The sequence below is a fragment of the Lutra lutra genome, chromosome 11, assembly GCF_902655055.1.
Source record: "Lutra lutra chromosome 11, mLutLut1.2, whole genome shotgun sequence".
In the NCBI taxonomy this organism is placed as follows: domain Eukaryota; kingdom Metazoa; phylum Chordata; class Mammalia; order Carnivora; family Mustelidae; genus Lutra; species Lutra lutra.
The window spans coordinates 92,353,311-92,482,905 of NC_062288.1; the positions used below are offsets into that span (position 1 = coordinate 92,353,311).

At 42.4% G+C, this 129,595-nt stretch overlaps 1 protein-coding gene across 2 annotated transcripts; it reads right to left on the bottom strand.

Moving 5' to 3' along the window:
* Nucleotides 1-12,331: 12,331 nt before the first annotated feature.
* On the bottom strand, nucleotides 12,332-114,648 carry PTN (pleiotrophin). Of its 2 annotated transcripts, none has more exons than XM_047695940.1 (5): nucleotides 114,381-114,648; nucleotides 36,757-36,872; nucleotides 35,671-35,844; nucleotides 33,531-33,692; nucleotides 12,332-12,969 (listed from the first exon to the last, which is right to left on the bottom strand). In XM_047695940.1, exons 2-5 carry the CDS (start codon nucleotides 36,869-36,871, stop codon nucleotides 12,917-12,919), a joined length of 504 nt encoding a protein of 167 aa, XP_047551896.1. In that variant the 5' UTR covers nucleotide 36,872; nucleotides 114,381-114,648; the 3' UTR covers nucleotides 12,332-12,916. The 2 variants fall into 2 exon arrangements, with proteins under 2 accessions (XP_047551896.1, XP_047551895.1); XM_047695939.1 differs by having other exon boundaries at nucleotides 12,332-12,972; nucleotides 114,381-114,643.
* Nucleotides 114,649-129,595: the final 14,947 nt, after the last annotated feature.

Genomic DNA, 129,595 nt, shown 5'->3' on the forward strand with positions numbered 1-129,595 from the left:
GCATGAAGAAAAATGTGTTATTAAATCAGATCTCCTTGGATCACAAAGAAAATAACAAGGCAACAGTGATAGAAGAGAAAAAAAATTAAGAGAAAATGACTGGGTGGCCAGAGGCAAAATGTATGACAGATCCAAATGACCTTCATTATTTCTCAGTTGGAAAATTCCAATAACTTCCTAAATTGTCTCTCCATCTTAAGTGCTTTGCTATTCAAATTTATCTTATAAACCACTTCCAGGTGACAGACTAAAATCTTTCAAGTGTAAGCATTGTTACTTACGCCCGTCTCCTACTAAAAATACGAGTAACTCTTTGTTGTCCAACAGGATCCTTTTCTTTGCATTCAAATTTCTGTATAACTTGGTTCCAGCCCACTTCAGTGCTTACTTCCTGGCAGTCCTTGTTTTTAATAGTTTAATATTAAGCATTATGAAAATAATTGATTAAAACAATTCTTTTAATGCTTCATTTTTAGTATTTTCTTTTTCTTTTTGGCAAACATGCCCATCTTAGAAGAGTTGCTCCATTTCATTTTTGTGTGATTCCAATAGGCTGCCCATCTGGAAACTCCAACACAATGGGAGTCCCATGTGGCCCAGGTTGGGCCAAGTGGAGTCCTGTCCCAGGAGGAATGTCCCGTGAATGAGGGGACATAGAGGGACCAAAAATCACTGGAACTGAATCATGTGAGGAACTCTTGGGCTGCTCACATGTTCAGAATATTTGTCTTTTTTTTTTTTTTAATGTTCTTCTGATCCTCTACCCTTCCCTAGCCTCTTCTACTCAATTCTATGAGCCACCGAATATCCTTTCAAAAAATGTCTTTGCACACACAAACTGCATTCAGTTTAAGAATAGCAGTTTCTATTAGTTGCAACAAAGGAATGCTGAATGATGCAGAAATCAAGAACAAGAGCATAGGGGAGGCTGTTAGGTATAGAATAGGGCATAGACCTTGCGAGATGCAAGTGTGTAGAATTAATTATGAAGCTGAAACTCATTTAAAAAGCAATGGGCTTGACATCAGCATCCAAAGCTGGGAAATGAGAGGTCCATGATATAGAGTGAAGAGCTGGTACATGAACTTATTGCTGAGATGCTGGGATGCTGTAGTGGAGGCTTTTAGTAACAGGTGGCTTTTGCCGTCGACCCCGCTAAATTAAACCAAGGAAACGAGGAGCTCAAATGTTAACATTTTCATTTTGAAGCATGGACTGAAATCCAGAGTCCTGCCACCAAGCACCTCTTACTAGTTATTATGGGACTGGGATTGATGAAAACCAAACCAAAAGATGGGTTATTCAGCTCACTAAATTAAATCAGGTCAAGGGAGAATGTCACCACAGATGGTATGAACCTTGAGGACAATAATGGTATAGGAGTTGTTCAGCAGTTGAGTTAGTAAGGATTTGAGGAATCTGAAGAAACCTGAACCTCCCAAGCCCCTGCCAGCCTTCTTACTTTGCCTTCTTGGTTGAGGAAGAGGTTCTCTCAGAGGAGAAATAAAACTTCCTCTGGTCCCCACACCTCACTGGAGCTGCCCTCATTCCTGTTACTCTTGTGAGCTCTTCCTCCTTTACCCATGGTTTCCTGCATCCACAGGCTCCCTGTTATTCATGGAATATGTTGAAAACTTCCATCTGGAGCTTTGCACCTCCTGCCTTACAGAGTTCTCTCTGCCTAGAATGTTTTCCTGCAGGCAACCCCATGACCTGCTCTCTCACCTGTCTCTGGTTTTTTTTTGCTGGCTTGAATGTCCCCTTCTCTTTTCACTCACTGTATTTCGAATGCCAGTGTTTATCCAACACTGTGTATTGCCCTTCATCGTTTCATTTTCTTCTATGGAACATAACACCATCTAATGTATGTTTTATATTTGTGTATATTTTGTGCCCAACCAGAACCCCCAGTGGACCCTGTTTCCTGGGATTCACTCCCTGTGTAGATCCTGCCCCTAGAATCTGAGCTGGCCCTGACTCATTTTCATCATTAGAATGTGGTAGAAATGATGCCTGGCCAGTTCCAGTCCTAAGCTTTAAGAAGGCTGGTGGTTTCCAACTTTGTGCTTTGGAGAGTTCTTTGCTGCCAGAATACCACTGTATTCATGGTCCGGATCCTCAGTGGGAGTGTAAGTGCCTTGAGAATAGCGTTTTGTGCTTTCCTGCATCCCTAGCACCTGTATCAGAGCTGAGCACTTAAACATGCTTAATGAAGGAATTCATACATTAGTTAATGAATTTAAACTGGTTCTAGTCTATGGGGTAAAATGTATAATCAGAATTTGGAAGGGGCAATATACCCAAAGAGGTTTTCAGGAAATTAATCTATATTGATCTATAGATCAATTAATCTATATTGATCTATATTGATCTGTTCGGGTATAGTGATTGTATCCATATACTCGACTTGCCCTTAGTGGAGATAGAAAGGTTACATAAAATAATAATCTCAGAGAATATTCTGTTTTTTTGACTGTCAGATCCATCATACACAGGCCAAAGTAACACTGAATAGTATTTCTTCAAACACATTTTAGAGATGCACTTCATAGGAGAATGGAATCTTATTTTGGATATTGTTATGTGTCTTGAGAAAGATGCATTCACCAGAAAGTCTGAATTCAATTTCCCAGCCCTGGTTAAGTTTCCTAGCTTAAATAACCCACGTGTAAACCAAATGCTCCCCAAAGAAAACTACCTTAGATGCCCAGGTATCCTTTAACTTAATATAGAGGTAAGGAACTCAGAGAGCAATTATGCATATCTTGCCCACTCTCCTCTGGGCCACTTCTCAGAACAGGCCCCTCCTCTCTCGCCTTTCATCCTTGGTACCAGACCAGACTGTAGTTTGTCAGATCTCTTAATAAATTGGTAAGAATTTTAATTGTTAGCATGACTACCTTAAAAGCATACAACTTTTGGATTAGGGGTCTAAAAATTCATACCACTCATCACAGGCATCTCAATCTATTGGTCATGTAATTCTATTCATGTAATTCTCAAAGAGTCTCCTAAACTGAGACACTCGAAGATGATGGATCTGACAGTCAAAAAACAGAATATTCTCTGAGATTATTATTTTATGTAACCTTTGTGTCTCCACTAAGGGCAAGTCAAGTATATGGATACAATCACTATACCTACATGATCTCTAACGTGATCCCTCTATTCACAAGAATTTAGGGATATGATGTCAGCATGTTTTCATTCTTTAATGTAAAATGTATGGCTTCCATGCACATTTTCCCCAAAAATCCAAAATACATGGTGATAATTGAGACCTATAATCTCCTTCACCAACCCCATGGGTAACTTAATATAACAGTTACAATGGTTACATACGTAGGAAGTCATTGGACAATGTACTTCCTGTTGAGGTTTTGTCCCCTAAAAAAAATAAAAACCTTTACAGAAATCAGATTTTGAGAGCTAATTGGATTTTACTGTTCTTTTCAAATTACAAAAATAAACACGTGTAGGTCTGGATTTCTTTGCGCTGAGACATCCTTGAATTACATTATTTTACTTGTGACCCTAACAGAATTGAGCAGTTTACCTTATTTTTGGTGCCTCGCTTGAAGACTGAACGATCAAGAGGAACAGAGACTGTGGGACAGGGGGTGGACTTCTCAGATTGTGATACATTTTTCTCTGATTAAGATGTCCCATATCTTATTTCTGGGGGAATTACAGTCTACGTTAGTTTGAGGTAGGCATGAGTTGCTGGATGCTCAGAACAACATTATGCCCCTTTTTCTTGATGTAAATGTATTCCAAGACTCTATATCTTCTTTGAAAAGTAGATTGGAAATGCGTTTATTTGACAGACCTGGAGCAATTACTGTTTGTTACTAAAGTTTGTCCTCTTTCATTCTGTCTGCCCGATTTTGCAGCCAAGATTTAATGGGGAAACACAGGAGAAAAACATGGTAATATAGGGAAAGACATGGAGAGAATTTTCCACATCCAAAGATACTTGTTTATTTATTTTTTTAAAGAAGATAAATGGGGGAAAAAGCCCTTTGCTTTTCTCCATTAGAAAATCTCATGACTGAAGGTTGATAAAGTTCTAAATGTTATGTTTGGGAACTATTTTTAAATAATTGAATTTGTGAAAGGTAGTATATTCAGTGCTTCCGAAAGCATATTTACCTCTGGTTTTCATTTAAAGAAGTTATAAAACAATTAATTTAAGACTTTCAGGAACATAGAGTTAAGTTGCTTATTATGAAAAAAAGTACGTGTCTCTTATTCTTCAAGAAGTATCTCTTCTCCATGGCAGTGTAGCTTTTCTTTCCTCAAATAAGAAACCACAAATGAAATTAATTTTTTTTTAATACCCATGCATCCCCACCAATACAAGTTAGTAGAACCTAAGAGCTATTTAGAACATAATTGGATTTGGCTTTCTCCTCCTACGAGTTGACAGGAAGTTAGGATGTCATTCCAGGCATATATAAAGTCAAAATATCTTTATCCCAGATTTCTTTGTCTGTATGTAATGTGACAGCATTCACATATTCAGGATAAATCAGAAAGTCTACCAGGGTACATGTGCAAAGGATGTAATCACCCAGCTGAATAAGGACCTTTTCTGGTGACTAAAGGAATGTTTTTGCTAGGATTTTGGATAGGCTCCTTTGTGCCGTCCTAATCACTAGAAGGAAAGCTTGTCTTCACTATAAGGCTATTTAAGGACTTACAACTGTTGTTGAGTGTTTTTTTTGTTTGGTTGGTTGGCTTTTAAGTTTCATTTTATTTTAAAGTATAGTTAACATACAGTGTTATGTTAGTTTCAGGTGTACAATGTAGTGATTCAACACTTCGATACATTACCCGGTGCTCATCACAAGAGCATTCCTTAGTCCCCCGCACCTTTTTCAGCAAACCCCCCCCCCCCCCCCCCGTAACCATCAGACTGTTCTCTACAGCCAAGAGTCTGTTTCTTGGTTTGTCACTTTTCTTTTTCTTTTGCTTGTTTGTTTTGTGTCTTAAATTCCACATGTAAGTAAAATCATATAGTATTTGTCTTTTTCTGACTTATTTTGCTTCGCATTATTCTCTCTAGTTCCATCATTGTAAATGGCAAGATTCATTCTTCTTTATGGCTGAATAATGTTCCGTGTATGTGTACGTGTGTGTGTGTGTGTGTGTGTGTGTGTGTGTGTGTAAGTGTGTGTATACGACTTTTTCTTTATTTTTTAAAGATTTTATTCATTAGAGAGCACAAGCAGGGGGAGAGGGAGAGGGAGAAACAGATGCCCCACTTAGCAGGAAGCCTGACATGGGGTTGATCCCAGGACTCTGAGATCATGACCTCAGCCAAAAGCAGATGCTTAGCCACCCAGGCTTGTTCTTTTTTTTTTTAAGATTTATTTTTTAAATTTTTTTGTGACCGAGAGATCACAAGTAGCAGAGGGGCAAGCAGAGAGAGAGGGGAAAGCAGGCTCCTCCTGGAGCAAAGAGCCCGATGCAGGGCTCAATCCCAGGACCCTGAAATCATGACCTGAGCCGAAGGAAGAGGCTTAACCCACTGAGCCACCCAGGAGCCCCTTGTTCCTGACCTTAGGAGAAAAGCTCTCAGGTTTTTTCCCATTGAGGATGATGTTAGCTACGGGTTTTTTGTCTATGGCCTTTTTTATGTTGAGATATTTTCCCTAAACCTACTTTGTTGAGGGCTTTTATCATGAACGAATTTTGTACTTTGTCAGCTGCTTTATCTGAATCTATTGAAATGATCATATGGTTCTTATCCTTTCTCTTACTGATGTGATGCATCAGATTGGTTGATTTGCAAATATTGAACCACTCTTGCATCCTGGGACTAAATCCCACTTGATTATGGCAAACAATTTTTTAATGTATTGTCGGATTTGGTTTGCTAGTATTTTATTGAGGATTTTTATATCTATGTTCATCAGAGATAATGCCCAGCAATTCTTTTTTGTGGTGTCTTTATCTGGTTTTGTATCAGGGTGATAGTCACCTCATAGGATGAATTTGGAAGTTTTCCTTCTTCTCTTATTTGGAACAGTTTGAATAGAATAGGTATTATTTCTTTTTAAAGTTTTAGGTAGAATTTGCCTATGAAGCCATCAGGTCCTGGAATTTTGTTTTTTGGGGGGGAATTTTTTGAATATTGATTCAATCATCTTGCTAGTAATAAGTCTGTCCAAATTTTCTATTTCCTCCTAATTCAATTTTGGTAGGTTATATGTTTCTAGGAATGTATCCATTTCTTCTGGGTTGTCTAATTTGTTGGTGTAGAGTTTTTTACAATATTCTTCTATAGTTGCTTGTATTTCTGTGGTGTTAGTTGTTATTCATCCTCTTTTATATATGATTTTTATTTGAGCCCTTTCTCACTCCCCCCTTCTTTTATGATGAGTATGTCCAGAGGCTTATCAATTTTGTTGTTCATTTCAGAAACCAGCTTCTGGTTTCATTGATCTGTTCTATTGTTTGTTTATTTAGTTTCTATATCACTTATTTCTGCTCTAATCTTTATTATTTCCTTCCTTCTGCTGCCTCTAGGCTTCATTTATTCTTTCTCTAGCTCCTTGATGGATAAGGTTAGATTGAGATTTTTCTTGCTTCTTGAGGTAGGCCTGTATTGCTATAAACTTCCATCTTAGAATGAATTCTTCTGCATCCCAGAGGTTTTGAGTCATTGTGTTTTCATTTTTGCTTGCTTCGTGTACTTTTTTATTTTTCTGGTTGACCCATTCATTATTTAGTAGCCTGTTATTTAACCTTTATGTGTTTGTGCTCTTTCCAGATTTTTTCTTGTAGTTGACTTCTAGTTTCACAGTATTGTGGTCAGAAAAGATGCATGATAAGAGATGCAGAAAAGTCTTCCAAAATTTGTAGAGACTTGTTTTATGACCTGATATGTAATCTATTCTGGAGAATGAATGTTCCATGTGCACTTGAAAAAATGTATTCTGCTGTTTCAGGATGGAATGTTCTGAATATATTTGTTAAATCCTTCTGGTCCCATGTATTGTTCAGAGTCATTGCTTCCTTATTGATGTTTTGTTTGGATGATCTGTCCATCAGTGTAATCAGGGTGTTAAACGTTCCCTACTGTTATTGTGTTACTATTGATTAGCTCCTGTATGTTTGTTATTGGCTGCTTTATGTGTTTAGGTACATAAATATTTACAGTTGTTATGTATTCTTGTTGGATTGTCCCTTTTACTATTATATAGTGTCCTTTTTTGTCTTTTTTTCTGGGCTTTGTTTTAAAAAGTCTATTTTGTCTCATACAACTATTGCTACTCTGGGTTTTGACATCCCTTTTCATGATAAATGTTTCTCCATCCCCTCACTTTCAATCTGCAGATGTCTTTAGCTCTGAAATAAGTCTCTTGTAGGCAGTGTATAGATGAGTCTTGCTTTTTTTTATCCATCCCATCACCCCATGTCTTTTGACTGGAGCATTTAGTCAGTTTATATTCAAAATAATTATTGATATATATTTATTGCCATTTTGTTACTTCTTGTTCTCATGGTTTTTCTCTGATCTTTCTCTTTCTCTCTTTCACGGTTTGCTGGGATATACTTGGATTCCTCAGTCTTTATTTTTTGCATATCCCTGTTTTTCGATTTGTGGTTACCATTTGGCTTATATATAATATCTTCTGCATGTAGTAGTCTCTATTAAGCTGATGGTCACTTAATTTTGAACTTATTCTTTATTCCTCACCCTTCCCCGTTTCAGATATTTTGTATAATAGTTTATATCCTTTTATTTTGTGCTTCTCTTGACTGATTTTTACAGATATACTTAAAAAAATTTTTTTTTGCTTTCATGCTTCTATTTTTCTTACTTTCACTCAGTTGTTGTTGTTTTTTTTTCTTACTCAGAGTACCCCTTAACATTTCTTAGAGGAGTGGTTTAATGGTCATGAAGTTTAACTTTTGTCTGCAAATGCTTTCTCTCTCTTTTTATTCTAAATAATAGCCTTGCTGAAGAAAGTATTCTTGGCTGCATATTTTTCCTTTTCAGCATTGAATGCATCATGTCACTTTCCTCTGGCTTGTGAAGTTTCGGCTGAAAAATCAACAAATAGCCTTATGGGATTTCCTTTGTATCTGCCTTCTTTTCTCTTGGAAACGTTAAAATTCATTCTCTATCATTTTTTTTTTTTTTTTTTTTTGCCATTTTAATTACTACATGTCTAGGTGTGGATTGCCTTGGGTTGAATCTGTTGGGGGAATCTCTTTGCCTCCTGAATCAGGATCTCTGTTTTCAATCCCAGATTTGGAAAGTTTTCAGCTATTATTTCTTCAAATACATTTTCTCTCCCCCTTTCTCACGCTTCCGGCATCCCTCTAACTTGAATGTTATCTGCTGAGGTCTCTAAGTCTAGTCCCATTATGCAGGATTTGTTTGTCACCTGTTTAGCTTGATAGCTTTCCATTCCTCTATCCTCAGGTCACTGATCTCTTCCTTTGCTTCTTGTAGTCTACTACTTATTCCATCTATAGCATTTTAATTTCATGTATTAAGTTCCTTATCTCTGATGTGTTATTTTTTAATCTCTTTGTCAGGGGTCTCATTGATGTCCTCCATGGTTTCCCAAGCACAGTGAATATCTTGATTATTACTTCAAATTCTGTCTCAGGCATATTGTTTCCGTTTCACATAGATCTTTTGCTCTGATTTTGTCCTATTCTTTCATTTGGGACATACCTCTCTTGTCTCTTCATTTTGTCTACCTCTCTGTGTCTGCTTTTCCTGTCTGTTAAGGTCAGTCAACTAGGTCTTCTGCTCTTGCGAGTAGTGGCTTTAGGAAGAAGAGGTCCTGTAGGGCCCTGCAGTGCACTGTCTCCTGTTCACCAGAACCCAGCACTTCAGGGGAGTCTCCTATGTGTGTTGCTAGTGTCCTGCTCTTGTGTCTGAGTCCCTTTACCTTTCAGCCCAGCTGTCTGCATGGATTTTCTGCCTATTGTGGCCAGTTCTTACTCTCTGTGATGTTAGTGAGAACCAAGCATGCAGGGTCTCAGGAGGCATGACCACAGGAGGACTCAGGGGCAGGGCAGCATTGAGCTGCTGGTCCTACTTTGTATCCCATGCAGCCCGGTGGCTGCTGGGAGCATGATGCATGGTCATGGTGTTGGTGGCCGGGACAGGCGGTGTCTGTGTGCATTGCAGTTGGGTGGGGCCTGCACAGCATTAACCAAATTGGTACTGAGCCCAGGGCCCAGGCCAGCATGTCTGGAGTGGGTGAGTCCTCAGGAGAACTCATGGGCAGAGCATATTGCTAGCAGGGTAAGTGGCAAGTGTCTGTGCAGTGCCACCTCCCTCAGGTGGCTCTGTGTATGCCTCCGGCTCCTTTGTTCCCAGAGAAGTTCCCCCAACTCTCTCTGAAATCACCATAAACAGATCTCCCTGCTGTTGTGCAAACTGTGGCTTCTATGTTGACTTTCCCTGGGCTATTGTCTCTTTAGGGGTAGAGACCCAGCTACCACTGGCTATCCTGGCTCGCTCACTGCTCAGTCAGCTGACTTTTAAAGCTCCAGGCCCCAAGTCCCACTGGTTATACAGACTCACAGAATTCAGCCCTTCTTGGATTCAAGGCCAGATATTACAGGGATTCATTTTCCCTGTGCGGGCATCTTTGGGTTTTCCCCTCTCTGTGTCCATGGAGCCCTACAGCTTCTTCTCTCCTCTGGTCAACTTCCAACTACCATTTCAGCCCTTACTAACCTCTCCGATTTCTAACCTCTCCAATGCGGCAGCTTCTCTACATTTAGTTGTGGGGTTTGTTCTGCCAGTCCTTGGTTCGCTCTCCAATTCCTGTTCTTGGATATGAGTGATAACTAGTTGTAAATGTAGAATGAGATGCACTCAGGGTCCTCCTACTCTGCCAACTTTCCAAGCCTCTTTTTTGATCATAGCTGATTTCTTTATATTTCCCTTTCCTACCTCAAGGCTAAATAAACTTTAAGGTAAAGTCCATAAAATTCAGAACATTTGGGAAGAAGAGTTTGCTAGTGTACTCTCTGAAATGACTAATGATGGTCTGTTTTCTCCTATTTGTGAGAATCTTTTTTTTTTTTTTTTTTTTTGGAGCTTGTCCTTTTGTATTTATGTTTTCAGTACTTCAGCAAGATATTTTAAGCTGGAGCTGGGGTAGAATAATTCTCAAGACTTAGGGAAAGTTTAATTTCATAGCCTATGCAACAGCAATGAACATTCCAACCCTTGCCCTTGCTTTAACAGAGAATCAGAGGGTTATTTTTTTTTTTTTAAAGATTTTATTTATTCATTTGATAGAGATCACAAGTAGGCAGAGAGGCAGGCAGAGAGAGAGAGAGAGAGAGAGAGAGAGCGGAGGAAGCAGGCTCCCTGTGGAGCAGAGAGCCCAATGCGGGGCTCGATCCCAGGACCCTGAGATCATGACCTGAGCTGAAGGCAGAGGCTTTAACCCACTGAGCCACCCAGGTGCCCCTCAGAGGGTTATCTTATGGTTTGTTAGGAATCATCCTCCATGCCCTGTGAGTGGAGGGGATGCCACGATCATTTACGGAGCTGCTTTTCTTTGGGGAGATTTTGTTCTAGTTTACCTTAGCTCATTACTGATTCATGAGTTGCTATTTTGGCTAAAGAATGATGGAGGAGCAGTATTAGCTGAGAGGCTAACAAAATTCGCTGCAGACTCTTCCACCATCTCTATCCTTATGGGACTTGCTATAAAGATCCCTACTCAAAACTTTCTTCTCCTCCATCCATCCCCATGAGTGCTTTTTTCCTATTAAGGTCTTCTGGTAAAAAGGACTGCATTCACGGTTCATGTCTCTGTCATTTGCTCTTTACAAGGTGCTCTGCTGTTATCAAGCACCAGTCCATAAAATGTTTTAGGTTTTTCTACTCCTCACTGGCAGTTGGTTTTGACTCAGTGGGGAGCAAGGACCCCCTTCAACATTTCTAGCTCAAGTGGAGTCTTTGACTCAACTGCAGAGCAGTTTAGCTTTGAAGGCTCTTTGGCTGTATCATTAGACCAGTTTGTAATGATTTTATGGCTCGCCCAAGATATGCTGAAACCATTATTTCTGAAAGTGGACTTGGAGTTCTCTTGGTAGATAGGTGTTTTGTTTATTGAGTCTTACCACTTTAAAATTAGCAGTGGCTTTTTCAAGCGTAATACTAGCTAATCTCAGCCGATTTCTGAGGTGTTATTTCTCTAATGGAAGCATTGACTTGTTTATTTAGAGACTGTACTTGGAACCCAGCAGATAAGGGAGTTGTACAGTCCTCGGTAGATATCTTGGTACATGTGATAGATAATAGAGTCGGAATTGTTAGCCTACAGAAGCCAAGTACAAACTACTATTTTGCATGTGTTACTCTGTTCTTATATTGGATAAATCTGAGCTTGCATAATCCAAATCAGGAAGAGTGTTTTCCTGGTCCATTAAACTCTGGGTTATTTTGGGACTTTTGTTCGATTCTATAACACTAAATATTTATAGTTAAAAATACAGAGATGTGGGGCACCTGGGTGGCTCAGTGGGTTAAAGCCTCTGCCTTCGGCTCAGGTCATGGTCCCAGTGTCCTGGGATCGAGCTCCACATCGGGCTCTCTGCTCTGCAGGGAGCCTGCTTCCACCTCTCTATCTGTCTGCCTCTCTGCCTACTTGTGATCTCTGTCAAATAAATAAAATCTTTGAAAAAAAAAAAAGAGATGTATGGGGCACCTGGGTGGCTCAGTGGGCTAAGCCTCTGCCTCCGGCTCAGGTCATGATCTCAGGGTCCTGGGATCGAGCCCCGCATTGGGCTCTCTGCTCCACAGGGAGCCTGCCTCTCTGCCTAGTTGTGATTTCTGTCAAATAAATAAAATATTAAAAAAAATATATATAGGGGCGCCTGGGTGGCTCAGTGGGTTAAGCCTCTGCCTTCAGCTCAGGTCATGATCTCAGGGTCCTGGGATCAAGCCCCACATCGGGCTCTCTGCTCAGCAGGGAGCCTGCTTCCCCCTCTCTGCCTGCCTCTCTGCTTACTTGTGATCTCTCTCTGTCAAATAAATAAAATCTTTGAAAAAAAAATTAAAAAAAAATAGAGATGCACATTTACATCTATGCTGTGTATACCTAAACCTTCTATAACATTTGTGCCCAAGAGTTAGTTTGTCTGATAGCAGGTTAAGGGGGGAGTGTAGGAGACCATGGAAGAGGGTTGCAATAGCAAATCACTGCACACAAAAGCACCTTTTTTCAGCATCACCTTGATTTATTTTCCTAGTCTTTTTTTTCCTCAGAAGGAAAAATAATTTCATCAAGAAAACAAATGTTCCTGCCAAAGTGAATTTCTTTTAATGCTTTTCTTAAAAAAAAAAAAAAAAAAGAAAAAAAGCAACATTGAATTAGGGCTTCCTGTGCCCCCTCCCCGCATTTTGCTAACCAAAGTTTTTTTTTTTTTTAATCCGTTGGCAGAAAACAAGATATTTTCCTCAGATAGGATGATTATAGTTTATTGCTGTTTTGTTTAGTATGTATGTTTTTCTCAATTGGGAAAAAAAAGTCTAGGTGAAAAAATTAACAAGAAAAGTAGTTTACATGGTCATAACACTTAATTGCTGGCAAAAGAAAAAAAGTAAAAAAAAAAATTTAAATGTAAAATACCACATAACTCCAAAAAAACTTACCTCAGTTTTCTACCATGTATCATGTACTATAAGTCAACTTTCTAAATAGGATTATAGTCCTTTATTATAAGCCCCTAGTGGTCCTATGGTATACATTTAAAAAAAAAAACACTACTACAAAATTTTTCTGTTTTTTGTTTTTGCCTATCGTGTACTTAAGCTATAGATAACTGTTGAATAAAAAGCCTACATAGGTATAAATGCAATAGTTAACTGATCCTGTTTGCTGACGTCCTTTTCGTATTCCACAGAAGGCAGCACCCATTAGTCCAGCATCTTCTCCTGTTTCTTGCCTTCCTTTTTCTTCTTCTTAGATTCTGCTGTGATGAAAAAGAGGAAAAAAAATCATCACGTTAGTAAACAATGGGGGTACTTTTCTTTGACAGTCAACCCTAGAACAATGCTTGGGATTTTCAATGCTCCATGCGGTTGAAAATCTGCATGTAACTTCTTATCCCCTCAAACTTAACTATTAATAGCTTACTATTGCTTGGAACCCTTACTAATAACATACATAGTTCATTAATACATTTTGTGTATACATTATATACCGTATTCTTACAATAAAGGGAGCTAGAGAAAAAAATGCTATTGATATAATACTGTATTTATTAAAAAAAAAAAATTCACATCTAAGTGGACCCAAGCAGTTCCACCCCTCATTTTTCATGGGCCAACTGTCATCATCCGGGAATGAAATGATTAGATGGAGGGACAAGGCGCATGTGTGTGTGAACTTGCTTTTGCCAGGAGAGTGCACCAGGAGTGCCTAGTGCAGGCAGGAGGGATACAGCCTTCCTTCATGCGGACACCTGTAGATGCCTGTCATCTTATTGGTTGCTCCCATTTGGTATTTAAAATACTGTCTGAGGGTCCTACTTAGAAAAGAAAAACAGGGCAGACCTCTGAGAGAACACACCAGGACACTCACTGCTCAGTGGAGAGGTATAAAAGCTCTGCTTAGCCCCCTCACTCCCCATATGCCCTTCCCATGGGGCTGTTAATAAGCACTTTTCCTGCCAATTTCAAAGTGCCTTTTCTCCTGGTTTGCTCTTTGCTTATATATTCGCCAGCAATCCGTATCTGAAGGACCAGCTCTGAACCACATGGAGCTTTGACTCTATAGTTTTCTCGCCTTGGATGAAGCAAATGGAATGTCCCAACTTGAGCTAAACTGGGTAAGTAGAACCATGAGCATTTTTTTTTTTAAGATTTTATTTATTTGACACACAGAGAGATCTCAAGTAGGCAGAGAAGCAGACAGAGAGAGAGGGCAAAGCAGGCTCCCCGCTGAGCAGAGAGCCCGATGCGGGGCTCGATCCCAGGACCCTGAGATCATGACCTGAGCTGAAGGCAGAGGCTTTAACCCACTGAGCCACCCATGTACCCCAACCATGAGGATTTAAATGAAAACATCCTGTCCTTTTCCATTCAATCATCATGCTGTCTCCCTTTTCCTAGGCCAAAGAGAATGCAGTGTGAACAAGGCTTGTCAGCGTGGGCTCCAAAGATGAGAACAGTCAGAATCGCTAGGCTAGCAAGTGAAAGGCTATTGCTAAATGTTTTTAAGATCCTTCCCCCTGTCTGTTTTTAAGATCCTTCCCCTGTCTGGCCCACAGTAGTGGTAGAAACAGAGGGGTCAGGTACAGGCTCTGGAGTTGGACTGCTGGCATGTGATTCCTGGCTCCACCACTAAGCCAAGCTGAGGCTTCCCGAAAGCCAGTCGTGTTATTTGTCTCAGATCTCTCACCTGTGAATGGGCATACGAATCGTACCACTTTATAGGGTCAATATCCTCATTAAATGAGTTGTAGAAAATTCCCTGAGAACAGAACATGGTTTAACAGCCTGTTCTCAATAAAGGTTAGTCTATTATCACCCTAATGAAACCTGCTAAGAACAAGAGGCCATTTCTTACTAATTTTTCTTACTAAGAGGCCACATTATTACTATTCTTCATCATCCCCAAGACACACTGACTGAGCAGGTACCTGAATGTGCTGAGTGATAGAAGAGTACTGGGACAATAATCATGGCAAGCAGGCCCTGTTCACCGGATCACAGGGCCTGTGTCCAAGAGGGACCTAGGGAACGTAATGCCAAACACATACATTGTAAAACCCAAACTTATACCTAGGCACAGCCTGAACCCTTTTTTCCCCCTAATCCTCCTCATTTCTTCTGATAAGATTGAAAGCCCATTATTTACTAGGTGAAGTAATATTTCCATACAAAGTAATTGTCCTACGCTCCTTACTCAAGCTTCAAGAGGGCATCACACACAATTACTCCAGGAGTTGCTAACGTCCTGCTAAATTGCTGTTCGCAAGCTTTCATTTTGTTCATGCCCGTCCTTCCCGTTCCACCTAAACTGAAGAGACTTAAACTTTCACTCTGTTTTTGCTTGTCTTTATAAACGTCCCCTCCTTTGGACCCATGAAAGGCAAGATGACCAGAACTTCCAAGTTCAAAGATACCTATAAAGTCAAATTCTGTTTTCCGTTTTATTTTTGAATAGTCAGTGTCTTAACATTTAATAATTCCCAGTCTTTGGTTGACATTTTAAACCACAGCTGTTTATTAGAAAGGTATCCTCAGAGAATAATCTGGGATGTCAGCTGGAGTATAATTCTAGTCTCTCTGATCTCAAATTCTCCAGATCCCCTACTGGGGAATGCCCATAGTTTAAATTCACTAATTAACAACTTGCTAAATACCAAGAAATCAACCAATTGCCCATTTAATCTGTACAATGCCAATCAGAAAGTTTTCCTTTTGACACTGCTGGCCAGTCATCTGGGCATTCCTTTGACACACTGGAGACCTTAAGACCACTCTGGGTTCAAGTCTAAGTAGAAAGTAGTGGGAAGGATTAAATTCTATTTGCATGAGGTCAGTTTGGTTTCTCACATAAAAAAGTATTCAAATTCTGAGAGTAAGGAAGAAACTTAGGTTGGTAATATTGCTTCCAAACAAAAGCATTTTTTTTTTTTTTTTTGGTGACTTACGTACATTTTACAGGCAGACTATACGAATGTTGTCACTACTTGTCTCCGTGGCCTCAAAAACTCAGGAACAGCCTCTCAGGCTTTACCCACTCTACATGAGGGTGTTTTTTTAATATTTTATTTACGTATTTATTTGAGAGAGGGAGAGAGCACAAGCAGGGGAGAAGCAGAGGTAGAGGGAGAAGCAGGCTCCTGGCTGAGCAGGGAGCCCAATGCGGGACTCAGTCCCAGGACCCTGGGATCACGACCTGAGCTGAAGGCAGAGGCTTAATGACTGAGGCACCCAGGTGCCCCTCTACATGAGGGTTTTTAAATAGTATCATCAAATCTACAATCTGCAAAGAACCTAGTCCATCTGCCCTATTAGGTGCTGAAGAAATGGAGTCCAAAAGAGTGTTAGTCATTCTTCAAGGTCCACCTCGATCTGGCTGTAGAATCAAATGAGCAGCCATTCTCTGACCTCCTCCCATAGCTTCTGTTGCTCATCCATCTCTAGTAAATGCAGTTGGTCTTGTTCTGCACTCGTCTCTTAGCCGTCACTCAGATCCCCTCCCTTGGCTTGAGTCTCTACCCTTCTGCCTATTTCAGTTCCTGGAGCACATCATTCTTTTTCTCCCCTAGTCTTTGGCCTTCAAAGCTCCTTTTCATTCCGTCAGGTCTGCACTCCCCCCAGTCCCCCCACCACCTCCGTCTGGTTAATGCCCATCCCATCCCAATCTCCCATCCTTGAGGTACCAGTGTTGACACCAACTTCTAGTTGGTTCTCTGCTTGGTCTGCGTTAGAAGCCTTCTCTCTGTATCTCTTCTCTCAGAGCACTGACTGTTCATACTGTAGTTGCCCCTAAGCGTAAGCTATGTGAGGGCAGAATCCCGCCCCACTGTTCCTTCCCGAGCCGCCAGCACAGGGCCTAGTGCGTGACAGCTGACTGGCAGCTCCTCGATGAGGTACATAAATCTCTCCCATGACAAGAACTCCTGCCTCACTGGCTCACCATGGCTTCCTCTTCCTGACGGTGCTTCCTTGAGGTTTCTTTGCTTATTTTCACCTCAGCCAAATGACTGAATTGTGTCAAAAATTGTCTCAGGGTGTCAAAGGAATGCCCAGATAAAGAATGCCCATAAAGAATGCCCATTATGCACGGCATTCTCTTCTCCCGCTCTTCCTCCTACCCCCTCAGCCTCGCTTAGCCAACATCGGCTCATCCTTGAGACCTTCGTTTCGACTTCAGTTCCTTAAGGAAACCTGCCCAGAACCCCCAAACTAAGCAGGTTCCACCCACAGTCAGACACTTCCATGTGCCTCTTACTGCTCTTAGAAAATTCATTGTTCAATTCTAATTTCATACCTAATTAATCTACGTTTCCCTCTTCCTGTGAGGGCAGAAGACCGTATCTATCATTTACATCGGTGTCTTAGTGCCTGGCACATGATAGGTGCTCATGAAGTATTTGTTGCCTAAAAGTGAAGAAATGAACACTGCAAGATTTTGACTGCACTCCTTACTTTCCTCGAGAAATACGAATGACAGTCAATTCATTCGTATTTCTCGAGGAAAGTAAGGAGTGCAGTCAAAATCTTGCAGTATTTCAGTATCTCCTTAAAGCTATTTGATGATGAAGAAGAACATTACAAACGTACATCCATGAACGCTATCCAGGTTTCTCAACCCTTTAAAGCTCTTGTCTTTAAAACAGAAGACTGAATTAACTCTGTGAGAGAGTTCTGTCCCATCTTAGCAGCCCATCAAGGTTACAGGGAGAGAAATCTGCTGTGAGCATGAGGGTCACGAATAGGCTTGGAGCAGGGCTATACCAGTGTAAGCAAGTGTTTTGTGACAGAGTCACACAGCGGCTACTCTGAAAGGTTTTAAGAGCCGCTGTGATCGGTATCCTGATGTCAAACAGCCGGACACCGTAGTTCCCAGTGAAAAGAGCCAAGACAACGGAAGGAAGGACACACATGCCGCACATGAAATAACACCCCAGGATCCATGTCACTCTTCCCCACAGGGGCTGAGGCTGTGAAACTCAAAGGGATGCCAATAGGAAGTGAGCCACTGTGGACATGTGCGCTCAAAGGGCACCTGCCTGAAAAGTGGCTTGTTCTGTTCCCTTGGATGATCCCTCCTGGGACCTCACTGCATGAACACTCACAGGGGTGCCCTTGGTGTGTTTTCCTTTCCTAGGTTTATAAAGACTTTCATTCTTTTTTGGCCACTTTTTTGAGGTGATGGAGGATAGCAGTCCTTCTTTTCTCCTGATATGTGTGTATTTCATGTTGCTCAGAAAGAAACAGGTTGCTTTGTTCAAGATATATTTGAAAGTGTTCAGAAAGTCCTAAGACTTTCCTTAAGGAGGAACACTCCAGAAAGGATTCGGGTTGCTCACATGGCTATGAGTCACCTGGAGCGCCACCCTGAAAGTATTCTATTTAGAAAAATCAAAATTTGGCCAAGGAAAATTCTCATGATGCATAGCTCTTGCTATGCATCATGAGAATTTTTAATTTAAAATTTAACATAGTAATTTAATATAGGGATTAATGAGAGTCATGCTACAGTAAATTCGGAACCTATACATTTAAAAAATTCTGATTAGAAAACAAAATCTTTAAGAAGTAAGTGGCACCAGGGCCTTTGTTTAGTAGGGCAATGAGGAAACCATGAAATTCTGCTCGAATCATACTAAGAACCAAATCCTCAAAGAATTATTCTAATCCGGATCCTTCCTTTTACCAGCTCTGTGATGTTGGGCAAATTGATTATTTTACATCTGTTTCCTATAAACTGAGAATAAGAACACCTAGTCTGTCCTCTGGAGAGGGACATCATGAATGAGGGACATCATGAGCTTACAACCTCTAATATCCTATTTGACCACCACTGTTCAAGAAACATTCATTTCTTCATTTAGCAAATATTACCCTATATCCACTGTGTACCCGGCACCGTTCTAGATGCTGGGAGATGATGGCAAACAAGACAAAATTCTGCTTTTGTAGAGTTTATAAGATTTCAAGAGTGCTTGCTGTGAGAGTCTTCAAAAATCGTAAAGTACTCTAAAAGTATGTGTTTTTAATTGGAATCATGGGTATGCAGCAGCTGTTTTGATGACCTCAATGTCTATTTCTCTTCTTCCTAGTTTCTCATGGCATCATTGATGCCTATGCTGTAAAAGATACAGTATCCTCGGGAAGAATTAGTTACTAGGGAGAAAAAGAATGTCTACAGGAAATTCAGCCTCAAGGTAAGAAGGAGTTTCTCCTCGCTCTGTTATTTTATTCTTCTTAAAAATATTACTTTGCTGGTTTTAAAAGTAATACGAGCTTAGAAATAGAAAGTAAAGAAACAGATATATGTTAACAGAAATCACCCATATTTTCAAAATACAGACAGAACACTTTCCACCGTGGGTTCTGTTTGTATTTTTTTTTTTTAAGATTTTTATTTATTTATTTGACAGACAGAGATCACAAGTAGGCAGAGAGGCAAGAAGAGAGAGATAGGAGGAAGCAGACTCCCCGCTGAGCAGAGAGCCCGACGCGGGGCTTGATCCCAGGACCCTGAGATCATGACCTGAGCTGAAGGCAGAGGCTTAACCCACTGAGCCACCCAGGCGCCCCTCTATTTGTATTCTTTCAATGACTATATGTAACATATACTTTTAGTAGGAATATATTGACAGTTGATAAAGTATTTTATACTAAAACTTATTTCCATATCACTGCATCTACTTTGAGGCATGCCCACAGAGGATTCCTTTATGGCATCCCATTCCATATGTTTTGTAACCTTCCCTCTTTTGTTGGTCAGTTAGCTTGTTCTCACTTTTTATTACCACAAATAGGGATGCAATGCACATTCTGTACAAATCACAATATTGTAAAGTGTTGTAGATTACTGGAAGAGGATCTGCTGGACCAAAGGGTAGGGCCTTAGGAAAGCTCTAGATATGCACTGACAAATTTCTTTCTGGAAAGTCAGTAATCATTGACATTCCAGGCAGTGACTTCTGTCGGACCCCATCACAGCAAACTTGTTCTCAAAAGGCCAGTAATCAATAGCGTGCATCATCTCTTTTTCATCCATCACAGGTCCTTTTAGGAACAGGACTGCCATGCAGTTGGTACAAGTAAACACCCGTTCCCATTTTCAGAATTCAGGAAATTGGAGAGAAAGTTGGGGGAGTGGATCTTGGAAGAAAGATAACAATGTAAAGGTTTTCAGAGAACTCCAGGGAGATATTATGTCAAGAGTAGAAGAATTGAGAATTCTGGAATAAGCTTATCTCATTTTCTTAGCAAAACGTCTTGGTTTCATTTGCTTTTTTTCAGAGGGCCTGCCTGTGCCCCCAGAAAGCATGAAAAGGAACTGAGGGATGAAATGGTTGAGTGGAGCCTGGATTTTAACTACCATGAGTTCAACTCTGTTTGCTATTGACTTCAATGAAGTAGCTTTGGGTCACTAAACCAGTGGCAGGAACTACTTATTGGAATAGAAAAAAGAGATTTGCACCTTCTTACAGGTAGAATTCATATAGGAGGAGGCTATGGACAGTCAGAAATGGACATGCTAGATTCAGAGAGCAGGAAGGCAAGGCCAGCGGGAGCCATGCCAGAGCCATGGGAACTAGCCTTTGGAGACTCATTCAATAAATCATGAGAACGGGGCACCTGGGCAGCTCAGTCAGTTAAGCGTCTGCCTTTGGCCCAGGGTCCTGGGATCAAGCCCTGCATCAGAGCCTACTTCTCCCTCTCCTGCCCATTCCTGCTCTCTGTCTCTCTCAAATAAATAAAACCTTTATTTATTATTATTTTTTAAAAAATTTTATTTATTTGACAGAGAGAGAAAGATCACAAGTAGGCAGAGAGGCAGGCAGAGAGAGAGGGAAGCAGGCTCCCTGCTGAGCAGATAGCCCGATGCGGGGCTCGATCCCAGGACCCTGAGATCATGACCTGAGCTGAAGGCAGAGGCTTTAACCCACTGAGCCACCCAGGCACCCCAATAAAAAAACATTAGAACTGAGTGAAGGGAAAGGATCATATCACTGTCAGCATATAGTTACAATGTAGATATGTCCAAAAGGCTGGAAACCACCACCATTCTTTTACTGTTTCATGGACCTATTTAAAGGAACTTGCTTGTGCTTCAGAATTAGCCACCTGCTTACCTGAAAATACCTAATCCCTCATGTCACCTAGCTCTTCCTTAGAACTGGTAATAAGGCTTTTAAATCCCGAGTTACGCAACTCAGTGATCTGCCTAGAATCCGACCAGGTACTAGACAGCTCAGCCTCCTTCATTAAATTTCCCAACATTTCAGTTTAAAGTGGGGTAGCATATATTAAGTTGCACAGCACAGAAAGAATTTCCTATTTAAAAATCCAACATATAATCTTTACATTTTTTTTTTCTTAAATCATTCTCTGATCTGATTAGTCCACTATCTGTGCAATTATTCTGTTATTTCTTCTTCGATTTCTTATTTTGGAATACCACTTGCTTTGTTTCCTCTTGCTGACTCCATGCATTTACTTCCAGGATTACGTATGGACTGCATACATCCAAACCGCTCCTCGGTGCTGCCCACACGCAGATATGTGTTCTCTCCCTCACCATCCACCTTCCTTTGCACTCATCAGTTGTGTTGCACAATACCTACCTCTCCCTCTCAACCATCCGTCCTCCTGACCTGTCCTTTCTGTTATTAAGTAGACAGGACGGTGAGTGCTAGATAAAACATAGTACACGTCTGTCTAGACCCAAGCCAACCATGTCTGGGCTCTATGGCGAACCTCTGTCTTGCCCCCACTACTCTGAGAGGTGACTCAGCGTTTAACTGCATCTCCTCAAAACAGAAAGTTCAACTGTGAAAATGCTGGTGAGTAATACAGATTTAACTGTACTTATTGTGGATTATTTCATTGATCACACAGAGGAAGCTTAATAAGACACTAAACATGTCAATTCCGTGCCAAAGCAAGTCACCCAGCAGTGGTAAAGTAACCCCCCTCCCTTCACCCAAGACCCGGCTCTCTAGCCTTTCAGCCACTTTTCCCTCCCATCTCTCCATTCTCCTTTCTTCAAAGGAAGTAGAGACACCTTTTGGCTTCCCCAGCCAATCGTGAAAGGGATTGTTAGGACGCACTTTCTTTATTCAGCAGTCATGAGTGCGTTGGGGTGATGCCCTGATCTGACCTATGTGTATGGGAGACCGGGAAGACGATCAGCAGCAGGCCTACGGGAACCTCCTGTATTAGCGCCACCGATTCATTGGTGTGGAACAGCTGAACATTTGTGTGGCTTTTCCCTCTGAGTCACAGGAGAAGAGCAGAGTGGAAGGGGATCAGAAGGGCATCATCTCTAAGGCCTTTAATCCCTGGTGTTCTCACTTGTATACAAGTTACAGAAGGAAAACAACAGCTGTGTGTTGCAGGGGGTGAATTTGATGTTCACGTGCTGAATTTTGTTTTTAAATACTAGCTAAACTGAAGAGAGGCAAACATAACTAATGCAAGGGAAACTGCCTGTGGAAGGCATGCACTTCTGATGCTTATGCTAGGGTGTGTGCGTGCACGTGCGGTGGGTGTCCCAGTCACTACACGTTGTCACAGCTGCTGGTAGTGACGGCTAGTAGTAGTAGGTAGAATGAAGCTCTGACTTCATTCTCGTGTCTTCCAAAGTTAGTGTAAAGAACTCGAGTTAGGCACAGTGGTCTACGTGCGCATGTGCTCACACAGACATAGAAAAACATGGGGCAGGGAACTAACAAGGGGTTTCCTATGTTCAGCAAAAGCATCTGCCCCTCCCTCACTCTGTGCACCACTCTGAAGACCTCACCCTTCTTCACTTCCACCCCCACACAGGAAAGAGATGGTATTTCTGACATGACATGTAAATGTTCAAAAGCTGGTTTCTGCAAGAAGGAAGGCCCAGGGAGAAAAGCTGTCATACAATCAGATCTTATATGTCGGTAGCCTAAACCAGAAATGCAGAGTATTATTAGAATCAATAATAGTAGTTCCCACTTAGCATATCATCACTTTCTCTTATTGTACGTGATGTTGAACATTACATGACTGGTGCTACTAGAAAGTCAAATTTTGATTTATGTCAAGGGGAAAAGTTTGAAGTCTAGAATATTTAAAGTTCAGTAGGTACAGCTCCATAAATCATTTCTTATTTCCTTCCCCAATGGGTTTTTGTTGTTGTGGTGGTCCCAACTGATTCTATGCATCTTGCTACAGGCTGAATTAGGTTTTCCTCAAAAATTCATATCGAGTTCCTGAACCTCATACCTCAGAATCTGAATTTCCTGGAGAGGGTCTTTTTAGAGGTAAGTAAGTTAAAATGAGGTCATCAGGGTGGGCCCTCACCCAAAGACTGGTGTCCTTAGAAGAGGGAATTTGAACATAGACATGCACAGAGTGAAAACTATGTGAAGACACAGGGACGAGGCGGCTATCTATGAGCCCCCAAAAAAAGAGGTCTGAACAGATCCTTCCCTCACAGCCTTCAGACTCAGCCCTGCAGAAACCCTGATCTTGGCCTTCCAGCCCGCACGCCTGTGAGAAGATGGATTTCTGCTGTTGAAGCCACCCAGGCTGAGGTACTGTGTCACCCAAGAGCTAGTGAACCCGTACCCCAGTGAATTACATTTCACACTTTCTTCTTGGTACAAAAATTAATTACAGAAGTGCAAAATATGTCAGCTGTGACTTACATGTGTCCCCCAGATTTTAAAATATATATCATTTGGGTATGTGACTTTGGCACACAATATAGGATTTGATGTCCCTTAATAGTTTCATGGGTGCCCCCCTCAGTCACCCGTTCACACACCTGCACGCATGTCCTCCGGATTTCCCCACCACCCCGTTCCTCCCGCTCCCCCACCCCACCAGTGCTCTGTCTCCAGCAGAAGCCCAGGTTAGACCTGAAGAGGTGCCCCCAGACTTCTCTCTCTTCAGAGAGAAGCCCTCACAGCGGCTTAATATAGTGCTTTTCTGCATCTGGGTAAAGATCTGAAAATACACTTTTCTGTGAATGAAAATAAGATTCGAAAACCTCTCAAAAGCAAATGAATAGGTGTACCCACTGGAAACAGTGCCAGGTCTCGTCCCCTGCATGCCTGAGCAGCAGGACACCATGAACATTTTACCTGCTTTCCGCTCTTTGCATCTCCGATGACCTCTTCTACAAATACTGTTTACCCCTCTAGAAAAAGTCTTTCAGCTCCCCCCCGCCGCCTTTTGTGCTTTGATTTCCCTGAGGGTTCCCAGAGGCTTTGCATCAGGGCAAAGCTGGCTGGAGTCATGGAGAGCGAGCGAAGCGTCACCCCTGGTTACCAGGACAGCAGAGCCTCAGGTCTTCGTGAAGCCTCACAGCACCAAGGTGGCAATCTGAGTCCAGCTCAGCATCCGGCCTGGGAGGCCAATGGTAGTAGGCTACGTTGCACCGTGCTGTCATATTCTACAGGAGTGTCCCCCTCTTTAAAAGACCCCAGCCTGAGAAATGCAGCACTAAAGGTTATTATTTGCTTTAGAGCACTTAGCACACACAGGCTTGAGCCAAAAATGATCTCCCACAGCTCAATGACCCCAAACACGCATCTGGTAATGATTTAGGATTATCGTAGAAATATAATCCAAAATTCCTAATTTCTTTCAGAATATCCCAAAAGACACCATATGGAGCACTCGGTTTGGGAAGCATGGATATGATGAAAAGAACTCTGGAAAAAGGACTATTCTGAGTTCAGGTTCAAACCTGACCCTCTCTTGAGCTGGGTAACCTGCAAACTGCAACCTTCATGTCCTATTTGTAAAATGGGCACAAAACTCCTTGGGGCTCCTGGGAGGAGTAAGCGGGACGATGCACATTCACAATGTAGTGAGAGTGAGTGGCTTCAAAAATACTCAACAGGAACCACCTGTATGTGGCTCAGAAATGACGACGCTGCCCCAGCAGGGATTCTCCGTCCGTCTGGAGCCGACGTGATGTGCCCTAGTGCCCTAGTGAGCCAGACAGGACGACGGGGAAAGGTCTTCCCGGATTCACCGATGGACGGCTGGGTTCATTCATTCCAGTCGGTGCTGTTCATTGAAATCCTCTCGTGGACTAGGGACTACAAAGGGGAACGAGGTTCAGGCTTGCGAGAGGCAAAGACACACTCACTACGGAGGAGGAACGAATGAACGTCTTAATCAGAGCAGCCGTCCTGCAGAAAGGCAGGACCTACCGCCTGGGAAGGGAAGCCAAGCGAGTTGTAACACTGATCTCTTCTCTAGTCTCGGAACAAAACAAAGCCTGTTGGGCCTCAGGGACTTTGAACTGGGCCTTGTTTGACTGAGCAACCAGCAGGGCTAGCTCCTGCTCTGTGTTCAAGACCAAGTTCCGGACTTACTCTCAGAAAAGCTTGCCCTGGTTTCTCTCTCTCCCCTCGCCGCCCTCCTCTCCCCCAACCGCCGTTTCCAAGAGCGCTTCTTCCAATATGTGGTTGTCCTTTTAGTTCTTGTTTTTGTCACTGTTATCTACCCCACACCCCCCCAACAATGCCCCCGACTAGAACAGAGCAGTAAGAGGGAAGGAAACTTGCTTCGTATCCCCAGCACCTGCCAAACTGCCCGTTCCACTGCAGGCTCTTCACAGATTTTCTAAATAAATGAATAAATCGGAGACCGTGCCAGAGGACCGCATGGCTCTCTAACAGCATCTGCCCTTCCGCTGTACAGGGGAGTGCCCTCTGCGGCTCCCTCCGCTCTGTGGGTCCACGCAGGGTGGTAGCTGATCTGGTGCCAACTCTAGCACAAGGCCCACGAGGCCCACGTGGTTTCGCTTGCCAAACGAACAAACTGGATTTCACAGAACAAAATGTATGATGTCTAGAAGGAGAACAGGCGCCAGGATTCTAGGCCCACGGGTGCAGAGAAGCGGGTGTGTAAGCACGCATGGCCATGCCGCCGGCCCTCCCCGGGCTGTGGCGGGACTGGGGCAGAGCACATGGGCAATGCCGGGAGCAAGGGTCAGGCGAGACGTCAGTCAGGGGACGCCGGAGCCACCTGTCCTGCTGAGGGGTCTGGGACTGACTCCACTGCTGATGGAAAGCCGCAACAGAAGAGGGAGTGTAGGGCTGGGTCTGAAGTTCATTCTTTCTTGGGTAAGAAACTGGGGTACCTGTATTATCAGCTGTACAACCTCACGCTAAGCGTCTGACTTCTCTGACTCAGTGTCCTCGGATGTAAAGTTAGGAATGATGATAGCAACCATTTCACAGCGCTTTTGTGGTTCTTCAAGGACACAGTGTAGACTCAGTATGCTAAAATGTCCTCCAAACACACAAGTCTCTCAATAAATATTAATTGTGATGACTCCTGTTGTAATCGCCATAGTTCTTTAGCCCAAAAAGGTGCTGAGGGAAACATCCACCTCAAGATTTTCATTTGGAAGGAAGGAAATAGTTTTAAGAATACTGCATGTTTACCAAGCATTTTTACAGTCACTCCATCCTGACAACGATGAGGTAGTCACTGTAGACTTTAGCTTACAGAAGACAAAACTGTTATGCTAATAAGAGATCTTGCTAATATGCTAATAAGAACTAGATCTCCTCACTTCACTACAGTGTCATGAATGGGAACTAAAATACAGATGTTGAAAGACAATTTCCACAGCAGAATAAAAACCAAATCAGACCTTAAGACCAAACAGAGCAAGGGCTTCCCTGTGATCAAGAAGGACAAAATTCCTGCCTGATTCCTCAGGCTTCTCTTTCTGGTCAGATACAAGGACAGCAACCACCAACCTGTCGGGGTCTCGGGGAGAAGGGGAGCCCGTCCCAGGTTGCCCGCCGCCCCTCTCCACACAGCGGAGAGTCTCTCAGCCTAGAAAAACACATCTGCACGCTCACTGCTAAGGGATGGCAGAGCCCAGAGTCTAGCAAGAAATGTTGGCAACTTCTTTTATCTTTAAAAGAAGCAACAAAAAAATATCTGTTGAGCAGGACAGAACTGAGAATGCTGGGGACATCACTTTACCGACCCCCTTTCTCATTTATAATCACCTGCCCAGTGCCATGTCCTGCACACAAGCTGAGTCTTGCACTGAAACAGTGGCCGTCCTTTTGATCTTTAAGGATGGATTGTCAAACCTAAGAGAGGGCTAGGCAACTGCCCACAAAAAGGGCAGCAAGACGGTAAAACATTGAGAAATAGCTGGGAAGAAGTAAAAGGAATTGGGGTTTTCGGGAGCAGGGGAAAATGTAACAAGGATCTGGTGACAGCAGAGTACGAACGGGTGGACAGGATGGTGCGGGGGGTTGGTGGGGGAGATTAACCTGGTTCCCTGGCCCACCTGTAGCACAGACACGCATTCCTGTGCTCCCTCCTCTTCTTGTCCCAGGCAAATTTGGAGGCTCATACAAATGTTATGTATCTTGTTTAAACAGTAACAACTAATAATTTCCATTTCGACCATAACTTAAGATTCTAGAATGTTCTAAGATGATCATTAGGCCACATCTTCTGTAGTCCCTAGGAAACTCTCAGCTCGTACAAAGGCCTTCTGCGTGAGCCCCAATCCAGCCTCATATCAGACTCTGCACTCCAGTGGTAACCGCCAGAAGCCTGCTTCACTGCGCTGCCCCTGCTCACGCCGTCCAGACTGCCTGCAGGGCCATGGCTCTCCCACAGGGGGGCCATCTTGCCAGCTCCACTTAGCTTGCCTACCTTCTGTTCTGCAGTGAGACCATCCTCCAAGGGGACCACTGAGAGACACTGTGGCTTAGAGACCTGTTCCTCGCCCTCTGAAGGGTTCTGTGCTCTGGTCATTTATGTAGCACTGTTGGCAGAGAGTGGCCCTGGTTTCCACTTTCTTCACTTGTCCACAGCTCAATTATCCTCACTTCTTCTCCCCCTCAAAACTGAAAAGACCGAAATGACTCAACAAAAAAAAAAACTACCGGTGGTTCCAATAATGAGATCCCTAACTCACTCTGCAGTGGGGGAACTGTCTGATAGGACATTACTCTTGGCAACTTCTCTGAGAAATGTCATCAATGCCTCATCTAGGCAAAAGGAGGGAGGGTTAGGTCCGATGAGGACTTCCATACATTCCAGCACTCCCGCACACTCCCCTGCCGGCTGCTCACTAAATACCAATTCAAGACACACTCACCTGACTCCTCGGATTTACAGGGAGAGTTTTGAAAGTTAAAGACACATTTTCCCAGAGTCCCTTGCAGTGGAATTTCATAGGTGACCTCGTTTCCAGCAAGCAGGTACACTTTGAGGTAGAAGTCAGCAACCAGAAAAAAAGGGCCAAATTGGGGGAAATTGGGTATTTTGGCAAGAAGGGAGGCAAAGGTATCTGGTTTCGGGGGGAAAGGTATGGCGTTCAATTCTTAGCATATGTGCTGAACTGTGGGTAATTTTAGCAGCAGGGTTTCTGCATCAGTCACTTTTGGCATGATTAGACATTTCTCTTGGGATCTGTTGCTTTCTGCTACAGTCCTCCCGGATCCAACTCAAGTCCCCTGGCCCTTCTGGAGAGTCTGTGAGCTATCGAATTCCCCCCGAATAGCCCCTTTCTGCTTAACTAGCTAGAGTAGATGTTGCTGCAACTAAAAACCTGGACAGATACAGGATTTTATTTCCTTAATTAATAACTGTAATTAATACTCTCCATCTCTTTCCCTGAGAAATTATAATCTACAGTGTCCAACGCAATTGCTCGCCAGTATATCCCTGGTAGATTTTAGCAGCAACGAAGCAAATTCCAGTTACAATCCTTCAGTCACTGACCTCTCCAGAGCAACCCTGTCCCCATCTCCAGGAAAGCTATATTCTAGTTATGCACCTTTCAGTTCTCATGTCTGCGTTAAGTATATCAATATTTTCTCTTCTTCTGAGTATATAATATGGAAGAAGAGGACAAAAACCTCTTCTCGGGTTAAGTGGCGTTTCAACAGAGGAGAACCTTTACTAAGAGTTTCCAACTTGATAACTAGTGTTGATAAAATCGTACCAAGGCTAGAGGGTGGAGCTTCTGCAATATTGACGTAACCACAGGATGAACCATTTCTACCCAACGGACTGGAGTGTGGTGAGTTTTAAGGTGATTTTTAACTAAAACAAAGGGATAGTTAGTCATCTCCCAGAGTTTCGGTGCCAAGTCAGGATAAAAAGTGCCCTCTTTCCCCCAAGCAAGTCTTTTAAATTTTTGGCCTTATTAGGAATCAAGTCACAGTAATATTCTCCAGCTTTTTCTCAATTTAATGCCGGGTAGTCACAGCCTAATCAACATCTTTATGTTCCACTCTAAAATTTAAAGAGCGCGTTCTCCACACTGAATGTCCCATCATTTGCCTATCAAGCCACTGCCATTTTCCAAAACAAAAGAGGACAGAAATCAAACTGAAAAGGTGTATAAAACAAACATTTAAAAAAAAAAAAAAAAAGGCAGACAAAAGACCAGAACCTGATGATGTGTTTGATGAGAAGGTAACGATGGAGGGGTAAAAGGTACTTTCTGGGTATGAGCTCAGGGACTGGGATAAAAGGGCAGAAAATGGCACTGAAAGAGAAGAAAGCCCGGAACCGATTCTGCTCCTAAGCAACAGGATGGATGTAGATGAATCACTGATGGTCTCTGTCCTCATCTGTTCCCCCAGGGTTACATCAGATGACAGGAAAGGTCCCCAGAAGCTCTACTATTGAATGATTCTAGACATTGAGATTTATCTAACATGGCCAAAGTTTCATGGGTCTATAATATCAAGAGGCAGCACGGTCTTCGGTGTTTGTCTGACCTCGAATCTGAATCACCACTTATAAGCTGTGAAGCATTAAATAAGACCCTTTCTGGCCTATGCTTTCTCAAATATAAAGTAAGATAAATACAATTTCATGCACAGAGTTGCATTGAAGCTGAAATGAGGAGTGCCTATCACATCATAGTGCCCAACTCAAAATTAGTGGGTACCCTACCTCCCTCTTTCCTGAGTTAAAGTAGCAGGAAGCCCTGATGAATTATTCTTTCCTGAAGAAAGGGAAAAAATAATTTGTAATTGCATAACTGTATGAAAATATTACTTAAATGACTTCTTTACCACAGCTTCCACCAGTCTATGATAAATTTCATGTGTGAAACCTTTCTTCTTTTAGCTTATTCAGCACCTACTATGGGCTACTCCTTGTTCTAAGCAAAAGGGATACAGTGGAGAACAGCACAAGTCAGGTCCCTGCCCTCCTGAAACTTATACTCTGGTAGATATCTTCTAGAACAGTTTTTAGAAATAATGTTCTAGAGAGTACAGGCAGTAATTTCTCTTGACATCAGTCATAACATTTTTCTAGATGTGTCTCCTGAGGCAATGAAAACAAAAGTGAAAATAAATTACTGGGACTTCACCAAGATAAAAAGTTTCTGCACAGTAAGGGAATCAATGAAACTAAAACAACTTACTGAATGGCGGAAGAAATTTTTAAATGACATATCCCATGAAGGGTTAGTATCCAAATATATAAAGAACTTATACAACTGAGTGCCCAAAACCCAAATTATCCATAAAAAATGAGAAGACATGAACAGACAGTTCTCCAAAGAAGATATCCAGGTGGCCAACAGACACATGAAAAGATGGGCAACATCACTCACCATCAGGAAATGCAAATCAAAACCACAATGAGGTATCACCTCACACCTGACAGAATGGTTAAAATCGAAACCACAAGAAACAAGTAGTGTTGGTGACGATGTGGAAAAAAAGGGGCCCTCACACACTGTTGGTGGGAATGCAAACTGGGACAGCCACTTGGGAAAACAGTATGGAGTTTCCTCAAAAAGTTAAAAGCAGAACTACCCTAAGATTCAGTAATTGCAATACCAGGTAATTACCCCCCAAAATACAAAACCACTAATTCAAGAGCACAGGTACACCCCTATGTTGACTGCAGCCTGATTTACAATAGCCAAATTATGGAAGCAGCCCAAGTGCCCATCAATTGATGAGTGGAGGAAGAAGATGTGGTATAGATACCCAACAGAATATTATTCAGCTATAAAAAAGAACGAAATCTTGCCATTTGCAAGGATGCACATGGATATAGAGTACAATGCTAAGCAAATAAGTCAGAGAAAGACAAATACCATAGGGTTTCACCCATATGTGCAATTTAAGAAACAAAACAACAGGGGAAGAAAAAGAGGCAAACCAAGAAACAGACTCTTGACTAGAGAAAACAAACTGGTTACCAGAGGGGAGGGGAGGGAGGAACGGGGGAAGGGGATTAAGAGTACACTTGTTGTGATGAGTACCGAAGCATATACAGAATTGCTAAATCACTAGATTATTTTCCAGAAACTAATATAACTCTGTACGTTAACTACACTGGAATTAAAATTTAAAAAAAGAAGAGTCATGCTCTAGAAAGTGTCTTCCATTTGGGAGCCACCTTTGCACACCGTGGTGGGCTTTACCTAGTGCTGTGAAATAGAGAACTCACTCAGGCTAATCCCATGTTTAATTCATTATATATCTTCATTTTTGAAATAGAAACAAAGGACAGAATGTTTACCTACTTGAAATGTTTTTAACCGCCATTTTTCAAGGTGAAAGCCTGAGCCGAACTTACAACCTTCATTACGTATCACCAGATGAGAAAAATGTAAAAAGGTCAATAATCCACTGGTCCAAGTCCAAAGAAGAAGGGGTCTTTCTGAATCATGTCCCCACTTCGTTCTATTTATTCCAAACTCTGCAATGATTTCTGTATCCACCCAGCCCTACCACCACCCACTGCCTAGTCCCTCTCTCATTCTTTCCTCCTCATCATTAGGCTGCAGTTTCTCTCACCCACTGGAGAGAACCAGAATGGACTGTGGACTTATGTGTACATGCATGCGTATATGCACGTGTGAGTGTGTCTAGTCTCTGTGAGTTTCCTACTAGCATAGTAATTCTTGACTCTGGCTGATACTGAAAACTTTTAAGGAACATCTTAATTTTCAAAGCTACTGAGGCTGAGATAGTTGGTCTGGGTTATGGCCTGGAAACTGGGATTTTTACAAGTTCTCATAGGAAGTTCTAATGTGCAACCCAGGTTGAGAACCACAATGGTCAAGCATGGGGACTTCTTTAATTCCTTTTCTTTTCCCTGCTCAATTTATGCTGAATATTTTGGTTCTCTGACTGCCTTAAAAATCAATTAATTTAAAAACTGTGTATCTCTGAGTTCTTCCAGTTTTGGAAATGTGTCACTGGATAGACATGGCTGCTAATTTTCATTAGATCTGAGCAGTTGTTTCCAGACAAGTAATACTTATAAAGTGGGCACACACACTCATATACTGACCCCAGTCCCACTTCTTACCTTCCAAACACACACTGGAACCGGCACATTTCCATGATTTGGAAAGGGCAGCCTGAATCCTAGATGTGCCATCGGCAGGTGTGGCCTGCATCTGGCCACCCTACCACTGGGGGCAACCGTGTCCAATCCACCAGAGATGGAAGTGCTAGGTCTGTGAAGTTAGACCTTTCTGATGATCAGTAACAAGCCAGCCAACCCTCCTAATTCCTGGAGGATTTTTTTTTTTCCTATTTTCATTTCCCGTGGGCTTCATGTTCAGTTCTTCTGAGTTTCTCCTTATATTTAATCTAGCCAGTATGAGTTTTAGAGCGCAAATATAAGCACAAACCAGGGAGATATTTTAGAGTTCCTGAGAGCTGCCATATTATTTGCAAGAGCTGCCTTACCCTGTACCACAGAGTGGATGGCTTCAACAAGAGAAATGTATTTTCTCAGAGTTCTAGAGGCTAGAAGTTTAAGATCAATTGTCAACAACTGATTTATTCTGAGGTGTGTCCCCTTGGCTTGTAGATGGCCATCTTTTCGCTATGTCTTCACATGGTCTTCCCTCCACATGTATCTGTGTCCTAAGCTCCTTTCTTCACATGCCAGTCAGATTGGACTGAGGCCCACTCATCTGACTTCATTCCACTTTAATGACCTCTTTAAAAGTCTTATCTCCAAACACAGTCACATTCTAAGGTACTGAGGGTTAGACCTCGAACATGTGAATGGGGGAGGGGGGAAGGGTACATCATTCAGCCCATAACACCCATGAAATAAGAGTGTAATACCTCCTTGTCTTCCCTCAGCTGGGATCCTATTTCTATGAAACCATAGCCATGATATTTGTTTTTGGTTCCCTTTCTCTGGCATGAGAGCAGAGTGTAACTTTCTGGGAATAAATAGAAAGACAGCTCTACATAATTTGAAAATTTCTCGGTGAATGTATTTAGTAAAAAGCTAACTTAAAAAAAAAATATATATATATATATATAGAGAGAGAGAGAGGCAGGCTGAAAGATGTGAAGGAAATATAGGACCTATCAATTTTTGCAGTGGACATAGGAAAAATGTAAAAAACAAGGTAGCTGACTTCATGAAAACTATGTTCGTTGGATAATCTAGGAGAGACCTGATTTTAGATTTTCTGCCTCACGGTCTTCATGAGTTTGTTCATACTTGTCAGGATGCAGTCCCAGTTTAGGGCTTGGAATATACAGTCACCACACAGCAACTGTCTTAATTGGCTTATTCTGCTAAGTTGTTTATTTGTGCGAGGAGGCTGTTCCAATCCCCGCCCCCACGCCCCATCTGTGCAGAGGACTCTAATCTGGACTCGTCAATTGCCTGCTGAAAAACACTGGTGTGATGTTCAACATACAGGGTTTGTTCAGTCTTTTTCTTGAGGTGATTCACCTAAGGTTTCCTTCCAGAAAACTCGAGTTTCCCTACCTGAAAATCCCATGTGAGTCCATCAACACATGCACGTGAAAACTGCAGTGCAATGACAGGAACCTACCTTGAGGTTTGGGCTTAGTCAGCTTGCCACAGGGCTTGGAGATGGTGACTGTCTTCTGGCAGTCCGCGTTGTGGAGGGCTCGCTTCAGACTTCCGGTTCTGGTCTTCAAGGCGGTATTCAGGTCGCATTCTCCCCAGGCCTGGAACTGGTATTTGCACTCCGCTAAAGGCAGGGTAGGACCAAACAGAAATCTTTGAGTTCCTCTAGTAGTGCTGTAAAGGTAGACGCACTTCTATTTTTACCTTTTTGTAGTGAGATCATTGTAGAGTCCCATGCGGTTGAAAGAAATAATTTGGAGAGACCCCTATAGCCTTCGCCCTGTCTCCCCTCGATTGTGATTATGTTGCATAACCAGAATTCCTGAGCACAACCAGGAAATGAACAGGGATACATCCCGCAGAAGTCATTCAAGTTCTTCCAATTTCACACGCATTCATTTGTGTGTACGCGTGCGCATTTAGTTCTGTGTGATGCGGTCAGGTCTGTAGATACGAGTGAACATCTACTCGTTAACAGGCAGAAGAGTTCCAACACAACAGTCCTTTGGGTTAATCCTGTCATAGCCTTTGCCTAGGCACCTTCCTCCCTTGCCATCTCCTTAAGCCATGGCAATCACTCATCTCTTCTCCATCTCTGTAATTTTTGTGATTTTAAGCTATCTACTATTTGTGTACAAATTTTTAGAGGAATGTAAGTTTTCATTTCTCTAGGATAAATGGCCAAGAGTGAAACCACTGTGTTGTATGGTAAACAGATGTTTATTCTTATTAAAAACAAAACCAAACCTGCCATTCTCCTTTCTAATGTGGTTGTACCATTTTACATTTCCATCAGCAAGGTATGAAGGACCTAGTTTCTCTACCTCCTCTCTAGCATTTGGTCTTATTTGTCATTTTAGCTCTTCTGGTACGTGGTATACGGTGACATCTCACCGGTTTTCATTCCCGTTTCCCTAGCGCGGAAGAGATAGATGTTCAACATCTTTCAAGTGTTTGTCACCTGTATCTCGTCTCTGGTAAAATATTTGTCCATATCTTTTACTCACTGTATAACTGGATTCTTATTTTTGTGAGTTCTTTATATATTCTAGGCATTCATTCTTTAAGACACTTTTAAAAACTTTTTGTAGGTGAGTCTTTAGGGAACCCATATACAATTTAAGACCAAATGTATCTGAATTTCACCATGTGCTATAGAACTTACCAGCATTCACAAAAAGTACCCCAGAGGTTATAGAGAATGAGAAAGGTACAGTATATATACTTGTTGTCCTTCTTTACTGTCTTATAGGTCAGAATACATTTCTGCAAAGAGTGAGAACATTTGGGGCACTGCGTACCACCAAGGCCAAGAAAGACAAAAAGTCTGGAATGTGGAAAAGACAGGTAATCTGGGTGTTCAGTAGTGGGTTTCAAAGTAGGAAGTGTTGAAGGGCTCCTTCCCAAACAGGCAGAGGAGGCCAGCAGGAAAATGACAATAATTAGCGAGAGTAAAGTCTATGGAAACTGACTGTAAGCAGCCTGGCTAGATTTGATAAGCAAATCTATTAACCAGGGTGGATGGTAGGGAAAGATCAAAAGAGGGGCCTGAAAGCCCCAGAAAGATGTCTGGAGAAGGAAGAGGAGAGTAAATAAGAGAAGGGGGAAGGAAGAAAAAAGGAATGAGAACTAGAAGAAGGAGAGAGAGGAGAAAAGACAGGTCAAGGCACACTCAGGAGGGATCAAGGGTATGTTTTATGTCCCGATCAGTAGGACAGTGGTTCTCAATCTAGGACTATTTTGACTCCAAGGATCATCTGGCAATATCTGGAGACATTTTTATGTGTCACAGTTGATGGGGGCAGAGAGTGCTACTGGAAACCAGTGGAGAGAAGCCAGAGACCCTGCTTGATATCCTACAATGCCCGGAACAATATCCTACAGTGCCCTCCCCAACAGACGCATCATGGCCCCAAATGGTAGTAGCACCAAAGTTGAGAAACCTGGGGGGTAAGGCAAGGTATCTGGTTATTTGCGATCTGATAAAATCAACTTATTTAAAATAAACGGTAGTCAAGCTCAAAAAGAGGACTGGTAGAAGAATGCAAGCATTATCCCGGAGTGGAAGACTAAATCGACAGGACAGTAGTGGTGGGGCTTACCTCCAAACTGCTTTTTCCAGTTGCAGGGGATCTTACATCTCTGGGTCTTCATGGTTTGCTTACACTCGGCTCCAGTCCGGGTGCCCTCCCGGGTGCCCAGGCCACAGTCCCCGCTGGTGGGCACGCACACACTCCACTGCCACTCCCCACAGTCGGACTTCTTCACTTTTTTTTCTGGAAAGAAGATAGGAACACGAGTCCACCTCTGGGAAACTCTGATTCCTACAACAAAGTTCATTCCAGGATGCCGTAATTGCGGGGTCTGTGCTTTTGACCTCTGTCTTCACTGCCCAGTGAACCGGAGCACCTTGACCCACGTTAGCCAAGTGATCGAATCGGTGAATGATCACGAGAAGGAAGAAGGTGAACGGAAGGAGATAGAACTCATATTAGTGTAACTCCAGGGGCTAGAGACTGTACAAAGGATCTAATGACATCTCCTTTTAGAAGCAAACACTTCTGGTAAAGATGTTCAAAACCAGTGAAACGTGAAAGATAAGGCGACATTCTTTTAGAAGTAAGGGTTGTCAGATTAGCATTTCATTGCAAGTCAATGTTCCCTTCTCTGTCTTAGAGCTGGAAGACCATAAGCTGAATGTTGTGCCTCACAGACATAAACAGACTGCCAGCTCCACAGCCTGCCGCGTATGACGCTGGGAGTGACAGAGAGAAGATGCTGTATCACTCTGAGCTTCAGTTTCCCCCTTTGTTCATATGAGATAAAACAAAAAATGCCCTGCAGGACTCCTTTTGGAGGAAGAGACTCAACGTAAGACACCTGCTTGCTCATCAGCAGTCCGTACATAAGGGCTACAATACGGTCACTATGTTAATAACCATCAGCTATATTTTAGGACCTATGGCAGGGTGGGGACGGGGGATGTCACTTAGGTTCCTCTAAAGAAAGAACAAAGGGAGGGGGAGGGAAGGAAGAAAGAAGGAAAGAAGGAAGGAGGGGAGGAGGACAAAAATCAGGCAGTTGGATTAGATGGACATTAATCCATGAACAGTCTTGCCTTATGTATGTCACATGTAGGATTATGTATGTCACATGTAGGGTTATGTAGTCATAACTCTACAGCTTACCTGGCTTCTCTTTCTTCCCTGCTTCAGCAGTGTCCACAGTTGCCAAGATGAAAATGAATGCCAGGAAGGCAGCTGCAAATTTTCGACGCTGTTGCACATACTGCTGGGACTGCATTCTAGGAATAAACAGAGAAACAGAAGGTGGTGTCAGCCTAAGAGAGGAAGGCTGGTGGAACTCCTTAATAAAGGGCGCCATGTTCCACTTCTGGAATAGATTTTTCAGAAGATTTCTATCAGTGCTCTTGAGCAGAATTCTTTCTTTTCTCTCCCACGGCCACTGAAGTAAGTGTTCTTCTGCAATTAGGTATTCACTGACAAAAATACAATGGTTCTGCACTTAAGAACTTCACCCATAATTACTTGCTTAAGTATGACTCGAGAATTATGGAAGCAAAAGAATTTTCATGGCATAATTCTGAGCAGATTCCTGCGGTTAATCTTGCTGGTGGGGATACATGGTAAGGTCCGTAACTATGGTCATCTTTGTAACTCCTGACAATTCCTAGAAACAACTGCGGTTTTGTAGTCCACATGGATAATTTGAATGGACACAGTTAATGGATTATCTGTGCCAGTATATGGTTTACCTTTATCTTTACATGTGTCATAATAACCAACATCTCTGACTTTGTTTTTCATGATTAAGATTATTTTATCATCACTGTTCCATTATTCACTGGTCCACCAAGAGGGAAGTGCAAGACAGAAGTTGGGCTAGCTCGCTTTGATTTATGTCAAATACATGTATAAGCTCACATAAAATCTAAAAATCTTCTCAATTTTAGGATAATGAAGAGATTACACTCACTCATAATTTGAAATTCTCCACATTTGCTATGAGTCAAAAATCCTAGAATAACATTAGAAAGACTCTCCTGGAACTTGAAGTCACTTGTGACAACTAATTATCAGCATGGTTACCCATGGTCATTAGCTCTGAGGATTTTTTTTTTTTCCAGAAGTGATTTTAGATTCCCTTGAGTGTGAACAATAAAACCTCACGCACACACATGTGCACACACACACACACACACAGAATTGAGATTATTCTGTTCTACAATTTATTGTAGAACAAAGTGTACTACAATGTGTACATTGTCCTCTGAGGATTCAGAAGTTCCCACTGAGAAAGCACAGCTCATGAGTAAACTTTCCAATTTCCCACACATTGGGCTGATCTTTGTAGAGCCTTGTAATGCCCTTGGAGCCGCGTGAAGAACCACGGTCACTCAGGCAAACGGGTATTAGTGGAAAGCTGTTGTCACTACTTCTAACCTCAACATTTCTAGTTTTACACTGTTAAGTTCCTACTTTTATATTTATTTTCAAAAAGGTTTCAAGTTAAATTCACTGAATTCTGAGGAGAAAAACCCCACCCAGACCAGAATTTCCTAAGGATACCCTTGTTTTGAGTCAAGGGGTTATTTTGCTATAGTGTGAGCTAACAGGAAGGAAGAAGAGAGGGGAAATGGATGACAGCTGGAGAGTTGGAATGGAAACGCACCCTCTCTGCTTCTGATATGAATTCGCAATAATTCAGAGCCTGAAGAAGTGGGTTAATGGTAGACGTTAGTTTAAGATGCACTAAGGAAAAATGCACCCAAGTCCCTGTGCACAGGAATTCGCCCGTGTAAAAGGAGCTACCAGCAATGGGGTTGAGTTGGAGACCATCTTTCTTTTCATCTCCTTTTCCCCTTCCTCCTACTTTGCTTACTATTCTGCATGGGCCTATATTTGGGTAGCTTCCATTTTTCTGGCTGGAGAAAATGAATAAAGATTATTTAAGAGAGTAAGGGGTTTTAGAAAAGGGAGGACTAGAATCATCCCCAAATTCAAGTGTTCCCAAACAATGCCCAATGTGCACGTTGACGCCTGCTGCTGTAGGAAATACTTGAGTAATTAGCACACGTGTAGCTCACGGGTGCCCTGCTTGTGGTATTTGCATAGCTGATTGTTTATTTGTCCTTAGCATCAAGTAAAGGCAAAAGTTCTCTCTGCAAACAGTTTAACTCTGTCCGCTCTCCAGGGGTGTGTGAGATGAACGGACGCAAGGACCTGGATCATGGCGACTTGTTGGCACTGAGGGAAATAAAACAATGGAAGAAGGCTTGCTAAATCGGCTATTCTTTTGAATCATTTCCTTATTTTCACCTCCTCTTACCGCCATTTTTTGTTGCACTTGCCCTGATAGATTTAGTTTCATGGGGTTGAACCATCAACTGGAAAACTGCCATAGATGGTGGTGTGTGGAAACTCAACTCCTGTTGAGTTCATCTCCATCACTAATAAGTCTAAAGCTCAGAGATCAAAGGAAATTAAAGTTTAAGAAACCAACTCAAAGGAGAAGAGTTAGTTTACAAAATCCTCATCCCTTCCCTAGAGAAAAAGCTGCTGAGAAGGAAAAAGAGAGCTCTCCTTCCTTTAGCATTTTAACAGATCTAGAATTTTAAGAGGCGATCAAACTCTGGTGTAAACGCAAGACAAGAATCCTGGAATCGAACTGGCCCCTTAGCGATCTGTTTGGAAGGACGACCATGGGACCCAGAGGCAGAAATGTTGGATCAAACTTCAGCCTGACCACCTAATTTGGGGGATGTCCTCAGGCAAATCACAACCACTGGAACTTCTCTTTTGACATCTGCAAAGTGGGAGTGATTATAGCACCGGCTTGAGAGGCTTGCTGTGAAAATGAAGATGTAGACAGAGAGCCAACCCAGAAACTTAAGAAATGTATTATTAATTGCTGAATAAAGTTAATTCACCCTTACACTCTTATTACTTAGTACAAGGAAATACTTCTCTTCAATTTTTAAAATTGAGGTATATTGACACATAGCATTATATAGTTTCGGGTGTACAACATACTGATTCAATATTTGTATTGCAAAATGATAATATTGCCTCTATTGAGAAATAACAAGCATCACGCTTTGAACTAGCTAATATTATTTAAAAGCAAAACACAAAAGAATGAAACAAAAAAGAGAGAGAGAGAGAGGATTTGATTGTCCACTGAAGACTTGTTCAGCATCATCGGGGCACAAATTCATTCTGACCTTGGACTTCCTAGGTTAAAATAAACTCAAGGACCTTTATCCCCAGTATTTTTTTTTGAAGTTCAGGGAAGTTGAGAGGTTCCACGTTGAGACTCAGGGAACATGCCAATGCAATTTAACTTGTATGAAATGGGGGAAAACAAAAATCTCCTGTTGCAACTGTATTTTATGTCCTCTGTGTGCAGAAACTGTGCCAGTCCCATCTTTTTGTTTTAAATACCTAGGTCCGGGCCCCAGCCCAGAGTAGCTGCTCGGTCAACTTTTTGCTAGTGAAAAATATCTCCAAAACACAGCATCAAGCACAGGAATTAGTATGCATGCTCAACTGATTTTTCCATCCTTTGTCTATGCCAGGGGACATGAAATTTACTGAAGAAGCCGGGCTGGAGACAACAGCCAGAATCTAAAGCAGACAGACACAGTCAGTGTCCACAAGCGTACATACTGCGACATCAGTGAATGATCTGCACCATGTATTACACATCACTAGAACTTTCTAGACTTTTTGTGCTCTCTTTGCCCAAACTCCTGGGAAATAGTTTTTTTTTTGCTTTTACTGTAAAATAAAACACGACGTATAGAAAACCACACAAAGCAAACACACAACTTAGTGAATTATAAGATGAATTAATTTTCCACTCATATCCAAAGGCTTTACCATGTTCCCCATCGCCATTAGAGCCCTGGAGCTCCAACACTAATAGGCCGCAATTCCTTCTTTGCAATTCCTGAGGCTTTTATTCGAGTGTGCTTCTTTAGACATGTCTAATTTTAAAAAAGGATATCTTTTACATTTCTTTTATTATGTAGGATTATCCTCCAGCTCCCCTTTTTTCTTTCTTTTCCTGCTTTTCACTTTTTACAAGAACCAGGCCATTTAATCAGCAGTGGGCCACATTCTGGATTTTGATGATTGCAAATTCACGATGAATTTCAACATTCCTTTGTTCCGCTGCAAACTGGCAGCTGGGAGCAGAGGCTTAATCAGACTCAGGTGTTATCCCTTTGGCGACTGTAAGTGGCACCGTCTATTTCACCAGGAGCTGCACAGTCTTTTTTTGGCTCTTCTGTGATGGGAACAGCAATGGGTACTACTCAGTGATTACTGGTGGGCTGGTATGGACTGAATATTTGTATCCCCCCACCCAAACTCATATGTTGAAGCCACACCCCTCCTCACTCGCATGGTACTAGCAGGTGGGACCTTTGGGAGGGAATTAGGATCCAACGAGGTCATATGGGTAGGGCCCTCCTGAATGGGTTCCGTGCCCTTATGAGAATCCTAGGAGAGTTTTCTTTCTGTCTCTGCTCTCTGCCATTTGAGGATACAATGGCAAGCTAGCAGCCTATGACCCAGAACCCAACGATCCTGATACCCTGATCTCGGACTTTGAGCCTCCAGAACTGTAAGAAATGATAATAAAAATAATAAAAATCTACCCTGAGGGTTGCTTTAAACCTTGTCCCTTGGTTGTAGTTTTGTTATCAATCTACCCTCCCCATCTGTATTTATGTGAGGATTCAGGAAGATTCCAAAAATATCCTAATGCTTCCTTTCTCCCCACATGAGCACATTCTTTCATTAAACATTTTTGGGACACCTACCATATGCCAGCCATGGAGCTATACTCTCAGGATACAACAATGACCAGTGAGAAGTTTTTGTTTGTTCTCACGAAGCTTACACCCCAATAAAGTTTACACTGTCAAATAGCCAATAACAGTTCACTCTATTCTGATAAGAACTACAGAATGTCATGATGTATGAGGGAAGGACTACTATTTTGCATTTCTCTTTCTTGAGGGCAAACCAAAGACAGGGATTCAGTTAAGGCCAAAGATTTAATTTCCTTTAAGTTTCCTACAAAGCAAACGAAGCCACTGATGGTCAGAAATTCTGTTATGGAGCATGAACTATGACTCATGTTCTAGATGACTGCAGTCATAGACATTTCTAAATGTCTGTGTTCTCTTTTTTCTCAGAAGTGACTTTAATTTAGTTTGAGGGAGATCGGTCAGCTTGTATTATTAGGAAGGTACTCACTTGGTTAACAAGCATTTATTGTACTATATGCGAGGACCTGTTTTAAGTACTTTATAAATACTGACATATGTTAATATTAATACTTGAAACATCACAAATGGTGTATCCATTTACTCAATTATTTAAAAACTCTGTGTATGTAGGAGTTGCAGCCTTCGTAGCCTGACGTGGTCTAGGCCGTGGTGACAAGGGTTTGAACAACATGGAACAGAGTCCTGACGCCGTGGTGCTTACACTTGGTGGGCAAAGTCAAAAGTAAACAAATAGGCAAGTAAAGAAACTAAAAAATAAGATAACTTCTGATCGTGGTAAATTTTATAAACAAAATAAAAAGGTGATGTGATAAACAGTGAGTAGTCGAAGAGGACTAATTAGGTAGGGTGGTTACAGATGGCTTTGTCCATGTGACTGAGAAAGAGCCAGAAGACTATGGTATCTCTTACTGATAATTATTTTGCATCAAGCCTAATTATCACCCTCATTTCTCATTCTTGTCTTCAGAGATGGAATAGACCTAATAGCTTTTATAATTCTTCTGAAATTCAATAATTAGCCATCTACTCCTCCTGACTGACCTTGTTCTCTCCACTCCGCTACAATCTCTGGATCCACTTAAGGTTCGACCAACAACCAACGATTTCTCACTCCTACTGACTTACTAGTAAGCAGCCCAGTCAAAGCTGAAGTCTTACCAGCCTATAATCTGTATGAATATCTAATCTCATGTTTCAAAAAAGAAAACCAACCAAATCATCATTTTAAGAAATGTTTACCTTTCTCAAGAAAAATAATGACCACCATTTATTTAATTTAAACATGATATCCCAGTGTATTCTTTTCTCCTGTTTTCTGACTTGGTAATATAGCAGGAAACCCATTTTGACTAAAACCATGTAGCCACCTCACCTCGGACCCTTATTAATCTTTACAGGAATGTGTAGGTTTCTTGAAAATGGCTTTCTATTTCCAACTCAACTCTAAAAACACAAAAACATCCAGGAATTAGAAAGGGGGAAAAATCAATCAACTGAAGCAAGAATTCAATGAAAATCAATTTGGTTACCCTTCATACTATAACAGTGATGGGAAGGTATGTTTATTCAACTAGTTTTTGGAGCCACATGAGTTCAAAAGGGACTTGGGTCAGTTGTATTATTCCCTCGCTGCTTTCATTTGCTATAATCAAAAGTAACTGGAGATGAGCTTTTAGAATTTTAGAATGTTCTAGTTTCCTCTTAATCCTTTTTCTATCTGTTCACTGCAACCTGATACAGAGGAATAAGTAAGGGTTTTGTAGTAGGCGCACCCTGAGTTAGAATCCCAGCTCTGGCTATGTAATGAAGCCCTGTATTTAATTTCTCTGGAACTTAGCTTCTTAAGCTCTCGACATTGCTGTAAAGACTGTCCCGCCATGTTTTGAGAGGAGAGAGGACGCATGAAAAGTTAGCAGCATAGTACCTGGCACATGGCAGACCCACAGTGCCTTTGGTCGGTAGGCTTTCTTTCTTTCTTTTTTAAAAATATTTTATTTATTTATTTGACAGAGAGCTAGAGAAAGAGCATAAGTAAGCAGAGCAGCGGGTAGAGAGAGAGAGAGAAGCAGGCTCTCTGCTGAGCAGGGAGCCCGATGTGGGGCTTGATTGTAGGACCCGAAGGCAGCCACTTAACCAAATGAGCCACCCAGGAGGCCTTCTTACCTTCTATTGCAGCCCCCTAAACCCTTCATCCTTAATGGTATTAGGACAACAAATTGGCATTTTGGGTGGGATCTTCCCAGAATAGAAGGTAAAAAGCTGAATTTCCCCTGGGCAAAAATGGTAATCCAATTCTCCTCCTCACAGATGACATACTATCTTGTAATTTACCTTCTAGCATGAAGTGGCCTTTCTTGCTTCCTTCTGATCTATACTCTTGTAAAGCCTAGGTATAGACAGAATTTCTAGAACATGTGCTAATCTTTCTTTCTCACACGAATTCCTTTCACCTGTGCTCTCCCTTCTGCACACTCCATGTGTCTCTAGCTGGAAAGAAAGACTTCTAATTCTCTAAACTCAAAAACAGTGTTTCAGTCAACTGATCCTTGGCTCCTGCTACCCTGTACAAGAACAAGTTCTTTCCCACACCTTTCTCTACCTAGCAAACTCTTATCACCTCCCAAGGTTTGCCGTGAGGGATTTCACCTTTAATGAAGCCTCTGTCGAGGCCACATTGTCCTCTTTATCTTGGGAGCTCACTGAGTCATGTCCAATCCATAGACTTTGTCCATTCAAACCCTGAACATACAATTGGCATATTATTGCCTCTATGAACTGAAGCATAAAAAACTGAAAAATACCATGAGCCCACTACCCCGTTATATTGAGTAACCATCACTTCGTAAAACCCCTTTGACTTGTCTTCTTTTGTTGCCATGACTAGCAATTGACTCTCTCTTAAAATTATTCCTTTCTTAAAAAATATGAAAAGATACATTCTAATTGTCACGCACAAAGCACATAGAGAATAAAAGACTGTAGTCACAGAGTAGTCAATGGAGGTTCCTCAGGTTCCTTGCTAGCTAGCTGACTCGCCCCTACACACCGGCCAGGAAGTAAGTGCCCATCTTTGGAAAACTGCCAATATTACAAGCCATGAACCTTTTGAGGTCCTATTAGAATGACTGACATTTAGAGTATCCTCTAAACTGAAGTTCTATCAAAAGCGTTAACATCAGAGGTGCCAGGTGGCTCAGTCATTTTAAGCGTCCGAGTCTTGATCTCAGCTCGGGTCTTGATCTCAGGGTGGTGAGTTCAAGCCCAGCATTGGGCTACACGCTGGGCATAGGCCTACTTTAAAAAATAATAATAATAAAAAAATGAAAAAAATAAAAAGCCTTAACATCTAGTATAACTTTTGCTGTGTGCATGTGTGATTGTGATTATATTTGTGTATCTATGTATATAGTTGTGTACATACACAAACTGTATGCATTTCCCTGCAGTAATCCATAAGACTTTTAAGGGACAGGACACTATCTTTTCCTTACATTCATTTTGTAAAGTTCAGAACAGTGTCTGACACAGGAATGTCACTGATCTATTTGCTAAATGGATGAATAGAATAACATAAATAAGAGAAAAAATAGCCCGGTGTCCGATAGGGTAACTCACTCCACTATCTAAAATGTCACCAATTTCATACACGTATGTTCCCTCACCAGGCTTTACGTTTTCCTTGGCACAAGCCCATGTGGGATGTATTAGGTCTTTATTTTTGTTTGCTAATTATCTTCTCTCCCAAGACAGCAGAGCTCTGGAGAAGAGAACAGTAGGTGCTGGCCGCTGAGATCATACTAAGACCAGAGTGCAGAAAACACACAGAAGTGGAAAGACATCCCAGGGGGATGCATTGAGCACTGGGTGTTACGTAGGTGCGACTGTAATGAAAATACATTTGAATTCATGTGTTCCCTGAACAGCTCAAGACCCTTGATTTTGGAGTAGTTTATTATTTATTTAAGCCCACTTTCTCCATCTTGCTTGTGAAACACACAATATTCACAGAGGTAGGTGTTCTAAGGTTACAAAGGACAAAGGGTTGATTAGACAAATACACCACTGTAATTTTATCTTTCCATATAATTCCTGTACTTAATAATGGTGATTTCTTCTGCCTTCTACCTTTGAGAGAGATTTGTTTCTATGGGGAATTTAGTGGTTTATTTTATTTTGTTTTTTAATTTTACTTATTCATTTGAGAGAGAGCGTGAGTGTGCGCACGCAGGCATAGGAACAGTGAGCGGGGTTGGGGGGGTAGGGGGGGAAGAAGGTGCTCCCTTTCTGCTGAACAGGGAGCCCAACATGGGTCCAATCCCAGGACCTTGGGATCATGACCTGAGCCAAAAGCAGAAGCTTAAGCGACCGAGTCATCCGGGCACCCTGGGAATTCACTGTTTTAATTTTATTTTCCCTTGCTTATAGGTTCCCTTTGTTTTCAGTAACTCTTCTTCAAGCCTAAAATCATCATATTGATTTATTCTTGAATGGTTTGATCACTGTCTCAGGCTCCTGGTCTCACGTAAATAGGCATTGTGTTTATAATGAAATCTGTTACTAAATCAGCCCTTCATTTTGGCCTTGTTAAGCTGTCTTATTTAAATACTAAGCCTTGAAAAGAATGTGTCCCAAGCACGTGCGTGCATAACCTCAGGTACGCTCTGTTCACAGCACAGAAGTAAATTTAGCAGCATTCCACCTTTGATTTTAACTAAGTGCATTTCAATTAGATTGATAAAGTAGGGCATTTGTTTGATTTTGTATAATGCAATGCCTCAAACACAGAGAACTTTCAGGCCAAACTATTTTTATGGCATGGTGGCACCTGCTGGAGAAGTGTGATATTTTAGGACATTTTTGTTAGACATCTACCTGCCAACTTTTAGAGCACCTGCTGGTCTATGCTGGGAATGGGAATATGAGAAATGAACGTGATACAGCCCTTCCTCAAAAGACTTCCAACTGGGAGGAAAGAGAGAGAGACAAGTACGATGATTCACTGTGGTAAATATTATGGAAAAATTATACACGCAGTGCTTTCTGAGGGTACAGGCCCAAGTAATAATTTTGCTTAGCAAGTCTGAGTGAGGTAGAGGATTGGAGCATTTTTTTTTTTTTTTTTTTTTTTTGGAAAAAAAAAATAGTTGAAGTCATCTAAGAAAGGAGGCAAAGAAGACAACTTCAGGCAGAAGGAATCACAGCAGCAAATGTGTGAAGATGTTTGTGATTATATTTAGGGACCAAAAGTGATTAGAACATGGAGTACAGGGTATCAAATAGCAATGGATGGACCTCAAAAGGAGAAGAGGAAATGAGGACATCCTGAGAGGAAGACAGACAGCGTCACGCATTAGTCTGGAGAAGAGAAGGGAAGATGACCGAGAGAAGGAAAGAAAAAGAAAGGCTGCTTGTTGTGCGAGTGTGGCTGAAACTGCAGGTCTCCGCCAAGATGTCAGCCACCACGCTCAACGGTCCTTCCGGGTGCTCTCTACGTGACTACTCTTCGGGCTGCGGGTTTTTGGTTGGTGTTTGTCAATTTATAGATGTTTTAGGGACTTCATCTTGAGGTGTTTATTACAAAGGTACTATAATTGGGAGTCAAGAACAAGATCTAAGACTACACACACACACACACACACACACACACACACACACACACACACACACACACCCTTCTGATTTTCATAGGAAAACAAAGTTGGGCTAAAGCAGTGATTTTTTTTTAGAGCACTGGTGTTTTCCCAGAGAGGCATCAAAGGCTGGTGCAAGGCATTGAGTGCGTCCTGCGTGGGTCTGCTGAAAGCCGCCCCCAGCCCTCACCATCATCTCCGCTTCAGCTAGAGCAGACCTTCTTTCACTCCTTTCCTCATTGGTTCCCATCTAACTTTCATCAGTCAAAAACGAAAAATAAATTTAATTGTCACCTGTCTAGCCGATCTCAAGTCTACACTGGAGGGGATATGCCAATAATACAAAACTATCTGTTTAAAACACGGAACTGAACAGATGTTGCAAGGTATGGTGATGGAAATGTGAAATATATTTTGAGTATCCAAAATACCTTGCTTGTGGTATTAAGAGGAATTTCCATAATTCCTGTATGTAAAAATAGAAATTTTACAAGTGTGTTATTTTGACTATTCCAGACTTTACAAGAATTTGACAGAATTTTATCTTCTTATCAAAGATCAAACACATAGTTTAACAAGTATGATCATAATTACAAGGATAATATAACAGAAAGTCATACGGCAATAAAACCTTTGTTTTAATTCAATGGAAAGAGAAGAGGCTTTAGAGTCAGCAGGATTTCCTCCACATTGACTCCATCGTTTATTGTATCAGTGATCTGGACAAAGTAGGTAATCTTTTATGCTCAATATCCTCCTTTATGGAAACTTATTATGTAGGCTTACTATCTGTTTGAAGACGATAACGAGATAACAAATATAATATGACAGGCACCTTAGGAGCTCCATCAGTGGTAGCTCCTGTGGTTCTTAGGGAAGAGAGTGGGATGGAAGAGAGTGTATCTTTATGAAAGGATACCAGGGACAGCTTAATACATGGGGTGGCAATATGATATACTTTTTTTTTAAAGAGAGAGAATCTTTTTTTTTTTAAATATTTTATTTATTTATTTGACAGCCAGAGATCACAAGTAGGCAGAGAGGCAGGCAGAGAGAGAGAGAGGAGGAAGCAGGCTCCCTGCGGAGCAGAGAGCCCAATGCGGAACTCGATCCCAGGACCCTGAGATCATGACCTGAGCTGAAGGCAGAGGCTTAACCCACTGAGCCACCCATGCGCCCAGCAATATGATATTTTAAGATGGTTTGGATTTTGGTAAGTAAATCTGGAATGAGAAGCATTCCATTGAGAGAAGCAGAATTAGCTAAAGTTTTAGGTGAGAGATCAAGAGACCGTTTTAAGTACATAGTTCAATTTACAAGGTATCGTTTACTGTAGTTTTGTAGTAAAAAGAAGAAAGTGTAGTTTAGATAAGCTGGAGTCAGAATAGGCACAGCTTTGAAATCCTAATTATTACCAGTAAATATCTAGTGACCACCTAGCATATGCAAGATAATAGGCTATGTTATAAGGGAGACACAGATGTGAATTATATCTGATCTCATGAACCCTACAAAATTACTAACTCATCATAGAGACCAAGGCAATTAAAGCATGTACCATATTTTGCGTGAGATATAAAAGCTGTAACTAAAAGCAAACGTGTTTATGATAAAAGTGTCTAATGTTTTTCCAAAATCTCTTCTGAATAGTTGAAAGGACACTTCTCAATTTGGGGCAGTAAAAAATCAAAAGAAAGTCATCTGTATTGACGAACTGAGCTAATTTCTCAATAGTATTAACAAGTTATAAGTAAATGCACCCTGTTGCCTGAAAAGACAAATCCATACTCATTCAGCCTAGCTCAGCAAAGCAACCACATGTTCTTGACCTTGATCTGAGCAGTGGGTTTCATGGGCACACACATATGCAGAGATTTATTGCAACTTGCATGTTACTTAAAAAAAAAAAAAAAGTATGAAGTCTCTTCAGGTTAAATAGAAAAGCAATATCCACAAAGCAATCAAAGACCAGTTCATTCCAATCTGACACAACTCTCCCAGAGGATAAGAAAAATAAAGACTATTCATTAACTCATATTATGTGGTCATATAATCTTCATGTCAAGACCAGACCATGGAAAACAGGAAGAAAAAGAGCAAGCCCCTCTTATGAACAGAAATGAAAAAATTCCTAAACAAAATGCTACCAAAATCAACCAGGAATTACCATTCTGGGTTTGTTCCCCAAAATGCAAAGTGGGTTTAATAGTCAAAAGTCAAGCATCAACCACAAAATTAGATTTAGGAGAAAAAGAAAAAAAGTATAACTCTCAGCTTCAAATAAAAAAAAAAGTATTTCCATCAAGATCACTACCATATCTTCATAGTCTTCTAAATGAGTAAGTACAACTTTATTAACTACGAAGCTCAGATGGTATCTCTAAGAGCTGGTGGCTTTATCTGTTCACATGAAGTGACTCAATTAAAAACAGATGGAGATTTTCACGTTCACTAATATACCGCTAAGTGAATAAATATTATCCAACAATATTGTATATCCTGTATGGCTGCATGAGAAAGAGAATTCTCAGGGAAGCATTTAGCACCAACTCAGAGCGGAAGCTCTTCTACATCTGCCAAAAGTCAAAGACCCAATGAAAGTGCCCCACCTGGGAAGTGAGACTTTTGAAGAGGGACCTAAATTTGTTGATTGGTCTGTCATAGACTATTAAATCTGTACCAGAAAAGGAACTGATTATTATTTTTGATTTCAAAGAAATTATGGAAGATCTTTACCTAGTAAGTCTGAATTGTATCTCAAAGGCTGTACTGAGTTTCTCAACTCAAGAGCCTAGAATTACCCAAGAGTTTGTAAGGAGCAGGACTCTATTCACAATTCACTGGAATTACCCCAAAAAGCAACAGGACTGATAAGTGAGTTCAGTAATGTTGTAGGATATCAGATCAATATCCAAGTATCAATTATATAACTATACATTTGCAATATATGTATCTATCAAAGGATGTTTATCTAGAATATATAAAGAACATTTCTAACTCAATAGCAATATGAAAATCCAATAAAGTGTGGGCAAAAGAATTGAACACTTTTCAAAGAAGGAGATACAAATGGAAAAATAAGCACATGAAAGATGTTCAACATTACTGGGAAACCCTCAATGTGATACTCCTACACACTCAAGTGACTTAAAGACTGACCATAGCAAGGGCTGGAAAATGTTGAGTAATTTAACTCTCATAATCTTCTGATTACAAGTATTTTGGAAATCATTTTGGCAGTTTCTTAAGAATCCAAACATATACCTACCGTACAAACCAACAACTCTACTAATTGGGCATTTTCCCAAGAGACATGAAAACTTAGGACTACACAAAGACTTACACACAAATATTCATAGGAGCATACTCTATTTATAACAGCCAAACTGGAAACAACCCAAATGTCCATCAACAAGAAAACTGGTAAACAAACTGTGGCATTCTCATATTCCTACTAAGCATAAATAAACAAAAAATAATTGATACATGCAACATGTATGAATTTCAAAATTGTGCTGGGTAAAGGAACTTATTAATAAATAATATGAACTGTACAAATATATTTTCATAAAATTCTAGAAAACGCAAATTTATATAGTGACAAAAACAGATCATTACTTAGAATCTGGGGGCATTAGGAGGACCACGAGAGAAAGATTACAAAAAGGTATTAGGGAATTTTTGGAAGTGATGGAGATATTAATTAACTTGATTGTTGTAATAATTTTGGAAGTATACACATAAATCAGAAGTCATCAAATGAATAGATTAAATGTGCAGTTTGTGGTATATCACTTAAATTCAATAAAGCTTTAAAACTGCACATGCCAAAGAATTGCAAAGCAATGCATAATCAAGAGAAACTGTAGTCAACAGAAATAGATTCCAAGGGGCACCTGGGTGGCTCAGTTGCTTAAGTGTCCATCTCCTGATTTCAGTTCAGGTCATTCTCTCAGGGTTGTGAGATCGGCCCTATGAGATCAGCCCCAGGCTCCATGCTTAGTGGGGAGTTCACCTGGGATTCTTTCCCTCTCCCTCTCTGTCTGCCCCTCCCTCTGCTCACTCTTTCTCCCCCACTCTCTCTCAAATAAATAAGCAAATCTTAAAAAGAAAGAAATAAAGAAATTGATTCAAAGATGACATAAATGTTGGAATTAACTGAAAGAGTACTGTAGATATGATGAATACTGTCACTGGTTCCATGAGAAGGTGGAAACATCACAACAACCAATGAGGAATCTAAGCAGAAAAATGGAAACTAAAAAAGGATCAAATGGACATGAGAGAACTGAAAAATACATATGCAATATTTGTTGGATGGGTTAACAAAAGATTAGATGCAATAGAAGAGAGATTCACTGAACTTGAAAATAGATCAATAGAAATGATCAGAATTCAAAACTTGAGGTATTAAAACAAAAACAAAAACAAATAGTGCTTCAGTGTCCTGTCCTGGGAGGCAGTGTTGAGCAGTCTACCATGCTCCAGTGAGGGAGCCCCAGAAGTAAAGAAGAGGAAGAATGTGGCACCACAAGTACTTGAAGAAATAATCACTGAAAACTTCTATAGTTTGATTAAAACATCAACCCACAGAACCAAGAAGCTCAGCAAACCCCAAGCATGATAAAAATAAATATTCCTCACAAAGACACTTCATATTCAATCTGTTGAAAACAAAATTTAAAGAAACAAATAAAACACTTTTCAAGCAACTATGGAGGGAGGTGCATGATGTAGACTGAACAAGGGTGACTTTTTCTGATTTAAACAAAGGAAGTGAAAGACGGGAAGAAAATCTGACAGAAGAAAAAAATCACAAACTGTAATTCATATATTTCAAAACTGAGGGCAAATAAATACATTCTCAGGAAAAAAGGTGACAGAATCAGATGCAGGCAAGTTTTCTTTATACTGAATTCTAAATGCAGTTGTTCAGATTGAAGGGAATGGTCTATGGCTATGTATGTATCATAGAAGCTAAAATATATGTAATATGTAATTATAGCCATATGTGTGTGTGTGTGTGTGTGTGTGTGTGATGATAAATATATATTGTAAATAAATTGTAGGGTTTATAGCATATGTAGAAGAAAAATGTATGACAACAATCAAATGAAAATGAAGAAAATGCAATTATACTCTTTTAAGGACTTCTGCATTTTACATAAAGTGATATAATGTTCTTTTTTTTTTTTTTTTTTTTTTTTTTTTTTTTTTTACAGAGAGAGAGATAGCGAGAGAGGGAACACAAACAGTGGGAGTGGGAGAGGGAGAAGCAGACTTCCCGCTGAGGAGGGAGCCTAATGTGGGACTCAATCCCAGGACAATGGGATCATGACCTGAGCCGAAGGCAGACGCTTAATGACTAAGCCACCCAGGCACCTCAATAATGTTCATTTTAAATAGAAAGTTATGTGTCAAAGATACATATTTGAGTAACCCAAAACAATCAGGAAAAGAGAAACAAAGGAACAAAGAACACATGAGATAAAAAGAAATAGCAAGATAGTATATTTAAATCTACACAAATAACTGCATTAAATACAAATAGTGTAAAAATATTAACCAAAGAGATTGTCAAACTAGATAAACGAGCAATACTAAACTGTACGCTATTTACAAGAGACACATTTTAAGGATTATTTTTTAAAAGGCTAAAAGTAAAAAGATAGGAAAAGATATTCCACCAAATCAGCAGTCATAAAAGGGCTAGTGTCTATAGTCATATTATTCAATACAGACTTGAAGAAAGGGACAATTAACAAAATTGGACATTTTATAATTAGAAAATATTAATCTATAAGATGTAATACCAAATTTCAAACATGAATTACTCAATTATTCAGAACTAAAGAAGGAAATAAACCAATCCAGAATCATAATCTGGGGTTTTAAAAATCTGATTAACTGAAATAATTAGGAAGAAAATTCAGTATAGATGAATTTTACTTGATACCAAAACCTGACAAGGACATTAAGGAAATTGTAGACCAATATTCCTAAGGAACGTAAAGATAAAAATATATTTTTTAATATTAGTAAATCAAATCCATATATCAAATACTTAAAAAGCTAATAAATCATCACCAGTGGTATTTATTCCACGATGCAAAGTTGTTTTAACAACCAAATGCTCATGCATTTCACTGCATTAATAGGAGACCAAAATTATGGAGGAAAATCCTAGGATCATTTCAACAGAAAGACATAAAAGAACTGAATCAAATCCAACACTATTTCTATGTGTAAAACTCTGATACACTAAAGTTTAAAAACTGCTGTAATCATTTTTTTTTAAATGGGCATAAAACAGTTACCTAAGTATGTTTAGAGATTTTAAGAAACTTCCAGAGGAGAGTAATTTTGAGTTTAGTCCCAATCAGATAAGGTGAGGGGAGGAAGAACACTCAGGCACAGGCTGAGTAAGTGTGCAGATCTGAGTTAAGTGTGCAGACCTGAGTAAGTGTGATACATTCCAGGAGTCAACTCTTAGTTAAAGACTGCTGGAGCGTCAGAGAGAAAAGTTAGGAAATAGAAAAGGAATGGAGAGAAGCTACGTCTGGGTGTTTCTTCCTTATGTGTAAGGGTCCCATGAGAACGGCAGTGATGTTTTAACTTAGGACACATGGGCTCTCAGGAGCCCGGAGCCCAACGGGAGCACGATCGTCGGCGTGTTTCTGAGAGGGGACCCTGAGAGGAGTCCCATAGGACTGGAGTCAGGGAGGCTGAGAGAAGGCCATCTGATATAGTCCAGTTGGGGCATGACAAAGACAACTGTGGCATTGGAAAATGAGTGAAGGGAAAAAGAGAAGGTACCAAAGAGCTAAAATTGATTGGATTTGTCAAATTAATTGAATCTCCTAAGGATGGAGAAATCTCAGCCATCTTCCCAGTTCTGATAGTCAATCCAGGGACAAGGGCCAACACAGAGAATAGAGGCCCATAGACCACTTCATCAGGAACACATCCCATGACCTATTCTAAGGACAGTAGTCTAAGCCTCTGACATGGATTAAATGTGATTGAATTCTCAGCAAACATGACTTTTAGTTTCTTTTACTATCTCGACTTTTCAGATCAGTCACTAAGGCATAAAGACGAGCGACTAAGGTTAAGAAGAGCTAGGAAAGACCTGTTTGGACATGTTGAGTTTGAAGCGCCAGGAGGACGTCTGAATTGAAATTGATAGGAGTAATTGATCTGGAAGAAAGCACTGGCTGGTCCGCTGATCAAAATTACAGTGGAGGGGCGCCTGGGTGGCTCAGTGGGTTAAAGCCTTTGCCTTCAGCTCAGGTCATGGTCTCAGGGTCCTGGGATCGAGCCCCACACCGGGCTCTCTGCTCAGTGGGGAGCCTGCTTCCTCCTCTCCCTCTGCCTGCCTCTCTGCCTACTTATGATCTCTGTCTGTCAAATAAAGAAATAAAATCTTTTTAAAAAAATTACAGTAGAGTCAACACAGGCTCCTTGAATGAGTGGGAAGCCTTGGAGCTGCCCAAAGACACCAGAGGATAAGACACAAAGTAAGAACTGAAGAGGTGCGCAAAACGAGAAAACAATTCTAGTTTTTCTGTAAGTAGGGCTAGCAGCAGAAAGGTAAGAGTAACAGGAGTTAGGAAAGGGAGTTGAATCATGGGAACCAAGCAAAGAGAAGTTCAAGAAGTGAAAAATGATGAGGAATGTCAAAGTCTACAGATAGGTGGAATTAGCAATAGAGGTCACTAACAATCTCACAGAGATACATTTCAGTATAATTGTGGAGTTAAAAAAAAAAGCAAACAGCTATCTGAGAAAATGATAACATTAGTTTGGAGACCGTTTCTGGGCTGGTGAATATCCTGTGTGACTTTGCCAAGTTATTATGTTAGAAGAGCCTAATAAATATTCAGTGTGACATAATGAAAGGCTTTGAGAACCCACACAATATAATGGAAAAGACTGTCCTACAGTCACGGGACCAAAAGGAGCTGCTCAAGGAGCCGGTGTAACTCAGAAGGAGGGCGAAGACAATGGCTCTTGCTAGAAATAGAATCCAAGCAGACCCTGTCAGGTAAATTTGATGAGAGAGAGGACGCTTTTACTCGTAAAAGAATAAGAGAAATAAGAGACCATCTCACTGCTTTCGGTTGTGATGCAAGGAGTCCTAGCACTGGACACTGCGTGTTTTTATAGTTCTGAAGATGACATCCATACCTCTCTTCTGAAACCCTTAATGCAGATTCCCAGGCCCCACCCCAGAACTTCGGAACCAGAATCACCTTTTAACAAGGTCACGATCCCCAGGTGAACTCCTACGTACATGGAAGTTTAATAGACAGTTCCTCAGAACCATCATTTCTTCTAAAATAAAAAACTGAATATTGGGGCACCTGGGTGGCTCCATCGGTTAAGCAACTGCCTTTGGCTCAGGTCATGATCTTGTGATCCTGGGGTCGAGGTCCATGTCCAGCTCCCTACTCAACGGGGAACCTGCTTCTCTCTCTCCTCCCTGCTTGTGCTCTCTCTTGCTATCTCTGTCTCTCTCTCAAATAAAAAAATAAAATATTTTTAAAAATTGAATATATGCTCACTCTTTCTTTCCTTCATTCCTTCCTTCCTTCCTTCTCTCTCTCTCTCTTTCATTATAGTCCAGCTTCTTCCAGGAAGTTTAAGGTAGGTTTTAAGGATGTGTTAAAAAATAAAAATAAAGAGGGACGCCTGGGTGGCTCAGTTGGTTAGACAACTGCCTTCGGCTCAGGTCATGATCCCAGAGTCCTGGGATCGAGTCCCGCATCGGGCTCCCAGCTCCATGGGGAGTATGCTTCTCCCTCTGACCTTCTCCTTGTTCATGCTCTCTCTAACTGTCTCTCTCTCAAATAAATAAATAAAATCTTTAAAAAAAAAATAAAATAAAAAAATAAAAATAAAAATAAAGAAAAAGGCTGAGGGAAATAAATGTAGGGAAAGATAATAGTCACCATGGATTAAAGGCTTTGCCCTGTGCTAAGAGCTTTACCTAACCTTTATCCTCACAACTTTAGAAGGCAGTCGATATTATTCCAGTTATGGAGGTGAGAAAAATATAAGTGGGAAAGTTGAGATAACTTGCCTAGATCACAAAGTCTGAGAAATGGGGTCAGAACCTAGACCAGTTAGACTTTCCCCTGTCTGTAGATTAGGCCCTGTGCTAGGCTAGGACAGAACCGGAAGTATCAAGAACATGAAGACAACACTTCTTCCGCCTAACCCCATGAGTCAAGTGAAATCCCTTCGTCCACAGTTCCCACACTACCAGAAGTGTCCACACTACCAGGAAGACACCGCAAGGTAAAGACGTGGTGTGTATTTTCTTGGGTTAGCCTACAAGAGCTGGGTTATTAATGTCTGGTTCCATACCAAGAACAAAGCCCTAGGATAATCAAAGAATTGCCCAGGAAGCCATTTGGATTGAAGTTAGCCTCTCCTTCAAGAACGGAAGAGCTGAAACTTGCCAGCTTTGATTTGCACGCCTTTCAGCTACTAGTTCCAGCCAATTCAGTTCATACAACTCCAGCTTTCATTTGGGGCTGAGTTCATTGACTAAAAAAATAAAGAAGAACGGAAAAAAAAAAAAACCCACAAGAAAAGAAATCAAGGAAAGGCTTAATTGATTATGCAGAGTGTTGCTTTGGGAAAGGGAAAATCTTGTTAGAAGGCTGGCAAACTCACTTCATTAGGGACCTAGTGACATCTTCTAAAACCAGAACATTACATCAGGTTCGTTTAAAACATCAAATGACCTTGTAGTTCGGTTGGGATACCCCGTCCCTATTCATTCTGTCTGGTTCAGTCTTTGCGTTGTTCCCCATATATTTTTATCGATAGTGAAAAGGCAGCTACCAAATAAGTTGAAAGAAATGGGACTTATTGGAAATTAGAAACACTAAAATCGGGGATTGTGATTCTGCTCGCGCACTTTGTCCTCTAAAAGCCCACTTTCTTTTTTTACTTCCATGATCATTTGACCCTCTTTCCACCATCCCTCTCTCTCATACACAGTCCTACTCATTCTCCTCGCACCTGATGATTCTCTGTACGTAATGTTGAAATGAATCCAGACACGAGCATCAGATCTCATAAGGGTGTGTGAGGATCCACTGCTTCCGACCCCTTCGGAGGTTCCCCCCAAAGTATGCCTGCACAGTTTCCCCACCAACAAAAGCGTGTTAATTTTTTCCTTCCTTTCTTTGGAAGCATCAAATGCCCCACTCATTGAAACCCCCATGATTCCTATAAATAATTAGCCTAGGGGATAAAACGACCATTGCAATTTATAAAAGAGGAACTGAGACATCAAAATGGTTCAGTCCTACCAAATAAGTCTTATTCAGTTATGTGAGAAAGTGGCTAATAACAGTGATCTCACGGCCAGTTTCCTTTCCACATTAGAAAATTATTTACCTGCAAGTAATTCTTATCTTGGTTTCAGGCAATATTTGACACATATTCTGAGAACACACCTCTGAGTAAGACCAGGAAATTTGAATTAGACAGTAATGTTATGAGGTGGGTACACTTAAAATTTAGGTAACTACCACTCTGGAAAAGTCAACTGGAGAGACACCTACAAGAAATCCATAGAAGATCCTCTCTTTAAACTTGTTCTGTAAACCATGTACGAATAAGTGAAATAGAAACATCAAAAGGATCCTGGTTAAAAGTGCAGGCTACTTCAAATCTGAGCAAATACGAAATGGTTTTGTGACAAAAATCGAAATTATATATTCAATGGACTACAGTATCAACTTGAAATTCAACAACTGGAGCAATCAAAGTGGTTCATAGGATACCAGGAAGGCTTTACTGGACCACAAAATTTATACAAATGGTAAATATATGGGAAAATCAGTACATTCCATTTTTGAGAGACTCCAATTATTTTTTTAAGATTTTTTTTTTATGATTTTATTTATTTATTTGAGAGAGAGATAGAGAGCACTAGAGGAGAGAGGTCAGCGGGAGAAGCAGACTCCCTGCTGAGCAGGGAGCCCGATGCGGGACTCGATCCCAGGACTCCAGGACCATGACCGGAGCCGAAGGTAGTCAGTCGCCCAACGAACTGAGTCACCCAGGCGCCCTGAGAGGCTCCAATTATTAACAAGTTCTTCCTTATATGGAGCTGGAATCTTTTCATTGTCAATTTCATTTAATTGTTCTCAGAGAGGAATGAGGTTGAATTCTTGGTAACTCAGACATAAAACACCAGGATATAAAATTAACTCTGATTATAATATGTCTAATTGTGACTATAACAGCAAGGAATAATGCTCAAATGGATTAGAGATTACTACCTTGCAGCTGCAAAATTTTACCTAGATTTTGAGTACTTGCTAAACTAGATCATATTTATTTCCTTAAAAACCATACAATGACGTCTAATTTTTTTTTGGCATCTAGATCCAGGAACTTCGTGTTTCTAAAACACTTTGTCCTATATGTCTTTCTACTCGCATGCTTACTAAAGTACCTAAGTACTTGGCAAATATTTACTGAATGAATGAATAAAATTTGAAAGATTGACCAGCCAAACCTAATGAAACAATATTAAGGTTGGCTTCCCTTAGGGGATTAATGACTATCTTTTGAATTTTACACATTAATTCTGCAGGCTTGGCTAACTGGTTTTCAGGCCTATGGTAAATTAGAAAGAAAGAAAAAAAGGCCATCATCAAGTATCCTGGTATCAGCATAAAAATAAAGGAAAATATGGAAAATTTATTTTTAAAAATTAATATGCACATATGGGTCATTTAGAGTAGAGTCAAATAACCCCCAAGAACACTCAGTTTTCCTTAATTAGAGTGCCCACAGACATCACAGTACTGATATCTGTAAGACAGCAGAGATCATCAAGGTACACTTAACGTTTGTAAGGCATTGTGTGATTAGCAACATAGGAAAGTATGCACAAAGTAGCTTTACAAGATTATACCTACAAGGTTAATTAGTTGAAAAATTTAGCACACAAGGCATAAACTCTCAGCTCTCTAAAACTACTCCAGACTCCACTATTTGTGGTGACTTGCCTCACCTGAGCTCCTGAGAGTGTCAGTTTCATGACACTTCCAGAAAAGCTCCTTAGCAACTTCCGTTCTTATCTTCCGGCAATTTCTGTTTTCCCCTCAATTATTCTAACAGCTCAGAGTGGTAGAATGAGGACGTCACATCCAGTTTATGGATACGCAAGCCAAATTAACACAAAAGAAAGTGAATCAGGAGAAAGGGAGGCTGGTCTACTCCTCAAAGGTCAAGATTTTGTTTTTCACGTAATCATTCACGGAGACTGACTGCATTCATGATGTGGATGTCTGCTAAATTCCATATCCCAGGCTGGGCGATGCATGAGTAGGGCTAAAGCAACTCTCTCGGGAAAACAAACATAAATAATTGGAGGAATAGTTCAGAATGAGTTAAAAATCAGAAGGTCTGATAGGTTTAAAATACCCCATACGGTACTAGATATTTTTCTTTAAAGCACTTTTCCATTTAAAGCTCTAATTAGACTAAATAACCATTAACTACTTTTCAACCCCAAAACAATGTGATTCTATCTTGTTCAATTTCACAAAATCACTGTGAAATAAACAATGTCAAGCATTTGTTAATCTGCAATTAATAGACTATGAAATTGAAGATTTTTATAGATTGCGTAACTTACCCCAAACCACACAGCTAGTATTCTATTATATGATAAGTGTCATTCATGTTTTATGATGGGAAATCATTAGCTGCCCCATTTCATAGACTGAACTCTCACTCTGGGGTTATATTTATGATAAAGCACATGGACTAAATGAATCTTGTTCCCCAAATGGCAGATGATTTGCTGTTTTGCTGATAAAGTTTTTCTTTCTCTTCTCTTGGCATTCCTTGTGGACAATCTGTGTACGAATCCACTGTTAGCTCTGCTCCTAGTGCTTCTTTTAAGTAACTACTGCTTCCAGAGTGCTGGTAAAAAGTAGCTGAGGAATTGCCAAGCTTCATTACTGTGTGTATGTAAAGCTTGTCAACTATTTCCGGGATGACGTGGAGTTCTTTTCTACTTAGGGTCCTTCAGGATTCAATCTAAGTACAAATGAAATGTGCATGTTTTTTCAGGGAATTTTAGAAAGAAGAGTTGCCTTAAATCCTTCAGGGGTGCCTGGGTGGCTCAGTCAGTTAAGCATCTGCCTTGGGCTCAGTTCATGGTCTCAGGGTCCTGGGATCGAGTCCCTCATAGGGCTCCCTGCTCTGTGAGGACCCTGCTTCTCCCTCTCTGCCTGCTGCTACCCCTGCTAGTGCCATCTTTCTCTCTGGCAAATAAATAAATAAAATCTTTTTAAAAATTAATCCTTCAGAGGTGCCTGGGTGGCTCAGTGGGTTAAGCCACTGCCTTCGGCTCGGGTCATGATCTCAGGGTCCTGGGATCGAGCCCCGCATCGGGCTCTCTGCTCAGCAGGGAGCCTGCTTCCTCCTCTCTCTCTGCCTGCCTCTCTGCCTGCTTGTGATCTCTCTCTGTCAAATAAATAAATAAAATCTTAAAAAAAAATTAATCCTTCAGCTACTTATTCATCAATGAGAATTTATTTAGTGTTCATATAGACAAGACCCGGTGGACATAAAAATAAATACGTCACCTTCATCCTTCAAGAACCTGCACTAAAATTTGAAGATTTTCATGAAAATTAAAGTGCAGCTCCTTTGCTCGACATGACAAGGTCTGCCCCAGAATTATAACCTTATGCTATATGTGCTTCTCAAAATGTTTATAGCACAGTCCACTGGGAAGCCAGGGAGATCTATTAGATGACTTCTTTTCATTAATGAACATTTTCTGAATTAGAAATGGTGGATATGGTAATTAACATCAACTGTGGACTCCCCCGGAAGTCCAACCAAAAAACACTATTGACTAAGCAAAGCTAACTTCACTAAATCCACAAGAGTAAGGAAGAATGTAACCTTGACTGTGTCTCCGTGTTTCAGGGAGAGTGGGTTCTGGAGGCTATCTGTGGGGCTTTGGGGTCTGATCTCAAGTGCTTGAAGTTCAATCTTTCAAGGCAAGGAATTGACCAGGAATGAGAGAGTCTCGGTAAGTGAACTACTGTTTAAGAAGCAAATTGTTTACCCAGGTAAGCCATCTATCATTCTAATAGGAGAACAATTTGCTCAGATGAGTAAACCATGTGTTCGGATGTATTAGCTTTCAGGAATTTGGTGAAGCAACAAAGTTATGACTTGGTTTTATAGCCCTATCTTTTTTTTTTTTTTAAAGATTTTATTTATTTATTTCACAGAGACAGAGATCACAAGTAGGCAGAGAGGCAGGCAGAGGGAGAGGGGGAAGCAGGCTCCCTGCTGAGCAGAAAGTCCGATGCGAGGCTGGATCCCTGGACCCTGAGATCGTGACCTGAGCCAAAGGCAGAGGCTTAACCCACTGAGCCACCCAGATGCCCTTATAGCCCTATCTTCCTGCCAATATTTCCTGGGATGATGGGAGGTATGCGTGGGTCTAGTTTTTCCCTCAATTCCCTTCTTGCTCACATGTAAAATGTGATTTGTGATTATTGTTTATACTTCAAAGGATATTCAGTCACATTCTAGGGGCTGCCGATGAAAATAGCACATGCATTTATTATCAAATATATTTAACGTTATCGAAAGCCAATTTTTTCACTTTTTAATTTAGTGTTGTGTATATATTCATCTGCACAGAGGTGGAAAGAAACATTTATTTGGGGAAAACAAAATCTTCATTTGGAGTTTGCCAAGTTTGGACCTACTGTTCTTCAAGAAAGCTAAAAATATAAATAATATATTCATTAAAAATGATACTGTTATGGGATAGCACTTTTGGTAAAAGCACTAAAAAGCAGAATCAGCCCTTTTGCTGGAGGGTGGATTTAATTTTAAAAATCCGAGAGAAAAAAATAACCTAAATCTGGATCTTCTTTGTTTTCCTCCCCACTGAAGCAACACTGAATTATTATTCATTTTGCACTTAAATTCAGATGCCATACTCAAGCTTGTTACACACATTCTTATTTCTTAGGGAGAACACCCTTGTCAAACAGGTAGCATTCACCAATTTACAGGAAGAAAGACAACAGACTCAAACAGATTACGTATGTTGCCCAACTCGTGCAGATGTGGGTGTATTTGAACTTTGTGTATCTGATTTCTTTTCCTTTTCTTTTTTTTTTAAAAGGAGGGAGAGGGCGCCTGGGTGGTTCAGTGGGTTAAGCTGCTCCCTTCGGCTCAGGTCATGATCTCAGGGTCCTGGGATCGAGAGCCTGCTTCCCTCTCTCTCTCTGCCTGCCTCTCTGTCTACTTGTGATCTCTGTCAAATAAATAAATAAAATCTTTAAAAAAAAAAAAAAGGGGAGGGAGAGAGGTAGGGGGAGGGACAGAGAGAATCAGAAGCAGGTTCCATGCCCAGTGCAGAGCCCAACACAGGCTTCATCTCACGAGCCTGAGATCATGACCTGAGCTGAAATCAAGAGTCAGACGCTTAACCTACTGAGCCACCCAGGTGACCCTGTGTACCTGATTTCTAAGCCTGTTCCCTTGAGCCTGCTAAGAGGAGATTATCATCATGAAGTTAGAACCTCAGTAATCAAATATCATCTCCCAGCTCTCTAGAACACAGACCTACTCATGACTCTTGCACTGGGGGTGGGGGAGGTGCAGTGGAGTCTCTTTATTCAGAGAACAAGAGTAGTCCTTTGACTCACTGGAGGAGAAGAACCTTGGATTTGGAGGGTGTGGTAGGCAGAATACTAAGATGTACCCCCGATTCCCAGCCCCTGGGTACACACACCGTCTCCTAGTTATTCAAGCAAACACTAATGTAAGTGCTGCTGCGAAGGGATCTCACAGATGCGATCAGGTCCCAAACCAATTGACCATAATACAAGGAGACCATCTGGGTGAGCCTGACCTACTAATCATAGGAGGCCATTAAATTAGGGCGCTGTGGCAGAGACAAGGGAAATGTGAGGTATTTGGCACAAGGGACATTCTCCTGCTGGCTTTGAGGGTCACATGGCCAGAAGGTGGATGGTTTCTAGGAGCTGACAGTGGCCTGGGGCTGAGGTCCCAGGAAAGGGGGACCTCAGTCCTACAACTGCAAGGAACTGAAGATGGCTAATCATCTGAACGAGTTTGGAAGCAGATTCTTTCCTCAATTCTCCCCAAATAAAAACAGCCCAACCGATACCTTGATTTCAGCCTTAAGACCCTGATGGGAAAACCCAACCACATCATTGCCCAAGCTGACCTCCAGAAGTGTAAACTAATAAACCACAAGGTATATAGTCATTTGTCACATGGCAACAGAAAACAGAACAAAGAGCTACAGCCGTCTATGAAGCGAGAGTGTTAACTTGTGATTAGAAGAGTAATGAGCACTTCTGGTCAGTCTGAAACTTGGCTTGCCTTATCTGCAAGTAGTGTAACCGATTTTCTACAAACACAATTCCTAGAAAACATCATTGGTGTATAAATAAATGGCAGGTGCATCAAATTCCTCTGGTCATCTAACCACATGGACTTATAATAACAGTAATATGGAAACAATCCTTTGGGGTGTTCAATGTACTTTTGCATTCACTGTATCATTTGAGCCTTATTATATCTCAGGGGAGCTGACAAACAATTACTATTATTATTATTCCTCCTTACAGCACAAGAAAGAGCATGTAGAAAGGGCAGGTGACTAACTCAAGGCAAACCCTAAGAATTCAGTGGTGTGGTGCGGTAGGCAGTAGGTGACAATCAAGGTCTTCTGATTTCTCTCAAAACCACATTTTATTCTCAGGGCTGACTAAAACATTTTGGCAAAACAAAGGAGTTATGTTCCTCCTTTCCTCCTCTGTTTCAAGAAATAGAAGAATTAACTAGATAATTTTATATTTGGAATAATTGATTTTCTTCCCACATCGATTTTCCTACCCTTCACACAATGTGGGCTATTAAAAAACATTTTTTAGACATTTATTTTTATGTAGAAAAACATGTTTATAAAAAAATTTTATTACTGTCTTAAAAGAAACAAACTGATTTTGTAAAAATTTGAACTAAGCTTCAAAAGGATTAAAGCTGTAGGATAATGAAAATTTTTCAATAGCCAATATGGGATTCATAAACTGTCTGCAAAATGAAATTCTATGTTCCTGTTTAAGTGAGATCTATAGGGGCGCCTGGTTGGCTCAGTCAGCTAAGCATCTGCCTTCGGCTCAGGTCATGATCCCAGGGTTCTGAGATCAAGCCCCATGTTGGGCTCTCTGCTCAGCAGGTAGGCTGCTTCTCCCTCTCCCTCTGCCTACTGCTCTGCCTTCTTGTGCTCTGTCAAATTAAAAAAAACAAAAACAAAATAAAAATGGAAAAAAAAAGTGAGATCTATATTTTTCCACTGAAAAGATGATATATATTTATTCACACAAGTTGTTGATTCCCTTTGTACACTACAATCTTATTTTATTAAAAAAATACACGTAGGCATACATCCACACACTGACACATCCACACACTGACAAATTTTTGAGAGAGGTCATCTGTGGAATGGGGGCATTTTGAAGCTTTTCCAAATTTTCTGCATTTCTTAGAATTATACCACATTTTATAGTGTATTTTTATCCAAAAAAACCCATTTTCATTTTACAAAATAATGGGTTTGAAACGCTCAGTCTAGTTGATTTAAAGCAACATGGTTATCATAAAATATCCAGGAATCTCTATGAAGGTTGGGAATTTACGCTTCATTCCTATGACCGTAGCTGGGTGTGCTCCCTGACAACCCCCTTGCCCGCCCCAGCATCTACACCCGCGTGCAAGGCCCCAGTGGTGACTGAGAGGCCAGGGCCAATTACCATGGCCAACAGCAGCTGAGAGCCCGAGCAGGAACGTGAGTTTGGGGGAAGTTCCCACTCTTCCCTGACTCCATGTCTTCAAGGCCCCAAATGACATCAGCCAAGGAGAATTTTCCTCCTTCATAGGCTGTGAAACGCCAGACTCCTGATATGGCGCTTCCAGTCAGGTTGCTGAGATATAAATCTGTCTCCAAAGGCAGCCGGATAAAAAATGACAGTGAGGGGGCGCCTGGGTGGCTCAGTTGGTTGGGCCGCTGCCTTCGGCTCAGGTCATGGTCCCAGGTCCTGGGTTCAAGCCCCACGTCGGGCTTTCTGCTCAGCAGGGAGCCTGCTTCCTCCTCTCTCTCTGCCTGCCTCTCTGCCTACTTGTGATTTCTCTCTGTCAAATAAATAAATAAAATCTTTAAAAAAAAAAAAATGACAGTGAGCTCTTTTGACTCTTAAAAAAGTAGGTGTAACTTGGCCGGGGTTTCCACTGCCCAATCGCACTGGGACCATGTCCTCTGGGACCCTCCTCTCATGACCTCACGACACTCACCCCACCCCGACCCCATGTTCCTCTGTGTCTGAAGAACAAAGCCACGACTCTAATAAAGCATGGAGACCCTGAGTCTTCGGCCTGCTCTGAACCGATGAAAATGTACGTGAATTTAATGGTTTTCTGTCCACTGCCGCCCCTAGAAAATATTCCATCTAGGGTCAAGAGGCTGAGTTTGGGCATCTCAGGAGGGTCGTCTTCAAAACAGGGAAAAGAAATACTGAGAATGTGGAATAAAACAATAGTTTTAAAGTGTGAAAAAGAATAAAACCTGATTCCTTCGTCCTAACCCCTGACGGAAATTATTGTACTGTTTAATTGTCTTTAGTACTTGACCCAACACCATATTGACTTTCACACAACTGCCATCTTAGGTGCTCACAACTTTGCATGGTTCTTCCCAAAATTTAACAAGATTTTCTCCATGCTTCGCGGTAATATCTTAACTTCTCTTTGTAAGAGGCCACATGATTTCTCCCAACTAGAGGTACCACCATTGGATATGCCAAAATTGTTTCTCCCCTTGTCACCAAAAATGAAGGTCCTCGCCTGGACATCAGGCAAGGACAGGCAGGGGAGCAAAGCCCTGTCGCACGGCCCTCTGGTCCCCATCGAGCTCTCGCTCATGTCCCTCCCTGGGCTGCTCTTCGTTCCTAAGCTACTCGGGGTCCTGCAAATGGGTTAACCGAGGCTAGATCCTGCCACCGAACAAAACAGCAGTTTAGGCCTAAAACTGGTTAACAGCCAAGTCAGGCGATAAGAGACAGCAAAACTATAATCTGTAAATAGATGGTGGGGAACCCTACGTCCTGACTCACGGGACCCGAAATGTGATTGAAACTGGTCTGTGCTGATATGGGCAGCCATTCTCCCACGTCCCAAACAGTACAACTCCTTCCTGGGGAAAAAGCAAAATGCAAGCTTTCCTAAATACATCTACCAACTTGTAGATGGTTCATGCAACAGGTAAAGCTTCTGGGCCAGCATACTTGAAATGCGAGTAATTAAGGGTGCAATTCATCGTGCAGGGTACCAAGGAAAGAGAGAAATATTTTATCTTGGGCAACGACACTCCGGATGAATCCACTGTACGCAGCACCGTGAAGATGGCAAACGGATGTCCTGGCCTCACTTTCTAAACTGAACGGTTTGTTACGAAAACAGAGAGCGTGTGAAGAAAGGGCGGAGCGAGGAGTCCTCAAAGTTATTTTTTTATTAGGTGTGATAATGGTATTGTGGGTATGATTTTCATAAAACTTTTATCTTGGCAATTTCAGATAAAGAATAAAATGTCTAGGACTTGCTTTAAAAATACTTAAGGAAAAGAAAAGTCCTGACACACCTTCCAAGCAAAAATGTTCAACAGAGTATTACATGGATATCTCGCATCTGTTCTTCATCTGTGTACTTAGAGAGTTTCATTGTGTTTTTTTTTTCCTTTTATTTCCTAGAAAGAAATAATAGTCACTCGTATTTGGACCAATTTCAGGTATATTAGAGCGTCTCTATTTTAGAGTTTAGCTATAAATTGCTTTTTCATTGCCATTGTTGATATTTTTTTACAGCTTTAGCAGAAGGGAGCTCCTCCTTCTAGACAGATCTTGAGTGTTGAACATGGCTGCTTAGGTGCTAGGGGGGGGCCACCAATGCTCCAGGAAGTGTCCCCGTACAGGATTCAACAACGTGCCACTTCCTCCGGGTGTGACACAAGCCCCCAGCAGGAACCCGGCCCCGTATTTTGCTACACCTGGGTTGGGCGCCCTCGAGTAGAGCACAATTTTGTATCATGTTGCGTGACGTGGACCAGTCCTGGTCCTGAACACTTAGGGGTGTCTTCTTGTTGTTGTTGTTTGTTTCGTTTTGTTTTTTAGTCTCTGGCCGCTTTGCTTGGCAGCCAAGTATCTAGTCAGAAGCCAAATTAGGATCACTCGCTCCCTACCGGGACATCTCACGCCCCACCCAGAGAGGTTGGCCCGGTAGCAAGTCTCTCTGCCATCCACCCCAGCCACCAGAAAACAGGCCAAGTTGTAGCTGCTGAAGCCTATTATCTATTATGTCTTCATGTGGCCTCTCAGTGCTTCTAGTGATGTGCTCTGACAGAACTGTATGTGTGTACCTTTTGGAGAAGGCGAGGAGGGCAAATAAAATCTATGCCATTTTCATGGGCCAAATGATTTGGATCGTGAATGAAGGTAATGGTAGTTGCTCTGACTCCAGAAGCATGGGAGTCGGATCTCTCTGCCGTCTCTTTCCTCTTTTATAAGGGGACTCGGAGTTTTAAGTTGGGATTCAGGCTTCCAGAGAGCTGGCCAAGAAAGAAAAGAACTCGAAACGGGTCATCTATTGATCTCTCTGATAGCGAGAGAGCCAGTCTTAAATCCCAGCCATCCATGACTACCCTGCCTAGCCCGAGAGCCACTAGCCACGTGTGGCTGCTGAGCACACCGAACATGGGCAGCCTGCCCGGAGATGCTGTGTTGTCAGTGTGCAATGCACCCCAGAATGTGAAGATCTGGTATGAAGAAAAAACAATGTACAACAATGTACAACTCCCTCGGAGAGAGCGATTGTGTTCATTTCATCCCTAGTTCTTTCATTGATTCAAGAGTAGGGCACTGTGCCAGTCATTAAAAATAGAGCAAGAAATAAGACAAGCTCAGTCCTCGCCCTCATGACGCTTGAAGTCCAGTAGCTGTCACGGAAAGTTCTCTTCCCCCAGTGGCTGGCCGTTCTCGTGAATACTAGAAGTACGCTTCTGATATTCTCAAAGCAGCACCACAGTCTGGGGGTACGGACCCATGGCCTCCTGGAACGGGTGCCATTTCTCACTGAATTTCCATGTGTGTCAGTGGCATGTGGGATTCCAAGGACAGTCTGAAAACATGAATATAAAGTATTTCCTTCCTATGATGAAATGATAATATTGCATCAACATTGGATTACATGAAATGGATTATGAAGAGGAACCTGGCCTCTCTTTTGCTTTTAAAAGGTGGTTCCAAGGAAAACGAAGACGCCATATGGGGCTCACATAGTCATCTACATTTCTCTCTACTGATTTTTTTCTACTCCACCATTGCAAATATCCATCCTACTGAGCTTGGTGCCCAAGAAGCTGTGAAACCACTGATGGAGGAACGTGATAACTAAGGCTCTCTAAGCTGCCTCAGTTTCTCTTATTTTCTGTTTGAGGACACTTGTGTCTTGGGTGATTAATGGAGACAATGCCAGGCAAGGGAGAGGCACTAGTTCTCAATCAGAAAACTGACACCTTCGGTCTCAGAGTCCTTACTGAAAAATCAAGAGCAAACCATGAGATCTTACACAATTCCCATCTCACTAGGGATAACTATTTTAAAAATCTGTCCTATTAATTGCACTACTGGGTATTTACCCCAAAGATACAGATGTAGTGAAAAGGGCCATCTGTAGCCCAATGTTTATAGCAGCAATGGCCACGGTTGCCAAACTGTGGAAAGAACCAAGATGCCCTTCAATGGACGAATGGATAAGGAAGATGTGGTCCATATACACTATGGAGTATTATGCCTCCATCAGAAAGGATGAATACCCAACTTTTGTAGCAACATGGACGGGGCTGGAAGAGATTATGCTGAGTGAAATAAGTCAAGCAGAGAGAGTCAATTATCATATGGTTTCACTTATTTGTGGAACATAGCAAATAGCATGGAGGACATGGGGAGTTAGGAGAAGGGAGCTGGGGGAAATTGGAAGGGGAGGTGAACAATGAGAGACTGTGGACTCTGAAAAACAATCTGAAGGGTTTGAAGAGGTGGGGGGTGGGAGGTTGGGGGAACCAGGTGGTGGGTATTAGAGAGGGCACGGATTGCATGGAGCACTGAGTGTGGTACAAAAACAATGAATACTGTTATGTTGAAAATAAATTAAAAAAAAAGATTAAAAAAAAATCTGTCCTATTGTAGATAGAATTGTAGTCAGTGAGATAAATGTATGTGAAACCACCTGATAAACAATAACTCATAATATCATTATCATCATTTATGATCATCATAATTATAATATAATTATATTATAATATAATAAATACTTCCATAAAGAAGAAAACTTGGGGGACAAAGAAGATTAAAATACCTTCATTCTGGGAAAATTCCCAAACAACAAAAATTCAAATACAAATACTAAAATACTAATGTTTCAGGAGTAAGGTTGACGAGGACAGAGGTGAGATAAAGGGGTGGGGACCTCGAACGGAAGTGTGTCCAAGAACTGGGGACAGTTTAGGAGCTCACATTGTGTCAACTGCCCTATTCCAACAGATCACTTTGATATTACTTGCCTTTCAAAAGAAAATTCTCTTTTATATACTAGTGATTAAAAAACCAACCAACCAACCAACCAACCCACCCACCAACCACCAAACTCGCCCTACTTATACTGTGATCAGCTGAGTGTTTCTGCAGTAACAAAGGTGGGCGGTCAGCCTCTGATGTCACACTGTGTAAATGGAAGCCTGTTAAAACAGAGGACACTTTGTACAACTTCTGGCTTAGCGATGCCATGCACCACACCACTTAGCCCGTAACTGCACACGAGTGAAACACAGAGATGTGATGATTTTTCCTGGTGTCTGAACTGATCCCAACATTCCTGGTCTCCATCAAACCCTAAAAATCAAGGCGGAGCCAATGGCTTCAGAAATCCTACTTTGGTTTTCCTTGCCAGTCTGGGAAGCTTAAAAAAAAAAAACACCAAAAAACCAAAAAACTGAGTTATGCCTTGGCTGCACAATGGATTCAAAAAGCTTTCCAAATCAGAACTAATTTAAACCAGTAAATACATTTTCCAGTGAGTATGACAAAGAGGTTGATATCATGGGGAAATGTATAGAGTTGCAAGAAACTGACTTTTTCTAAAGAAGCTTCCAAAAGACATGATTAGATTATGTTGAATAATATTTGTTTAATATACCGTTTTTATAAAACAGCACATGACCATTTTTTCCAAAGAATCTGGACCATCACTCTCCTTTGGAATGGGCAGCTAGGGGAGCATGGTTAAGCTTGGATTGAGGATAGTTTTGTGGCATGAGAGGGGATGGGACACCACACTTGTGGAGGTGGGAAAGCCACAGAGAGGATGTTTAAGACACAGCGAGCAAACCCGTCTGAAGAAATGGAGGTTTCACTTCATGGCATAGAGAGGAGTCTCTTAGCAGGACAGATGGCAGCATGCTCACGTGGGTTCTTGGAGGAGAGTTTAATGAATTCGTTATTTAAAATGATGCGAGGCGCACCTGGGTGGCTCAGTCAGTTAAGCGCCTACCTTTGGCTCAGGTCATGATCCCAGGATCCTGGGATCGAGCCCCGTATGGAGCTCTGTGCTCAGTGAGGACCTGCTTCTCCCTCTCCCACCTGCCTTCGCTCTCATTATCTCTGTCACTGTCTCTCTCCCTCAAATATATACATAAAATCTTTTTAAAAAATAAAAAATAAATAAAATGATGTGAGGAGAGTTAAGCCAAACCAAAAGAGATATTGAAACATAGTGTGGGGTAAGCAACAGCAAGAAAGGTTTACCACCATTAGATCTAGATGGAAAGCAGACGCGATAATTTTCAGGGCCTCGAAACAGGGAGAGCTACAGGACAGGCCAGGCCAAAGTTGATTGGATTCTGCAAACTCACCAAATGAGCAGGGAAGGAAGGACAGAAATAAACAGCCTGGACTCATTCTTTTCCCCTTTTATGAGCCCTTGACAGTGCCTCTGTGGGCCAAAGCCAACCAAAAGCCAGATGGCAAAGGAATCCGGTTTTCCATGAAGGTCAGCCTCCTGGTATTTCAAGCAGAATATAGAAGATTGGAGAAGGGGACTGGAGGGAAAAATGGAGCATAACCCAGAGAGCTGATGAGTTCGATCAAAAGGATATCATGGGGTTAGAAGGTTCCCTATGGCGGGCGGGTGGGAATGGGGGGAAAGTGCATTTCCCATCTACCCACTCCTGTTGCAAGCTTGCCCTGAATTTGTTTCCCACTGTCCACCCGACCCAGGTAGCTCGTGCTGCAAGAGTAGAGACCTGGTAAAGCAGCTCTTCTGCGGGCGTTCAAGATGAAATACCTACATTAAGGGGCAAGAATGAACAAGAAACAAGGCCACGTGCAACTGTAGGAATACATTAAGAATTCTTAGATATAAAAACATTCTCGCTTCTAATCTTGAGCCTTCTACCATCCTGAGATTTGGGCTAATCCCAATTTTGATTAAATTTTGATTGAACTAATCCTAAACTCTGTATTCATTAGCTGAGCAAATATGCTTTGGATTTGCTTTTTCCTGACTTGGCCCGATATTGATCTGGAACCGGCTAAAAGCTGACGGGGTCCCGGAGTAGATATTAAAAAGAGGAAAGTATCCTTGTCATTGGATATAGCGGATTCTTTCATGAGAATTTCTTTTTTTCAAATTTTCTGATCCTTCCATGGGCTTTGACATAAAAATGTTGGTAATGAAAGAGTTCTAAACCTCTTATTATAATTTATGTTAATAAGCCCCTGGGGGGCTGGTCAGTGAGACACCGTGAGACCCAGTGAAAACTGTGCATATTCTTGGTGGCTCGGCACACCGTATTAAGAACAGATTGTTTTAATAGAAGCCATGCTTTATTCCCAGCCCTGCTGCCCATAATTATTGTAAAGCGGGACTATTTCCTGCCTTCCTGCCCAAAATAGCAGGACGCATCCAACTCTTTCAACCCGCTTTGCTTAGGGTACCACCTCTCTGCAGGGGATAGGGTTCACTGCCAAGAATTTCGAAAAAGCTAACTCTGTTTTGGTTTCTTATCCAGAACTTAGCTTGTGAGCAAAGAAATGAAGGAAGATCTGTAATATATCCAGGGTTTTCGAGAAATGACATGGCTCCGGGCCCGGTTAACCACCCCGAGTGACCGCCAAGACGGCAGCCCTGCCTTTTTTCACATTCACTGCGAGAATCAGTTCCAGGTGACACCAGGTGAGCCTCTGGCTCATCAGAAATGACTGGGAAACTCGAGAGAGTTTTTAGCAAGTACTAAGAGCATGAGGCTGTTCTCTACCCCTCGGAATTCAATAAAAAGTTGCACTGAGCCTTCCTACATCCTTCCTCTGTGGGTCCGTGCTACTCGCCGGTGGGGATTCAGAGCCAAATGCTGCTTACTCCTCACCAGCGTGTCCAGCCCTATAGCCAACCTTGGGGAAGCTTCTGAGGTCACGTTCTTCAGGCACCCCCGGGCTCGGACAGGATGACTTCTAACTGTAACTGTTCACATTAACTGGGATCTGCTGTTGTCTCTTTCTTCTTTTCAGTTCTAGGCACCATACTCCGTTCTACATGTTCTTATCCCATATCCTTAACCTCACCAGTCATCGCTGTTAACCCTATTGGTCAAACAAGAAAGTGGCGTTTAAAAGGATCGAGCCATCTGGCCGACTTCTTAAGGAAGAGAGAGCTGGGACCCAAACTAGAAAGTGCTGTTCCACCCAGGGCAGAGTGCACAGGGCCAGGCACCTCCGAGCGGTCTCCGAGGGACACCTAATAGCTACGTGCAGCACAAAAATGACTATTCCCGAGGAGACCACCAAATACGGTGGGTCGTATCTTCAAAGGGGAGCCAGACCTAAGGAACGCAGCTTCAGTCTCCTTTGCCAGAGACCTTTGTCCTGGCTCTAGAATTGTAGTGGCCTCCAAGTAAAAGGTACTTCTTATTTAAAAAGCCAGGGAAGCCCCCAATTTTACCAAAATCCTCCAAGTCCCCTTCATTAGATGTGAGCTGAAAATTCTTTCATGAAGAGACAAGGCCCTTTTACCTTAAGTCTGTGGTGGAGGCAGTGTGGGGACCAAAGATCTCAGGGGAGGTGACTGTCCCACCCCAAGGAGGCGGTGTCCCTTGTTCTCTAACCCTTGAATCATCTTTCTAGAAAGATGGATAGATGGATGGATGGGCAGATAGACAGACAGAACAAACGAACAATGATAAAAATTCCTTGTTTAAATGTTTTTGTATCTTCTACCCCATTCGGCTCAGAATTCTGTGATCATCAGAACTGCCTTAGGGCCTAAGGCACTGGTTCGCTGTTCACAGGAGTACAATCTGAGCAGCATAAAAATGCATCAATTTCAAGGGAAGTTAACAATTCGTCCCGTCTTCCTTCGTGCACTCATTCATCACCAAGTGCTTCCTCGATGTCAGCCACTGTGCTGGAGGGCAGAGGCACAGAACCAAACACAGCACAGGACCTGCCGTCCCAGAGATCACAACCTGACAGGTAAACTGACAAGTAAGCCAACAAAAGCGGAGAGGGTATCGAGGCATTATGGAAACAGAGAGGAACAAGGACCTAAGTCTTCCTTGGGAGTCAGGGGTGAGTTAGGGCAGGTGTTTCAGAGACAGTAAAGCCCGATGAACTCCAGAATGAATGAGGGGTCATTAGCCTTGGTTGATCTCATGGCAGAGACAAGGCCTGCTCAGCACGATGGGTCTCCTGGCTGATACGGAAGGACTCTGGGGGTTCGGAGAAGAGCGTCACAGGAAGTACCTGGAAGCAGATATTCTCTGCGTCTTGGGTGATCTTGACAGGGCTTGGATTTTCCCCTGAATTTATCCCACTTCAACCTCAAGAGCTAATTAAACTGCTGAGCACTGCCTAGCCCAGCTAAAGGTTCCATTTCCAAGATCCTAGTCTGAGTACAGTACAAAGTTTGTGAAACTTATTCCTTTCACGCTATTATGGATGAGCCCTTCTGTAATTTCATCCTTTCACCTACACATTAAATGGACCTGTGACTAGTTCCCCATTTTCACGCTGTACTAATGAGCTCTTCGAGGAGGACTTGGATCATTGCAAAAGAGGCAGGCCCTGGTTCTAGAGAGAAACGGTATACAGGGTATTGTATCACGTTTGCTAGAAATGCGGCTCCTACAGTCAACATCCTTACACACTCGAGTTTTTTTTTTTTTTAAAGATTTTTTATTTATTTATTTGACAGAGAGAGATCACAAGTAGACGGAGAGGCAGGCAGAGAGAGAGAGAGGGAAGCAGGCTTCTTGCTGAGCAGAGAGCCCGATGTGGGACTCGATCCCAAGACCCTGAGATCATGACCTGAGCCGAAGGCAGCGGCTTAACCCACTGAGCCACCCAGGCGCCCCCACACTCGAGTTTTCTAAACAATATCCTGAAGGTTTGCAAAATGCGCCTGAGAGAAAAATGAACCAAGACGATCTGGGAGAGTAGAGCAGACATGTGAAACTAAAGGCTGCCATGGGAAAGAGAGCGGGAAGGGGAGAGCCCTCGGCTAGGGTGAGGGACCCTTAGGGGCGAAGACCTGGGATGGGGCTGTCCGCAGGACCTGCCCTGTGAGAGTGCACAGCCCCACCAGGAGGGGCAGCAGTGAGCTGTCATAGTGCCGGGGGTGGACCAGGTGGCATCAAAGCTGGATGTTTCAAAAGAGAGAGGAAGAGTATGTGTATTGATTAATCGGATAAATAAGGAATAAATAGAAGGGTCCACAGTTTCTCTGTAGGATGCCAAGAGCAGCTGAGAATTACAGACACAAGAGTAACAGAATTTATAGCAAGCCTGCCTGGGGCAGAGTGTCATGTGTCACAGACGTTTAAATTTTGGATTCTTGAGGAAAAATACCCAAGATGCTCCCTGACAGATGCAGAATAACCAGAACTCTGGGAACTCAGATTAAAACAAACAGATGGAGCGCCTGGGTGGCTCAGTGGGTTAAAGCCTCTGCCTTTGGCTCAGGTTGTGGTCCCAGAGTCCTGGGATGGAGCCCCACATGGGGCTCTCTGCTCAGCAGGGAGCCTGCTTCTCTTCCTCTCTCTCTGCCTGCCTCTCTGCCTACTTGTGATCTCTGTCAAATAAATAAATAAAATCTTTAAAAAACTTTTTTTAAAACTTTAAAAAAACTGAACAAATAGGCAAACCTTTGTTGTTGTTGTTCTTTGAACTCAATAAAAGTGTGTTTGTCCTGTTTTGTTTTTTACATTAATGTCATAATTGAAACAAAATTTATCTTAGCATTTGAAGATCAAGACCTAACAAAGTAGGGGAAACCTGGGTAGCTCAGTCTGTTAAGCAACCGACTCTTGATCTCAGCTCAGGTCATGATCTCAGGGTCGTGAGTTCAAGCCCCTGGTTGGGTCTACTTAAAGGAAAAAAAAAAAAGTACAAAAAACGACTTAACAAAGTAGAGGTAACCCACAAACCCTTTACTCTAGATTGTCAAAAATCCAGGGTAAGAATCACAACATGAATATATGTCCTTTAAGAGTTCTAGTAATTTGTTATTTTTGTTAATTTTTTAAATAGTAAATCCTAAAGGCATTCTTTCTAGAAATATGTATTATAAAAAATTTTTGTCTGTGTCAAATAAAAATGACTCTGAGGTTTAAGAGAAGTCAGTAGGATATAGAAAGAACATGAAGCCTAACCAGTTCCCCTATATTTATTTAGCAATTTATGGTTTATGAAGAATGTTGTGCCTGTTTTCTGATTTGATCCTAGCTATTTTGTGAAGGAAAAGGGGGCAATTTATATTATTCCCATCTTCCAGAAGAGAAACCTAATCCTCAAAGAAACTAAGTATCAGGGAGACGTCACACAGCTAGTTACAAACACAGCAGAGGCAAGAAACCACATCTGCTGATTCCTAGTTCCCCAAAGGCTTGAATGTTGTCCCTGCCCTAATGTAGTTTTTAACTACTGGCAAGAGGAAACATTTGGTTGCTTGTAAAATGGAAATAAACAGTTCTGGCAAGCAGGTGAAATTCGGTGAAAAAATTCCGAAGATGATACCAGATAAAGCAAAGAAAATGGGTATAAGAAATGGATACAAAGGAGTTGAATTTACCAACCAGATATCAGATCTCGCGGGCACTTCTGCTGGACCACAGTGCCTGAGCCCTCTAAGCACTTCTGGGTGTGTTCTGCAAACTGACATTTTTGATAAGGAATTTCAAGAGGGATCCCGCACTGCTGTCACTCTTACTGAAATGAAACTTTGCAGAGAGGAAGGCAATAGCAGACTTTGGCTCACACTTAACTTGGTGCTTATCATTGTAAGGTGTTTCCATTGGAATCATCTCATTTTATAGTCTCGGTAGGTGGTTGGAATATATAGCATCAAAATGTCTCAAAAATGTATCAGTTCAGCTCTGTTCCCCCTTCTGTCAATGTAAACTGTATACAATGTAGTTCCTTCTTGAAACAATAGCTATTACTTATATGGCCTCAAAGAGCAAGCCCCGGCTGTTCATGTTTATTCATTGTATAGTATTTATTGTGATCATATCAATAAGGCACTGTTTCTATGGGCCAGCTGCATGAGACACGGAAATAGCTTTGTTTTAGAACATTCTCTTTGTATTTGTTGTTGTTGTTGTAATGGCATTTGTCATATATGGCTCTGAATTCTACTAAGGGTTTCGGGTTGGGGAGTGTATTTCTAGGACTCACTCCCTCTTTACTTTGCCAGTGCTGTGATCGCAGATTACAAAACAAGGCACACATAGGAATCACAAGTGACAGCCCAGTAGGAATTTTTACATTCCCTCCAAGTGATTCTGATGACTTCCCAGATTTTAAAATGACTGTTCTATGGAACATTCTTTTATTTTGTTGTTGATCTGAGTTGAATCACTGTTTTCTGAGGATTCCTTATTATGTATCCTTATTATTAATGTATCCTTAGCATGAAAACCCTGCCCCAGACAACACTAAAGCCTAATCCTTTGAAAACCTCCCTTAGTAAGACCCTCAGTCTGTACTAGGACCATTTGCTACAGGCCAAGTAATATCCTAGCATGGAAAAAGTGCTTATGGTGTCCAAAAAATTCTTTTTTTTTTTTTAAAGATTTTATTTATTTGACAGACGGAGATCACAAGTAGGCAGAGAAGCAGACAGAGAGAGAGGAGGAAGCAGGCTCCCCGCTGAGCAGAGAGCCCGATATGGGGCTCGATCCCAGGACCCTGAGACCATGACCTGAGCCGAAGGCTGAGGCTTTAATCCACTGAGCCACCCAGGCGCCCCGATGTCCAAAAAATTCTTAAATCCTCATTATCCTCTATTCCCCCACATGCAATTATAGGACACTGCTGAGGTTTGTGCTGTGAGCATAGAGACAAATCACATGGCGACCAAGCCCTTAAAAAGTCTGCGGGAAAATTACGGCTTGATTTTGCTGTTAATCCATTTCTCATCACAATTAAATCTGGATTGTTAAATGGCACATAGGAGTGAAAAACCAAGCAAATCTCATTCGCTGAACTACTTCTAGAAAATTTCTTGCAGATTAACCACGAGACAATCACTAACACACTAAAATAGGCCCACTAAAGTGTGTGCATACGTGCAAAAGGACACAAATGGCTTGAGTGTGGGTCTACAAAGTCTCCAAGAAGGGACATTTTCAATCGAATTTGTAGCGTAACCTCCCACCTCCCAAAAAAGCTTTGATGTTGCACAATAGTTTGCTACCTAAATAGTTTTGAATAAAATTATCTATAGGGTAGGAAGGCTGTAATCGCCTGTAAATGGACCACACGATATATTCCGGGGTCAAGCCTTGAGAAGATAGGCAGAGTGGTACGAAGCCTAAGGCCCCTTGTGTGGAGTCACCAAACACTATCTTACAAAGCACTGCCGGTAATGTTAACGGACTCCAGGGTCTGCACTCCTCCCCTTTTCTCTGATCTTTCCCTCCTTTTTTCTCCTCCCTCCCTTTGCTTTGAGCCTTCTGACAGCCAATGACTTGCAGTTACTTTGGGTTACAATATGTTATCTCCAGTGGAAATCAGAAGCTGTAATTCAAAAGGTGACCACTCTTGACCTCTGACCCTGCTGGCTCCCACCCTGCTGCTCCCCTCCATTTTCTGTCTCCATGGAACGGAACAGCCAAGTGGAAAAATGGGAGCAGGCAAAGTCTATAGCTATTCATAGACCACCCCGCTCCCCCCCGGTCCCCCCCCAAAAAAAAGAGAGAAAGAAAGATGAATAAAACTCATTCATCAATAAGCAGGAGATGAAGAAGAAAGCTTTATTGGCTGAAAAGCAAGCTAAGAAATACGGAGGCCAAAAAAATGAGGAGTGCCAGGAAAGAAATAGAGAGGAGTAAGGAACCAGCGTGGACCGCAAGTTGTGACATCTCAAAAAGAAAATGCCCAAAGAGGAAAAGCAGCATTGCACATTTCCACCAACTGAGTTATCTGCAAGGGGCCAACTGTTTCAAAATGAGGGCCCATCACTAGCACCACACCTTCTTACAACAAAAGCGCCCAAAGAAAACACCAAAAGGAGAAGGCGCAGAGTCTCTAGGATTGTCCTTTCTTGAAGCACCGTGGTGACACTGTGTGGCAGCTGGGAGATACGGAGAGAGAGAGCACCCGCCAGAGAGCTGGCAACTGAGAACCCCCCTTCTGTCCTACACTCATTCAGAGGAAAAGTTTTTGCAAAACAGAAAGCAAGTTGCAGCCATGACAGCCAATGTATTCTTTGTGAGCCTCTTTATTTCAGCAGTTGTGCCTGAGCAACTGCACGTGCACAAGGTCAAACTGCCACCTAAGAAAGTGACCCAAATGAGACTGACAAATAGCGTCACCATTAACCAACCTGGTTACAGCACAGAGGTCAGCAAACCCAAGAGCATTCCTCCCAATATAAGCATGTTAGATGTGGGGGAAAATCAGTATTAAATTCAGGTGAATCTCAAGATAACCTCAAGATAGAGTTTGATATTTCTGCAGCATTCACCATCTTTCTCTACTATCCATGAGAGGTAAACATTTCCTCACGTATTAATCATCTATCTGAAGAGCTGCTTTGTCTTTCCTAAGCGAGTGCTAGCTCTGAGATTAGCCCCCCACAAAAGGTTCTCATTTTTTGGGCATGATGTGCAACACTGGGCAAGAAGATGTTTCCATCACTCCTCTGTTCACTCCTCCTGCACCAAAGGGACCTCAGTCATACCACTGTAGCTCGAAACGTAGGAAACAGTCCCCCTCCTTTCTCATGGACAGAGTCCAGCTACTTTCTTATAAAATTCTGAAATGATCGGGGTGCCTGGGTGGCTCAGTGGGTTAAAGCCTCTGCCTTCGGCTCAGGTCATGATTCCAGGGTCCTGGGATCAAGCCCCGCATCGGGCTCTCTGCTCAGCAGGGAATCTGCTTCCCTTCCTCTCTCTCTGCCTGTCTCTCTGCTTACTTGTGATCTCTGTCTGTCAAATAAATAAATAAAATCTTTTAAAAAAATAAAAAAAGGGGCGCCTGGGTGGCTCAGTGGGTTAAGCCGCTGCCTTCGGCTCAGGTCATGATCTCAGGGTCCTGGGATCGAGCCCCGCATCGGGCTCTCTGCTCAGCAGGGAACCTGCTTCCTCCTCTCTCTCTGCCTGCCTCTCTGCCTGCTTGTGATCTCTGTCTGTCAAATAAATAAATAAAATCTTTAAAAAATAAAAAAAATAAAAAAATAAAATAAAAAAATAAAAAAAAATTCTGAAATGATCTTGCCAGACAATCTGGCCCCTTGTCACCTTTATTTTGATCTCTGGTGACACCTGTTTAGCACTGTCAGATTTTGAAGCGTGAGGATGTGCACAAAGAGGGTGAGGTATCATCACGGGGAAACGAGAAGGATGAGGCGGACAAGGTGGCAAATCTCCATGAGCTTGAATCAGCAGGTGAAAGCTTGCGCACTTCAAGTTCACTAACTCACCACCGGGAAGAGCAAGGACCCTGAGCAACTCCGGAAGTCACAAAATGGGACATAGAGAGGAGTCCGGAAGAAGCCCTCACTGAAGAAACAGCCAGAGGCTCTTTGCATTGTTCCCGGATGAAGGACAGAGATGACCCTGCGGTAAATACGGGGGTGGTTACCCCTCCCCTGGGGTGTTCCTTCACCTCCTCTGCTTCCAGTTCTGCAGCTTCTCATGAAAAGCGCTGAAATGGGGACTAGAATGCAGAGGCAGAGTGGATTCAATTCCTTTTGGGCCTCTGCCAGGTTCTCATTAGGTCCTAGACATGTGAGCCAATGCTGATTTCCATGGCTGATCTACCCTAAATCTGCCCTTCCCGAAACACTAGCCTTTGTCCTTCCAATCGCCGTCTCTAAATGGGGATTTGGGTGAGAGCAATACCAAATGGACCGTCATTATACACTCATTATTATGAAATTGATGGGCTCTAAGTCCTTCTGGTTAAAAGCTCCGACAGGGTGAGATCACATCAGATTGTAGAATCATGGCTTTCCCCGGTAAATCGGGTTACAAATGAGAGCTAGAATTGGGAGGGAGGGTCAGTAGGAGGATAAAGGAAGAGTGTTTTTCCTCAAATTCACCTCGCTTCATGCTGGAGCAAGAGGCCATCCATACTCAACGAAAGGCTAATTATATAAATCAGATGCCCTGGCTGAGTTTCCAACCCCCGAGGTGCAGGGAGAGCTAGGGATAAATGAGGTCCTCTGCAAAATGAAAGAAACCCTTTGAAAAAAGGCCAAAACCAATGGTTATACAGCTTAACTCACATTTTTTTTTAATGGAAAAAGAAAAATCTGACCAAGGATAACAAAAATAGCTGAGTTTTCATCTTTCAGCAGATTTGGAAATGTACTCCGCATTTGTTTACCTCCTTGCTCGTATTTACTGGTCTTTACTTTGGCATCACTGAGTAGGACTCCTAAGATGCTCAGATTTCTAAACACAGGCTCAAAATGAAATCTGACTTGTGTCTTAGGAAGGTCACATTTATGTTAGGATGTCACGATAATGAACCATTGTTCAAGGAGGAGGCTAACTATGGTGGGGAAAATCACAGCACAAAGAATGAGGGATATCAACCTTTAAGTCTCCACCACTCACCAGCACGCCATCTTGGGCCGTCACTGCACTTTCCAAGGCCTCAGATTTTACAGATGAAAATTATGGGGTTGATGTCCACCAACGACTATCACCACTTGATCTATGATACTAAATTTCCATATAGGCCACAGGTTCTCTGCAGTCAGATGAACGACTGAAACTGAATCCATATATCAACGGTGCACATGCCACTTAATTTGAATTTCAGATTTTATACTGGGACTTTGATGTTGGCATTTACCTTCTCCATGGATCGCCTCAGCCTCCATGAAAATGCATTCCTATTCCGTTCCCAACTCACCAACATGGTGCCCCGCTGCATCTACTGACGTCACTGTCTGCGAGCTACTTAATTCCTGACAATGCAAGTTCCTTTTTAGAGCAAGACAGGAAAGATGCCTAGATTCCTGAACCTGGCACCCAGAAGTCACTCAGTTACATGCGTTTATGAACAGAAGAGCCACTGAAATGTTTTTCAGAATGCCTCTAATTGGATGGAGGGCTAACTTATTCACAGTGGTTTTGCATTCCGACAATCCATTTTTCCTAATCTTTATTTCTGACCAGATCAACCGATTAAAATTAGTTGCCTTACGAAGAACTCAGACCAAACATCTAAATTGTCAAAATCATAGTGATAGAAAGAAATGGAACAGATGACGGAGACCATCTGGTCTACCCCATTTTTCAGAGCGACCAGGCTAGGAGAGAGGAGATAAATTTCTTGCTCAAAATCGTACAATCATATATATGGCTTGTGGTGGGGCTGAAATCAGAACCCGTATTTCAGGATACCTAAGCCAATTCTTTTTCCATCATATCATATCTGGTTCTATTATAAGTTTCTCTTATTTGAATATATATTTTATATAGTGTGTATCTACTCAGTGTACACATACATAGCTTTAATATGTATTTAAGATATATATTTAATGTGGGTCATCCGGGTTGGTGTTTTCTGCGTGTAATATGGTTTATAATTCTGTGACTACCACTCCCAGTGTGCTTTAACATATAGCATTCTACCTGGTAATATCAAGAGCACTGTTCAGTAGAAAGGGATGCTGAGTAACTGGCCAAGGTCAATGATAAAGGACAGAGGCAGGGACAGAATATATCTGTGACACCCCTTGCCACCCCCAAATATCCTGCATAACCACTTCTATTCCTGCCCTTATCCCATGCACAGTGTCAGGGGCTGGAATGAAAGGACATTGCAAAGTTTGCTGTGTTCTTTGGAAGTAAGACACAGCTTTATCTGTTCATGGGATCTCTCAACTACCCAGGAATATACTTTCTGCCCTCTTTTCCTCAAGTTACAAAATCCCTACTGAGAGACACACCTGAGTCTTAGCCATTCTGCCCCCTCTGACTTGCTTTTCTCCTAACCTATAAAACCATTATCTAGTCCAAGGGGAAGAAGATAAGTCTTCTTCATTGTTCAATTCATTGTTATGGTTACAACTTTTATGCCCTGAGTCCCGCCCCCCCCACCCCCCATGGCTTTGAAAGCCCCCAAATTCACTGCTACTTAAAAGTCATAAATTTTGCTCTTTTCTCATGATCTGCTATAACCACTTTCTCTTGAGGCTTGCATTATGATTTTATGTAGCTGCTCAAGGGAAGAAGGGATAAAAAGAAAACTGGATTTACAAGTAGAGAAAAAAAATTCAGTACAGAACTGATTCTTCTATTTACAGAACTTCTATCTACAGAACTAATTCTTCTATTCATAGAAATACGTAAATACTTAGGTACATTCATATATCCTACCAGTGGTGATTAGATTCTCAAATCAGCTGACCAAAGCATATGGAAACTTCTAGAGAAATTAGCCATCTGCCTCATCTCCTTTTCAATGGTAGGTTATGCCCAGTTGCTCATGAGTTCTCATGCTCAGAGCATGAAGGCAGTATTTGTTAAAGACATCATCATAATGGCTCTCCATTGGGGTGACCACGTCACGATGATTCATATGCTACGACAGGTGAGGATTAAAATCTTCAGAGCAAACAGGACAGCCAAGCATAGGATACTCCCAACCCAAATTTCATCTCTGCAGTTCTCTCTAGCACACTGGCTTTCCATAAGTTCCCTGGAACTAAGACAGTATTCTGGGAGTGATAACTATTAGGGAAGAGCAAGAAGGTTTGAATCCAGTGGCTATCTCTACATTTACCGGAGGACCCTGAATTGTCCGAGACTGGTACTCCGCCATCTAACAGGCTTGGCTGGAAATTGAGTTACCTCTCCACCCAAGAGGTTAATTTATTCTACCAGTTCAAATGGCCATAGGAAGCTGAGATGGAAAGAGAAAGTAAGATGATGGGACACAAAACAGACACTGAAATACATCCCAAAGCAAAGTGAAGAATGAGTGTCGGATACAGTTTCTTGGGGAAATGGATGGTTGGAAGGCCTGAGGAAACCAGTTGTATCATTGATTGTATCATCTACACAAGAGCAGACGGGCCTGGTTTTAAGATGCAGGTAGCAATTCCGAAGCTCTAAGAAATATTTAAAACCTACCAGACAATGCCGACAGGGGAGAAGTGCGATGTCTTCCAATCTGAAGGACAGTTTGTTAATTATTATCTATTCTTGGTGCTGATCGTTTTCAAAGCCAATTTTAAAATTATACTGTTGCAATCATTCTCCAGTGAAAATGAATATAAATGAGGGTGTACAGCCATGAGGCAGCCAAGTGAATCCATCCCTTTCTCTTTGGGGAATCTCTGCAGTCTATACTTTTTTTGGAGAGTTTTACTGGAAAGCACTTTCCTTGCTTTGTTACCGAAGCAAGGGAGCAGGGTAAGTGAGACAGGGAACTCGGTTTCCTTTACCGACTGCTCCTTAGTTATAATCTCTGCTCACTCTTTATCCTGGCTTTCCAACTCACTTTCAATACCTACATTTTGAAAGGTTGTGGCAATTTATTTTTTTTTAAAAAACCACTCCACCACTCCTCTCTCATATTTAATGGAAAAAAAATAGAAGCTATTAACAGAGAGATTTTCCAACATCTGGTCCATGAAAGAGACCAAAGGAAGAAAAAAAAAAGGTTTAGGAAAGGGCTAGAAAATTCTATTTCTTTTTATAAGTTTTAAGTATTAAACTTAAAGTATTAAACTTAAGTATTAAACTTACTCTGGCTTAAAATAACTTCCCACAAAGCAAATGTATAAAGAGCCTGAAACTAGAAAACTCCCAGAAGACGAGAGGCCGTAAGCAATTTGACATTGGTCCTGCAATAATTTTTTGAATCAGTCTTCACAAGCAAAGGCCAAAAAAAAAAAAAAAAAAAAGTTAAAATAAATAAATGGGATTACATCAAACTCAAAAACTTTTGCACAGTGTAGAAACCATCAATAAAACCAAAAGGTAACCTACTGAATGGGAGAAGATATTTGTAAATGAAATATCCAATAAGGGGTTAATATCCCCAAAATATAAAGAAGTTACACAACCTAAATATCAAAAGGGGGGAAAAAAAAAACCCCAGCCTGATTAAAAAATGGGCAGAGAGCCTGAGCAGACAGTTTTCCACAGAGGACACGCAGATGGCCAACAGGCACATGAAGAGATGTGGCACATCACTGGTCCTCAGGGAAATGCAAATCAGAACCACAATGAGCCATTCCCTAACACCTGTCAGAATGGCTAAAATCAACACAGGAAACAACAGGTGTTGGCTTTGATGAGGAGAAAAGGGAACCCTCCTGCCCTGTTGGTGGGAAAACTAACAAGTGCAAACAATATGGAAAACAATATGGAGGTTCCTCAAAACACCTACACCCTCTTGGAGCAGCCCCTCTCCTCGGCACCGGCTGTTATCATAACCCGCTTACTGGCCTGGGGTCCAAGCAGGTTTGTTCCTCTGTTGCTTTCATCAGCTGCTGGGTGATAAGCAGGTGGTAGGAAGTCACACTACGAAGACAGAAGAGTATCTACCTTTGGAGTCACTGAAGGCGATCTTTCAGCTATACAACATAGCCAAAATTTTTAGAAGGCTAGATAATGCCCTAAAACGTACAATCCTAAGACATGCTCCCAAGAATAACGTCTATACTGTGTACTCCGTTAACTAAAGCAAGTTCAGTGGTATCATGGCCCACTATTCTTCTCTGCATTTCTTGACCTACTCTGCTCCATGTCACCACTGAGGTACCCACTGCTAATGAAAGACAGACATGTATAAAGATAGTTATAGCACAATGCAAAGTTGGCATTTTAGACATGAACAGTGTTGTAAGAATATAGACTCTACCTCAGGAGATCTAATAGGTTTAGAAGTTCAGGACAATTATATATACAAATGTACGATATACGCTATGCCTCTTTTTATCTCTTGGGTCCAAGCCTTTGGGTCCTTCTATGCCTTTGTGATGCTCCAGAATTCCTTAGTGTTTTATTTTCAGTTATCTAGTTACTAACTTTATACATAGCTAGCTAATATTCATTCTGTTAAAATAATTGATATGGTTTCTCTCTTGATTGGTCCTAATTGATACAGGAATTGAAAGCAGACAGGAGATCAGGAATCAGACCCTCATAGATGGCCTTTAGGATTGGTTGGATATGTCCTTGGGTTTGAACTCAGTGATGGGCTCCCTGCCAAGGGAAAGGAACATGCTAGTAATTATGTGATATGACAGCATCACAGTTAATCAAATGAACACCTGTGGAGGGCTGTGATCAAGTGCCTCCTGAAGAAAGTGTCTTCAGAGCCCAGAAGGCTGCTGTCCCAGACAATTATGTCATGGTGTGAGCATTGTCATGGGAGCTGGGTTCTTCTCAGTTCTCCAGAGAGACTGCAGAAAAAAGTGCTAAGCTCAACTCTAAATTCTTATCACAAATCACAGAAGAGAACTTACCTAGCAGCCCTAAAGGACTCTCTAATCTCTTGTAGACTCCGGACTAATCTCCTGAAAATCAAGCACAGCAACTCCGAGTGTGTGTTACGGAATGACTAACTGTGTTGAAGTTACAACTTGACCAGTCCTCTCACATGCCAGTCAGGACATCATCTGGGAAGTAGATTTCCCGAAATTTGGAAAGGGGAGGTCTACCGGGGCACTGACAAAAAGACCCAGGCTCTTGAACCTCCGAGTTACTTGGAGCCTCCTCTCGGCGAACCCCACCACAGCTTCACGTGGAGCCAAACGGCCACACAGAAGTGTGGTCTGTGGCGTCCCAGCCCCAGCACCCCAGGACAGAGCGGAGAAGGGTGGGTGCCGATGTGGGAGAAAGGAGGGATGTAAGTAAGCCCGTTCCGCAGTCCCGGGATCTAAGGTCAGTCTCGGCCTCTGTCTCTGCATTTGCATACTGAAAAGAAAATACTGGACTTGGAGGTCGTTTCCCTTCCGTTGTGAGAAGCAAAATCCTATCTAAAACTCTAATATATAAAACGCATAAAAAAAGCTGCTCTGATTAGATCTTGTCCCAAAACAGGGGACCCTCACCTTGTTCCCCGAATTTACCCTGAGGCCCCTCTTCAGAAGCCTATACAGCTCTACTGTGGATAATCAACTTCTGAAGGACAGAATCTCTTAACGCCCTTCTTGCTCTACAGATAACTGACGCAGAGATTTTCTCTTCACGTCTAAGGAAGTATTCTTAAAGTGAGGTCCCCAGACCAGCAGCCTGCCTGCCACCGGGAGGCTTGGTAGAACATTCTCAAGGCCCCGAAACTCCAAAGGCCTCGGCCCCACCACTGACTTGCTGTGTACCCCTGGGGAAAGGTGTTTGCCCTGGGCTTTCTATCCCTGGAATTCCGATCTTGAAGGCCTGCTCCAGAGGGAGGGAACACAATTCATAGAAGAAAATCCCTTGGGGGCACAAACAAAGTCGTGTTCCTGAGAAACTCAGAGGGAGGCATTTTCCACGACTCCACGTGTCAGGTGACGCAAGGGAAGCAAACGTTATAAAGACGGTCCGGGGCCACCTCGCATTAATAATGGCAGGGGTTGGGGGTTGGGGGAGGCTCTCGTCTTTCAAACAGGAGGGGGCTAATTTCAAAAAAATGACTGCCGGAAGAGACCAGAAGACCGAGAGGGCCCCAAGGAGAGTGCAAAGCACTTTGTTTGCTGTAGAAACTGGCCGGCCATTCAGCAAGAACAATAAAGGAGACCAAAGGCCTCCTGGGGCTCGTGGGGTTGCACAGTGGGCTCCCAAAGCATTACCTTTCCTACAAATGAGCCAGCTGCCAGATTTGGTAAACATCATCCATCTCTCAGAACAGGGCTGCACCCAGGAGGTGACCCAGGTGTTTGATCATCGAGGATGCTGGAAAACGCACAGCCAGCGCTGTCTGTGCCAAATGGGTCACAGGGGCCCCCTCTATGCTGCCGGTTCCCAGGCCCCGGCGTGGACCGGCTCACAGCCCACTGCTTTGTCTGTCACCAAGCCTGCCTCTCTGCTGGACGGGGGGCTTTCGTCTCAGCCTGGTGGTCCCTCTCCCTGCCACTCTTTCTTCTTGCCTCACACGCACGGCATCGTTCATCAGAAACCCCATCGGTCACCTCGAGCTTTTCTGACGCCGAGCGAGCGCATTCATCACTAGGCGGTCAGGCTTGAGGGAAGGAGGCGCTGGCAGGGCACGGGGTGTGCAGAGAGTGGGGAAGGGGCCCTCGGGCACCTGCCCTCTCCTTCCCGGCCCGGCTCCCCCCGACCCAAAGAGCTTTTGTCCTCCTGTTCTTCCGTACCCTCCGTTTAGGGATCAGATGGTGACTTTTAGGTTTCTTCCCAGGGGGTTATTGAAGGTTAGACTTAAAAACAAGACTTATAAATGTCCAAGTTCCTCTGGATTCGGAGTTTCTTTTTCAACTTTCGTTCCTGAGCAGCAGGTGTGAGGATGTGGGGAGACGGCAAGAGCGGAATCTCCCAAACTTGACCCCCAACTTGGCCACCCTACCACCCCCAAACTCCTGACTGCATGCACACGGAGGTCCCAACTCTGGGAAATCCTATGGACCCCAGAATTTAACGACTTCCTTTTCATCCAACCTAGAAACCTCACAGGGTCCCCGTCCCACATCAGCAAATGCTCGGACGGATAACCACGCACCTCCTCTCTTTACGTCTCTGGATTGTACAGAGCCTTCCCGAGAAGACACCTTGCTACAGTGAAATCACTGTTTCTAGAGCTTTCAGAAATGGACCTAAGGATGCCTTGCAGGGGACTGTGCTATAGGAAAATTTTAAAAACAGGCATATAGTTTACAGTCTTTGCAGAAAGAAGAGGCATCAGCTGAGAAGGTGAAGGGCACAGCGCGTGTGAATAGGGTTGACGTGGGTCAGTACCCTTGGAGCTCGAGGAATGGATGGTTAAGGGGGGCTGGAGGGTTTAAAGAAGATGTTCTGGATGACCAGGGCTGGACCCTTTGCTCACAAGAAGTAATCTAGTGGCCGAGAGCCTAGAGATGAAGGTCTGCAATGAGTCAAGAATTCCAGCACCTCGTCCTTCCCCATTTCAGCAACTCCAGGCACTTCCAACAATAGGAAAGCCAGGGAGAAGTCTACAGATTCTTCTAGATGGCAAGTTATCACACGTGACTCCACATTAAATATTAATTTTTATATCCTCTGGGCTCATCAGACATAACGCTAAGACAACAAATGTTAGGTTCTACGCCTCATTTCACTTTGCATTCCTTTCCAGAGAACTGACACACTGATGCGTGTGCCCCAAAGGAGTAAGTAGGTGAAACAAAGACCGCGGGTGTTTCTGGAGGGCGTGTTCCTCCTCCACCACCTGTCAGGTGTCGGCTTCCGGTCACCCCGAGGCTGGAAACAGAGCGGGGACTCCGGTGTCAGACGACCAACGCTCAAAAATCTAACCTTTGCCACATACTGCCAGGTGACTGAGAAATAGACCTGCCCTTTCTGAACTGTCATTTTCCTTATGGATAAAATGGGACAAGACCCCCTCAAGTGAAGGAAGGGACGTGAAGGCAGAAGCAGAGCCTCTGATGCCCAAAACAACCCTCCCACCACCAGCACCTATTGGTCTGTTCTCTGGCACGTGAGTGAGTAGTGTCACGTCTCTCTCTCCTTTCGCGTCATGAAAGGGAGACCTTTCTGATCTGCATATCTATCCCCGACTAATGTCTACACTACGGGTGGTACGGCTACCACGTGACTGCTGACAACCTGTGTTCCAGAGCCACGCACACACCTGCCTCACCTCCTAACCCGAAGACCATGTGCATTTCACTAACCAGCTCTCAGCCTCAACTTTCTCATCTGTAAAATGGGATCAACTGGTTCCCACCTTACTGAATTACTGTGAGGATTCCCTGAAGTCCAACATAAAGGATACACTAGCATTTCCTCCCTTCCACTTCTTTGCAGGCTGAAGCCTCTGAAGAGGGCGTGACTTGAATACCCATAACCCAAGCGCTCTCTTTTGAGTTCCTTCTTAAAACTTGACATTGAAGCAAGGCCCTCCATGGGACTGAGACAAATATCTCTTCATTATTTCACCAAGACAGCAGTGACCTTCCTCCAAAAGCTCGCAGGTCTTTTTTTTTTTTTTTTTTTTTTTTTTTTTTTTTTTTTTTTTTAAGCTCTTCAGCTTCCTCCATAGTCACTGAAATGGAAAACTCCGGATTCCTCCCCTGGAGGGTTTTGTTTGCCATTTTATCAGAATCAGACTGAGACCTCAGACTGTCCTGTTGGCATCCATGAAGGTATTCAAACCTGGACGGATAAGGAGGGGGACAAGCCGCCAAGACTGCAGGCCCCAGAGGCTGGGCACAAGGCTTGTACCACCTGGAAGAGGGAAGGGCCTGGGGCCTGTTCTCCGGTCTCTCCAGGGTTGCTGGGGCTCGGTGACATGTATCTTTCTCCATGCAGGGTAAGACTTCAGTGACATCAAAAGGTCAAAAGGACTGTGAAGATGGTCTGGGCCATTTTTCCAGTCTGTACTCAGTACTCCTCGCTGCCTGGACAGGCCCCCTGAACACACATCCCACCCACCCACCGAGAATCCACACGTCCGGGTGCCCACGACACTCTAAGGGGCAGAAAACAAATTCCTCCCTCTTTCTAGCTCTGAAATTCCCTTGCACACCATATGTATACCCGCTATGTGCTTGCACGCTTGCAAGACACAAACCTATGCATTCATATTTGAATGACAACTTCGGAGAATCATCCATTTATTATTAGTATTTCATGCCACGGAAAACAAAATTGTCCTGTATTTTCTCTTTCTAATCATCACTCACTGACACTTACCCCTGCACCCCAACACCCTTCCTTGTGCTCACTCACTTGCCTGATAGAAAATTAAGAGCCACACATTGGCACATAAAATCTTTCTCGAACATTTTAGCGTCAAATTAAAAATGTGGTTCTCATTTCCTAACTATCCTATCCACTGTACTCAATTATCAACTCATTTCATACTTCTAGGAAATTTCACAGTGCTGTTCTCTCTGAGTTTAACACCTGTCTCTGTATCAATAAATAAGTATTTATTATGAAGATGACGACCACGTTCGCTCCTTCTCGGACTTAAAGCTGTAGTAGAGAAAGAAAGAAAGAAAAATATCTCTGGAAGATGTTTAAACAGGATAAAGAGTTAATACACACATGGGGAGTCCTATAAAAAGAAATACGATACCAGATAATGAATAGAAGCAAGCAAACTTTTATGACACAGTGGTTTTGTTTTGTTTTTTTCTTCAAATTTGCACTCTACACTCTTTCTTGATTTTCCGACCTGACTTGTCAATCAAAATTTATTCCTAACAGCAGCAGCCTTACACAAACCAGCACCCTGGCTTCTCTGGTCCTTCAGCCCTATCGCCAGCCTGTCCCACGGGAGACCTCGTCATTCCTCGCTGGAGGTCACGATGTGGCCATTCATCTTACAGAGCAAGCTAGGATTAGGAGAACCCTCTGTGCTTCAACTTCGGGCTTTATTTTTCACAGACTCAAAGTAAGCTGAGGTAAAGGGTATGTGCTCTGGCTCTGGAATGAGCCATTCAGCAAGGCCCTTTGAGTCCACAGGTATTCAGAGCATCCAAGCTAATGGGCAGTTAAGGAAACAATCCAACAGCTGGTAGAGGCCTCCCTGGCTATTGCCAGCCTAGCTTTCCAAGCTCCGGATGGTGCTGAATTATGGGACACAGGTACGGCTCAGCCAGCAGAGATGCTCCCCACTGACGCCACCGACCCCCCCCCCCAAAACACACACACACATCCAATGCCACGATTCATAGCGCTCATCCAACTGGCTTCAGCGCAGGCTTTCTACCTGCTCCCAGCTTGACTAAGAATCAAAGACATGCTTGTTTTGTCAAAAGAAAATCCTTTAATCCAAATATGGTTTGAATTTCTGTTTGGCTTCAAAATAGTTTTTAACCAAGTATTTTTTTATACAGATTTTTCTTTCTCTAACTAGTAAAAAAAAAAAAATAGATATGTTATATATGGTATATATATTCTCAATATATTTTATCTCTCTATAGGTTTTTTCTATATTCTCTCTGTATATATTCATATGGTAACAGCGGCAAGGTTTCTTTTATCAATAATGTTTTATCATTGATGCCAAATTCCTAGATGATAGGTGATAAAAAATATTAAATACCTGGATTTGTGATGTCTCTATAATAGTATTATCTTTGCTACATCGGGACTAAAGCTTCAGTGGTCTCTGTTTTTGTGCCAGTACCATGCTGTCTTGGTGATCACGGCTTTGTAGTAAAGCTTGAAATCAGGCAACGTGATGCCCCCAGTTTTGTTTTTCAACATTTCCTTAGCAATTCGGGGTCTCTTCTGATTCCATACAAATTTTAGGATTGTTTATTCCAGCTCTTCGAAAAATGCTGGTGGAATTTTGATCGGGATGGCATTGAAAGTATAGATTGCTCTAGGCAGTACAGACATTTTAACAATGTTTATTCTTCTGATCCAAGAGCATGGAATGGTCTTCCATCTTTTTGTGTTTTCTTCAATTTCTTTCATGAGTGTTCTGTAGCTCCTCGAGTAAAGATCCTTTACCTCTTTTGGTTAGGTATATTCCCAGGTATCTTATGGTTCTGGTGTTATGGTAAATGGAATCAATTCTCTAACTCCCCTTTCTATATTTTCAGAAGAAAGCAACTGATTTCTGTACATTGATTTTTGTATCCTGCCACATTACTGAATTGCTGTATGAGTTCTAGTAGTTTAGGGGAGGAGTCCTTTGGGTTTTCCATATAAAGTATCACGTCATCTGCAAAGAGAGAGAGTTTGACTTCTTCTTTGCCAATCTGAATACTTTCTTTATTAACATATAATGTATTATTAGCCCCAGGGGTACAGGTCTGTGACTCATTAGGCTTACACACTTTGCAGCACTCACCACAGCACATACCCTCCAATTTGAATACCTTTTATTTCTCTTTGTTGTCTGATGGCTGTTGCTAGGACTTCTAGTACTATGTTGAACAAGAGTGGTGAGAGTGGGCATCCTTGTCATGTTCCTGATCTCAGAGGGAAGGCTGTCAGCTTTTCCCAACTGAGGATGATATTCACTGTGGGTTTTTCATAGATAGATTTTATGAAGTTGAGGAATGTTCCCTCTATCCCTATACTTTGAAGAGTTTTAATCAGGAACGGATGCTCTATCTTGTCAAATGCTTTCTCTGCATCAATTGAGAGGACCATGTGGTTCTTCTCTCTTCTTACTGACTTGTTCGATCACATTGATTGATTTGTGAATGTTGGACCACCCTTGCGTCCCATGGATAAATCCCACCCGGTCGTGGTGGATAATCTTTTTATTTTTTTTTTAATTTTTTTTTTAATTTTTTTTATATTTTATTTATTTATTTGACAGCCAGAGATCACAAGTAGGCAGAGAGGCAGACAGAGAGAGAGGAGGAAGCAGGCTCCCTGCTGAGCAGAGAGCCCGATGCGGGGCTTGATCCCAGAACCCTGGGATCATGACCTGAGCCGAAGGCAGAGGCTTTAACCCACTGAGCCACCCAGGCACCCCTGGATAATCTTTTTAATGTACTGTTGGATCCTATTAGCTAGGATCTTGTTGAGAATCTCGGCATCCATAGTCATCAGGGATATTGGTCTGAAATTCTCCTTTTTGGTGGGGTCTTTACCTAGTTTGGCGATCAGGGTAATGCTGGCTTCGTAGAAAGAGTCTGGAAGTTTTCCTTCTGTTTCTATTTTTTGAACAACAACTTCGGGAGAAGGTCCTGGGCTCTTGTTTTTTGGGAGGTTTTTGATCACTGCTTCAATCCTGTTACTAGATATTGGTCTATTCAGGTTGTCAATTTCTTCCTGATTCAGTTTTGGAAGTTTACAGGTTTCCAGGAATGCATCCATTTCATCTAGGCTAAAGCTTCAGGGGTTCTTCTTCTTCTTCTTCTTCTTCTTCTTCTTCTTCTTCTTCTTCTTCTTCTTCTTCTTCTTTTTTAAAGAACAACAGAATATGGTTTCCTCTTCTTGTCTAAGCACTACTTAAAATCTGTTTCTCAGGTGCAGTATAGTCACAGCCTTTGAAATTCAAACATAGGATCCCAGATTTCAATACAGGTAATCAGCAAAAATAAAATATTGTTTAATGTTTAAGTTATGCAAGAAAAAAATTTCATTGTTTTGAATTAAGGCTCTATTTACAGATTTATGATTTGGTTTTTTGTTTTACATAAAAGAGGCCACACATGACTAGGCTAAGTAAAACAGTATGTTTATTATTAATAACTATTTGATTTTCATAAAGATATTACACTGCAGAATAAGAAGTTTGGACTTAGTCGCCGAAACTGAAGGAGATAAAATATAACAGTGGTTTTATCCCCACCCAGGGACAGCCTGTGATAGAAACTAAATTGGTCTCCCTTGACACCCTCCTTCCCCAGCCCAGGCACCCTCATCATGCGTCTCATTCCCCTCTTTGATTTTCTTCCTAACCCCAACACTAATTGAAATTACATCTTCTTATTTGGCTCTTCATTTATCCAGAATGATAGCTCAGGGAAAGCGGGCACTTCTGATCTTTTCACCTCTGTTTTGCAAGGATTCGAAGAGGAGTGTGGGAGCATCCTATAAATACTTGAGAAGCAAATAAATGGATGTTTTCAGGTGGTGACCTCTATTCTATTATAAAAACACAAAATGCATCATCTCACAGTTATGGTTCGGAAATGACACACACACAGACACACACAGGTGGTCATGGCCTTGCCCAGGGCTGCTCACGTGAAAATGGGCATACAGACTGAAACCGGGCAAAGCAACCTTAATAATCATTCGGAAAAATTAGGACTGTTCCTTCAACTTGGAAAATTTTTCACCAAACCATTCAAAACTCTGTCAGTTATAAATGCACGGAGAAATAAAAGACAGCAAAACTAATAACTAATAGCATACTGCCTTTTACAATGTTAGAAATACTGAAACTTAAAGGGTTTCATCACTGTTTTTATAAAACAGTTATCAAGAATCGTCTGCAGAGCTTGCTTTCCTTTTCTCATTGTGCAAATCACAATGCAGAGCAAACATCTTTCCTACGCCTTGGCAAACGCCAACGCCTTTCTAAGCAGAGATTATTTTATTCTTTCATTCTTCAGGTTTTCAAGTCTGAGCGTACACTTGAGAATTCCATTCAAGCAAGTTTTTTGCCAGCATCAATCACTTTGGCACATTTTCCTCCTCTTTGTCTTCTCTGCCTGCCTCCTATGTCTGCATAGGAGTAGCCTCTCAAAAATGGCCATGTGTCCAATTTCCCGCCTCCCGCCCTTTCCTATGTCCATTTGGGTGTCGTTTCAATTTCACGTCCAGCAGTAAACCACGTCTCGTGTCTCGCCCACACTTTCAACGTTACTGGCCAATTTCTTCTTTTAATTACCCATTTTTGGAAAATGTCATGTAGGCTTATTCTGGGAGACCAGAAGGCAAGAAGACGACCTTCTTCACTCTCTTTGCAGAGCATGAACAACAGACACAAGGTGACACAGTGCGGACAGATGATCAAAGAAGTCATGTGCTTGGTCACCAATTAGAAGGCACATCTGTTAGTTATGCTGTGATCTGCAGACTGACTACCTGGAGTGAACTCTGTCCTGTGTACAATTACTTATGGTTAATATGCTAAAATCTAAACCACATTATTGGGGGATTATGGTTAACTAACTAACCTGCAGTAACCACAATTCAGGCAAACTGGAACCATGTAAAGTAAGAAGTGCCTTTCATTGAAAATTTCATTGCTCTGCCAAGCTTTCCTGTAACCTCCAAATACCTCTATGGATGGAAGAAGCTACTTTAGAAATATGGGAAATTGGGGTTTTACCCTCAGAAGTCTTGGATTATAAACAGAGAGATTTTACTTTTCTTACTATCTTTTCCTGAGAAATAGACAGCAGCATGTAGTCAGAGCTCTCGGAAAAACAAAATGTAATTACAGAGCAAAAGATCTGCATTTACTGGTCAGGATCAAAAAGGCTTACACTGGTGGTCTTGAACTTGATCCTGTGTTATGATCTCCTGTAGGGCTTATTAACCTACGGCACCCTCTGAGGGCTACCCCACCCTCTGAGTTTCTGAGTTTGTAGGTTTGAGGTGGTAGCTGAGAAGGAGCATTTTTAGGAAGTTCCCAGGTGAACCGGACGCTGCAGATAAGGAACCCCAATTTACGAACCACAGACTTAAACACACGCAGCCTATTCCATGGGGGGAGCGCAAAGTCTCAGGAACCAAAGTCTGGCAAGAGCATAGACACTGAATCTTAGAGCTTGAGGGTGGCTTAGTGATCCTTCAGTTATTTTACAGTTAAGAACATGAAAGCCTACAAACTTCAAATGATTTACTTAAAATACGAAGTTAGCCAGTCTTAAAGTCTGGTCTAGAACTTAGAATCTATTTCCAATAATTTCTGGAGGACAGCCAGCATCATAATAGACCATATTCTCAATAGACATATGGTGAAAAGATCACACACACACACACACACACACACACACACACACACTCTCAAACTTACTGAGTATGAAATGGTCTGGCTAAAAATTGCCATTCCTCAGCCCTCACGTAAAGGTTCTGACTTCACAGGTGGAAACTTTTAGATGGCAACCCCATGGGATTCAAGCGCAGGGGATCTCTTCTTCAGGAAACATTGGATAATGCCAGTGTTTTAAGCCAAAGAACCTACACACTGCAAAGAACAGAATACCACATGTCTTTGAATTTTCTTTTTTCTTCCACAAAATACTTCCACAGATTATAACTCCCCCCGTTCTCATATGAGGTGGATGAGGCAGCACCCATTCTTCCTTCTTGAACAAACTTTGGACAAGACTTCCCCTTCCTAGACCCTCCTTTTCTTCATCTGTGTAAGGGGTAAAAGTCTTTTCTAAAATATTTATTTATTTTGAGAGAGAGTGAGTTTGGGAGAAGGGGCAGAGGGAGAGAGCGAGAATCTCAAGAGACTCCATGATGGGTGCGGAGCCTGACTCGGGGATAGATCTCACAACCCTGAGATGATGACCTGAGCTGAAATCAAGAGTTGGATGCTTAACCCACTGAGCGCACCCAAGGTGCCCCAATGGGTAAAAATACTAAATCTGATCTCATACAACTGGTCTGAGGACAAAATGAGATAGGACCTATGAAAGCAAATTGCAAAGGGTAAAACATTATCTGGATATCAGTTGTTAGCTTCATTACAGAGAAGCCTAAAGGGTAAGATTTTTTTTTTTTAATCAAGTGGGGTATCTGCAGAAAAAAGATTCTTAATTGTAATATAATTGGCTCACCTTGGCAGAAGCTTACTGATCAGTCAAAGGTATCAGACGGGGCAACATCTCCATGAAATCACAAAATTTTACCCTAAGAAGCCCCAGGTTACCTGGCCCAGAATCTGCAGATTAACATCAAAGCTGGAACAATTTTAAGTATAATATATGCAGGGCTAAATGGCTTTCTTGGAAAATATCTTGTCTAATCTCTGTCCCCAGGACATTTCCTGCCTCTCCTGACTCAAACTGGACTGGAAACCAGACAACTGCGACTTCCTGAGCTTTCTTTTCTTTTAGTAAAGCTGCAAAGGTAATTTTTAAAGCAGAAAAACGAGAACTATCCATTTACCTCTACTCTGCCTTCACCGAGAAGAAGATCCTCGGGGTTGGATGAAGAAAATGCCAAAAAAGGAAGGGAGAGTGTTCCTATCCCAGCAGGATGTGTGGAGGAAGCCGTGCTGACTGAGGACAGCAAAGAAGCCATCTTGGTACAAACATCCCCCCCCCCAACAGGAGCTCTTTCAACAAAGAACACAAGAACCTTTCTGTCTTTGAGGGCCCGGCTCTTGTTTTTCTGCACGTAATTTTCATCAAAATTTGTGGAGCCAGAACATTCTGGCTTCATTGTTACTCTGCTGTTGCGCATTATGAGTAACTACTTTCTTCCACTGGCTGCCCAAGTGGTGACTCTACCCACAACTGGCAGGAGATCATTCATTTGAGGAAAGGAAAATGAGCGCTTTTAGGGAAAGAGCAGGCATCTCACTGTGAGCGATTGGTGCTCATCTCCAATGTGGTTACTCGAATTACAGAAGGCTCTTGGAGAACAACCGACCTCTTTTAGAAGAAGTGGCTTCAAACTATTCCATATGAAATGCCCAGACCTGATTACAGAGCTTTCTCGAAAGCCGACATCTAAGGCAGATTTAGAGCAGGGAGCAAAGGAATAAAAAATATTCCCCAGAAAATAAAACTGTTCATGTTGTCTTACCTCATTATAGCCGGAGTAGCAAGACCTCCTGGGGCAGAAGGTACAGGAAGGAGCCTGGTTTCCACTGACCCCGTGTGACACGCCTGGAGGCTCCTCAAAGGGCCTCCCTAGACACGAAGGATTCCCCCCCAAAATTCAGAGACATATAGGATGCATGGATCCAGCTCATGCTCAGGTCTGAGGATAATCCCGTCTTGCCACATTTTCTTCAGTCTGAGGACATCGGCCTCTTCCCCCAAATCAGCCCTCTCTCTAGATGTCGTCTTTCTATCCGCTACACCAGAATTCTCCCAAACTGGTCAACTTCAACATTCCATTTTCCAACCATCCTTCAAATACCCACCTTCCAACCTCACATCTAGGCTTCAGATGGCTTTTCTTTTCCTTCATAGTGTCTCTGGAAAGGATCCCTCCCAAGTACCTCATTACACCAAGGCATCAGAAATTGATTCATTCGGTATTGTGCCCAAGCACTGGGTGAAGAGCTCCACAAATAAGTAAGGAAAAGAGAGTCATTTAAAGTAACTGTTCAAGGCGAGAATAAAATCAGGACTTACACTATTGTCCCTACCTAGAACATCCCCTTTCTCTCTTATCTTAGTCAAGCTTTAAACACAAGTCAGGAGACATGATCTCCAAGAAGTCTGTTTTGAATCCACTGTCAGCGGACTTCAGTGTCTCTCCAACGGACTTTCCGAAGTGCCTATCTTGATCCCTGCACGGACACTCCACGGATGGATGTGTCTGGCCCCCAGCCATACAGTGGGATGTGAAGACACAGACGGGGTCTCATTCATCTCTGCATTCCTAGCACTTAACCCGGAGCTCAGGACACGGTGTTCATTGCATGTTTTTGAAGCAATGAATGAAAACTAGAAGAGAAATCAATGAAAGCTGGGGAACAGAGAAAGAAGTATTCATTTCAACTGGGGGAGTGAAGACGATTTTCTTGGAGGAGGTGGTATTTAACAAAGCACTGAAGCATGAACAGGATTTCTAGAATGTGGAAAAGATCAAGGGCTGGAGGGTCAGGGCTGGTACACAGAGGATTATTTTTTAAGACCTAACGGATTCTCTCCACCTCTAATCTATTGCTTTTCTAAAAATCATCTTTCTTATACTCTTCTACATTTTTTCCCCTTCCTTACTGGTGGAGAACCTCCAGTGAGTCCTTTCTGTCTAACACAGCGCAATTCAAGCACGTTAGCTTGCATTCAGGGCTCCTGCTGCCCTATACTTTTTTCTGCTCCTAACTTTGGTCCTCTGGCCACCTACTGTGTGTACACATTGGACCCGTCTGCAATCGGTCCTCTGTATCTTGATTTGGTCATCTCCTTGGCTGTCCCGATACACCCCCACTCAGCCTGCCCTTCTTCCACACTCAATAGCACTCTTTTTTGCAAATCCTATATCATCTGGCCGCCCCCCTTTGCCACTGCAGACCAGAGCACCCTCTTCCTCTAGGTAACTTGATCAAACTCTTCTTTTACCAATTCATCATACGCTATACTGTATGGTTTTCTAACTACAAGTCTGCTGTGCTGCTCTTAGGAGGACCCAGACAAGGGAATGCCAGTGTGAGATAAAGGATGGTATCCCTCCGTAACACGCTGTGTCTCAGACAGACATTCTACTGGTAAAAATTCTCACTGAATGGAATATTCCTCTAAGAATATATGGGGGGGGGTCTGTAATTTGGGCAGATATCTTCTTATTCAGCTACCTGTGAATAGGGGGCTTATGACACAAAATTGAATTTAATGAGAATAAAATTCTAGTATTCATTTGTTACAAAACGATCAACTCTGCTGCTGTTACAGAATAAGAACTTCGCACTTCTCTCTTTTCTTGACAAAATTACAGTCACAGTTCATCATACTTTGTCCACATGACCAAAGGAATGCCTTTTTTTTTTTTTTAATTATTCATACTGTGTGACTGGCCCTTTAAGACAGGTGCACCCTTCCCACCGTTTTTCGTGCCAGCCCTTGTGACTTCAGGGCCCCTTCCCGCTCTTCAGACCCGGCCCCCCAGGCTTTGCCCCGCATCAAACCACATCAATATACCAGTCTCAGACCTTAATCGTGAAAGACACCGAGGGGCACAGGGCTCGACACTTCGTCCCACACAACAGGCTGCGGGGCATGGAGAATCCATCTCCTAACCTTTCCCAGCCTCTGTCCATCTGGGCCCCACTGTTGGATGTCCAAGCTTGACAGGGAATGCTTTCCAATGGGAAACTGCAGCAGAGTTTTTTTTTTTTTTTTTCCCCCCATCCTTTCGGTCCCTATTGTATGTTCAGCTGCAGTGAACTAGCCACTAATCAAAGCCAGAGCCTCTCATACACAAACAAACACGGCATTGTGGCCTCCCCAGGGCTGGAACACAGCAATCCAACAAACAATTTGGTCAGGTGATAGCAGTCCTCAGGCCCGGAGGGAGCGTCTCCCGGACACCCTCCTGCCCGCGCTCCCCTGTCCCTTCCTCAGCACCAGCACCTTGAACCACCAGCCCAGGCCAAGTGACCCTTGAGGAGACAATGGAAAATGAACCAATACATGAAAATATGCAGCCAAAGAGGTCTAGCCTAATGACAGAATTCCTTGACCGAGGGAGGGTATTCTACTGATCAGAGGGAGTAGATATAAAGTATACAGGGCAAGACCATATTTCTGGGCCCTGGCCAGAGGAAAGAAGGGAATAGTGAACCAAAACCTCTTCAGATACTCAAGGGACCCTTGTCATGGAACAGGGGGAGGAGGATGGGACAGCATGCAGCTTAAAACCTTTGTGGTCAGAGCTACTTGGACCACAATCTTAGTTCTACCTCTCACTAGCTTGTGATCTTGGACCAGTCACTTAACCATCCTAAGACTCAGTTTCCTCATCTTTAAGAAGCAAAACAATCTTTCTCCCCCAAGACTTTTGGGAACATCTAATCTGGAACTGAATGTCAAGTTCCCGCCTTGTGTCCCACACAGAGAAAGCACCTGACAGACATTAGATAGCGTTCGTTATTCGAGCTGGTGGATGTGCTCTGAAAGGAGAAAGGGGAGGAGCTTCTCGGCCTTTTGGCTAAGATCAAGTGTGAAAGGAGAAAGGGGAGGAAATCACACAAAAAAAGCGAGCAAGGTCTGTAGCTTCTCAAAGTCACTGATGATAAGGGACAAAGTCTGGCCCTGGAAAGTTCCTAGAAACAGCACCCCAGAAGTGCTGGCAGGTCCTGAACTTGACAGATTGCCATGTGTCCCCAGAGCAAATCAAGGGAAGCGAGGGATGCCAGTGGCCAGCATGAAGCCTGGATACAAGATGTCTTCACAGAACAGCAGAAGGCAGGCCTCTGGGTGTCTGAACATCGATAATGGAAATATCCCTGAGTACGAAGGATCGAGTGGAAAAGAAAAGCTGGAGATGCCAAGGAAAACAACTGCTCAGGTCACAGTTTGTGGTGAGGGTAGCCAAGTAATATTAAGTCTTGCCAGGGCTGGTGGAGGAAGGGCAGTGGGGATGGGGCGTGGGGGGTAGAAACTAGGTAAAATGTTATCCTAATTCTATGCAGCAACAAATGTGAATTGAGCAGCTGGCTCTATGCCAGCTGCTACCTGGGCAGCGACAAAGAGAAAGAACCAGAAATGATTACCCAGCAACAGAGTTTAGAAAGATGAGCTTCAGTGTCAAGACGCGTGACCACTGAAACTCAGAACTAATGTAATGATTTCCATTAAATACGAAGGACCAACAATCCAAAATGATTTAACAACTGAAGCATCTTCAAAGGCGTCTGTGGGGCTCGGTCAGGGAAGCATCCGACTCTTGATTTCAGCTCAGGCCACGATCTCAGGGTTACGAGATCGACTCCGAGTCAGGCTCCACGCCCAGCAGGGAGTCTGCTTGGGATTCTCTCTCCCCTTCCCCCTCTGTCGCCAGCTGCCCACTCGTGTGTGCCTGCACACACGCTCTCTCTATAAAATAATAAGTAAAAGCTTTAAAAAAAAAATGGAAGCCTCTTCCTATGGAGATCTACAAACGGAACTAGTATCAGATGTTAGCTAGAGGAATGTGTCCTAAGATCCGCAGATTTGCTCCAAGAATTGCTGGTCATTAGTTGTGTCCCTGATCCTTGCTAGCATGTACCTCAAGTGTCCCTCCATTTAGCTGGTGCTCCGGCTGGGGACGCACTCACCCTCATTTCAGTAAAAGTCAATCTCATCTGATAAGCCACAGTCCCGGAGATTATCCCTTTGCGTCCACTGGGAGAATGTGGTCACTTGCTCCTTAAAGACTTACTAACTGGTCTGCACTTGACCGCCGCTGCTGTTACCTCCTCCAGCTTCCAGCTTCCCAGCCTCCCTGCACATCTACCGGCAGGCATCAGGAGTCCTAACAGATACAAATATTTAACACTCTCAAGGGACAGAGCGTGATTTTGCTCAAAATGCACCAAGAATAGAGATAAGCAATTGCTTATCACACTAGATAAGCTAAGAAATCCACTCCCCTTGGAGAAAAACAGCCTCTGGTACTTAAGCTGATCTTCTCCACCTAAGATTATATTTAAAATCCAGTACAAAGAGAAGTTACGCTTTCCTCTGATTCTGCACTGGTTTTCAACTATTGCTCAAGTTCTAGTGCATGATAAGAGACCGGGCCACTCCGCAGTGTGGACTTGGAAATCAGATAAGGAAGAGGTCAGCTGGAGGAAAGAAGAAGACAAGGGGATAACAATTTGTTCTGCAACATAAAATTGGACTTTTTAATAGGCGGGGCCAAGCCTAAACTTTTTTCTGATTTAAACAAGATGCTTAACATTACACCTTACAGCTGGTGATGAAAGGCAAGGGACAAAACCGGCCCAGGAAGCTCATGGTGTGTGTGTAACCAAGCCCTGGGTCTGGAGGATTCTGCTTGCTCCAGGGCATGAAAGGGAGCCTCCCTGTCTCCTCCTTGATCCCTTTTCTTGACAGCCCTCCCTTGCCCCCCACCCCCCAGGGTGGAGAAGACATGGATAGAAACAGTGGGCTAGAGGACGTATGCCTTTATGGAAGAGTGGGCTCAGCGACCAAATGGTCTACCTTACGGTCTTGTACCCAAGATCGCTCAGGTCCTATTTGAGGCACCGGCATGGCTGCTACTGTTTGGTCTTCAAGAGCTTCTTCTGAGAAGAACAAGGAGGGACCAGGATTGCTGCCCAGAGCCTGACTGACTTCATGGCGTCATTATACGTAGAGGCATCCAGAGCCCAGGAGACGCGGACAGCAAACAAGACCAGTCCAGCCCAGAGAAGTCTCCTCATAAACCCCACCAAAGCCAGTGGGCTCACTGGTGCCTCCACAGTGGAGGAAACCTCAACTCTAATAGAATTTTCTGGGAGGCCTGAAGTTCCCTTCCCCAAGCACAGGGCTTCCAACTATCAGGCTTGGGGATGTTTTCCCTAAGATCTCAAAACCAAGTCCACTTCCATTTCTTTTGTCTGTTGGTTCTGCTGCCTTTGAAGTTAACCGCTGTCATTTTAACCTCTTGCAAGAGCACATCAGTGGATGAAACGTTAGACACCCATAGTCAGGCTGATTTCAGAGACGCAGATCTATTTTGAGAGAAACGTTAGAAATCCACCTCTACCCACTTACTCCTGCGGAATTGCTTCTGATCTGTTTCTCCAAACCAAATTCATTTATGACAGCCTTGAAGTTGCATCTCCAAATTCCCAGATATCACATATCAGAGGGCAAACTCTGTGATCCCCGACTGTCAGACTAAAACCTCTATTTAAAAAGGGCTAAAAATCGTTTCGGGCTCAAGTTGGTGGGACTCCCAGTATCAGCAGAGACAATCAAAGCCTGTAACTGTGGCCTGTCCTCCCCAATCAGCAGTGCGGTCGTCCAACGCAAATTTGATCTGACTCACTTTAAACTCGAGCCCATTTATACATTAGTTATTCCAAATAACAACAGAGCAAATAAACAACCCCCCTTTGGGTGCCAATGCATCAAAGAGCCACAGGCTTCAAAAGGTTTGCTGCCCCTGCAGGTTACCCACAGGCAGGGCTCTGGGTCCAGCCCCTCAGCCCCAGAGCAGTCTGGAGGGCCCCTAGCCTCCTGGGAGCTGCTACAGAGTTAGATGGTTCCTGGGCAGGAGCAAGCAGCTGTGGCTTCCATGGGGAGACTTTACCCCCCCCACACACCCCATATGTATCTGGAAGGGTTCTCGGGGTCAGAATGGAAGATACTGTTTACTCAGCCTGACCTTTAATTGGCACACACGAAACACACAAAGTTCTATGGAATTAAGTGTTCTCGTCTAAACAGTACATCCTTTGCTGGGACAAAGACTTGTTTGTTTGCTTCAAGGGATTATGTTTGTTTGCTTTCATTTTTCTACTTCCAACTTTATTAGGAGAGTCTGTAATAGTAATGGACTAGGCTTTTTTTAATGACTCAGATTCCCCCATGTCAAGCTAAGTACACTGAATTTCCATCTTAATTGGCCTATTTCATAAAAAACAAATGCACAGGAATGTGTGTAAAGCTATTAAAAGTAGAGCATGCATTAATTATAATGTTGATTTGTAAAAGACGGGCAATTATTCATTCAACTATTTCTTACAGTTCCATCAGCAGATCCGAAAGCTGTGGATGTGTATCAGAGTGTTAATACCAGCATCTATTTGGAGCAAGACTTGAAGTGAGTTTTTCTTCTTTATAGTTTTTAAAAATTTGAGCATCTTATGCCATGAAGATATATTTTTCTAGAATGAGGAAAAAATGATTTTTTTCAGGTATGTATTTCTCTTTTTCTAATAACAAATATAATAATGAAAAACTTCATTATTTTTCCCATGATTAAAGTGAAGCCACCTTTTCACAAGTCTGACATGCATGGTGCTCTGAGATTCTTAATACTGCCAAAGACACTGATTAGTTAAATGTTATGCTGTAAATTTAAAGTGTGCATAGGAAGACAGGCTCTTTTTTCAAAATTTAAGTACCTAAATCTATTAAAATAATCTAATCAACTACCTGTTTTCCTTCCTAGAGCAGTTCAGTTTTCCTCAGTTACACGCCTTGGACCATACCTACAGAAATGGTGCAATATATATATATATATTTTTTTTTTGGTAGAAAATATCTTTTGAACAACAACACTGACCCTTGCCTAAAATTCTCCAAAGCTACTTTTAAGCCACTTCGGGCTTACCATGGACGCACCATAGGACCTGCTGGCACGTGCCCACTAAAACCCTTCCAGTGTTCTTAGGATCCAACAGGAAGACCACGACCTGTCAAAACCTCAGGGATAACCCTTGGCTATTATGGGCAAGACTCCCAGGGTGAGGTTTAGAAAAAGCTGAATTATTAGCAAAGAAGTAAGGCCAGGATGAAAACACTGTTCTAAAATTGTGTGTGGTCTCCACTTGTTTTAGCTTGACTGAAAATTTTGTTACCCAAGAATGGTACTGGACTCTGTTCCTTATTGCTGAAATCTGGCTCTGTGGCAAAAATCTCCAGCGGCCCAGGGTCTTCCCAGAAGTCACCAAGACGGAGGACACCTGCTCGATTTCCGTTACAGTACAGAAGGGACAATCAAAGAGAATCATACTCAAAACCTAAAGAAAAGAATATTCTAGCACAAAGAAAACAAACGATATTATATCCTTTTCATATGAAGAAGGAAGTTTCCTAAACACATCTCACTCACTCGCTTTTAAGACAAATTAAGGCATGAATCACTTCTCCCTTCTCCAGGGAAAACACTGGAAGGAGACACTGGTACACGCCTGGCAGGGGGCCTCTTACTCTAAGGGTCTTCAGTTGAGCCAAGCAGGAAATCAGACGGTGACTGCAAATTTCTTTTATGAAAAACCAAACACTGTAAATATTTGGACATGAAGTATGGGCATGCGCTGTTTTTGTGCACAGCAAGAAGGGTTATTGCCCATGACCCTCAGTGTTTGTATTAAGCTATGAAAGGTCATGCCTGGAGAGTTCTGGTCCCTCTCCCATTCTCTCAAGTTCGTCGATCTCAACCCCGGTGGCTGGCTGCTCAAAGTCAGGTCCCCAGGCCAGCAGCCAGGTTATCACTGTCGAGAGGTCTGCCGGGTGCCTGCTAAACCACAGCCTGCATTGTCTGGAGACCTCCAGGGGACTGAAATGCCCATGAAAGTGTAAGGAGCACCTGCTACAGAGTAAGCGCGGCGTCGCTCTTCAGTTGCAAAGACCTAAATTTAGCGAGCATAACTGATTGAACAATTTGGAATGTCTTCTTGACAACTCTCAGAAAGAACTATAATATAATATTTAGTAAAAGAATGCAAAACCATTTTCATTTAGCCTTTTTTTAGGATTGTCTTCTCGCTTCCTCCCCATCCCCCAGCTCTGACTCAGGTTTTCATATTTTCACACCCTTCACACATCTCTCCTCCTGCTCACTTCGTCCGGTTAAGCCGACTTTCGGGCACCTTTAGCGATCTAGGTGTCCTCGGAAAATGACAGCGACAAGCAGCAGAATCGGGGAAAGAGAAGTGGTTCTGCAGATTTTATTACGAGCCACTCACATTTAGCCTAAGACTTTATAGTTTATAAACATCAGACTGTCACGATGTACCTTATCACTGAAGGCAAAAGCAAGGGATGCCATCCCCAGCCTCCCTGCCATCTGACAGCCAAGATCCCCTGAGGCTTCCGGAGGGTCGGTGACACATGCCCCGTCACTACCAAATGCCAGGCAGAGCCTCAGGGAAACCATCAGGTTTCTGCAGCTTCGTGGGGACTCCTACCAGGAGCTGATGCTTCCTTGGTGGCGGCCGAAATCAGGGAGAATGTGGTTACGGGCATCCCCAGAGGCAACAGTGGGATGGCTACAGTGGACTGGGGGGCCCTGAATGCCCAGTGATCTCCTGGATGCCACAAGAAAGGTCAGGTCAGCCAAGGTCAGCAGCCTGATTTGGAGACCCCAGGCCTTAAGCACGACCACAGGTTGCATGTTTCTTTTCAGGGGAAGGGAATTTTTGGAGCTGTCTTTACAGAGAATGATCTGAGAGTGCGAGGCACAGCAGAAGGGTCTCACCCAGGTCTCACCTGTCTGCATGTTTGAGACCCCAACTGGGCCTGAGAAATAAAAGTGATGGGGAGCGTGGCATCACCGGGCAGGGTCACTGTGCCCCCATAATTAGCGCCTTCATCATCTTCATCCAACACTCCCTCCCAATCAGACTCTGGGGTCAGTCCTTCATGTTCATTTTCTAGATTAATATTCATGTCAATACCACAAGGGAAGTATTCATGTTCTTAGTAAAATGAGAGGTCAGGCAATTGAAGAAAAACCATGATATCTGCTGATGGTCACAGGGCTAGCAGTAAGTAGAACTGTGGTTTCTAGGGCTAATATGTCTACGTTGTCCCCTATATCCAGGTGGGCTGTCACATGTCTGTGTTCCTTGATTCCACCTCTCAAGTCAGAATCTATAGGGCTGGGCCCCTGGCACCCAGAAGCTAAGACATGATTCTAATTATTCCCATAAACAGAAGACAGGGAACGGCTACCCTAGGTTATGTGGCCTCTTATTATATATACCTTGGAGTTTAGGTTTGATATAAGAGGCAACTGGGGCATAAAAATTAATTAGCCAAAGGATGAAATGGCATTATGTTATAGAGAAGAAAATATCCAAACTAGGAATTTTAAAACTTTTATTTTTATTTGTTTAAAGATTAATTTATTTGTCAAAGAGAGAGAGAGAGAGACAGCGAGCACAAGCAGGGGGAGCAGCAGGCAGAGGGAGAGGGAGAAGCAGGCTTCCCGCTGAGCATGGAACATGTCTTGGGGCTTGGTCCCAGGACTCTGGGCTGAAGGCAGATACTTAACTGAGCCAACCAGGCACCCCAAAAGCTTTGATTTAATACTTTCATGGCACTTACTGGGGTCATCTTAACCTCCCTAAGCTTAGTTGTATCAGTGTAAAGAAAAAAAAAAATCTTGCTCTAAGTGTAATTGTTATAAAAACATTAAAAAATAAACGTAAAAAGTTCTGAAAAGCAAATGTTCTATAGCCACATTGGAGTTATGATGAAAAGAAGGCTTTAAGTGAGCAGTCTTGTAGCTTTGAATTATACGGTCTCTTAAAGAAGAGGGAAGTCAGATTTCTCTCTCCATTATGGAGGCAGCCATGAGTTAGAGACCTTGCAAGGTCTGGGCATGAAGTAGACAAGGGGGAGTATGGTTAGAAGACAGGCCAGAGACCTGACAGGCTGTGATGACCCACTGTGTCATCACAGGTCATCACTGTGATGACCTGTGAAATGACAGAGGTGAAGAAATGAGAGATGGAGAGGCTTCTTACAGAGGTTGGAGGCTGAGAATGGGGGTACTCAGATTGAAATCGGAAATTGGCACCAGGCGATGTTTAGAGGAAGTACGTGCAGAGGACGATCATCAAGGTCTTTGGAACATGAGAGGCAGAAAGAATGGTATTCAGAGTCATTTATTTTTTTCACTCATTTGCCAGACATTATTGGTCATTTTCAGAGGTCTGGAGCTTAATAGTCTAGGGTTCTTGAGATGAATGAGACGGAGCCCCTGCCTTTCTGGATGCATGGTGTGGGTGGGGTGGAGCTCGTGATAATGGTGAGTAACTATGACAGGGGAAAGATGAGCTTTTCCAGAGTCAACCCTGCTGGGAAAAGCAAGAGTTAAAGTCACTCGGAAGGGCTGATGGAGATGGGGAGGAGAAAAGAGCAGAGCAGGGCAGAATCAGAGTGCCACCTAGAGGACAGATTTGCCTGGGAAACAACCCCACCCTGTGCCTTCAACCTCCTACTCACTCACAGTTTCATCCAATCACAGTTTCATCCAAATTCCACAGCTGACATGGAGGATTTGCTTTCTTTTCCTCCGTGCATAGATGTCCCCTGAAGGACAGTCAAAATCTCATGTCTGGTATATCTTTTCCTGAAGAGTCCATCTATGGTGATGTGTCAAGTCTTTAATATTATATTTATTCTAAATAACCCGGAGTGAATTCTAAGATGTCACTTTCAGTCATTTCCTGTCTGCCCCACGACATGGCCAATGTGACATGAAAACACAAAGGAATCCAGAGTCAACTTCTCTTCCAGAATAAACGGCAATAAAGTAACCAAAAGACAGTGATGATTTTGAAATAAATATTATCACCTTCTCCATTTAACCTTTTTGAGTTAAACTTCCTTTTTTCTCATAAAAAATTTTTTTAATCACTTTTTTGCTGGAACTGCTTAGGGCAAAAACTTTGTATGTACATATCTTGCTGTAACTTGTGTTGTAGTTATTTTAATGTACTCACACATACACTGAGTAGCCCATAAGCTATTTGAAGGCCTATTTACTTTTGTATTCCCTATCACACTACCTGACAAGTAATAAACAGTCATTATGTGTAGAAGTCTGTTGGGATTAAGAATAAAATAACAAGAAGTCCTTTGCTTCAGTCTCCTTCCCCAACGAGGATTGTCCCCTTTAGCATTCATTTAAAAAAATTTTTTTAAAGTGTGACACCAAAACTCAACAGAGAATGGAGAGATTTGAGAGTTCTCTCATGAAGACTGGAGTAGAAACCCAAAGAGTCATGATCAATACTGAAGCTATTTGGAGAGAGAGGGAGGGGCAGGGGGGAGATCTGAGTATTTAGAAATGAATGTCCACATGTGGAGGTTGAGGAGAAAAGAAGAAAAAAAAAATGCTAAGGAGTGGCCAAGGAAGTTGGAAAAAATTAATATGTCAGGGAGGTTGCAGTAAAACATAATCATATAATCATAAGAAAGCAGTGTTGGCAAGGGATGCTATTGCATGCTAAGAGAAAGGAAGAAATGTAAAAAGTCATTTGTTTGATGAAATGACCTGTGACTTTTCAAGTGTTTTTTCCAGAGATTGTGGGGGGGGAGGGCAGGGCTATAAATGGATTTTCATTGTCTGGCATCTCTTTTAAATTTATTTGTAATAAAGGATTTCACAGGTTAGCACCATTTCCATATACAAACGGAACCGTGAAACTGTAAGCCTTAGAGAAAAGAAACTTTTATTGCTTGAGTATATCACATTGTCTAGCTCAGTATTAGGCATCTAGCATACATATAATAAAAACTGCTTATTATGGTTAAACTGACTCACCATAGGAGCAAGAAATCTTATACTGCGGAGGTGGGATGGGGAGGATAGAGGTGAGTAATCCCGGCTCCACTAAAGTTTAGAAACTAAGAGGAGAATGAAGTCAACACCGCCCTCAGTGACAGAAGCATAAACGGATCCCAGCCGGGGTCTTAGTCAGAAGGGAAAAAATCCAGGGGAGTCCCACAGAAAACACGTTAGACCAGAAAACAGGTTTGAATGAACCAGGCCAGAAAAATGTGAAAATCGTAGCTAGAAAGGCCCAGCCTTCCATGTGTCCCAGGACATGGGCGACCCTTCCAGATACATAGGTACGTGAAGGCGTATTTGCCACCCCAGATACGGGGAAGAAATTGGGCAAGACATCGTGGGACTTGTTAAAGGGGAAATGATGGCACTGGATGAATAGAAGGGAGCAACGAGAATGAGAGCAGAGGAGGGGGATGGGGAAGTGCTAAAGCTGGAAGAAGTGAAAACAAAAGGTTAGGAATACAGCATGCTATTTGCCTTTTCAGTGACATTTTGGTTTGTCCAACGGTTCTTAGAATTAAGAGCACAGTGTCAGTGTCAGTTACCATGACTCCTTTCAAGATTCATATACTTTTTTTTTTTTTCAACTAAGGATGATGTTTAGGAATCTAAGAATTCTGCTTTTAGAAAACACATTATGATAGGTTTTTTCTTTTCTTTTCTTTCTTTTTTTGGAAATGCCACTTTACCTAAACCTACTGTGAAGAAATGGCTAACAAACAAATCCCAGTAGAAGAAATTAAAATTTTATTTCTCAAACTGTCTCAAGCACCAACTGTTGACTGTATTCTTTGCCTGAGCTTAAGAAATAGGGATTTGTGGTGAATGTGATCTACATAATCGAATCCACAATGTTACCATAAACACAACGCTCTCCGATAATGTCATGGTATAGCTACTCTTTTAAACCGCAGACATTTTAACTTCTTTTTTTTTTTTAAATCAAATACTAAAACAGTGCAGAACAAAAGGCTTGTTATATTTGACAACCTAGAAAGATCGTGAGACCCTGAGAACTCTGCCACATACAAGATTGGCATGAAGTGTGTGGAAAAATGGCTCGATGGATGGAAACTTGAATTGGCCATAAATATCAGGGATGAAGAACAACTTTCCAAAGTCAGGCTGTGGCCCAAATCCCCCTCCGGCCAGTTGGCTCTGGAAAAAAGTCGGCCCAGCTCATAAGGAGAAGATCCACATCTGAATATTATTTTACCATGGAGCAAAGGCATGGCCTTGTGCCAAGAGAAGACAGAAGTTCTGATTATTCATGAGAACGGCAGCCTTCACCATTTGAAGAAGCCCCATTCAGCATCCAGGCAATGGAAGGGGACAGTTGGGAAGCCTGGACTCCCCCCAGGGCCCCACAATAAGCCATACCTTAAACTAGACTCAATGCCCTCTAGTGTAGACCACGCTTGCTCTCGGGTCGCCCTGGGTACTCTCAGTTTAAACATTACCTTCCAGAGGGAAGTCAAGGACCGCTCGCTCCCCATCTTCTGACGCCACCATATTAAAAGCAGGAGCGGAGAACTTGACTGTATATTCTGGTCTTCGTGATCTGCCATTAGCTAACCACACACATCATTTTGAGTAAGCCAACTTAACTCAGTCTCCTGGGAAAATTTTGAAGAGTAATAATTTTTTTTAAAAAACCCCACATATGAGAAAGAGAATCACAATCCACATGAGAGGTCATTTAAATGAGAAAGTGAGAGTATCTTCAAAGGGGGAAAAAAAGCATTTAAACCTAAAATATTTCATTTCTAAGACGGATCTTATTGATAAAAGCGATTAAACTATTTGGGGACCTTATTTCTCTCAGGTTATTTCTAATGATCATGTTCTGTGAAAATTCAACAAGGCCACTGGCTTTTTTTTTACTAGAGTAAAAAAAAAAAAAAGTGCACTGAAGCTCTCAATAAATTGGCAAATTTATTACTCCAAATATCTTGGAAAGAGGTCTAGGAAACCACAGAACTATGTATTATTATATAATATATATTATACTCTGTATACTGTTAAATTAACCTCATTCTCTATAATACCTCATTTAAACATCAGGTGATTCAAGTTATATATTAACAGGATGATAATTGGGGATTAACACAACTCCGGCTTGGAAAATACAATGCGAGGGGCACCTGCCTGGCTCAGCCGGTTCAAGTGAAACCCCACTTGGTTTCAGCTCAGGTCCTGATCTCAGGATCCTGGAAATGAACCCGGCATGGGACTCTACGGTCCCTGCGGAGTCTGCTTAAGACTCTCCCTCTGCCCCTTGCGTGCACTTGCTCTCTCTCAAATAAATAAATAAATCTTTAAAAAAGAAGTAAGAGAGAGAAAAAAATACAATGCAGTTGCATCCACGCGTGACCAGCAGAGAGAGCGCCTACTGTGGTCCTGACTGGCTTCAGGTGGGCACGCCTCACAGATCTCACTTGTGGGAAGAAAACTGTCCCCAGGGGTGTCTGGGAATGGAAGGGGGTCGGGGGAGATCACCTTCCGAAGACGTAAAGCACAATTAGAGAACTCCCAGCACAAAAGTTTCTTAAAGCACAGGGTAATGGAAGGAGGTGGGTTTTTTTTTTTTGTTTGTTTTGTTTTGTTTTTAAATAAAATAAGAAAAAATCGCATCCTATAGTTTCAGTGAGTGCAAGTCTCACCACTCTGAAGGCGCGCACACCCCCAAGAGGACGAGAGCTAATACCGCTCTAATTTCCTTTGAATCTAACTGGACTGTGCGTGTTTTTTTTTTTTTTTTTTTCTGTGCGTGCTTTTTAATGATTTGGTCTTTAAAGTGCATCATTTACTTAAAAGGGCATATAATGAAGATGGAAAATGCATGCTTTATTTTGTGCTGGGAGACACGTCTTTTGTTTCACTATCAATACCTTGAAATATCTCCACGTATCAATTAGTCCCCCGCGATCGCCGGGCTGAATGGGCTCTACTGTTTCATCCACTTCACATTTGCCCAGGACCATGAAACTGCTTCCTGATGTTCTTAGTCCCAGAGCCCTGCTTGGTGACTAGCATCTCAGTCCTCTCCCAGGCCCGTGGCTCCCACACAGGCGCACGCAGGCACACACCACCGTTCTCAAGCTGCTACAGCAACAAGCTCATCAAGAGGAAAGATGCTAAAAGGAAACTTCGAGGTCCCGCCCATTGTTCACTCTCCCTCATCGGCCACCTCTCCCCTCCCCCCATGCCACTATTTTTTTTTCCAGTATATCCCCAAACTTACAAAGCAGCTGTTAACAAAGAAAAAGAGTTAACAGCCAAGTGTGTATCAGCGAGAGGTGTGTGTTCTGTGTGTTTTTGTTAAGGAAAAGAGGTGTGTGTGTGTGTTCAGGAGAGGAAGTTTTAGATTTCGTATGGGAAGCAAGGAAGGAGGGGAGTATATTCCTTGCTTTAAAAACGTTCATTTCTTAGAAACATCAACTCGGAAACGACGAATCGGGCAACTTCGTAAATGAACATACCCCACCTTTCTGTGCGGGAGCCTCAGAGTTCAAGTGCCTGTGTCCGGGGCGGCGGTTAAAGTCCGCATTCAAACGAGATGGGTTTCAGGTGTGTCTTTCTAAACTTTGGATGTGGCCCTTTCCGGAGCCCCTCCCGGGCTGGCGGGCAGGACAAGGAGTGTCCCCGCTCGGCGAGGGCTTCTCGATGTCCCCCGGCCCCGGGAGGCGCAAGGCCCGCCGCCCCCGCCCCCGGGCACCGCATCCACAAAAGCCAGCGGACCGGCGGCCGCCCGCAAGCCCAGGTGCGGGCGGAGGCGCGGAGAAAGGCCGGGAAGCCGAGCCCCGCTTGCCGGGGCGCCTCCCTTCCTCTCGCTTCTCCCCAGACACAGACACACCTCCTGCGGCAGGTCTTCCCGAGCGCGCAGCCCCGGCGTGGACCCCGCGGGCCGCTGGCACGCGGTGCGGAGGCGCGCAGGGCATGGCCCCAGCTGCTCTCCTCCGCTCACCTACCCGCACCCCGACTCCGGGACCCGACTCTCCCCCCGCCTACGCACCCCCCCCCCACTCCCATGCCTCAGTTGGTCCCCGGAGCGAATCCGTTTCGGGGGCAGCCCGCTCCCACTCGCACCGCCATCCTCGGCTGCACCCGGGCGGGTGGGCGAGGGTCAGGGAAAGTGGCCCCGGGCGGCGGCGGAGCAGCGCGCCGCTTCCCACTTACTTGGAGTTGCAAACGCCGCACGCGCTCCGGCTGCCTTTGTTGAACGCGGCGAGGCTCTGCGCTCGGTCGGGTGCCGGTGGCCGCTGCCCGCGCGCGCCTGCTGCGCCCTCCGTCCGCGACCGCGCCTCCCCGGGCTCCCGCTCCCCGTGCCCGCTTCGGCTGGGGCTCCGCGCGGCGGCTCGGTCGGCGGGCTTTGGGACGGGCGGGCGGGGAGCCTGCTCCAGCCTGGGCCTGCGCTGCGCCCTGCCGGGGAGGGAACGGAAGGGAAATGGAGAAGGGGAGGGATGAGCGGAGCGGGCAGGGCGAGGACGCGGGCTGGGCGAGGGAGGGAGCGCGCCTTTCCCTCGCGAGCTGATTGGGAAGCTCATTAAAGGCAGGAGTCTCCAGGGCCGCTCTCCCCGCAGGAGCCAGCACGCGGGTTTGAACCAAGAGGCCGGGAGAGGAGACACTGTGTTTTGTTTGGAGCAGGGGCCCGCACAACCTTTTCTTTTCCAAACTTGGTGCTGACCTGTGCTTTAGGTGGGTGCGCGCCCGGCTTCACAGGGAGGATCGCTTAAATGGACAGCGGTTGGCCTTTTAGGATACAGTGATGGCCTCAGATATTTGCTTTGTTTTGTTTAAATGATATTGGGGATGAAAGAGCCCAGACTTCAAAAGCAGCTTCTCCTTCCTCCCCACGCGCGAACACCCTCGCCTGCACCCGGCTCCAGTGCCTCCAGCCGTCAGCCCCGTCCCACCTGCGCGTCACAAATGTGCGAAGTCCTTTCTCGCGCTTGTCACCAAGAGTGACAGATGTCTGAAGGTTCCCAATTAAATGCCACTTTCCTTTAGGGGGCTCTTTCCTTTTTTGGCTTCCTTGGTGCCTTGAGTGACCTATTTAGTGACATGCCTTTGACACCCAAGGGTTTAGAGGCTTAATGAATGGAGCTCCAACTCTGGTCTCCGTGAAACTCGGAGGCTGGGCTGCGTGGCTTTCTGGATTTTCCTAATGTTGAATTGAGAAACCAGGCTAAGGTAATAGGGCGAGGGTTGTTTGGGCAGCATGTAGATGTTTATGATACCGATGAGATAAAAGTATTGCATGTCATAATCGTGACATATAAAACAAATGTCCCCAAACATTACATAAAGTAAATTTTGCGGAGGTGCCTGGGTGGCTCAGTAGGCTAAGCGTCTGCCTTTGGCTCAGGTCATGATGATCTCAGGGTCCTGCTCTCTGCCCAGTGGGGAGTCTGCTTCTCCCTCTGTTTCTGTTTGTGTGCTCTCGCCTCTCTCACTCTCTCGCTAGCACTTGCTCTCTCTCTCTCTAGCAAATAAATAAAATATATATGTTTTTAAAAAGTGAATTTTGAGATTTTCTGCCACTTATCCGTTCTTGCCTGCTGCTGGTCTTCCTCCTTTCACTTCTTTTCAACCTATCATCGGACGGCATCCTCCCACAGATGGTTGCAAAGTAAACTTCCATTTTCCACAGTTCTGAGGTTACATCCCTTCAGTTCTGTTTGGTTAGTATCTACCAAATGCCTTAAGTAACTGAAAATTTAGATTTGCTGAGACCCACACCCAACCCCCCAAATTAGACGCATCTAATTTTGTGGCGAATAGTTCCCAGTGATCTGGGGCTCCTATGTTGACTGCTACTGGACAAATGTCCCAGGAGGGTGCCAGTTAGGGTCAAAGAGGTGTCTCCCCCAGTAGACCTTTTAATCAGTCAACCAACCATTTCTTTTGTCAAAAGGGGCAGAAATTCGCTTATAAACCTCAAGTCTATCCCTATACCTAGAGTCTTCATACACAAGCCACATACCATCCTAAAGCAGAAATAAGTGAATAAGGAGCTGTGTCCCCTCGACTCACGGACTGCATGTTGCCTCTTTCCCCTTGTGATTCCATTTTCCCAGTGACGAAGCCATGTTGGTTTCAGTGTGATCTCACCCGGATAAATTGCGGAGGTATGCGCTTCGTTCTTTACTATTTTTAATTTGCCAAGGCTCTTTTCTGAAACACGCTTCTCAACATTCACTGTCACTCCTGAAGTATAGAGCTTCTAGGCCTTTAAACAAAGGGTTACCCATTTTCTATTTCTTCCTAAGTTTTATCTTAACATTTACAGATGTAACATGTTGCTCGTCATTACGGGGCTTACACTACAGAGCTGATAACGTAAGCAATGGTATCCCCATGATTTCCACGCCATAACATGTATTATATAAAAAATAGAACCCTCTATTCAAATACGGATATATGAGGATTATTGATATCAGGGCTTCTCAACCAGGAGCAAGAATCCTTACCCTCCAGGTGACATCAAACGATGTCTGGAGATACTTTGGTTGCCACAGCTTGGGGGGGACGGTTGCTACAGACAAATCTAGTAAGTGGAGACCAGGGATACTGCCAATCGTCCTACGATGCCCAGAACAGCTCCCATAATAAAGAATTATTTGTCCCAAAATGTTAATAGTGCTGAGATTACGAATCCCTTATTAACTATCGTACTTTTAAAACATAAAGGAAGATTAAAGAGTCTTTTTTAAGGAATAGTAATCTCTGAGGTTGAGATTAGTCATAATTTACTTCAACCCAGCATTTACACCAAAGTTAAAATGGAAGATATTTTCACCGGGACTCTGAAGCGTTCACTTCCAAATCCAGCCTTCCTCCTGTTGTCTCATCGTGGGTCTGCTGATTCAAGATTTCAACTCATTCTGTTCCTTTAGCCAACAACCTTTGAAGACTCAAGTTTTTGATTGAATAGAGCCATGAGCAAAAACAGATAAAAATCCCTCCTGAGATAGAGTTTAAATTTTTGTTTACATAAATAAACATGTTTAATTAGCTAATTAATTAAATTTTAAAAAGACGTGAGGAGTGCCGTGGGGGTGGAAAAAGACAATGAAAGAAGATAAAATTGCCAGTTTGTGGGGTGGAAAGGTCCTGGGGTGAAATTTGAGTCAAAACCTAAAAGAATTATAAAATGTTGTTCATGTAAATATTTGGGAGGAGACCACCAGGCAAGGGGATCAGTCAGTGCAAAGGCCCTGAGGTCTGACCTTGCCCCATGTGTTAGAGGACCGGGAAGGAAGCCACTATGGCAGGAACTCAGTGCATGGAGAGAGGCATCCAGGCCAGGCAAGTAATGGGCCAAATCATGCATGGCCTTTGTCTAATGTAAGGAGTTCTACTTTTGCTCTGAATGAGGTGGGAAGCCATTGAGAGTGACAAAATCTGACTGATTCCCTATGGTCTCTCTGTGTTGAATAGCCCACAGGTGGGCAAGGGCGGAAGCAGAGGTCCCAGATAGAAGGCTACTATAGTAATCCACTGTCCAAAATTCTTCTCCCTGTTTCTTGTGAAAAACAACGAAGTGCAAACACCCTTTCACACTTCCCCTGCCCCCAGACACGCCCCAGCATTTGCTAATGCTCACCCTCCCTGCCAGGGGCCAGCCTCTCCAGGTGTAATTAATGGTCCCCTGCATGAGGGCTACCAGGCTAAAATATAACCCACGCAATACAATCTGAAGACATAGGAATTAAAACGTGTCCTAGGGGTGCTTTGAAAATGAGGCCACTGATTTTGCAGTGACAAATACAAGGAGAAGTGTCATCAGCATGGAGTGAAAAAATGTGAAGGAACCGGATGAAAAATTTGTCACGTGTCTCGCAGATCCCCTACTTGGCAGGATGTCTGGATTCTCAGTTACCATTCCGAGTGCTGCAGTAGCCCTAGAATGCAAAAGGACAAGCCATCAGGCTCACACGGTTTGATGGAAATCCCAATACACTTCTCTTCATCTCTCTGAAATATCCCAAAGGTTAAAAAAAAAAAAAAAAAACCTATTGTTTTGATCACTGTAACTGGATTACAAAATGTACTTCTCTATTAGATAATTTTCATAATGCTTGTGGGGTTTTAAATTTATTTAAAAAAAAAAAAAAAACAGAAGGGGCGCCTGGGTGGCTCAGTGGGTTAAGCCTCTGCCTTTGGCTCAGGTCATGATCTCAGGGTCTTCGGGATCGAGCCCCGCAAAGGGCTCTCTGCTCAGGAGGGAGCCTGCTTCCCCCTCTCTCTCTGCCTGCTGCTCTGCCTACTTGTGATCTCTCTCTCTCTGTCAAATAAATAAATAAAATCTTAAAAAAAAAACAACAACAACAACTCAGAAAACTCAACTAAAATGGTTAAATATTTTGGGACTTTATCTCAACCAGACTTGGTAAAGTCGGTGTTTCAAAGTCTTCCAGGACCCGGATGTTTCCCTCTTTGACTCTGTGTCTTCAGTTTGTGAACCGAGGCTTTTCTGGATGGTTTTGAGGAGCTTCAGGCATATTTGGCTTCAAGTAAATAAGGCCCAGGTAGTTGGGGTGGGATGGGGCCATTGGGTGATGGGTATTAAGGAGGGCACGGGATGTAATGAGCACCAGGTGTTATGTGTAACTGATGAATCACTGAATTCTACACCTGAAACTATGTATATGTGTGTATGTGTGTGTGTGTGTGTATCCATATGACTAAATAGAATTTAAATAAAAAATTTTAAAAAGATAGGTAAATTAGGCCAAACCCAGTAGAGAAAAATCCAGCCTCCCCAGTCACTGTGACCACAGAGACCACGCCAGCAGAAGGAAGAGGTAGAACAGATTTGGGAAGCAATAAACAATGCCTATAAATTTTATAAACTTACACTTTTATCAGTCAAGCAGCTATGAGTCTCAGCTGCTTGGCTTAAGCCCGTCAGTCTTGTCTCTCTTATCAAGAGCGGCTAAAGTATCAACGTTCTAAACTGGCAAAGCTGAGGACCAGGCCTTGGGCCTCCTCCACACTCCCCCAGCAAATCAGGCCTGAAATACCCAAGAGCTGGAGCGGAAGAGTTACAAGAAAGCAATCTGCAGACCAGTATCCCTCGGGAAAATAAATGCTGAAGCCCTTAACACATATCATCGAATCACTGCCAGGAATGTGTAAAAATATGACCGTATTCTACCACATTGGGTGATTATCCCTGGAAAGCAAGTTTGGTTTTCCATGTGAAAATCATACAGCATAATTCACTATATTAGCAAAATAATTAGAGGAACAAAAAGAATACATTTACATACAGGGAGGAAAAGGCATTTGAAAACATTCAACACCCATTCATTATGAACATTCTCAGCAGGTTAAGAATATAACTGATTATCCTTGTTCTGCAGAAAGCCCTCAGCTAATGTGACACTTACTAGACAAAGTGAATACTTTCCATCAAAGATTAGGAACGAGGCAAAAATCTCCATTGTTACAACTTTCAATGGATATTGTACTAGAGATCTCAGCCAGTAAAATAAGGCCAGGAAAAAGAAATAAAAATAATGGAAAGAGGTACAATTTTTATTGTTAAGTGGCATGAGTACACACTCAGAAAATTGTCAGTAATTCAGAGAAGCTTCTAGAACCAAGTGCCCTTTGCTAGATACAAGTTCAAATTATAAAACTCAATTTTATTTCTATATTCTAGCAATTAATCATTGGAAAAATAAATATTAAAAACTGTATCTCAAAAACATGAACAAGTAGTGAGATAAGTTTAAGAAAACATGTCCAAGGCTTAGACATTGAAAAACACCAAACATTTTTGATGGGAATGGTGGAAATAAGTGGGAGAGATTCATTATGTTCATCAATCTGAGATTTTAACGCTGCTAAGATATAAATTCGATCCATATTTATCTACAGATTCAGTGTAATCCAAACCAAATGCCAACAGATTTTCTAATAGAAATTGACAAACTGGAGCCAAAATTTCTAGGGCCGTGCAAAGGATCTCAAATAGGCAAAACATTTTTAAAATAAAGAACACATTTGGAGGGCTCATACTGCTTGATATCAAGTCCCAGTATAAAGCAAAAATAATCGAGATTGTTGTGCAATATTGGCATCGAGATAGACTTTCACATCAGTGGAGAACAAAACCACCAATTTATGAATAGACTCAAACATATTTCATGGGGAAAGGATTGTCATTCCAAATGGTCCCCAAAGAACTGAGTCATCATGGGAAAAAAATACATTTTCACACTGTAGAGCAAAATAAACTCAAAATGGATTGTGGACCTAAATGTAAAAGCAAATGTTATAAAATCTCTAGGAAAAATAATGGGAGAAAAATCTTTGTTACCCTGGAGTACGCAAAGGTTTCTTAGATAAAATATGAAAAACACATCAATTGTTATTAAGAATTGATAAATTGAATTTCATAAAAATAAAATGTTGTTCTTTGGAAGCTACCGTTAAAATAATAATAAGGCAATCCTGAGAATGCAAATAAATATTCTCAACTACATGTATGTCTGACAAAGATTGTGATCCAGGAAGTTAAAGATTTCATGTAACTGAATAATCAGAAGTCCATCAACCCCATTTAAAAAATGGTCTCCACAGACACTTCACAGGAGAAAATCTGTAAATCCCAATAAGCATACAAAAAAAAAAAATGCTTCGCATCATTTTCCTTGTCAAGGAAATGCAAACTAAAATCCCAAGGAGATACAACCACATACCTACTGAAAGGGCTAAAGTTAAAAAGACCAACAATCCCAAGTGTTGGTCGAATATAAAATGGTACAACCACTTCGGAAAAAAGTTGGGCAGCTTCTCCTAATTAGACATACACCTACCATTGGATGGAGACTTTTTGCTCTTGGATATTTACTCCAGTTAAATACGTATAAGGTGTGTCCCGCACAATGGACAGAAATGTCCATCGCATCCTTATTTATAATAGCCCCAAATCGCAAATCCATTAGTTGATGATTGTGTTGCTAAAATCTGGTGGATCCATTCAAGGAGATATTATTCGGAAATAAAAGAATAAATGTTGATACATGCAACAACCTCAATTAACTTAAAAAAACATGGCACTGTGCCAAACAAGCCAGACACTTCTAGGTGCATCCTGGATGATTCCATTCTATCAAATTCTATCAATTCTATCAAATTCTAATCTACATTGACAAAAAACAGATCAGTGGTTGTACCTGTCACATCAAGTTGAGGTCGGGGAGAGGTTGATGGAATCATCAAATATTCTATTAAAGTGGTGTTTATACAGAAATATACATTTGTCAGGGCACCTGGGTGGCTCAGTCAGTTGAGTGTCTGACTTTTGATTTTGGCTCAGGTCACGATCTCAGGGTCATGAGATTGAGTCCCACATTGGGCTCCGTGCTCAGCGGAGAGTCTGAGGCAGTCTCCCTCTGCCTCTGCACCTTCTCTCACTCACTCTCACTAAAATAAATAAACCTTTAAAAAAAAAAGAAATACACATTTGTCAAAAATCAGGCTGTATGTTTTACATGGGTACATTTTATTGTACATAACTAAAATTATTACATGTGCCTCAATAAAGTTGACTTAGAAAGTAAAATAAAGAGATAGTGTTTAACAGCATTGGCTAAAGTCAGATTACCTGGTTTCAAAGCCTGGATCTTTCACTTGCTGGTGGTCTGAACTTTGACTCGTAAATTTACCCCTCCCTGTCTTGGTTTACCATTTGTGTAGTGAGGGTAATGGCAGTGTCTGCCTTCTAAGTGTGCTGAGAAAATTATGCTTTTAACCTGTTTAGAACATTACTTGCTAATTAATAAACACGGTATCACCATTTGTCACATTAACAAAGAAGCTTTAAAATCACCACCCTAAATTCTGGGCTAGAATAGATCCATGTCAAAACAAACCATATCCTAAGACTTCTAAGAGCCAACTTCTTTATTTTAAGAAATTCATTTTTCTTTGCTTATTTCCCAGAGTAGATTGCCAACTGCTGTTATTAATAGATATTCAGTTGATAGTTAACCCAGAAGGATGTCTGCCGTGTATAGATGCCCGACCAGGCAACCCTCTGAGATTCTGCCCCAGGACCCGCTCATGCGGGGGCAGCAAGGGGGCTACAAACACAGTTCCATGTGTAAGGACATGTACCCTGTCCTCAAAGAACATATGCATACAGCATCACTGATAAAAGTATAGGAGTTTATAATAAAAGGTGGTTTCTTCCATTCAGAGGAAAAAGGATCCTTATCAGAGGTTAGGGGGAAAAAAACAACTTAATAGAAATGGAAGGATGTATTGTGGGTTTTGAAGAATGGGTTTAGAGAAGTGAGGCGGATGGAGTCAGAGACTGTAATCATTCCAGTTGTGGGTAAAGCCCACGACGTCCAGCAAGAATAATGGGAATGGCTTGTAGACCCTTTGGCTAAAGCAAGGGGCGAGGTCTGGGAGCAAACCTGAGCTGGAGTGAGGTTCACGTGCGGCAGATCCGAACTTGACTTTGTGGCAGACAGGACAGAGATATGGGGGCTTCTAAAACAGACTATCATTTAGGACAACTGATGTGTAAAGCATGGAGGCAGCCTCAACGAAAGAAAGTCTACTAAGAACTTGTCATCTCCTCAATCTGTCATTTGAGAGCCCAAGCTTTGATAGAGCCCAGTAAAAATTTATTTGAAGGGCATCATCTAAAATTTGGCCTTTGATAACACGCTTAATTTTTTATCATCTCCAGTGAATTGTTTGTACTGCAGCCAGGTCTAGCTGTCCCCAGTGCCCTCTGGGTACATCGTGCTGCATGACTCCTCCTGGGCTCTAGCTCTGTTCTGCAAGATAAGTCTTCCCTGCTCTGCATTCGCTAACACCCTACCCTTCAGTCAAGCTCCTCCAGTACCATGAAACCTTCCAGAATGACACAGCCATGGAGCTGTCCCATCACCACAGCCACCTCTCTCAGAGTTCATAATCCATTTATCAAACAACAACAACAAAATCCAGGCAGCTGACCTTAGTAAGGAATGCATATAAAGAATATGGGGTTAGAAGAGTGAGATTCCCTCCAGCGGCTGCTGGTTAGTTTCCGACTTCGGAGAAATCACTGATGGCTCTTGATCTCGATTTTCTTTTCTTTTTTTTTTTTAAGGGTTTTATTTATTTATTTTTTTAAGATTTTATTTATTTACTTGACAGAGAGAGACAGAGCGAGAGAGGGAACACAAGCAGGGGGAGTGGGAGAGGGAGAAACAGACTTCCTGCTGAGCAGGGAGCCTGATGCTGGGCTTGATCCCAGGACCCTGGGACCATGACCTGAGCCAAAGGCAGACGCTTAACGACTGAGCCACCCAGGCGCCCCTCGATGTTGATATTCTTTTTTTTTTTTTTAAAGATTTTATTTATTTATGACAGAGAGAGAGATCACAAGTAGGCAGAGAGGCAGGCAGAGAGAGAGGAGGAAGCAGACTCCCTGCTGAGCAGAGAGCCCGATGTGGGGCTCGATCCCAGGACCCCGAGATCATGACCCGAGCCGAAGGCAGCAGCTTAATCCACTGAGCCACCCAGGCGCCCCACCGATGTTGATATTCTTATCACTAAAATATAGTAGGACCAGGAATCTTCAAGCTTCCTACCATTCTGGGTGTGGGATTAGATTAGACATTTTATTATAATTTTAGGAGTTTGGAAGTCCTAATGTGTATTCATAGGAACAAAAATCCATCTTTCTTTTAATTTCCCCTCTTAAGCAGGGCCATCCCCAAGTGATATGCAACTCCACCCCCCTTAAATAATGTAAGTTTCAGGGAGTCTTCCACATATATTTCCTCACTGGATACACATCAGGAACCTTATAAGGACGGATATCATTATTACTACTTTGTAGCTGGGGAAACACAGTTTAATCGAGTAATGAGGAGAGAGGAGGGTGACAGCTTTTCAAAAGGCATTGATACGTCCTCTCTCCCGGTCCTTCACTGACGCACTCTGCCACTCAGCTGGTCCCAGAAAATATGCATATTTCATATCTGAGATTAATTTCTCACTAATGACAGTTCTGTAATAGAACGAAAAGCTTATGCACATGCACTCCATTTAGACCTTCCTTAAGACTTTAATACTTCCTTTCTTGTATCGAAAGGGGTTTTTGAAAAAATTTTTAAGGGGAATCAGGCAAAGAGATGTGAGCCTGAGTCATTTTGTTATGATATGTTGGGGCTCTGTGGTTTATTTTAAGATCAGTTGCTATTTAGCAATTCATAGTCCTAGTTTTATTTTGGAAATGACTTTCGGTTTCCATTGCATATGAATATTTAAGACAAGATGATTATTATTTGAGACCAAAGTTTACTCTTTGGAACTCAGCAGAACAGTTTTGGAGATTCAAATAGAATGTGGCTCCAGGACCCATTAGTACAGATGGATTCTGCCAAGCATCCATCACCTACCCTCGCACAAACACACAATTACACATACACGCATGCAAAGAAGGGACAGGAGGAAAGCTATACACGCAGGTACCCGCGAACACACATGTCTAGAAATGGAAGGAAATGTGCCCACAAATTCTGTTTGCCAACATTGCTACTCCTTGAGATGAAATTTAGAAGTCATTAGTTCATTCGAGAGGGAGAAAGCAAAAGAAGCCTTAAGATACTGAGTTCCTTGTTTGTTCAAGGTTAACCCACAGTATCTTATGTCTATAAAGCAATTTTCCTTTCAAGGACATACCAGACTATCCATTTCCTGCTAACTGTGCATAACGGAATAGATACAGATGTTGGATGGCTGAGTTGGAAATGGAAACTTTCTTCTTACTCCGAAAGGTACCAGAGCTCCAAGTCCATAGTCGTTTCTGCATTTGCCCTCTCCCCCTGCACCCGCACATGGGCTTGGGTTGTGCATGAAAAGGGAGATTCTGTGACTAATATCAATGAGACAAAGAAATGAAAGCTCTCTAATCCCTGGGCCGGGCGCCAGCCGTCCCACTGTACGGGGCCATTGGCCAGAAATCCCACTGTATGCTGGGCCCAAAGCCAACCAGGATTGGATACAATGAATTTCACAGCCACTTTTCAGAGCTGACAGCAAATGTCAGGGCACCAACAGCCTTTGATAAGAGCTCCAACTTTCTCTCTAACATTTCTACCCAATAATAATAAAGCTTTTTTTATTTATAAAGTGGTACTCTCTTGAAGATTGCTTAGTGCTTTTAGAGACACCAACTCATTCATCTCAATGCTTATAGTGAGAAGGGGTAGGGCTGGTGGCCAAGACTGGGAAATCAATATTCTCTTCCTGTTTTGAGAGAGAGAGAGAGAGAGATTACTTTATGCAACAGTTGATGCTATTATTGAAGTTTCTAGACAAAGTCTCACATGAATATTCTTCCTTAAATTAAATGTGTTGCTGTGTGATTCTTAATGAGTTGTTTACTTAGAATACCTTCTCTCTTCTTAGGACTGGGGGCTTTTGAAAGGCCAAACACATACACAAACCAGTTAATGCTGGCAAGCTTCATGGAACTTTCTGGCTGTTTCAGATTTAAATATTGATTTCTTTCTCTCACTCTCCCTGTCTCTTCACAATGGCAGCAGCTGTCAGGAAGTTGGGAACTTCGTGCCAAGAAAGCACCCAGGAGAGTATGAACGCCATTAAAATATTTTTTACCTTTTACTATATTGTTGTTTTCCAAAACTCTTGAGTAGCTCACTGGGTATCGGGTAACCAAGAAGGGCTGTGCTTCCACTGGGGAAGCACTGGGTCTGATTTCCATTAGGGATTCTGAATTATTTAGTGGGACTCAAGTGCCCCAATCAGCTGCTTTCTGAGTAGTTGCCTCATGGCATCCATTCATATCCAGGGTGTTCCGGGGTCTTCTCTTGAAAGCAGAGCATTCACAACCGGTCACTTCTTCATTTTAATTTTTGATGGTGTGGGAAAAAACCTTACTAAGAATTAGGTTGAATATAATACATCTTGTATGCATATGTATATGTATAATATATCTTGTATGCAAAGCGAGGCCTAGAATATTGAAAATTGGAATAATTGTGACTACCTCACTTAATCACCATCTCCTTCTCATTTCCAAATCCTGTCATAATATATTCTGGCATATAATTTTCAGATTTTGCATTCCTTTAAACTGTCAATGAATAGTAATTGCTGTAAGAAGTTAAATTCCTAACCCTTGCATTACCTTGCTGACTCATCCTGTTGGGTTCAATAGATTGACATTTTTGATTGACACTAGTAGAAATTCTGGTGGAGATCCAGACAAGAAAATAAAAGGTTGGGTTGAAGGGAAAAGCCAATGTATAGATACATAAATAGATAGCTATCTCTTTCTGTTTCTTGCATGTTAGAGAGAAATCAAAACTGAGCCATGGCCATTGACGACTTATATATAGATTTGTCATTTTTTTAAAAATTACATAGCAAGTTTGTAGCAAACATGCCTGAAGAGATGAGCTTGAGTCAGGTCTCTGGATAATCTTGCCAACATTCATATGGAAGTTAGAGTTTATTGTTATAGACATTCTTCGGTATGCTGTAAGCCAAGAATCACCATATTTGTATTTCCATTTTGAAGGTCTGGCTCTGGCTGCATGGAGGTGGGGGAATGAAGAGGGGATCTGCCTTGAGATAATGCAACTGGGAAATCATGGTGGTTGAATAAGTAAGCCAGCAATGATGATGGAGGGACAGCAGATTAGAGAGAAAATAATGGACAAGAAGCAGTAGATGGACATGAAGCAATAGATGGTTGGCTATGGATGGCAAAAGGAAAAAAAAAGATTAGAAATAACCCCTAGGATTGGAGCTTTGTGGATGGTGATGCCATACTTTGAGACAGGGAACAGGACTGGGCAACTAGAAATAAGTCCACTCTCAAAAATGCTGAGTTTGGACATTTATGTGAGGTTCAAGTGGAGAGTGCATTATTTCAGCAAGATTTAAAAGAAATATATACCACGGCACAAATGGACAATTTTAAACTCACTTATTATGTATTTTCAAAGCGTGATCTAAACCTCTGGTCCACTCACTTTGATTAGTCCATTTAGAATGCCTCTCTAAATCAGTTCATGGAAGAAGCTCTCAACCCTGTAATAAAAATCTTCCCAAACTAGAGTTTGCCCTTTAAAGGGGCTATTTAATTTTCGATGTTTCCATTTCTGAAGGAAAAAGGAGAAACTTTGCTAATGACTAATTCTTTCATTTCGCCCCCACTTGGACGTAACCATATTTTGGAGGTTCCTTATGTCAAAGTGATTAGAGAAACAGGAAGTTGTGTCTTTGTTTAAATAAAAACCTGGCTATCTGCTACACAAGGGACAAAGTTGGTAGCTTAACTAAGACTTGTTTTCCACCCCAATCCCTCTTTTTGGGTAACCTTCTCTTATCCATCTAAACAATCATTCTCAGGAATATTTAGTACATTTGTAACCAGATTTTTACGATTACCCAAAGCCGATAGTTTCAATGTCTTAAATCCTACTTGCTTTTTATTTTGTTTTGTGTTGTATGTTTGTGAGTCTTCTTTCTCACTGTATTGTTGTTTTCTTTTGTTTTGGCTTTCCGTGTACACAAGTGAGAGGATCAGAGCAACCCTAACTTCTGCTTCATTCCCCTACCCCAGCTAGTTGACATTTCTTGGGTATGGCTTTTACATGTGTAAGGCTGGGTATCGTCTCCAGTTCCTTTTACATCGCCATCTTGCACCCTGTTCTCCAAACTCCCTTACAAGACACTAATTTTGGTCCCATCCTACTCAGATGAGTCAGGGAGAGGTTGGTAAGAAGAATGCAGTGGTTGACTTGTGCATAATATCTAAAGGATTGGAATAACTGACTACCCAGGAGAAACTTGGCACCAACGGGAATTTTGTCAAAAAGGAAGAATGAGTATATTTGAGAAGTAAAGACAGAAGTAAAGCTTTCCTGAAAAACTGGAAAAGTACAAGTCGATATTAAGGAGGTGACTGACTATAAAGAACATTTATTTTGCAAATTCAGGAGTATGTAATAACAGGCCATAATCATCCTCATCTTCCAGGCACTGGAATAAGCAATTTATAAATATCACACATAATTGTTGCAACAACCCCATGAGGTAAATGACTCATTATCCCTATTTTTCAGATGAAATCATACAGCTTGAGGTGGTCGAGTCAGGTCTGAGCCAGGTCTGACCTAGAATGTACTTTGACCTTCTTTGGTCATCTCCTTCCCAGACTTTTATCTTTTTTTGCCACATTACATAACATTTTGATCTGTGGGAAATGAATCATTAGGATTATTTACCTTCTGAAACTAAACTGTTAGAGAAAAATCACGATGGAATTCAGATGAGAAGATACATTTCTGTCCTAAAGTGTGGCCTCCATTTTTAGGACTAGTTAGGAATGCTTTCAGCTTCAAATAACAGAAAACCCGTCTAGCAATGTCTCACATAACATAACAAGACTTCTGGACATCTGTGGTCGTTGGCAGTGGTTCAGTGTCTCCAAGATTTCAGAGCCCATTTGGTGTCTCTGCCACGCTCTTGTCCTGCATCTTGTGTCTCACAAGATGGCTACCTCACAGGAGTGATGCTTGGCAGAGGGTCTCTCCTTGAGTATCTCCTGCATGCGGGGGAAAAAAATAAATCCTTCCAGTACCCCCAGAAGAGACCCTTCCTTGCATGCTATTAGCCGGGAAAGGTCAGACATGACTTCTCCTGGAAGAAAGATGGAGTAAGTTGGAGATATGATTTTTTCAGCCTCTGTAATGGGGGGCAGGCAGCGGAGATAGAGTCTGCAGAAGACAAACATCTGCACCAACTATTCCATGGCACAAGCAGACTTTTCCCCCCTCGGTATGATGAGTAAACCATAATCACGTGATCTCTTCCCCCAAGAGCAAACACTGTTACCTGCACTTACCTGGGTTTTTGTTGATTTGTTTTGTTTTTCTAATGCTGGATTTCCGCTCCTTTATCTGTACTAAGTTTTAGCAACACTTTAATTTCCTGTTTTAATTACCACAGGCTTAATAAAAAGCTGTTGCGTGGGAAAATGGTTTTCTTCCTCTTCATCTCCACCAGGTTACTTCTGCCTGTGCAAACAGACTGTAAGCAGTTCTGTTCTTTTCCTTAGACTTTTCATCTTCTTTTTTAGGCTTTTCAGAGTTCCTTGTTGATCTCACCATATAAACTCAGAACTCCTCAGCAGGATCTGCTGATAACTGGTTCACGTTTCAAGCTCTCTTTCTTTCACAATGTTTAGAATAAGAAAACACTTAGAGCCTAAGATAGACTCCCAATAAGTGATACTAAAGTCTCATTCAGACAAATATTTTATTTCTAACAGCGACACAAAAGATGTGTGTGTGGCCAAGTGTTATTAAAGGAGGAATTTATGCTAAAGAAGATTC

What these genes read in the sequence shown, in the direction of transcription:
- PTN (XM_047695939.1), bottom strand. Translation starts at nt 36,871, where the DNA reads ATGCAGTCCCAGCAGTATGTGCAACAGCGTCGAAAATTTGCAGCTGCC. An exon ending in AGGGAAGAAAGAGAAGCCAG is followed by an intron (nt 35,845 to 36,756) that starts GTAAGCTGTAGA and finishes TCTTCTTTCCAG; the next exon opens with AAAAAAAAGTGAAGAAGTCC. An exon ending in GACTAAGCCCAAACCTCAAG is followed by an intron (nt 12,973 to 33,530) that starts GTAGGTTCCTGT and finishes TTTTCATCACAG; the next exon opens with CAGAATCTAAGAAGAAGAAA.